The 144,179-nt window shown below is 32.3% G+C and overlaps 5 protein-coding genes and 1 long non-coding RNA gene across 13 annotated transcripts in view; 3 read left to right on the top strand and 3 right to left on the bottom strand.

The window, feature by feature from the left end:
* Window positions 1-12,375, bottom strand: part of LOC134718202 (collectin-12-like) — a 20,651-nt gene extending 8,276 nt beyond the window's left edge. Inside the window, exons 1-6 of the mRNA XM_063580695.1 lie at window positions 12,024-12,375; window positions 6,925-7,023; window positions 2,850-3,416; window positions 1,838-1,932; window positions 1,253-1,334; window positions 745-968 (exon numbers count right to left, since the gene is read on the bottom strand). Coding sequence (XP_063436765.1) covers window positions 745-968; window positions 1,253-1,334; window positions 1,838-1,932; window positions 2,850-3,416; window positions 6,925-7,023; window positions 12,024-12,216 — 1,260 coding nt within the window. The 5' untranslated portion in view covers window positions 12,217-12,375. The remainder of the gene's footprint in view (window positions 1-744; window positions 969-1,252; window positions 1,335-1,837; window positions 1,933-2,849; window positions 3,417-6,924; window positions 7,024-12,023) is intronic.
* Window positions 12,376-38,962: 26,587 nt separating this feature from the next.
* LOC134719072 (oocyte zinc finger protein XlCOF6-like) lies at window positions 38,963-55,253 on the bottom strand. 2 transcript variants are annotated; one of them, XM_063582020.1, is made up of 3 exons: window positions 55,165-55,253; window positions 48,813-48,939; window positions 38,963-41,007 (listed from the first exon to the last, which is right to left on the bottom strand). In XM_063582020.1, exons 2-3 carry the CDS (start codon window positions 48,937-48,939, stop codon window positions 39,005-39,007), a joined length of 2,130 nt encoding a protein of 709 aa, XP_063438090.1. In that variant the 5' UTR covers window positions 55,165-55,253; the 3' UTR covers window positions 38,963-39,004. The 2 variants fall into 2 exon arrangements, with proteins under 2 accessions (XP_063438090.1, XP_063438091.1); XM_063582021.1 differs by lacking the exon at window positions 55,165-55,253 and adding an exon at window positions 54,912-54,957.
* Window positions 55,165-69,332, top strand: LOC134719071 (uncharacterized). 2 transcript variants are annotated; one of them, XM_063582019.1, is made up of 5 exons: window positions 55,165-55,334; window positions 60,041-60,312; window positions 61,294-61,477; window positions 62,673-62,816; window positions 64,661-69,332. In XM_063582019.1, exons 2-5 carry the CDS (start codon window positions 60,154-60,156, stop codon window positions 68,488-68,490), a joined length of 4,317 nt encoding a protein of 1,438 aa, XP_063438089.1. In that variant the 5' UTR covers window positions 55,165-55,334; window positions 60,041-60,153; the 3' UTR covers window positions 68,491-69,332. The 2 variants fall into 2 exon arrangements, with proteins under 2 accessions (XP_063438089.1, XP_063438088.1); XM_063582018.1 differs by having other exon boundaries at window positions 55,165-55,373.
* Window positions 69,333-79,273: 9,941 nt separating this feature from the next.
* On the top strand, window positions 79,274-82,684 carry LOC134719809 (uncharacterized). Its single transcript, XR_010107705.1, has 3 exons — window positions 79,274-80,449; window positions 81,888-81,941; window positions 82,436-82,684. It is a non-coding gene; the product is annotated as an uncharacterized LOC134719809 (long non-coding RNA).
* A 19,462-nt stretch (window positions 82,685-102,146) lies between these two features.
* On the bottom strand, window positions 102,147-133,931 carry LOC134719069 (PR domain zinc finger protein 5-like). 4 transcript variants are annotated; one of them, XM_063582011.1, is made up of 7 exons: window positions 133,781-133,928; window positions 129,264-129,332; window positions 127,883-128,033; window positions 127,521-127,691; window positions 124,646-124,870; window positions 119,284-121,923; window positions 102,147-103,159 (listed from the first exon to the last, which is right to left on the bottom strand). In XM_063582011.1, exons 2-7 carry the CDS (start codon window positions 129,303-129,305, stop codon window positions 102,891-102,893), a joined length of 3,498 nt encoding a protein of 1,165 aa, XP_063438081.1. In that variant the 5' UTR covers window positions 129,306-129,332; window positions 133,781-133,928; the 3' UTR covers window positions 102,147-102,890. The 4 variants fall into 4 exon arrangements, with proteins under 4 accessions (XP_063438081.1, XP_063438080.1, XP_063438083.1 ...); XM_063582010.1 differs by having other exon boundaries at window positions 133,851-133,925; XM_063582013.1 differs by lacking the exon at window positions 133,781-133,928 and adding an exon at window positions 133,670-133,698.
* On the top strand, window positions 133,829-143,819 carry LOC134719070 (zinc finger protein 37-like). Of its 3 annotated transcripts, none has more exons than XM_063582017.1 (5): window positions 133,829-133,938; window positions 136,517-136,645; window positions 138,713-138,884; window positions 140,085-140,524; window positions 141,241-143,819. In XM_063582017.1, the coding sequence occupies exons 2-5, from the start codon at window positions 136,595-136,597 to the stop codon at window positions 143,554-143,556; spliced, it is 2,979 nt and encodes a 992-aa protein (XP_063438087.1). In that variant the 5' UTR covers window positions 133,829-133,938; window positions 136,517-136,594; the 3' UTR covers window positions 143,557-143,819. The 3 variants fall into 3 exon arrangements, with proteins under 3 accessions (XP_063438087.1, XP_063438085.1, XP_063438086.1); XM_063582015.1 differs by lacking the exon at window positions 133,829-133,938 and adding an exon at window positions 134,135-134,176; XM_063582016.1 differs by lacking the exon at window positions 133,829-133,938 and adding an exon at window positions 134,310-134,377.
* Window positions 143,820-144,179: the final 360 nt, after the last annotated feature.

Raw genomic sequence — 144,179 nt, 5'->3', positions numbered from 1 at the left:
ACATTGATTTTTTTTAGTGTATGTTTTCTTTGTGCAGTGGTCACTGCGTCATTCATTACCCAAACATTGTGTTTAAGTGTCATTGTATCGAGTGAGAAAGAGAAATTGCATATGCTCAATTATTTTCACATGGATTACCAAAAAATGTAGTATTTTAGCATATTCTTTTTAGTTTAGTTTTTTTTTAAAGAGAGTGAATTATAGCATTTTGCGGAATGGGTTTGAAAGATTGCTCAATGATCTATACGGAAGAGTTTGAATGGGTTGTGTAAACATTGTTTGTTATTCGGCTTGGCAGTCAGTATTTGAGGTCACTTCACATGTTTAAGTAACCGAGGAGTTTATTGTGACTATACCAACACAAATTTTATAGTTAGAAGTCTTACTTTTCTTTCACAAATTTCTTTTTTCAGACTGTTTCAGTTTCTTTTACTTGTTGCTTATATTTTGTAGATTGTTTTATTACAGGACATCTGCAAAACAGGTTTTTTTCTGTTAATGTGGACTTTATATTTTAGTTTTGACTTTCAGTAACCCAACATTACTTGTTCTGGTTCCATGGTATTGGGTAATAATTTGAACATTATTGCAAGTAGCTATATCATTTTATCACATTCAAATTTTATATATGTTTAAACGAAGTAAATTAAGACTTAAATTGAACGACTCAAAATTGTCATCTTTGTCGACTGCTATTTCGATTGTTTTTCTTTCATAGTTTCAACTTGATACTCAATGCAATTATTGTTTTTCACAAATGTATCCTACTTTCTTTGAACAGCTGTTATCATTCCATGTGTTTGACAGGCCGTAGTCCATATGAACACAGTCTTCGGCATTTCGATAATTATCAGGTTGTCGAGGTGCCCAGTCGGTAAAAGTAACATTTGTATTGTCAGCTTCCCAAACAAAATGAGATTGTCTCAATGGAATATGTGCTCCAATCCAAACATGATGTGCATTTCTTACTGAAATGATGTATTTTAATCAAATGTAAGCTATGATAGGAACAAGATACATACTCTCTATCTCTCTTTTGCAGGATAAATTAGAAACTAATATTTTTTCCGCAAGAATTTAATCACAGTTCACTAACGATAGCAGTTCTGAAAATCAATTATAAGAATTCAATTGCCGAATAATTCGTTCAATATCACGATTTTTTTTCAACCAATTTTTGCTACTATCTTAATAATATATTTTTTAAGAAACGGTTGATATAATTTACCTGAAACAGTTAAGTATAATATACCTTTTGCAAATGATTTCAAAAAGCTATTTTCAAAGGCATTGTCTACTTTCACAAGTCTGCTTCCTTTAATGTGACAATCCATCTTGAAAATAAAGTACAAATTTATTCAAATAACGGCATATAAGGCAATACAGTACAAAATCAAGAAACACGCAATATTATTTATCATAACTAGATCATATGAAAAATCTCATTTAACAATTGAGAAAAAATAGAAAATAAATATACATAACTGTAATTTTACAAAGAAACATATAAAGATGCAACATTTGCAGATGTCCTCTGGTCAAATAGCTCTTCATGTATGTAGGTCGAATTTACAATAAAAATGACATTTTTAAATTTGCGCAGGACAAATGACTCATTATTGACGCTCGCATGAAAGTGTGTTAAAAAGGCATAATTATGTAAGGCGTAATGATGTAAGGCATAATGATGTACGAAGTGGTCCTCGTTATGCCTTTTTAACACATTTTCATAGGAGCATTGAGGAGCAATAATTGTAAAGTTTTGCCAACTTAGGTAATCCATTCCTGGGGTAGAATAGTTTGATTTCGAGTTTTCATGATGAAGGTAAATTCCTACTTTTGCCTCATTCCATGTCTTCGTTGGACTGATTTCAATGAAATAACAACTTTGCTTAAACTGTTCCCATCCATCACCACATGACTTTTCCTGAACTGAAACAAAACAAACAATTACTATATATATCGGTCTTTTAACTTTTATATGAATTTACTTACCAAAGTTTTATTTATATTCAGGAGTTAAACATGTTCACAATACACTGGTTATACATCACTTAGGATATTAAGAAAAAAGACATATTCCTGCTTTATGAAGGCAAGGAATTGTATATTTAAATATTCAATTCCTTGATGAAGGGTATGAAAGTGGCATGTTGCTCCTTTATGAGGGGTATTTAAGTGGCATATTTCTCATTTATAAGGGGTATGTGAGTGGCATGTTGCATACACAAATGTTTCTCACTATCCAATGTACCCCTTTTCCCAATGGCAGTCAAAATATTCACCATCTCTATCGGAGATGGGCTCTTGTATAGGTCCTACTTGCCCTTGATATTATTAATTTTTTTTCGTCCTAAATATACATGAACTATTTTCCACTGAACATTAAGCAATCAACAAGAAAACAAGCTTCTGTAATGTATGTAAACAAGAAAGGAATCTGACAGTTATTTTTCACATTTTCCGTTTTATTGATAGCGCGTGATTGTTCATATACTTTCCCTTTTTGAATTTGCAAAGGAGTTCGATATTTTTGTGATACTTTTTCTTTCAATTAATGAGTGATTTACCATAATTTATCGTTATCTCACAATGTGATAATCTAAGTGAATCGTTTCAGTGAATCAAACTGTACATGCAAACAACACCTAACAAGATTTAAGATTCCATAGCGTTAAAGTATATACTCTGCTATTAAATATATTCAATAATAGAATAGAAAAATAAAGACCACAGTAGTTTACCGCTGTTCGAATTGACACAAATGACTATTTACAATAATTTAAAATTAACGGCATTGATCCACTTTCAAGTTAGCTCAATATTCAGTGAAAGTTATATATTAGTACCTTGTTTACCGCCGCTTCGACCTTTGTTTCCAATTGCACCCTTGTCACCATTGATTCCCTTCTCGCCATGTATACCTTTTAAACCAGGGAGTCCAGTTTCTCCCCGATGACCTTTTGACCCTGCCAATCCCTTTTCACCAGGCAAACCTTTATTTCCAGTAAGACCAACTATACCTGTTGAGCCCTGTTCGCCCTTATCTCCTTCTCGACCTTTAGCTCCTTGTTCTCCCTTGTTTCCGTCTATGCCGTTTGTCCCATCTACACCTTTGTCTCCATCTTGACCTTTATCGCCTATTTGACCTTTATTTCCAATAGGTCCCGTTTCACCTTTTAGACCCTTTTCTCCCTTTTGACCTTTCTTTCCAGTTGGTCCCTTTTCTCCAAGTGGACCTTTGTGTCCTATTTCACCTTTGTCGCCCGACAAACCTCTCAGTCCATTATAACCTCTCTCACCTTTTTCTCCCTTATGGTTACATGTTTTACCCGATGAACCTGTTTTAAGATAAGAACCAGCTTCATCTCTGTAGACCGTTTCATCTTTAGTTGACGCCACCAATCCTCTGTTACCTTTTCATCAATAGAAAAAAGAAGATGTGGTTTGATTGCCAATGTGACCTCTCTTCACAAGAGACCAATGGCACAGTAAGTTACTCCTACAGGTCACCGTATGGCCTTCATCAGTGAACAAAGCCCATACCGCATATGCAGCAATAAAGGACCAAAAAGTACATTTCATATGTATATGCAAGATCAGTTACGAAATTTAAATTTAGAAATAATCAACACATATTAAAAGACAACAACAAATACAAACATGTGGTACAGTTAAACATATATGGGCATTTACAAAGTGAGAACGTGAATATTTATGTTCAACGTCTTTTAGGTCACTTTTAGTAGCAACACACAAAAGAACTTTGTCAATTGAACCTGTTTTGACACTTGCCCTTGAATTTTCACTAGATAACATTTTGTTTCTGCCATGGAGATTCCGGATATTGACAATTTATCGGAATTCTAATGGGGACTAACTGTGCAGCACTTATTGCGGACCTGTTTTTGTATTTTTATTAGTTACAATTTATGACCAATACCAGCAAAGACCCATCAAAACAAAATCAGATTAAAAAAAATTAAAAACACTTGTAAATATTTGGCTCTCAATAATGACATCTTCACTTTGAATACTTTATAAATTTCTCCTGACCAACCCCCTTTCAGTAAAGCTAATACTATTAATAAACATTGCCATTTCCTGTGCCATATGGGCATTTAAATATTGGTTTTAAAGGTAGTTTTCAATTTAGACTCGTATATATATATATATATAGAGCCCAGGTGGTCGTGTGGTCTAGCGGGACGGCTGCAGTGCAGGCGATTTGGTGTCACGATATCACAGTAGCATGGGTTCGAATCCCGGCGAGGGAAGAACCAAAGATTTGCGAAAGCAAATTTACAGATCTAACATTGTTGGGTTGATGTTTAGACGAGTTGTATATATATATATATAGAGAGAGAGATTCTACCACTGCATCGAGTGTAATAAGATATTTATCCACCCAAGACAGTTGAATTTTCAAATTTAAAACGCGAGGCTTGCCCGAGCGTATTAAATATTTAAAATTTCAGGAGAGGGTGGATAAATATCGTGCTACACAAGCTTTGGTAGTGGAATCTGTTTCTCTAATGATTTTCTAACATTATGCAGGCAAACTTATTCCTTCTTTTCGAATGATCTGCAAAAAGATGTGTTTTTTCTGTGTGACGTCATCAGGCATGGTCGCCTTTTTTCATGCCGTCACAATCGGAAATTCAGAGGAAAGCAAGAAAATTCGACGTCATAAACGGATTTAAAACAATTAAGTACTGAGATCAAAACGAACCACACGTTGATTAAATTGTTTTTATACAATGGATGCAGAAAGGGATAAATTGACGGAAAATTAGAGAAATATATATATATATATATATAATTTAAAAGTAAAAAACACAAAAAGTCTCAACAAAAGACTATAAAGAAACTTCAAAATGATGAATCAATTATAATAAAAGAGGCGGATAAAGGCGGGGGTATAGTGATTATGGACAAAGATCACTACAAAGACATGGTTCTTAATCAACTTGAAGACGGGGTATTCTACCAAAAACTAAATGGAAATAGAGACAAAAGCACAATGTCGAAAATAAGAAAACTAATAAAGGAATATTCTGACAACCTTACCGATAAGGAAAAAGATTATCTTAAAAATTTTGAGGTTAAAACTAGCAATTTTTACGGCCTTCCGAAAATCCACAAATCCAAGGAAATTCAAGACCATGTAGAAAACTGTGATTCTATGTATATTAAAATCAACAGGCCTACTGATCTTAAAATAAGACCGATTATTGCAGGACCTTCATGTAGTACCCAAAGGCTAAGCAACCTCCTTGATATCCTACTTAAACCACTTTGTATAAAAGTGCCGAGTTTTGTCAGAGCTGACATGGATTTTCTAAACTATATTCCAGACCGGGTACCTCTTGATACAATACTAGTGAGTTTTGACGTAATAAGCCTTTACACGAACATCCCGCACGAATTAGGATTAAAAGCTGTACAATACTGGTTGGAAAAGTATCTAGATGAAATTCCGGAACGTTTTTCTAATGACTTCATCATCAAAGGATTAAAACTTATCCTTGAGAACAACTATTTCCAGTTTAACGACACTTATTACCTTCAAATCAAGGGAACCGCGATGGGTACAAAGGTGGCACCAATATATGCCACTCTGGTTATGGGTTACATAGAAAAACAACTATACGAAAAGATACCTTCCGAATTCGATGAAAACTTCAGACTTTACATTGAAGAAAATTGGAAGCGATATCTTGATGATTGTTTTATTTTCTGGACAAAAAGTGAAGTTGAACTAGATAAATTTCATTCAATGCTGAATGCCTTAAATGAATCAATACAATTCACTTATTAACGATTACAATTCTGTCTGATGAACCGCTGGAGATGCGGTGAAAGCGCTAACAGAAACAATGTTCGATTTATGATGTGATTTTTTGTGTTTTTTACTTTTAAATTATATTTTCTGTACCAAGGACTTTTTATTTATCAAAATATATATATATATATATATTAACGGTGAGCTCAATACCAAATTTTATGATAAAAGAGATGATCTTTCATTTCCTGATGTTAAGTATCAAATTTTAGATGGTTACGTTCCCTTTTCGCCATCTTATGGTGTTTCTATATCTCAACTCGTTCGAATCGCTTGTTGTCGTATTTGATTTCAACGAACGAATTGTTTGTTTTACTGAAAAATTATCACACCAGGGTTTTTCGATATCAGAAATTAGTCTAAACATTTACTAAATGTATAACATTGATTTCCTTGTTAAATAAAGTTTGATGTGAAATAAACGTGGTTATTTAACTCTTTGACATCGTACAACAATGGACTTCGAAAACAAATTGTGATTGCGTAGAAAAAGATATAATTCCTTACATTTACTACATTAATTTCATTAAATAGGTCATGTGCCATTTTGATAAATAGAATAACTGAACAACAAATTAAAATATCGAAAAATATACCACTCGTTACCACACAACACTGATAATTAACTCATGAGCTACGCGCATACGTAAATAAATGTGTTCTTAGGTCACTCAATTGACGGAAACCCCCCCCCCCCCCCCAATTTTTTGGACAATCAATGCATTTGAATAAGAGCATATTGTTGTCCCCTTTTACTTTCGGTTGGGAACCCCCTTTTTAAAATAGCTGGATCCGCCGCTGCACTCCGTTAAATACTTTTTCATTTCAATTCTTCGATTATTTAATCTATAACTGTTAATTTAAGCGTAGTTGATCTAAGGTCGGGTTACTATAATGCCCCTGTCTTTCAAAAGTATTAGTTTCGAACGTAAACTGATTCATCTTGATTATATTTCAGAATCAGGTGGCATACACATTGAAATCTGTATCGTAGTTTGTTTTCTCATACGGTTCCCTGCGAAACATCTTACATTAGCCTTGTTTTAAGGTTTTAACTCTTCACAAAAACATGAACTTACTTGATAACTGAACTAGTCTATCTCTACTCGTTAGTTTCGAACTATTAACAGTCAATTGTTGTATCTGCGTTTCTAGTCTTGCAATCTTTTCAATATTAGCTGAAAAAAATATAAAATGTTTGATTAACTATTAAAAAGTATCAGCATAAAAAGAAAAATGCAATTAACTTATTTTCTATAGTAGTATGTCGATCACCTAATACAAAGGAATGAGGCTTCATTTAAACTTACGACTAAGATTGATCTTAAGTCAAGAACAATTCAGTATACCTACGACCGATCTTTATAGTCCTCATTTTTTTTGTGAAACCGACTCCCGACTTTTTAAGTTATACTTGGCAACACGCAAAATATGCATGGGTAAAAATGCAAAATGGTTGGAACGGAATCAGAGTCATTTGTTCTGACATTTTCTTCTGTTATCTTTGGAGTTATTGATTTAACTTCCGACATAGCGTGTCAGTATTATACTATGTTATTAACTTATTAATGGCTATAGATATGTTCTTGATCTTTTTAAGCAGGTAATTTTATTTCGCTGAATGTATGTTAGTAGGGTGCCCAATCAACAAATTTTATCGATTTGCCTTAACGGAAAAACATACGGCTATATTCTATATCCTTGTAAAGAGGAGAACAAGCCTCATCGAAATAGCGTTGTCGTCGTTGTCTGTCGTGGTCACGTTTTTTTTTAATCAGGGTCAAAGGTCAAAGCAAAAAATCAAGAAAAATGCACAGTCACAGTTTAGATAGCTAGTTTCGCCTACATATATGCGTTTGGAGGAAAATAAAAACAACTGATTTAAAGAAAAATATCTTATAAATCTATATTTAGAACTAATTTTATATTTTTATCGCCAAAAATGACTTTAAATTGACTTTTTTGTATATAGGGTGCAAATTTGAAATTTTCGAATAGCTGTTCAATAACAGTGACCTTGACCTATTTCAATTTCTAAATTTGATTTTTTTTATATTAAATTCGCTACAAGTACGATCTAAAGATGTTTTTTAGATCGTAACTTTAATCATTTGTCGAAAAAAAAATGTGAATTTCACGTCTTTTGATAGTAAGGTGTTCGTCAATTTTAAGGTAAAAATCAAATTTCTGTTATTGTGTGTTAAAGAGTATATATAAATGATTTGTTTCAAAATTAACATCACATTTGGTTGAATATAAAGCTCTGTGTATAGCTTTGCTTTACAGAAGTTAAAATTACTGCAAACAGAGAAAAAGGGGGAGGGGAAAAAGTTTTGAAAACAAGACAGGTATTAGAAACCCTATCCTACATATACAAATGACTAAATAAGCAACAATTGGCTATAATGTTTACAAGTATTCCAAAAATATAATGAGAGAGAGGGTTATGTTCAGCATTTATGTTTTTTACAAACAATTGCAAACAAAATAGTCGTGAGAAACCAAAGGAATATTAAAAACTTATAAACTGAAGATAGACAGACTTCAGCATGGCAAAACACGAAAGAGAAAAACAAATGCAAATAGAAAATTATGATCGAGGCTAGTATTACCTACACTTCATTCGATGGTCTCCTGTAGTTCCCCGGCCAACGTCAAAGAACATATAGCAGATTTTTTTATAATTTTTTTTTACATATCTTTCCCCACTAGATAGATTATTACTATATTTCCCACGATTTCAAAATTGAGAAGATGTTCCATGTATTGTTTAGAAAATATAATAATGGACTGCGTTATCTTCATTCAATTGCTAACAATGATTTATAAGACACATACGGAAAAATGAAATCTTATACATCGTCATCTTCGTCGTCATCAATTTGTCTAACTACAACCACACGAGTAATTACATTTTGACATATGTCATTTGCCTGACACGGGCATACATCTATACATGATAGGTTTTGATCAATGCAAATGCAACCACTTGAAAACACAGAATTCCCCTTACAAGTAGAAACTAAATCTTGCAGAAATTCGGATGACATATGACCTCCGAGATAGAAAGGAACAAGTCATTGCCCATTTTGAAGAGGGGAATGCTAAGGTGTAGTTCTGCTACACGGGAAGACATAAAATTTACGTCTGGAGTGAAACTCTTATTACATATTGTTTAAAAGTAGATTCACAAGGTGGAAGTTTGACAAGGGAGACATTTTAAATTGTAGCCAATTTGACTCTCAAATTGTTTAGGTCGCAGTGATCTATTTTTAGTTTGACTTGAGATCATTCAACCTGACAACAAGATCATCGATCTGCATCTATAGGTTCAGCGATGTCACAATGAGAAAGGTTTGACAAATCGGTAAACTCATTTGGGCTGTCCTTCAAGACTAAAACACAGTGCGCTTACTGATTCTTAACAGGGTCCAATACGTTGTATTGCATCATGTAATACATGCACATTAACAGCACATGTGGTAGAAAGTTACAGACAAACCCGAGACTTTTACATATTTCGTGGACAGGTTTACAGTAGTTGTCAATTGTTTATGTAATTTATACGTGTTTCTCGTTTCTCATTTTTTTATATCGATTAGATCGTTGTTTTTTTTCCGTTTGAATGGTTTTACACTAGTAATTTTGGGGCTCTTTATAGCTTGTTGTTCGGTGTGAGCCAAGGCTCCGTGTTGAAGGCCGTACATTGACCTATAATGGTTTACTTTTTTAAATTGTTATTTGCACGGAGAGTTGTCTCATTGGCACTCACACCACATCTTCCTATATTTATATAGATGCGAAAATCTTGTATTCAAGTAATAGTGTCTGTTTGAAACCCCATTGAAACCATAGCTCATGTGTATGCTGCGTGGAGTCGATGTAAAGAACGCATAAGATTAGAACATCTGTATATATATATATATAGTGATTTGTTATTATCCTTCCCTGATTCCTTTCACGCCTATCTCTTTGTCTACATGAATAGCATGCATATGTAAAATCATGCGAGTATCTACTTCATCGGGCGTACAAAATAATTCTTAAAACCTAAATACTATTTCTGAGCTGATTTAGGGTCCTTTGAAGTGCTAGCTAGAATATGACTTTCTCGTAATTCATAGCAACTGTTGATTTACTATGATGCTGAACAATCGATTCCCCAAGAAATCTGATTAAGGCCTGCTGGATCTCACTGACTCAAAAAGACTTTTTCCAGGCAGGAATTTGACGACCTTCTATATGTTATGTTCTGAAACACTTAAACAGACGATCAAGAACTTCATTCAGCTTTAAAAAAAACTTCAGTTGTGTCTGCTAGTGTAAGATTTGTAGCAAGAATGATGCTACCACATTTTGTAATCATCAGTACGAAAATGGTCTAGGTCTGAAGCATCAGGCAATAAACTCAAATATTTCCCTAGTGCTCCCATAACCTCGATAAAGCTTTTGTTTGTGCTTATTACTCGATTATTAATAAGCAATTCAGTAAAAGAACCTTGACATATAACACTTATCCCATTGTATTAATTTCATTCTTACTTCGCTTATGGTTTGATTAGCTGTTTAACAGGACTATAAATGTGTGTCATATTCCGGGTCCGAAACGTGATCGAAGGATTTGATTTGTATATTACAATAATAACAAAACTATTAATAAAAAAAACCCAATTAAAGTTATGAAAACCAACAAAAAATATTTCCAATTACAAAACAACGATCTTCAAACTAACTGAACTATTCCAAATATACAATTCGACCATACGACAAGCAAAAAATGGAAATTAAATTAGTAAAAAATGTCCTAGTTAATGACCTGGTAGTGTAACCTACAAAACGATTAACGGCACGAGAAAAGGTGTGTTTGAAACAAGGCAGAATTATCACTAAATTTGTGTTTTGAATTGCTATTTTCTTCTCATCGATTAATATTTCACAAAAGATATTTGGCACACATATGAACCATGTGTTATTGATGTAATCAGAGTAAAAATCCCGTGAAAGTAACACGTAATAAATTTTCTTTTGTTCAAAATGTGGTAAATTTCAGCTAAAAAAATAGCCATACTAAAATCATGAAATACTTATTTTTAAATTATATAAATCTTTTCATCTTTAATTATATGATAAATTTAATTTTTAAGCTAAATGATGAGTATCATTTGAACAAATAAAATAGAAAGCAATAATTTAATTTTTCGTGTTGAAGATGGTCTGTATGATGAGGTATTTGTGGGTACCCTAAGAAACCACAAATTTTTGAAAAACGTGACCACGGTAGCATACGACGACATTCATGATTAAAAAATATAATGATTTTCCAGTCGTTTGCATATAAATATAGCCGTATGTTATCCGTTAACTTAAACTCGTTAACTAGACGTCTTTTTCGTAACTGGGCACCCTACTATGTATCTTACTTTGAATTAATAAATAATAGAAACAGCTTAACATAGGTATAACAAAGAACTATCTTAAACACATATATTATGGCGACATTGATCAAAATCTTGTTGCTTATTTTTAAAGTGAATTTCTGTCATATCTATTCAACCCACAACATCTGTTTGCATGTCTCATTATTTATTATCCAACTACATGGCCCATGATTCATGACGTATTGACACTTCAACCTAGAATCTCTGAAATGTCATGTAGAATCTGGATTATGTGACCCCTCACAATGCTTTTATTAGAAGAGATTACGCCCTGTTCTCAGACATTGAGTCTTACATATAATTAACCTAGTCGTAAGTTATATATAGCATTTTGATCATAGCTTCAATTTTTTATCTTATTTGTTTTCATTCTAATAGGAATTACCTATTTCCTTTCTGCTGCGTATTTTTTGGTACCTGTAGAAAGGAAACTCCGAGGAATATTCAGAGCGGAAAATGCTCTGATTAAAAGACAAAGGCAAAAGCTAGAACGCATCAAACAAATGGATACCAACTTTCATTAACCGTAGAACAATGAAACACTGACGGGATGTCTAAGTTTTGTTTACAACTTCTTATTAGACTTGGAACATATTTGAGTTTGATGACAATACATTAACTTCTAGATGTTTTTTTTTGTCGCTTGTAAAGTAAATAAGTTTTGCTTCTAGTGTAAATTGTCAGTATTAGAATGTTTTCTCACATGCAAATAAGTTCAGAAGAGATTCAAATATACTTACTGTTCAAATATACAATAGTCAGAGAAATACAAATCACTTGCACTACTATAAAGACTAGAATAAATTTATCTCTATTCCCAAAAGCCTTGTGAATTTTAGCAAGTTTCTGATTCCACACGTTAGTTTTGATATTAACCCCACCCTGAAAGTCTTCCGTGTCTAGAATATTTACAAGTTCAACTTGATCACCCATGTTTAATTATGACCATGTTGCTTCTTTGAAATGTATTCCTTATTTATGATCTTAACAAAGCCGTCATTATTATACGCAGTGCTTGAAATTTCTTCCATATTTGTTGAATTTATTTTGACACAATAATATATGTTTAATGGTACTTAATGATTTTAATAGACCAACACTTCATGATGACTTCCGACCTACTTCAATTATCATATGTATGAATGGTGTGATCCACTAAAACTAAAACTGTGCTCATATTGAGGAAGTACTTGTTACATTTACTATTCTAGGTCAGTTTAGTTAAATTTGTGAACTAGCATTCTGCTTTTTTTATGAATCCTGTTGGGGCTTCTTTTGTGTTTTAATTTACTTTATACTTAAACTAGTATTTGGTTAACACATTTTTTCTTAAATTCATTTTGTACAATAATTCTAAAATAAAAATGTGAATTAGAATGTTTGTAGCCTCCATGATGTCCAGAATCAAAAAGCAATTTAAATGTTTTTTAGGTTGTAAATGTATTGGCTGTTGTCTGCTCTATGGTCGTGTTGTTGTCTCTTTGACACATTCCCCATTTCTATTATTTGGTTGATATGTTGCTATGTTGATGAGAAATGTGTATACCTTTTTTAGTCGTTGTTTTATAGGTGACTATTTCGCTGATATTTATTGTAAAGTGGACGAAACACACACAATATTATGACGCTCAGATATGCATCATTGTCTTCTTGAAATCATTGATGAAATCAAACGGATTGTTCCAAATTGATAAATTTTAGAAGATTTTTCTATACGAATGAGATTTTGAATAAATAAAAATATTCACCGCGCAAAACTTCGCGTGCTTTTACATTCAAATCTTTGGTAAAATAGGTACCATGATTATAATTAAGTACGCCAGACGCGCGTTTCGTCTACATAAGACTCATCAGTGACGCTCACATCAAAATATTTATAAAGCCAAACAAGTACAAAGTTGAAGAGCATTGACGTTTGATGTAAATTTTTTTGTAAATGATTTCCATAACACAAACTTCTCTTGGAATATAAAATAAAACAATTATGGTCTTATATTTCGGTAAATATGTGGTTTTATTGACTTTAAAAAAAAGGAGATTCACTTTGGAGGTTGGTTGTCTACTAACAATTCCTCGCTTTCAAAGTATTTGTCTTTTTTCATGAATGAGTTTTCTCTCCGGCGATATTAATTAATCTTTAAAAAAAACGCTAATTCATAAGATTTGATATAATTGGTAAATGATGTCATTTACACTGATCATCCTCATAAAAGTGAAATCAAGATTGATATACGTTATCTTGTTAAATGCCAAAAAAAGCTAATCATTTCTTTTATCTTAGGAAACAACAGGCAATATATTCTAATCCACCTCTGTTTCAAGCAATAATATCGATACCTATTGTCTCATGTAAACAGCATTAACACGACTGGTGTCGATAGGAGAGATATCTCCGTTAGGATCATGTTGATTTTTCTATTGTTGTTTTGGGTTATTAGATCTTTCCACCTTTCCGTGGAAAGACCTATTGATTTTGTTCTGATTATTATTTCTTTTTCTTCCGCCAAATTATTTTCTTTCTTTACGTTATACGAGTTATCTCCCTAAACACTGTTTTTCTTGTGACCACTACTCCTTCGTAACCGTAAAAGATTACGACAAATTTACTTACCACATTGCTTGTTACATCTTCAGGATTAGGATTTTAATTTTGACCAAAGCTATCCGGAAACTCAATATGAGAGTTATTCCCCCTTTTTTTATTTGATAAAAGTGATATGCATTTCTAACTGGTAGACCATAAGTGATAGAGACATAGGGTCTTTTGATTTCAGATCCTTGGTCCCAAAAAATGAAAATTAGGTCAAGGTCAAAGGTCAAGGTCACATTCTAAATTTTGATTTGGCTTATTTTCACTTATTTACAAAAACTTTTTAACATATCGACAAATTATTTTTGGTTAATTGTTAGTTGCGACGTGTCGTAAGTTAATAATCTTGGTTGAAAGGTTATTGAAAGGGTGCGTAAACAATAAATGGGAGTTTCGCCACTATTATATTTTAAATCATGTCTACTTATTAACCATACATATTACAGACCTAAGGTCTTTTGATTTGAGATCATTTGTTTGTGACCCTGAAATTGAGGTCAAGGTCAAAGATTAATTTGACTTTCTAGATTTTTACCTTTGCTTTAGATTCATATTTCTAAATCATAAAGCCATAGGAACTGACATTTTAGACTGATGTTTTTGTATTTTAATTTCAAAATAGATATTTGCTGGTAGAAAGACCTTCAATTGTTCTCTGAAAAATTGGTTTTTAATTATTACCTCTTTCTATTGTTGTTTTGGTTTATTATTACCTCTTCCTATTGTTGTTTTGGGGTTATGATTACCTCTTCCTATTGTTGTTTTTGTTATTATTACCTTTTTCTATTGTTGTTTTGGGTTATTATTACCTCTTCCTATTGTTGTTTTGGGGTTATGATTACCTCTTCCTATTGTTTTTTTGGGTTATTATTACCTCTCTCTATTGTTGTTTTGGGTTATTATTACCTCTTTCTATTGTTGTTTTGGGGTTATTATTATCTCTTTCTATTGTTGTTTTAGGTTATTATTACCTCTTCCTATTGTTGTTTTGGGTTATTATTACCTCTTTCTATTGTTGTTTTGGGTTATTATTACCTCTTTCTATTGTTGTTTTGGGTTATTATTACCTCTCTATATTGTTGATTTGGGTTATTATTACCTCTTTCTATTGTTGTTTTGGTTTATTATTACCTCTTTCTATTGTTGTTTTGGGTTATTATTACCTCTTTCTATTGTTGTTTTGGGTTATTATTACCTCTCTATTGTTGTTTTAGGTTATAATTACCTCTTTCTATTGTTGTTTTGGTTTATTATTACCTCTTTCTATTGTTGTTTTGGGTTATTATTACCTCTCTCTATTGTTGTTTTGGGTTATTATTACCTCTTTCTATTGTTGTTTTGGTTTATTATTACCTCTTTTTATTGTTGTTTTGGGTTATTATTACCTTTCTCTATTGTTGTTTTGGGTAATTATTAACTCTTTCTATTGTTGTTTGGGGTTATTATTACTTCTTTCTATTGTTGTTTTGGGTTATTATTATCTCTTTCTATTGTTGTTTTGGGTTATTATTACTTCTTTCTATTGTTGTTTTGGGTTATTATTAAGTCCTTCTATTGTTGTTTTGGGTTATTATTACTTCTTTCTATTGTTGTTTTGGGTTATTATTATCTCTTTCTATTGTTGTTTTGGGTTATTATTAACTCTTTCTATTGTTGTTTTGGGTTATTATTACTTCTTTCTATTGTTGTTTTGGGTTATGATTACCTCTTTCATTTTTTTGTTTGTAATGGTATATTCCATTGCCAACCTGGTAGTGTTCCAAAGTGCAGAATTATAAAATTGATTCAGTTTATCCTTTTTGCAAATCCAATAAGTTTACTTTTAATGAATTGATTATAATGTAGGTTTATAATGTGTCAATGTTTTCAGAAAACCTTAATGCAGATGATATCTTAAACAATAATTACAAACTGTCGCTAAATATTTCAAAGTTTAATTGTACTCACTTAACTACTTAAATAAACTTAATATGTCATTCGAAAGGGATAAGTTTTGACATATTTAATGTCAATTGGTGTATCCACTTTTAAGGATAAGTACTGTTTCCTTTATAGACTAAAATATGTGTGTACCATATTCAAACAGATTTGAGTTTCTAATTAAGAAGAAAAAAGAACGAAAAGGAAATAATACATAAGGTTCCCCAAGTTATGGTGATGCATTGGAAAAGAGGGACGAAAGATACTAGAGGGACAGCCAAACTCATAAATCGAAAATAAACTGACAACGCCATGGCTAAAAATGTAAAGGACAAACAGACAAAAAATAGTACACATTACACAACGTAGAAAACTAAAGAATAAACAACACAAACCCCACCAAAAACTGGGGGTGATCTCATGTGCTCCGGAAGGGTAAGCAGATACTGCTCCACATGTGACACCCTTCGTGTTGCTTATGAGAAAACAAATCCGGTAAATAGTCTAAATCGGTAGGTCAGTATTACTTTTATTATAAAAAGTTAAAACTGAACTCCATAATAAACATCAGTATAAATGGCAAAAATAAATAATAACCAATGTTCAAAAATCTATTTCAAATTAAAGATCCAAGCCAGATCAGAAAAAAATGAAATCCAAAAGTACTAAATACCAAACCTTTAAAATAACAGTACCATTGGCACACTTTGAATTTCCTTAGATAAACAATGCACTAAATTTGTTTATTTGGAAGGAATATCTTGATATGCATATGACTTACACTGCAATGTAGTATGATCATTTATTTTCTCTAATTCTATGGAAAGTTATCCCTTTTCGAACACATTGTATAAAAAAATTTAATCAACGTGTGGTTGCTGGTGATCTCAGAAGATCATTGGATGATTTTAAGGGTCATGACCTTTTTGGCTGACTGGATGAACCAAGATATGATAACAGGTGTTAATGAAATTGACAACTTCGTGCAATGTGAAAGGTACTCGAAGGGGATTTTCGGTAATCAAAAAATAGAAAATGTCTTTTTGATCATTAGAGAAAGAGCTTCTTACATAGTTACTCGTGGATTATCGGATTTATCCAATCTCGATAGTTGAATTATAAATTTTAAAGTACTCGCCGCAGCGGCTCGAACTTTAAAATTGATAATTTAACTATCTCGATTGGATAAATCCGATAATCCACTGGTATCAATGTAAGAATCTATATTTATTTTAAATATCATAAATATAAATTTTCCTTTCAACTTGTTCAAATACATTGTAATAGTTATCAAAAGTAAGTTTGACAACTGCGATTGAAAACCAATCTTTAAGTATCGCTTATCCTCCTGATAGATTTTGTTTGTTGTAATAATTTTAAGTATATTCAGGACAAGTCAATTTTTGCAGGGTCTGCCAATTTCATCTTTTATGTAAATAGTAATTAGGGAGTATTTCTCCTATGCATTTGTGAATCCTATCAATCACTCTAAAATTGCTATAACGCGGAAAATTAATCATGCTTTCTTTTTCTAGTGAAATAAGATTTATAAAGCTATAGTTATGACATGCATTCTTTACAGATATTGGTCCTACTAGAACAATACGAAAACAACATGATCATAAAACTTTCCTAGTTAATAAACATTAAGTCTTTACAATGAGATGATATCAGGAGTCAATAAGATAATTAGAAGTCAATGAAAAAGTCAAAGTCAATTCTGATGTGATCGCATGCATCTAATTAAAGACAAATAAATCTTATATGGTTAAAGAGATAAAACCGGCGTAGTGTTAAAGATATTCCAGCTTTTGACAAGGTAAGCAGTTATAATATTTTGAATTCTAGATATCGAGAAAAAAAATGTAAAATAGTAATTTAAATGTTTCTAAAAGAGGGACAAAAGATACCAGAGGGATAGCCAAACTCATAGATAGAAAAATAAACTGAAAACGCCATTGTCAAAAATAAAAAAGACACAGCTAAAAAATAGTACAGACGACACAACATTAAAAACTAAAGACTAGGCAACACGAACCCTACCAAAATGGGGGTGATCTCAGGTGCTCCGGAAGGGTAAGCATATCCTGTTCTAATTTATCAACTTAGTTCAATTATCCTTCTTCTAAAAATTCTTACCAAGTTGGCATGTACAAAGTGAAATTAACAGAACAATTATGATACGTCTTTGATAGTTACATATTGAATAATAAATGTACTATAATTTGACAGCAAGTTTCGGTACTTATTCAGCTTCGGGTTTCAAATGTTTGGTTTTGAGCTTTCCTGATGAAGGTAAATCCAGAATAGCGTGTTGTTTTAAATATTTTTTTACATCACTGGGTCGATACTTCCGCTGGTGGACTATCAGTCCCCGAGGGTATCATCAGCTCAGTAGTCAGTACTTCGGTACTGACATGATTTAAAAAACTTTACTTTAATTGTTCTAAATTCTGAAATGATTCGTTTCTAAATTCTGAAATTATTAAGAAACTAAGGTTTCAACTCCTGCAGTCAAAGTTGGCTTTAGATTTGGCTATTTACTTTTAGTATTTTTGACATATGGCTCTTCAACAGTTTCGGTACTTATTAATCTTCGGATTTCAAATTTTTGGCTATGAACGTTTCTGGTGAAGGTAAATCAAGAAAAGCGCATCGGAAGCAAGAAATTATTCTTTTTTCATTTTCTTGTTATCGCTATATCTCTAAAACCGTAAAAGATTTTTACATACTGTTTTTAACAAATTGTTCGTCTACTCTTAAGAATGATTTGTTTTATTTGACTGAGGTGATCAGAAGACATCTTATGGGAGGTATTTCCCTTTGAAAATTAAAGATAGACGATATGTTGGATAAATTCATACGGTATAAGTCGTAGAGGCCTACAGTCTTTTGAAATGAAGTCATTGGTCCATTTGAAGGAAATTGAGGTCAAGGTCATGTTATAAATTTTGAACTTTGCATGTTATTTTTATTCAAAAGAAACTGTTACAGTTAATGATATAATATGTTTGCCAAATTACTGTTTACAATAATGCGCAACTTCAACCTACTCAGTCGAAGTGTTTTGGTTAACCCTTATAGGAGTTTTCTCCCCTTATGTATTTGAAATCATTTTTTTCTCCACAACCATACACGTGATTGACCTCGGACCTTCCAATTTGAGTTCACTGACCTATGACCTTGAAATTGAGGTCAAGGTGAAAGGCCAAGGTCATGTTATAAATTTTTGAATTTTGCATGTAATTTTTATTCAAAAGAAACTGTTACAGTTAATGATATAATATGTTTGCCAAATTACTGTTTACAATAAGGCGCAACTTCAACCTATTTCAGTCGAAGTGTTTTGGTTAACCCTTATAGAAGTTTTTTCCTCTTATGTATTTGAAATCATTATTTATCACCGAGCATACAAGTGATTGACCTCGGGCCTTCCGATTTGAGTTCACTGACCTATGACCTTCAATTTGAGGTCAAGGTTGAAGGTCAAGGTCATATTCTAAATTTTGGATTTTGCTTGTAATCTATATTGAAAAGAAACTGTAACAGTTAATGATATGATGTGTTTGCCAAATTAATGTTTACAATAAGGGCAACTTCAACCCATTTAAGTCGAAGTGTTTTGGTCAATCCTTATAGGAGTTTTCCCCCTTTTGTATTTGAAATCGGTATTTCTCCACAACCATACAAGTGATTGACCTTGGATCTTTTGATTTGAGATCACTGACCTATGACCTTGCAATTGAGGCCAAGGTCAAAAGTCAACTTGACGTTCTAGATTTTGACCTTTGCTCTAAATTCTTTCTTGTTCATTAAAAACAATTAAGTCCACTGCATATACCTATTAATCTTATTTTTTTTATATCAGTTTGAGGAACCAAATAACATCAACAAGGAGTGACTTTTTCTAAGATCTTTTTTTAAATGTCATTCTTATTATCGAGGTTGAAAGAACTTCAATTGTTCTCTGAAGAATTGGTTTTTAATTTATAATTAATGATTCTGTTAGATTATTTTTTAAACATTCTAAAAGGTTTATAATGCTACCAATATCATGTTTTCGATATAAGATGGAGGTTAACGATTTCTAAATACATACATCAATTTATACATACTTCATAATAACATTTTATTACGTATACGGTGCATTAATTCAAAAATAAGTTCCAATATAATGCTGTTCAAGCTATTATTGTACAATCACTCAATCGATAATTTATATCTGTTATGCCCTGCAATGACTATTTTATACCCAGTGTTTCAGTTCTTTGTACAAAACACAAAACATTATTAATAAAGAATATTTGAAATATTAGAGATTGTTATATCAATATTTTCAGAATGCAAATTACCTCGTTCAAAATTCGCCAAAAAATAGTAACAACAAAATGTTTAAGACAAACTTTGATTTCGAGGAATATTTCTATATTTTGGACTACAAAGACCTTATTATTCTATGTCAAATTTGAAGAACTTAACTTCGAAATGAACAGGAAGATGGCAAAACGTTTTAAGAGAAACCCGCTTTTGCAGTCTAAGTAACAATTGACAGATTGATGACGAATAACATTATATATTTGAATACAATTTTTCCAATCAAAAACAAAAAGAGTATTTGACTGCACATTTTACAAAATGTCAAAGTACAGTTAAAAGTACAAGAAAACCAGCCGTGTTCTTTTATAAAAAAATAAATTCTTGTGTTGGTATTCCTGGCTTGTGACCTCATGTAAACCTCTCTCGCTTATTTTGGGCATATTGTAAATATGTATTGTAGTATGTGTTATCTCTGGGACGATGTTATAAATTGGCCTAATGAGAAAAATATCACTGAACGATATCTGCTACAATTTGATTGCCAAGAAAGCGACTAATACAAAATTAATTTTTGCACACAATTCATATTTTCAGATGACGTATACTGATTACATTTCTTGGCTTATACTGTTCTGTGAAATAAAAGGTAAATAGTTTTCCTTTGTTTAATATTAAAATATTATACAAAATCAATGCATAAACAGAAATAGCAACAACCAGAAGAACACATGAAGCAAATGTAATGTACTTTGGGTAAAAAATATATCCTATAAGTATAAAGACCAGGATTTAAAACAATAAGTTTCCAGTTTAAGATGTTAACTTACAACTTAAAAAAGCAATTTAAATTGTATTAAGTAATATTAAGGACTAAACGTAAATGATTTTTTTCTTCTAATTTCTGATCACCCTTATTGTATGAATGTTTCTAACTGCCTTAACAATTGTCTTTGTTTGTTAACATAGGAAGTGACTGCAATATGGAATCCGCATTGGAACAACAAGGTATGTTTAACATTCGTATCACATTTGGTCTAAACAGTCAGGACGTGAATCATTTACTGTTATTTATTTGTGATTCTATAAAACATTTGTCGGGTTTTTTTTCAAAGACTTATCATTGCATCGCACGATCAATAGTATATTTATTTATATTTTTTTAATAGATCTCTGTTATCTATATTTAAGTAACCTTTCTTAGTGATTTTCTTAATAAAATATAATTGATATATTTGGTTTCGATAGGGGTGGGGATGGACTATGATTTGTTTAACACCCTTTTTTGTATGAATGTATCGATAGGGGTGGGGATGGACTATGATTTGTTTAACACCCTTTATTGTATGAATGTATCGATAGGGGTGGGGATGGACTATGATTTGTTTAACACCCTTTATTGTATGAATGTATCGATAGGGGTGGGGATGGACTATGATTTGTTTAACACCCTTTATTGTATGAATGTATCGATAGGGGTGGGGATGGACTATGATTTGTTTAACACCCTTTATTGTATGAATGTATCGATAGGGGTGGGGATGGACTATGATTTGTTTAACACCCTTTATTGTATGAATGTATCGATAGGGGTGGGGATGGACTATGATTTGTTTAACACCCTTTATTGTATGAATGTATCGATAGGGGTGGGGATGGACTATGATTTGTTTAACACCCTTTATTGTATGAATGTATCGATAGGGGTGGGGATGGACTATGATTTGTTTAACACCCTTTATTGTATGAATGTATCGATAGGGGTGGGGATGGACTATGATTTGTTTAACACCCTTTATTGTATGAATGTATCGATAGGGGTGGGGATGGACTATGATTTGTTTAACACCCTTTATTGTATGAATGTATCGATAGGGGTGGGGATGGACTATGATTTGTTTAACACCCTTTATTGTATGAATGTATCGATTGGAGTGGGGATGGACTATGATTTGTTTAACACCCTTTATTGTATGAATGTATCGATAGGGGTGGGGATGGACTATGATTTGTTTAACACCCTTTATTGTATGAATGTATCGATAGGGGTGGGGATGGACTATGATTTGTTTAACACCCTTTATTGTATGAATGTATCGATAGGGGTGGGGATGGACTATGATTTGTTTAACACCCTTTATTGTATGAATGTATCGATAGGGGTGGGGATGGACTATGATTTGTTTAACACCCTTCATTGTATGAATGTATCGATAGGGGTGGGGATGGACTATGATTTGTTTAACACCCTTTATTGTATGAATGTATCGATAGGGGTGGGGATGGACTATGATTTGTTTAACACCCTTTATTGTATGAATGTATCGATAGGGGTGGGGATGGACTATGATTTGTTTAACACCCTTTATTGTATGAATGTATCGATAGCGGTGGGGATGGACTATGATTTGTTTAACACCCTTTATTGTATGAATGTATCGATAGCGGTGGGGATGGACTATGATTTGTTTAACACCCTTTATTGTATGAATGTATCGATAGGGGTGGGGATGGACTATGATTTGTTTAACACCGTTTATTGTATGAATGTATCGATAGGGGTGGGGATGGACTTTATTGTATGAATGTTCGAACTTCATTTTCAATTGTCTTTGTTTGTTAACATAGGAAGTCACTGCTATATGGTATTGTTTATATTCATTACAGATTGTGGAGAATCCAACATGGCTGTCGAAGGTGACGACTCGTGTTTATCTATCAAGCCGGTTCCTCGTTATGGTCAGTCAATAGGATCCATCATTCGTTTTGATTGTGAAGCTAGGTCAAATACTAAGACAGAAGCTAAGTTTAGATATTGCCCTGTACAAGTTTGTCAGTTAAATGGGACCTGGAGTACAGCAAGTTTGTCATGTGCCAGTAAGTAAGATAAGTTCACGTAAGAAAGCAAGTGGTGTCATATTTTATGGACAAACATTGATTATTACTCTCTTTCCTATCAACTGCCTGTTATTTGATTTGAGCTGAAATTGCTTTGATTCATGCGCAACCTATGATTAATGTTTAGCCAAAAACGCGCATTTGGCGTACTAAATCAAAATTCTGGGTGCTTTGGTTATATAAATCTTATCATATAGTGATATGTTTCTATAGTAGCTCTGTCCATTGATATTTTTTCGTGGTCATGGTGATTTCTTATGTTTTGATAAAAATTATGTTACATCCTCGTTTCTAACCATAACGGTTAAACAATTAAAACTCTTCATTAATCTTTTACTTTAATAATATTTAAATGTAATTATTTAATTTGGTATCGACAGCTTATTATGATGTTCATGTATATTTTATCTGTGTGATTTGCAGTCAAGATACAAATTTAGATCAGCAAACCATGTTTTTTACTTGTTATTAAATATGTATATAACTATGCCATGTTGTTATAATATTGTCCCATGTAGAATTTGATATTGCACGAGCTTGCGAGTGAAATATATGTTCTACGAGGGACACTATTCCCAAAAGTCATGCAATAACCCTTTTATTGTATAGCAATATAATATTTGAAAGAAAAAAAATGTTTAAACTAAGATTTTGTCGTTGATAACGTCATAAATTTTAAAGATTTATTGCACTAGTGCAATGTTAGAATTTATTGCACGCTAACTTTTGTTTACACTATGTGGGAAATATTATATTGCTATGCAATAATAATAGTTATATACTTATGATATATTTGTATCATCTTTCAGAAAATGAGTGTACAGAAACAGGGAAACACTATAATGGACGTCGCGTTTGCACAAAATCTGGAATTCCATGTCAGTCTTGGACAAGCCAGGTGCCACATCCTCATGGATTTGTCTATGGTGACGTGTTTCCAGATAAAACCATTGAACATGCTGGAAGCACTTGCAGGGATCCTGGTTTTCTACGGGGCTCACCTTGGTGTTATACACTAGACAAGAATATTGAATGGGACTTTTGTGATATAGCAAATTGTCAAGGTATACATTCTAATAACGCATTTGTTTAATAAAATGCTAAATTTGTCCTCGAAAGTTAATTCATTTGATAGAGCTGCAAATATATGCTTTTTGGTGTTTTAGAATATGGGCTTCAAACAAATTTACTTTTTTCTTTTGATGAACAAAGGTACCAGGATTAAATTTTAATTCGTCAGACGTGCGTTTCGTCTACATACGACGCATCAGTGACGCTCAGGTCACAAAAGTTATAAAGCCAAACAAGAACAAAGATGAAGCGCATTGATGACCCAAAATTCCAGAAAGTTGTGTCAAAACAACTCAGGTAATCTATTCCTAGGATAAGAAAATCCTTAGTTTTTTGGAAATTTCAAAGTTTTATAACAGAAAATTTATTAAAATGGGTATATAATTGATATTCATGTTAACATTGAAGTGCTGACTAATGGGCTGTTGATAACCTAGTTGACGAAACTTCCACCCACAGTGGCATTGACACAGTGATGTAAATAGTTATCAAATGTACCAGGATTATCATTTATTACACCAGACGCGCGTTTCGTCTACATAAGACTCATCAGTGACGCTCAGGTAAAAATAGTTATAAAGCCGAACAAGAACAAAGTTAATCATGCGATTAAAATCAACGGCACATACACACAATGCGAAGTTAATACTTCATGCAGAATCAAAAAGTATAATTAGGAACTGAACTTGTCTAATGCTGGCATTGAAAATTTTGCATTACATTTTTAAAATTATATGACCTTAAATAATAGTAATTGACAAAACATTGTTTAAGTTCGAGACATTATTTCAAACCGAATGTAAAATCTCAAAAGATTTACTATATAATACCTTAACTATTCTATGCCTTTATAGATGTACCTGTAAATGAAATTCCTTGCTCAGAAGGCAAGTTGTTAATATTGTTATAAGTATGTCATATATGTGGTATATGTATATAGTATTAGTGTTTTTATGTTATTAATTTTTGCTGTATTTTTGTCCTTATATTTGTTTTGTATTCTTTTCGCACGCTCATTATACTTTATACTTACTTTCTGATCGCCAAAATGTATTTATATCATAATTCAAAAACCAAATCCCCATTTTGAAATATTGCTTATAAGACACTTTTTAAAATAACCTTTATCTTTTCAAGGAAAAATATTTTATTTTATAATCAGCACTAGAAAGTAAAAGAAAACTAGAAATGACTGACGTCGCCTGAGTGTGTGCTGTAACTTTTGTTTCAGTATAAATTAATAGAATATGATTGTCATCTAAAGTATATCAACCCTCTCGTTTATAATCTTTAAAAATCAATCTCCCTTTTATGTCATTAAAGTCATCATAGATACTAGGATTAAAATTTCGTATACAAAAGAATAAAAATATAAGAAGTTGAAGAGCGTCGACGACCAAACAATTCCGACAGTTTTTACCAAATATACTTTAAAGTTGTCAATTCCTGGAGTAGAAAATCCTTAGTATTTCGAAAAATTCAAAGTAGTTTCCATTAGTTTATATTGTGGCCATTCAAATGATAAATTATGTCAACACAGAGGGTTACAGATAAAATATAATAAGTTTGCTCACTTGATGAAGAAACGTATTTTCTGCTCAAAATCACTAAAACTGGTGGACATCTTGGGTTCAATTATAAAGCAGTTTTAGTACAATTGGAAAGGGACTCGTAATATAATTATAGATTAGTTCAATCATACACGTATCGTCTTGTCATTTATACATGTTGTTGGATTTTTTTGTTTATTTTGTCGCAAATCATGTATAAAGGCAACAGAAGAAGACCGCTGTTTCAAATTAAATTGATTTACATGCAATAGAGATTTGAATCAAATATATATTAATCTAATGTTGAGTTTCTTTTGCAGGTCAAAATGAACAAACAGGTAATTTTATTAATAAAAAAAAAATCCAAGTTATACGCCTGGTATCTTCTTGATCTTAGTACATTTCTTAACACAATGAAAAAAGGAAAACAGTGTAACATTGACAATTTATTCAAAGTCATCGTTGACCAATTTAAATGTATATGAAAATGTCCCAAGATATAATTAAGCAGATGTCCTATGGTAGCCAATAAGACAAATGTTCACCTGACGTAGATTGGAGGAAATAAATTGTCGTTGTACGGCCTTTTATATGAGTAAAACGTATACTGTATATTCACCTGTATATTTCTACATTAGAAAATGCCTGTACCAAGTCAGGAATATGACAGTTGTTACCCATTCGTTTGATGTGTTTGGACTTTTGATTTTGCCTTTTGATTTTTGATTTTCCTTTTTGAATTTTCCTCGGAGTTCGGTATTTTTGTGTTTTTACTTTTTTCTAAGTTCTTAAAGATTCTGATTCTGACACCTGTCAATTTCAATATGTTAATCAGAGTTATCTTGCTATCTAATGATCAAATAATATAATGTTCTTCTGCGTAAAATAATATAACATTATTTATATTGGAATTTATAGTATTAGTATGGCTAAATTAATGCATAATAAAACATTTATCAGCTTTTGATGGGTTAACAATAATGAATTATTCTATTGTTCCAATATTCAACGTTCCTTTCATTCTATTAAAATGCCATAGATAAGGCCTTATGTAGTCGAATCACTTGGCTGGCGTCACATACTATACGCTTGATATATCTACTACATACTGTTATAAAATCCCTATGTGGGGTCAATTTATTCATAATATTACATAGTAGATTGTGGTTTGCCGGATTTCCAACTTAGAGCGGACAATGAGTGTGTGTCATTGGCGCCATTGGAAACTTTTGAAACAACTGAAGGAAGTGCACTTATTTATATATGTGCCAAACTCCAGGAAGATGTTATGTCGTTCAATGATTATTGTCCTGTGGAAGTTTGTCAGGCAAACGGAACATGGAGTCCTGCTTATGTATCATGTGCAGGTATTAACAAAATAATTAAAATTTATTTTAAATAAACCGAATGGATCTATATGTATGAGTTTGACTTGCCCTCTGGTATCTTTTGTCCCTCTTCTATTGATATGAAAAAGGAGATGTGGGATAATGGCGAATGAGACAGAGCTTTAATAAAATGTGAGCAAGCAACGATATGTAGACCTACTTTGAAACCAAATATTTGTATCAAATAATATAAAAAATAGTAATGGTTAAAATAAATATATAGTAGCAATAAATCCTTGACTTAATAAATGCAATGATAACGTTCGTTCAAATTTAAAACCTTAACCCTGACTACAGGCGAAACTTTCCATTTACCGTCTTCTGTCTTATTGAAGCAAGTTTGCAAGAAGGACAAACTTTTCTATAGAATGCATGCATTATAATAAAATATTGACTTGAAAAGATTACCTTAGTAAAATAAACGTAACCTCTGTCTTCAAGAGGAACATGGATAGTGAATAAGACGCGATCTGATAATGATTTTTACTGTGTGAGTCGCTACACACTCATAGTTAAAATCGGGATTCAAATCAAGTGAACACGAAATTAAATTAATTGTTTTGCTACTTAGTATTAAACCCATATGAATAAGCTTTATGTAGACATGTATATTGTATGTCGGTGTTTTGCCCATTTGAAACATTGCCAGTGTTTTCAAAATGCATTAATCGATCAATATAGTGGGTATTGTTTTTAAGTCGAAATCGTTTCCGCAAGTTCCTACTAATGAACGTTTGAAGTGGTAACGATAGAATATCTGAATTCTACAATAAATTTCTAAACCCTCCTGACATATTCTTTGGAATATCAAATAGGCACCACCTTTACTTCGTTTTCGGTGATAAGTTTGACGTTGTTTGTTTTTGTTCTACAGAAAATGAATGCTATGTCGACGGCAAAAGTCGAGAGTATAAGGGTAAAAGAATATGCACGTCGAACGGCTTGCAGTGTAAACCATGGAATGAAATTAAAGACAAAACATTTCACTTACACTCGTTTCCTGACGAAACCATTCAGTCGGCTGGTTCATACTGCAGAGACCCTAATGGAGAAAGGGGGTCACCATGGTGTTACACTGACAATGTTTTGTGGGATTATTGCAGTGTTCCGAAATGTTCAGGTAACAGAATTAAATTCCATCATAATTAAAACTATTAACTATGGATTATAGGAACAGATACAATTAAATCCAAAATACATCCAAATGTATATAAAGCTGATTCAGACAATTCATATTTTGGTCAAAACCATATTTAACACGTACAAACGTTAATAACTCTGCGATAAATCCATTACTGCATTTGAAAAGGCTTGAAAATAAGACGAACAAATATGTCAACAGTCATCAGATTAGATACCATTTGTTTTATTTTGCCGACCATGGAATTTTTTAAACTATTTTAAATAACGTTATGACATAACATTTTGCATTGAAAAAAGAAGATTTACACTTTCACACAAACCTAAATCAATTGATGATATCCCTAAAATACAAACACTGATCTTTTCTTTATTATTTCAGATATTCTTACTGAAGAGTTCATTTGCAGAGGTTTGTATACTTAGTACTTAACTAATTTGGAAATTCATATTTGATTGATTAAGTAAATAAAATCATCATATATACCAGGACTTAATTTTGTACATACGCCAGATGAGCGTTTCGTCTGCAAAGACTCATCAGTGACGCCCGACTCCAAAAAAGTTAAAAAGGTCAAATAAAGTACGAAGTTGAAGAGCATTGAGGACCAAAATTCCTAAACGCTTTTGCCAAATCCAGCTAAAGTAATCTATTCCTGAGTATACATATCTGAGAAACAAAGCTAGAATAGTTTTCTTTTAAGGTCTATGAGGCCCATATCACAAGAACAAAGTCAGGAATATATAATCAAGCCTTTTGGTTTTAAAATTTCATAGACTTTTATACTGATTTTTTTTAATTTACCTTTTTTTGTTGATATACAGTTTGGTGGTCAAAGCTCTACTCACATATCATTGGCTTTCGATTCTTTGGTTGGGAGTGTTCTGCAAATGGTTAATATATATAGAGAGAAAAACCTACAAAGCCCTCAATTTAAAATGTAGTTTCTTGATTTCAAGGATTATGCATTTCCAATGGATATTAATTCAAAACATAATAGACAGCACAATGATGTAAATCTTCCAACATCCATTATATAGTTAAGTCGTTGATGAATTTCCAAACATTACTTTAAATCGCCTGTTTATTACTATTTAAAAACAAAGTAACGTCTAACAAGAATTTCCTTGTGCTATCTCCTGCTTTGGTCGTGCAATGGTGTATCTTCCCAACATAAATATGTATGATATATGTTGTAATATTATAAGAAGGGGTGTGTTGTGATGGAAATGGTGTTTGGTGCACAATGAACGATATATTAATTTTTTTTTTTAATTCAGGGGCAATAGCTGTCAAAATTCATGGTCACCGATTTGACTGAAGTTTTCATATTTGATTAATAACAATGTAAAACATTTATCCAAACTATCAAAAGTCTAAAATAAACAGTTTACAAAGCATGGGGTAGATAATATAAATAGGTTCGTTTCGTGTGTATTTTAGTCCATACGCCATCTAATTAACTATCGATTTGACCTCACATGACTATATAAGCGATGTAAACATAAATAAAGATATGAATAGAGTGAACCCACACGTGCAATTGGATTTTTATAGGTCTGTTTTGATTTTATTTTATAGATTAAAAATAGATGTTTCTAATTGTTTTTAACCGTATAAGAATGATTTTATGTGCATCGAATTAAAATCAAATGATTTTCCGTAGTTTCACTTTCATTGTTGACATTCTTTTTTTGTAAATAACCAGTAAAAGTACAATGCATGCGTTGTCAATCTCTAGCTAGGGGTTGAATTGAAGTTCACATGAATACGGATTTAAAGAGGTCGACTCTTTCACTTGCAAGTGAATTACTGATTATCCATGTTTCTTAGTGTAATTTGACAAAATTGAACATTTTTGGCTGCAAAAAGCGAATTGATATTTCACTATTTCACTTTCATTATTGATTGAACCGAAAAAATCAAACTTTAAATTTTATATATATATCTCGTAGCTAGCTGCCCCTTTAAGCCTTGCATAAGAAAAAATATTGATATTTAAAAATACCCTACTTTCGTTACATTACTAGTAACTATGTTCAATGCTAATGATTTATAATTGATCATGTTCAAATGGGTCGAATAGTGTGAGGTGTAATGGTGTATAATTATGTATGATGTGAGAAAAGTGTGAGATGTAATGGTGTATAATTATGTATGATGTGAGAATAGTGTGAGGTGTAATGGTGTATAATTATGTATGATGCGATGATTACACCATTCAAACACTGAAGTTAACTGTATAATAAGTACATTTAGTGCCTACTTTTTCTTATTACTAGTAACGCAAACATGAACTTCTATGTTTTTACAAATTATTTTATTGCATTTCTTTCTTTAAAGAGACTGAAGCAACAACAGTAACGGTACCGTCTAATATGTTAGATATCACAGTGGTATATGATCCACGGTTGGAAATAGAAAACAACCAACCGGTAGATCAAGAATTTACCACCTACTATACAAAAATCGCAGATGACAAGAAAGTTACGAGACCTGATAACTTAGAACAGTCACCATTCTACACTACCGCTTCACCAACGACTGATGCTAAAGACATGTATTCTGTTAACATATTTGCAACTGATAAGATCCAAACAAATGATGATTTACCGCATCAACTTCAAACAGCAGAGACGACAAAAGTTATCGAGTCTTTTAAAACTGGTTGGAATGTGGAAACTAGTGAAAAATATCAAACAAAAGAGTTGACGGAAACTAGCAAGCAATTAACAACTTTTGCCTTGAAAGACGGAACTGAATATTTTCAGATATCCAGTGCGTTGGATACTACTACTGCCTCTTCCAAAATCACAGAGAAAACGGCTGGTGCGCAGGTTCAGACAACTGTAATAAAATACAAAACTAAGCCGGCTCACATATCAGAGGTTACGGATGTTTCAAAAGATGGAGCAAAGCCGGCTCACATATCAGAGGCTACGGATGTTATAAAAGATGAAACTAAGCCGCCTCACATATCAGAGGCTACGGATGTTTCAAAAGATGGAGCAAAGCCGGCTCACATATCAGACGCTACGAATGTTTCAAAAGACGAAACGAAGCCGAATCACATATCAGAGGCTACGGATGTTTTTAAAGATAAAACAAAACCGGTTCACATATCAGAGGCTACGGATGTTATCAAAGATGAAACTAAGCCGCCGCACATATCAGAGGCTATGGATGTTTTAACAGACGAAACGAAGCCGGTTCCCATATCAGAGGCTACGGATGTTGTAAACGATGAAACTAAGCCGGTACACATATCAGGGACTATGGATGTTTCAAAAGATGAAACAAAGCCGGTTCACATATCAGAGGCTGTGAATGTTTTAAAAGATGAAACAAAGCCGGCTCACATAGCAGAGGTTACAAATGTTTTAACAGATGAAACAAAGCCGGCTCACATATCAGAGGTAACGGATGTTTTAAAAGATGAAACAAAGCCGGCTCACATATCAGAGGTTACGGATGTTTTAAAAGATGAAACAAAGCCGGCTCACATATCAGAGGTAACGGATGTTTTAAAAGATGAAACGAAGCTGGCTCACATATCAGAAACTACGGATGTTTTTAAAGATGAAACAGGTACATCAACACATATCACAAGTTTAGATCAATTGATGACGACAGAAATCAATGAAGCTTCTCAGGATTCCAGGGTTGATAAAGTTACTAAGGATCTTATGTCTGTTCAGTCAGCAACAGTGGATAATATACAAACAAAACAAAATACTAAATATTCGCCAGATCATGATTTAACTGAAAGTATGCATACGATAACTGATGATATTTCAACAAAGACGACAGCTCCAATAGATGGACTACTACATACTACCGAAATGATAGAAATGGTAAAACATATCAAGCAGGATAAAACTACTGATCAAGTTATAGATTCAGATCAGCCTACACTTAATGAAAACATTATAAATCATATAAATGATAACAATGAACAAACAACAGCATTATATGACCGAATTGTGTCTGTTAGCGCAATGACATATAACAACAAGCTGGAAGATGAATCTAGAACTGACACATTGTTTATTACGCTAAAAAATAGTATAGTCCATAAAACAGATCTTGATTTAGCAGTCACCAGTAAGGAGGCTAGAACGTTCCCCCTACTTGATGGTAATATTGCAAACGATGCTAACGACACAAACGTTGAAAATGAGCATGGATCTTCTGTGAGTGAAAGGCAAAGAGATAGCGTAACCGCAAATGCACAAGCTGGTACAACCCAGAAATATGAGTTGGGAGATACAAAACGAAATACTTCTCGTTTCCTATCAACGATAGATGGTCCAATAACAACACAGATAGAAACTGATTCCAAAATTCAACACACGACAGAGTCGTCTACAGACAACATTTGGACTAGACAGTCTGTTGATAGTAATCACAATCATATGGTATCTTCATCTAGTTATCACGAAGATACAACACCCGAATCAAAACCTAAATTAGAACACCCAATAGATAACGCGATAACTATCAATTCCACAACAAATATTAAACTTAAACCAGATAAATCCGAAACGGCTTCAACTAACCTTATTAAATGTCCAACAGGGAGTGTATTATTTACACAATTTACAAAAGCTTCAGTTCATTCTCGCCAAATCCAGCGTGTTTTAAGTCAGGGTAACATTCTGGATTGTGCTCGAGTATGTCGTAGTATCTCTGAGTGTGTGTTATTTAGATATATAGCGAAGGAGTGTACTATTTTTGGATCGGATTACATGGGAGATGATACAATCGATTGTTCATCTGACCAGTCATGTTACAGAAGAATCCAATAAACCAACCGACGTCTGTTCTGAGCTGCTATTTTGGCATTAATGTGAATTACGGGTCAATAACTGTCATAAGTGAAAAAACATGGTGATCGGAAGAATACAATTCAAAATATACACACAGTCTTACTTTTAATCTCTATAACTATGTTTAGTACAGATGTCTGCACAATAATTTAACTTATGTATAACTAATAAAGGACAGTGATGTTGATTGAAACATTTCACCATCTCAGACCCTTTTGTTTTCCACATAATTAAAAATACGATTAAATAACAAGTTCCTGATTCACGGCCGACACTCGGCTAACCGAGAGATGGGTCAGTTAATCTATATTGAGTATGCGGCTATATCGGCGGTGGATCTGTTAATCGGGTTGGCTAAAGTCTGTTAATCAGGTGTTATCGTGAAAATCAGTGCAAGGTCAGTATGTTTCATTGTATAACTTTTTAATTATACTTATAACATAAAAACTATTTATGTCTGGCAAAATGATATGGAGTACTGAATCCAGTGGTGCAATTCTTTTTTTTTTCTAGCTTCAATAAACGATCTATAAAATGAAAAGGCGAGTTACTCATCAGTAAATTTATACACATTTTACACACACAAAATGTACACAAAAATGACAAGTTGGTTGAGTTTACTTGTATGCAATCTTTTGAACATCGTAAAAAGACGGGCATTGTGTTTGTTTACCATATTAACATCAATATGTGAAAAATCTACACGAAAAACTGTATTTTGGTGACATAAATCAATTTTTTATAAAAATAGGGTCTGTTAATGGGTCGGATGTATAAAACTCGGTCTGTTAATAGGTCTGTTAAGAGTCATGAATGATATTACAAGTATAATATAACTGCTTTATGGGGTGTTATCTGAATAAAGGGATAGGCTCAAGATTAGTGGCTAGAATATATGGAAACAACACATGAACATTGAAACATAAGTTTAGACAATGGAATCTGAAAATTAATAGAAATGGTTTCAAAAAGTGTAATATCAAAGTAATATTAATTTCATCAAAGAATGGTCGCATATATCATGTGGATTCTGTTTTATTGATATGAACTGCACCTATTTGTCATTTACATAGTTAACAAGTATATAAATCAGAGATAAACTTCGTAATGTAACAAAACATCAGTAAGTAAAATTGTTGTTTTTTTCTAATTTTAAGCAGAGACATATATACACATGTGTATATATGTCTCTGTTTTAAGTATGAAGAGAAAACATAGAAATTACAGTAATAGAAAATATAGATGGAAGAAATCAAAAGCTAATTCATCTGATCTGATACCAGAATTGAAATTTGATATTTACGCCTTATATATACGTCAGACACGCGTTTCGTCTACTACAAAAATCATCAGTGACGCTCGAAAAAAAAAAGTTTAAAAAGAGGCCAAAAACGAAGTTGAAAAGCATTGAGGAAATACAACTAATGCCGGCGTCACACTTCACCGTATGGCTCCGGCGTGTTTAAATTCATTTACGCTGTCAATGCGCTAGTAATTTTTGATGCATTTAACCTGTCAATTATGTTTGTAACGTGTGATAAACGAGCTTTAAGCTTGTATTGGGCTACTAGAAGCGTACCTAAGGCTAAGCGTTATCCGGCGTTGAAGAAACGTATGTTGGCGTATGTTGTATGGTTTTTATGCTGCATAAAAATTTCCTCGGGTTGTAGCGTTCATCAAGCGTATTTACTTTCATTTGGTGGCTAGAGGTAAAGGGGAGGGTTGATATCTCATAAACATGTTTATCCCCTCCGCAATTTTGTGCCTGTCCCAATTCAAGAGCTTCTGGCCGTTGTTAGTCTAATATGATTTTTAATTTTAGTTTCTTGTGTATAAATCGGAGTTTATTATGACGTCCATTATCACTGTACTAGTATACATATTTTTAAGGGGTCAGCTGAAGGACGCCTACGGGTGCGTGAGTTTCTCTCAACATTGAAGACCCATTGGTGGCCTTTGTCTGTTGTCTGTTCTATGGTCGGGTTGTTGTCGCTTTGACACATTCCCCATTTCCTTTCTCAATTTGCCCTTTTATTTCGACGTACTTCAAACTTATGCAACGCGCTTTTAACGACTGCTAAGCGTTCTTAAGGCGTGCAACTAACGTATACCGACTTTGTCAGTTTTCTCTGTATGTTTGTTGCACGCCGGTCTATCCGCCAATGTGTGACGCCGGCATAAGGTAATATATTCCTGAGGTAGAAAAGCCTTAGTATTTCAAAGAAAACGCATGAAATTTAACCAGCTGCATTGCAACACAAGACAGATTCATACATGTTACAGATTTTGAACAGACCAGAAAATATGGCTGATTGATAACTTGGCGTAAATAATAAATTCATGCAAATTCGAGCGCCAATCATTCCATAAAACGCTAATTTGAAGTGACCCACCCTTTTAATGAAATGCAGAGAAAAATAAAATAAAATAAGAGTGCTCTTTCTATAAGGAGACTGTTGTACCGTACGTATTTTAATTTTTTCGTCACAAGTACATCTCATTTTTTTCAATGTGAAAATATAAACTCAAGGTAGTAAGACTATTGTCGTGGCTAAATAACTCTTAACTGACACGATTTAAATTGTCCAACCCATTAACAGACTGTATTCCCCTAATATTCATTAAAATGTGGTATAACTCAACTTATATAACAATTATGACATATTTATCAACGGTAATTGACTTTTTAGAACCAAAGTACTACTTTGTGTCCTTTAAATCATATCTAAAAATGTTTTTTGGCCTTTTATCTAAAATATTGCTATGCGTACAAGCATAAAAACCACATACTTGCGCGACGCCTTTTCGTTTTACTTAAAATTGCGCAGGCTATTCATTTATTTTAATGGTGCAAAATGTTCTATGATAGATATCATTTTGTCAGACACTTTTCTTTTTTTGATGTGATTCTCATAACATGCCAAAAAATCTGTATATTTAACAGAGTTTAACATTAAATTGTGAGTTTTACTCTTAACAGACTTTAGCCAACCCGATTAACAGACCCACCGCCGATATAGCCGCATACTCAATATAGATTAACTGACCCATCTCTCGGTTAGCCGAGTGTCGGCCGTGTGATTGAATAAGGTACCGATATATTGATACAAATAATACTTGTTATATTTTGTACCTGACCTATCTGTACGTTCCTTTCATTCCGTCGCAACAAAAAACAGTTTATTATGAATTTGCTATACACGGGTCATAAACACACTTAAACTTCGTCATTATACCGGGATAAAAAAAAATCTAAATGAAATCACTGACCTAAAAATAAATATCAACAAGTACTTTTCGATTGTATTAAGAAAACCAGGACATAGTCAAACAGAAATCTTTTACGCAGTATATTTTGCACTTTATATTCATCATGACTTTATCAAATGTCAACATGTACTAGTATAATAAAAACACAGGGTGAAATAAAGGTGGAGGTACTTTTGTTCAGTTAGGGACCCGCGTATGAATACTAGTAATATGTTTGAATGCCATTGGATAGTTTGTGTTTTAATAGATGAAAAACTGTTAAAGTTCGTAGAGAAACTATCGAGAAACTGTTATTTTCACATACTTAAGTGTTTGACTTCTTACTATTGAAATCCCTTCAATAATTCAAAAGGTTTTGTGTCGAATCTAAAATGTCTTAACGTCTTAAATTCGTGATTTTTTACCCCAGAAATAGATACATAAGCTTGTTTGGAAAAACCTTTCATAATTTTGGAGCTTCAATGCTCTTTTTCTTTATAGAAACTTTGTCCTTTTTAACTTTTTTGATTCTAGCCCTCGCTATATAGATGATGTTCTCTCACTAAAAAAATCAAAAGTTGGTGCCTGTTAAACTCATCTATCCCATCGTACTAGTGATAAAGGATACAACAGGCACAGTTACGTCGGCCTCATATCTTGACATACATCAAGAAATTGACAATGAGAGTCGGTTGAAAACATAACTTTACGACAAAAGAGAGAATTTCAGCTTTCTAATTGTTAACTTTCGATGTTTTAGTAGCAAAATTCCAGCATCACCTGCATACAAGGTTTATATCTCCCAATTGATACGATATTCCCATGCTTGTATTTCCTATCATGATTTTCTTGATAGAGGGTTGCTGCTCACAAGGAAGCTATTAAACTAAGAGTTCCAATGGTGAAGTTGAAAAATCATCCCTTCGTTAATTATACGGACGCCATCACGAATTTGGTCGACCGTTATGGAATAATCGTTTCACAGATAATATCGGATATGTTCCTTACGTCGGAACTACAATCCCTTTCCCTTTTATGAATGTGACCTAACGAATTAGACTATTTACCGGAATTGTTATATTAACATGAGCAACACGACGGGTGCCACATGTGGAGAAGGATCTGTTTACCCTTCCTGAGATTATGCCAAGTTTTTGGTTGGGTTCGTGTTGCTTATTGTTAAGTTTTCTATATTGCATCATGTGTAATATTGTTTGTCTGTTTGTCTTTTTCATTTTAGTCCTAGCGTTGTCAGTTTATTTTCGATTTATGTGTTTGATTGTCCCTTTGGTATCTTTCGTCCCTCTTTTGAAGAAAAAAATGCGCGACTGGTGCAATAAATATTCAACCATACCTATGTCTAATCACTGAACCATGAAAATAAGGTAAAAGACAATAAAGATACAACAGATGGAACATCTTAACACAGGGCATCTATATAAAAGGAAATATGCACCCAAGTCCATCTTTTGATAAAGTCGTGTTGTCTTTTTGACATATTCCCCATTTCCATTCCCCATTTAAACTAAGCCCAAAGTATTAAAGTGAATAGACCATGACTGAGATGCAACACCAAATATTCTTCATGGAAACGAAAGATACTAATCCTTATAAAAGAGTGACATAAGATACCAGAGTGACGGTCAAACTCATAAATCAAAAATAAACTGACAACACTATGGCTAAAAATGAAAAAGACAAACAAACAATAGTACAGATATAAAACTAAAGAATAAGCAACACAGACACACCCAAAAATCTGGGAGTGATCTAAGGTGCTTTGGAAGGGTAGGCAGATCTGCTCCACAAAAAAACAACCACTAACAGTTACCCTTGAACTGCTCTAATCACAAACTATAACATGTAAACAAAGCAAAAGTTTCAAGGTCAATAGACCATGACTGAGTCAAATAATCTCCACAAAATGAGATATAACAATACATGTACAACTGCATACAAGATATCTTTGACCTAACATTAGTGGTTCCCCATAAACTAACCTAATCACAAACTAATACATAACATGTAAAATAAGCAAAATATTCAAAGTCAATATACCATGACCAAGGGAGCAGGGCCCAATTGTCTTTTTTTAAATAAGATGTGCTAATACAACTGCATACCAAATATAATTGACCTACCACTTGTGGTTCACCATAAACTAGACCTAACCACAAACTAATACAACTGTTGATGCCACTGCTGCCTCTGCTGGAAACAGCATATCTATGTCATGTATGTTTAGCTTTTAGAATCAGTAAAGGCGAGACAAAAACAATAAATGCCAAATGATGGAAACAGATTAAACTGGTTGTATGAGTCAGGGCTACTTCAGAATTATAGGGAGAAGTGACTTCTCTTTTTGAAACTGATAGGGAGAAGTGGTGAGATTTGAAAGAGAAGTGCTCATTTGTGCGGTGCGCTACAATGTTTGGATTTTACTTAAGTATAAACAGTCATTTGTAAATAATGTTCTTTTTATATTGTTCAATTCATATCTGACTGAGTATACAATTAAAGTCACATTTCAAATTAAAAGTTGTTTAAAATTTACTAAGGTCCTTGTGAGAAACTACCAACTAAATATCTAGCACTAATTGTTTTTAATTTTTTTTTAAAGGTAAAGAAATTATAATATATCAATTCATCGATTCAATTGCAATTTAATTAAAAACTATCTTGTGTGTGAAATTCAGTGTTTCTCATCAAAAGAGTAATTAAGCAATGAGCTGTTTGAAAACTATTTTATCTGAATTCTAAAACATCTCAATTTACTCTGATGATTTTAAATAAATAGTGTCAACATTGTTTCCTACAGTTTCATAGTTTTCCAGACGAACATTTTGGAAGTTTTCTGGAATTATGATGCATGTCAATGAAGATGGTGCATTGTTCCCAAACTCTGTTGACAAATTCTGGTTGTTGTTGTTTAAAACAATTACAGTATTTTTTGCTTGCTCTGCATTCTCTTGAGTAGAACTTTCTTTATTCAGGTTTTGTTTTTGTTTTGCTACAAGGCAACGATGCTTTTTGGAATCAATGTGTCTGTTGAAATGAGATTTGTTCCAGAAACTCATACTGCAAGTTACACATAATAATTTGTTTTTATCCACATGACTTTTACGGTGAATATTCAGAGCAGAATTTGTTGGAAAAGATTTCATGCATTCGGAACACTCAAAAGGTTTCTCACCGGTATGAGATCTCATATGCCTGACATGAACATGCTTCTGTCCTGTCTTTTTACCACAGTGTTCGCAGGTATATATCTTATTCTTGTATGATTTTAGCTCCTCCTCTGACATATGGTACTTGATTTTATGATTTTTTAACCCTTCAGTTGACCTGAATTCTTTGTCACAAGACACACATTTGTATTTCTTATCTTGCACATGTGTTTGCAAATGTAATCTTAATGTAGAAGGTAGCTTAAAACACATTCCACAAGATTCACATTGATGTGGCCGCATAGAACTATGGGATATCATATGTCTATTAAAAGATATCTTGTGTATAAAACCTTTCCCACAATCGTCACAAATGAACTTTGACCCATTTGTGTGTTCCTCCATATGCATCTCATAATCTCTTTTTTTGAAGAACACATCAGAACACTTTGAACATCTGAAGAGCCTGTCTTTGTGAACATCATCTAAATGTTTGTTGAATTCCAGCTCTGTTTTAAATATAAACCTACATCCCTCACACGTGGTAGTAGTTTTGTGTTGAGTTTCTAAATGATGACTCAAATCTTCTCTTTTATCAAAACACTCGGTACAAAATCGACAAATACTGACTTTTAGACCGTGGACTAGCTTCTTATGCGTATATAGATATTTTATGCTCATGAAATGTTTGCCACAAGTTTTACACTGGACATTTGCTATATTTTTCTTGAGGCAAATATTTTGTAATTTATGTTCAGTGAATACTGATTCAGATTCAAATAATGATTGACATGGAAAACAATAAGGTCTTAATTCTTGATGGATCTTCTTTAAGTGCTTTTTAACTGATTGTTCATTATAAAATATGTTTTGACATAATGGGCAAGTCACACTTTTCTTACTTGAATGCATTTGTTTGTGTTTCTTTAACTGCTTTTCTGATAAAAACTGCCGATGGCAAAGGTCACAAGAAAAGTCAGTCCTTTGTGGATTATTGTCATCATCAAATACAGTTTTGTGCTTGTCAATATTGTGTAATGTATGTTCAGCTTCAGTTACAAAAAATAACTTGCAATAGCTACATTCAAAATTTCTTTCACCTTGTAATTCTCCTTTATTTGAGTACGATGCATATAAATTTCGATCTTCATCTATTTCAGATTTGTTTTTATCCAAACCTTTATCTTCATCCATTTCAGATATATTTCCATTTGAATTGTAATCATCCTCAATTTCAATATCCATATTGATATACTTATTAGGCTCTTTATTTTCTAACCTTGATGACTTCCTAACAGCATTAGTTTGCAGTAGTTTTTTCTTTTCAATCAAATTTTCATTACATTGAAGTTTAGCCTGTTGTAAATCCATAGGATTTTTTGTTGACATTATAACTTTGTTTATGGAAAGATCAACCCCTTTGTCTATGGAAAGATCAACCCCCTTGTCATCTAAGTCTATGGAAAGATCAATCCCTTTGTCATTTAATAAGTCTTCTTCCATAGCTAACTCTGAGTTTGAGTTTCCTTTTTCATCTTCTAAAGCAATAGATTGAATTGTCTCAGTTTTCCATATCACACTCCCATCTGTAGCTAAGCCATATTTATCTAAATAATAAAATATAGCAGTTAGTTTTTATTGTTTAGTAATAAATATATCCACAGATGACTGAACATTAAAAATTCGAAATTTAAACATATTTGTTATTTTCAGAAAAATTTAGAATTTGAAAGCTTTAACACATTAAAAGTTATAACTTATTCCAATTAGTTATATGAATTATGACTTTTGCTCATTTTGATGTGACAATGCTCATGATATTACCACACAGTGAGAGCTGATTGTTCAACATGTTGAGTAACGTGAATAAACGTCACTCCTTCATGAAAAACCTAGAAATTATTTTATTACATTATATGATAGTTTTACTATAATTATAGCTATAGATTCCAATACAACTGTTTTTATATAAAGAGAGATAGGTCAGATTTTTGTGCATTTATGCATTTAAAGGGAAATTCCTTATCATCTAATCATGTTCATCTTAACATAAAAAACACATTTGCAAAGTTTTAAATTTATATTCCTTCTAATAACGGAGAAAATCAAGTATTTGTAACTTTTTTGGTTGAATTCTCGAGTGGGTAGTGACGTATTAGCCCGATTTATTGAATTCTGGGAAAAAATAAAATCTGTTTAACTCTTATAGCTTATCGACAATATACGTAATTAAAAGCGCACAGCTGACGAATGGTCGAAGTTATTAACCACAATATAAGAATGAACGAAAGTGAATATGCATATATATACCGTTTTGTATTGATTGAATTAAACTCCTATAAAATTATATCTAGTAAATGTTTTTGAACAAATTTAATTAATTATTGTTGAGATTTTTTTAATAAAATATTTATTGAACATTTTTACTGATATTGAACTGAAAATATTTCAATTCTATTTACCGTTATTGTTTTGATAATCATTTCAATGCAACTAATGTGTGAGCAGAGTGTGTATATTATTTTGTAAAGGTCACTGTATATTTCTCGGCTTGAGGTCAATTCGTTTACCTTGTAGCTATCTAGCCGCAGGTGTGAGTTCAAGCGTACACAGGTATAAATGTTGTTATTTGGAAAGGATAAACAGAAAGGATTAGAAAGAGTATATGCTGCCATGATGTTAATACACTAAGATTTAATACACGATGAGAATAAAGATACAATAATTAAATTGTGTAAATTAATTGAAAATAAAATTCTGATTCGTGATTCCGAAAGTGTATAAAAATAAAAGGAAACAATTTTTTATTACTTTCTCAGCGGCAATTGGCGTAATGATTCAAATATGAAGCAAAAAATAGTAGTTTTAATCTTTAATAAAAACTAAATGCAATATTACCCAATTTGATATACCATTGTACATCTGTTTGATATCATTGACTTTACCGGAATTTCTTAACTTGTATTCAAATCTGGCTGTGTTTAAATGCTAATAAAACTATTGCAATTTTAAAGTTTTTAATTGACAAAAAAATACAACCTACAACATGCATAATTTTTTTTTAGTTTCTTTTTAACATTTTATTCTTACATAATTAAATTCATTTGACAATCATTTACACGAACTTTTTGTGAAAAGAATACCAATTATCTAAGCTAAGGCATTATTTCTTTTTAGAATTTTTGAGGATTTTTTTTAAAATTCTATGATAATATTTGTGCAATGTTGAATAATCCAAATAAGTAATACAGTAGTTGTAATAAAAGTTATATTTTAGTCATGCATAACAGATATTGACGAATTTATAATAGTTCGTTCATACATCGTTGTTCATGAAACAATCATTATTAGTATACATGTAAGTTTCCTGACGTATAAGAGCCATTGAGGATGAGCTCCAGAGAAATCAGATTAGTGGCGTTTCGTTCGTTTGTTTGTTGGGAAAGGAGAGGAAATGCAACCGCTTGTACAGATAAACGACAGAATTACCATACAAGCATTTATAGTCAACACAATCAGAAAGAGTTCCCATCGTTAGACGGGGAATATGAAGGCTTCCAAGAATGAACAAGTGACATGTCTAACTCTGAACAGTTAGAAAACAGGCTATCGACATCGACCGCTTGTTCTTGATATTTGAAACTGTATGCATATATATACGTATACGTTTATGATATAGTGATGAGTTCTTGCGTCTGCATATGCAACTATTACAGTCATAATAACGTTCGATAACTCTGCATGTGACTGGTTCAATTAGGATTTTTTACTGGTTACCTGATGATTTATTTAAAGAAAATTGAAAAATATATTTAGTTCACCTCGGTTTATATCCATTCGATGTCTTCTTTTATGAATATAGATTAATATTGCAAAGAATTTCATTGATAATTGGACAACACTAACCGGCATAGGTATTGTCAAAACATGCATCTACATGGGTATTGTTAAAACTTACATCGTGATTAGGTGCCATGTTTGTTTTCTTTGATCACGTTGATGTTATGACTCAATTAATATCTCCTTAATCTAGCTATGTCCAAGGCTATCCTTAGAGTTACAATAACGTGTCATATTTAATTGCAATATAAACAGTGAAAATAAATTGAATTATGTGCATTAACAAAATAAGTGTCGAACATCCTCTACGTTTGAAAATTATTTGTTCACCATTTTTTCAAAATTTTATAAAAATAACAACAGCATGTTTAAGCTTGATAAAAAGGAACCAATGTTCGATTACATGCTGCTTTAAGGTAAGACAATGACTGAAAACGAGAGCATCCAACAGTTTTTTGATTTTCATTGTAAAATCGTACAAATTATATTTTTACCATGTCGCCCCACGCTGTCAATCTGGTCGCCATCTTGAAAATAATAGCAGATTTTCTGAAAATAGCTAATTTTCAAATCAATTTGGAAGGGACATAACAGAAAATTAAACTATTCTTTATACGATATTTCAAATATTTATGAATATAATAATAAGCACAAACACCCTCAATTATTCCATCTGTTTTGTTAAAATTGCAATTTAAGGTTAAAGACGACAGAAAATCCAATATTTATCGTATTTGTATGATTTAACAGTGTGAACTATCGAGGCAACAAGACAAATTTTCAAAAGCATTTGGAAGGGAGAAGATCAAAATTTAAACTATTCCAAAAGGAATATTTATATTTCTAAATATATGAGGAATTACTATATAGACCCACACTTTTAGTATCCTGAACTTAAAGTAATGTATTTCATCGATTCCAGAAAGCCCCTATGCATTTCTATACATTTTACTTGGGCTTGATACGGGTGATGTGTGACGTCACCAAAGTCACGTGATGACTGCTATAGTTGGATATGACAAAAACTAAATTCCTTCATGGTTATATCTTGCCATACGTTTATATTGGTTTGTAAGGTGATTACTCAAAATCGTTATTTGAAAATCCTGTTTGTGAGATGTAGATTTATTTCAATACAGAAATTTCGTCTATATATTTCACAAGTGTTTAACACGGAGAAGCTCTGAAGGTTCATTACTCCCATTTTGTTTGGGTGTGAACCATCGATGTTTACAGCAATATCAAAGAATAAGGTGATGATGGCAGAAAGAACTATGGGCGTCATGTGGCAAATATTACATGCATATCGGACAATGAGTTGTCAATCTGTATGAAAAGATTTCCAATACAACCATATTATTGAGAAGGAATGTTTACATGCTATACTCTCGTACTAGTATTACAGGGTTCTTGTGGTGTTCACCTTAGACACACATCGTTTTAACGATGTTTAAAAAAAGACAGAACCAATTTAATGTCATATTTCCCTATTTTTTAAATATAACTAAAATTCTTTTATCTGACAAGAATACCCCTATTTAGCGAACAAGTAATTTATTCTTTTTTCTGTTATTGAATACCAAGAAAGAAAATAAATCCGGAAATTAATTTGAAACTTTGATGCTCAAAAGTTTCCCAGCAAAATATTCACATCCCCTGGGGATAATTAGTGTTCGTCCAGTGGCATATATAACAATTGTGATGACGAATTCCTTCCTTTGTTTGAGAACAATCTTATTGAAATATAAATCTGTGATTTTCCTAGGTCCACAGCTTCAATGAACCAAAGCAAAAGTTATACATCGACCTGTATTTAAATCAAATTGGTTCTCTTCTTCTTTTGGTATACAACTGTAGTCTATCGACATTCAATGATTACATACTGTTGGCATACGTGGACTAGTCTATTTACAACACTTTAACCCCTATTTATTCAAAATATATGTTTTTTTCTTATGTTCAATGTATACACGTATATATTTTAAATTGCGCTATTGTTCCGTAACTTTCTATCCAGTCGTATAAACGAATCGTCGGCAAGTGCGTACATTTTTTTAAATCAATATTTCTGGTCTGTTCCAATCTGTCCTTCACTATTGACAATGACTATATATTACATTTTCACAAATTCACCCTTAAATTATTTAAATAGATTTTAATTTCATCAAATCTTATTTTTTGGGTATTATTTATATTTTTATTGATTATATTCTTTACACCAGAAATGTTATTTATAAACAAGCTTATGAGTTTGGTAATGACAAGTAAGACAGAGCTGTATATTATACATCTGATAGTTCAAAATGGAAAGTTATAAGTTATAAGTTATCAGCCGTGTACACTGATCAATACCTGCAGAAGTGAAACGATGCATGAACTTGCAAGCCCGACAGATAATCGCTTGAATACCTGGACGTGTCACCTCACACCCCTCACAATACCTTTGAAAGTAATACCTTTAGCCATGCTGGTGATCAGATGAGGGAAGATCAAAATATATTTGAAAAAAGTTTATTACTTTAAAGAATTATGAACAAATTAGATTTTCGAAAACAATTTTCACGGAACACTTAATTATGATTTCAACTTTGACTTTTCACCTAATTCCAATATCAACAGTTTAAAAACAACAGACCATGGTATTTTAAAACCAGATGCTCCGCAGGGCGTAGCTTTATACGACCGCAGAGGTTGAACCCTGAACAGTTGGGGCAAGTATGGACACAACATTCAAGCTGGATTCCGCTCTAAATTTGGATTGTGATTAAATAGTTGACACAGCATAGGTTTCTGACACAGAATGAATGTATTCAAATGAACTTAAAATTTTTGTTTTCTCTTAGAGCAATTCACTATGCTGTTGAATATTAATCCTCTCAAAAAAATGTTTGAAGAAATTTTCTTTTTATTTATGAAATTTCAAATGAGAAAAATGAACCCAATTTTTTAATCACATCCCCCTTTCCCTTATTCCAAAACTAATTTCAATTAAAATATTCTAATGGAGTTTGCAACAATTACTACTCATTTAAATACATCATAAAATATTAAGATGTAAAAAAACTGCTTGTTATCACTGAATGGTAAAGATTATTTAAATTTATCAGTTGGTAGTAAAAAGTGAATATACATTGTATATTGTATATAACAAAGATTTAAGTTGATTCTGGACAAAGAAAGATAACTCCAATTAAAAAAAAATCTTGCAGATATTTCTTGCTTACTTTACTGGACAAAGAAAGATAACTCTTAATTAAAAAAAAATTTGCTATTTCACAATATTGTGAAATTAGATATTTCTTGCCATTGCACAATACTGTGCAATTGAAAAGACTTGATATTGCACAATACTTAATATAATAATTTTAGATCCTGATTTAGACCAACTTGAAAACTGGGCCCATAATCAAAAATCTAAGTACATGTTTAGATTCAGCATATCAAAGAGGCCCAAGAATTTGATTTTTGTTAAAATCAAACTTAGTTTAATTTTGGACCCTTTGCACTTTAATTTAGACCAATTTTAAAACTGGACCAAAAATTAAGAATCTACATACACAGTTAGATTTGGCATATCAAAGAACCCCAATTATTCAATTTTTGATGAAATCAAACAATGTTTAATTTTGGACCCCGATTTGGGCCAACTTGAAAACTGGGCCAATAATCAAAAATCTAAGTACATTTTTAGATTCAGCATATCAAAGAACCCCAAGGTTTCAATTTTTGTTAAAATCAAACTAAGTTTAATTTTGGACCCTTTGGACCTTAATGTAGACCAATTTGAAAACGGGACCAAAAATTAAGAATCTACATACACAGTTAGATTCGACATATTAAAGAACCCCAATTATTCAATTTTGATGAAATAAAACAAAGTTTAATTTTGGACCCTTTGGGCCCCTTTTTCCTTAACTGTTGGGACCAAAACTCCCAAAATCAATACCAACCTTCCTTTTATAGTCATAAACCTTGTGTTTAAATTTCATAGATTTCTATTCACTTATACTAACGCTATGGTGGGAAAACCAAGAAAAATGCTTATTTGGGTCCCTTTTTGGCCCCTCATTCCTAAACTGTTGGGACCAAAACTCCCAAAATCAATACCAACCTTCCTTTTGTGGTCATAAACATTGTGTTTAAATTTCATTGATTTCTATTTACTTTAACTAAAGTTATTGTGCGAAAACCAAGAATAATGCTTACTTGGGCCCTTTTTTGGCCCCTAATTCCTAAACTGTTGAAACCAAAACTCCCAAAATCAATCCCAACCTTTCTTTTGTGGTCATAAACCTTGTGTCAAAATTTCATAGATTTCTATTAACTTAAACTAAAGTTATAGTGCGAAAACCAAGAAAATGCTTATTTGGACCCATTTTGGCCCCTAATTCCTAAAATATTGGGACCAAAACTCCCAAAATCAATACCAGCCTTCCTTTTATGGTCATAAACCTTGTGTTAAAATTTCATAGATTTCTATTCACTTTTACTAAAGTTAGAGTGCGAAAACTAAAAGTATTCGGACGACGACGACGACGACGACGACGACGACGCCAACGTGATAGCAATATACGACGAAAATTTTTTCAAAATTTGCGGTCGTATAAAAAGTAAGAATATTTTCCGTATCAAGTTAGTTAGTCGGATTAAACAACAGTACGATTGACAAGATATCGACACACAATTACGACTACATCGGTTACTGTAGTTTTGTTTCTTTGTGGTTTATAGACACATTTATTCATCGGGAAAGAAGACAAGATGGCGGATCTCGGAGAATTGATACTCTAAATTTAAAACCGATGGTGATCGCTTATCTAGCGGAATAAAACTTTAATATCTATGAATTTGAGCATTTTTATACAGAATGAACATAATATCAATTTTTGATTTTTTTGCGAAGTTTCCCTTTAACTTCATATTGCATGTCCTTTTTGTAATCCTTTTATTTTTACACAAGTATTTTATTCTTATTGGGGTTTAAATGTCAATATTTTTAATAGCTCAGAGTCTTTCACCCCCCCCCCCCCCCCCAAAAAAAAAGAAAAGAATAATAAAATAAATTAAATGCAGGCATTATAATATTTGGCAGTTGTTCAGAATCCTGTGGTTTTGTTTAAATATGTGGTGCAACTTATAAATTGCTGAGACTAGTTTTCTAGTTTTCTTTTTAAAATTTAAGGAACTACATGTATAGTTCATGTAGTTTAAAGAGCAACTGTTGAAAATTTTATGATACATACAATTAGGATATATATATTTTGTAAATACATGTAGGTATTGATGATCATTTTAGTTATGTACCATTTCTTATTATCTTGTTGATAGGTGAAACAGGAATACTAGTATGAGCAAACCAGGTATTTTGATGGAGTTTCAGGTTTGTTTGGCCCACCAGCCATGTTCTATGGCTTTCATTTAAAAGTAATATCATTAGCACTTATAAAATTTTACCACATCTCTATTTATAATGTTTTGGTACATTTGTAGTTGAATGATCTGATGTATGTAAGATTGTGTATATATATATATCAATTTAATGGCTATCATGTTAAAAGTAACATATACATACCAGAACAAAACTGTATGAATTTCTGAGTAACATCTTTGTCTTCTTCAATAAATTGTCTACCAAGTACGGAGCCAGTTACTGCCCATGACTTCAGCTCTATATTCACTCTAACTGTAAAGGTTTCCATCTGAAAGTTGATCAATATAGTAAGTAAGTAAGTAAGAAAGTAAATTATTTATTATACTGACATGTGTAAATATGTACAAATTATAAACATAAAAATAAAATTGAGAATGGAAATGGGGAATGTGTCAAAGAGACGACAACCCGACCAAATAAAAAACAACAGCAGAAGGTCACCAACATGTATATGAAAAATATTTATACACCTGGCCCAATGGACCTATAAGTCACCTCAGATGAAATTAAATAATTGTTTACAATTATATCACATTCTTGAATATAACAAATTATTCATGAAATTATCTTTTAGTCAACAAGTGTTAGAAAATAAACTGGATTTTTTTTAGCATGTTTAGAGTGCCAGTGCCCTCTTTATAGTTCATCACTTAGAATGAAATTCTAAGAAAATTTATTTTGAAAGTTTCCAAATCAGAAAAATATAAATTTAACCAGATGCTCCACAGGCTAGGGCACAGCTTAAACGACCCAGAGGTTGAATCCTGAACAGTTGGGGCAAGTATGGACACAACATTCAAGCTGGTCTAATGAAATTAATTTTTTTTTGCTTTTGAGCAATACACTATGCTGTTGGATATTAATCCTCTCAAAAAAAATTCTTTTTATTTCTGAAATCTGAAATAAGAAAATTTTACCCCCTCCCCCAATTTTTTTTCACCTCCCCCTTTCCAATATTCCAAAACTGATCTCAATTCAAATTTCAAATGGAGTTTGCAACAATAACTACTCATTTAATTAAAATATAAAATGTCATACAGTCATGGTTAACATTAATATCAATTAATAGTAACTTCTAAAAAATGAATGGGGAATGTGTCCAAAAGATGCCCCCGCTAGCATATAACATTATAAAGGGACATAACTCAAGAACTGTAAGAATGAAGATGCCAAAAATTGAACTTGAACTGAGTTTAGAGGTTATAAGCATCATATATTTCATTAAATTTAGTTGAGACAAACTTAAGTTAAGAGAACAGAAACGAACAAATTCTTCAATTTTTCCACTTGTAAAGAGGCATAACCCTAGAATGGTAATCAAAGTGCTCGTAATCAGTGAATGGTAAAGATTGTTTTAATTTATCAGTTGATCATGATGATAGTAAAAGTGAATATTGCATTGCATATTGTGTATAGCATTGATTTTAGTTGATTCAACAACTATTCTGGACAAAGAAAGATAACTCCAATTTTGTTTAATAAGCATTATATTCACATTTCATTAAATTTAGTTGAGACAAACTTAAGTTAAGAGAACAGCTCTAAATTTGGATAGTGATTAAATAGTCAACACAGCATAGGTTTCTGACACAGAATGAATGTGTTCTAATGATCATAAAATTTTTGTTTTGTCTTTGAGCAATTAACTATGCTGTTGAAAATAAATCCTCTCAAAAAAATGTTTGCAAATGGTTTGAAGAAATTTTCTTTTTATTAATGAAATCTGAAATGAGATATTTTTCTTCACATCCCCCTTTTCCATGTTTCCCTTATTCCCAAACTGTCCTCAATTCAAATTTGTAATGGAGTTTGCAACAATATAACTACTCATTTAAATACATCATAAAATATTAAGATGTAAACAAAGTGCTTGTTATCACTGAATGGTAAAGATTGTTTTAATTTATCAGTTGGTAGTAAAAGTGAATATACATTGTGTATTGTATAAAACAATGAGTTAAGTTGATTCAACTACTATTCTGGACAAAGAAAGATAGCTCCAATTAAAAAAAATCTTGCTATTCCACAATATTGTGCAATTAGATATTTCTTGCTATTGCGCAATACTGTGCAATTGAAAAGACTTGCTATTGCACAATATTCATGATATTGTGATACCAATATACAACCGCAAAAATTTTGCAGTGCTATGAAAAATCTGTTTATCTGGATCATGACAAACATTTTGACAAATAAAGATTTGAATACATGTATAATACAATTCTTTAGTCTGAATCTCAATAAAATTTTCAAATGAGACGGGGAAAAAAACCCACAAGCATGACAAGTTAAAGTGAACAAATGGAGTTATCCATCTTTGTCTAGCTCTGTCCCCTAATGTTCATGATGTGTATATTTGTTTTTAATTGTTTCTATATTTGACTACTTTGTTCTTATTTTTAATTATATACCATCAGTATTTACATGTATGTTACATTGCATTTGTTGTTTGTGTGAATATTGTTTGAATTTGTGATTTGTATATATTGATTCATACAATGTAGGTTCTTAAAGACAGGTCGACTAATCTTCTCATCTACAATAGAAGATCCAATTCTACAATTTATAGATTTTTTTTCTTAAATTTTTCTTATCTTGCTTTTTTTTGCAACAAACTTTTTAAAATCCTATGCACAATGCTTTTCATGCTATACATACATGTACACTATATTCACTTAAATATGGAGTATTTTCCCCACTTAAGAAAGTTTATGTTGTAATTTAGTCAATTAAAAGCTAAGAAAGTTTAGGTAGTAATTCAGTTAATTAAAGCTTATTCTACACATATTATATGATATTAATTATCTGATATGGTCAGCTCAGTCAGGGAAATTACTTTTGATGGATTAAATTTTAAAATAAGTCTAACCTTTACCATGGATGTCAGTTATGTTGCAAATTAAGCAGGTTAAAACATTACTTATGTTAGTAGACTGCTTTACATTTGTGATCCTTTTGTAAATTGTATTTGACATAGAATATGAAAAAGATGTGGTATGATTGCCAATGAGACAAGTCTCTATAAGAGACCAAATGACTAAGAAATTAACAACTATAGGTAGTAGTCCATTGATACAGATTTTTCTAGCTAAACAAATTTTCTTATACATCTGATTATTTTTCCCATAAAACACATGTAAACTAATCCTTCTAAACACTAATTGCTTTCCTGACACATTACTTTAAATATTGACGCTTCTTGATGAACGATTATACTTTTGAAACTATATTAAAATATCATTTTCCTTGAAATCTACAACAATGTGTTCATAGTACAAGGATGTCCCACTCGCTTCAGCACTATCATATTCTTTATTCTGTGGACTGTCAAAAATCTATTTTGGCATTAAAATATAAATTAATCTAATGAATGCGCTTCCTTACTATAGCAAAACAACAGTGAATACTGCCTTTTGTGGCCTATTTATGGTTAATTTTGGAATATATTTATAAAGAAAAGACCTGTTTCTTAGATTCAAAAAGAGGAATGCCGAGCTGATTCGGAGACTTTATGCAAATAATCATATAATAAAAGACTTTAAGTGTTCATGCACATTGTTCATATGGTGATGCACAAAGTTAATTTGAAAGAAGAGGACATACTACAGTTTCACAGCCACCCTGGTTATCATGCACGTAGCTACGCTTACGTCAAAACGCCCGGGCGTACACTTGATTTTTGGTTAAAAAAATATTCTAATGTAAATCAATTAAAAAAAAAACTTATAAAAACACATCAGCCTTGTAAATTTTTCTTCAATAGCTTGTAATCCTAATAAAAGTAACAAAATTTATTTTTCAATTAATGTTAATGTAATCTATATATTTGTTCATTTTCTGTCAGTCAAATACAATAAATTTGAGAATGGAAATATGGGGAGATGGGGAAAGAGACAACAAGTCTGATTCTACTGTGAATACAACTTATTTTCCTTTTGTGTAAAGCATTTTATTATCTGCTGAGACTTGATATGTGCTTTTTTCGAGCATGAGACATTTGTAGAAAACGAGAGACATATGGATCCTATATTTTGTAAAATCGTCGGTGTCAACATTTACCAAAATAATGAAGGGTCAGTGTGTTGTTTTTTTTAAATATTAATAACTTTTTCAAACATTCCAAGTTACCAAAATTTAACGACAGAAGCTTTCTATTATTAAAAGAGTATCCAGAGAATAATGATGAAATTGTATCTTTAATTTTTAGTTTTTTTACTGATAAAAGGAATATTTTTTTGCGGTTATAAGGGATTATTATTTTATACCTGATACATGTAATTTGAAAACCATCTCAGATTGTAATGAAAATTGGGTAAAAGTTAATACTTAGGGAACAACATCAAAAGATTGATGTAGGATAAAAAAAAACTTAAATCAAATAGTTGGGGGGGGTAACATTGCTGCAAGTTTTGTTAATTTAAAATCGATTTTACATATATATATCCATATAAGTAAATCATTTTTTCCCAAATTAAGTTAAGAGGAAAGGGGGGGGGGGGGGGGGGGGTGAGGGCGTCAATGAAAAAGCTATGTGAATTAAAGTCATATGAAACGAGTGACCGGTGAAAATTAATGTTCTTCCAATTCTTGAACCAACGCATACAACCATCATAAACTTAGTCTTCTGTACTCAAATTTATCAGTTTTTTCGAGTAAATTTCGTATAATCATCAATTTTTTTTTCAATCGGTCAGTGTTGTTGTGAAAATATGGCAGGTAATTAAAGTTCGTGTTTTGAAGCCGAAGTTTAACGATTGTCACCTGTTTGTCAACAATTGATGAAAAATAAACAAAAAAGCATGGCAATTGAGCAAGTGTTTAACATGTAAATACAGATAATAGTTTATTTCAAGGACATCCATGCGTATTGTGTCACCAGATTTTTATGAGATGGGTCACACTGAGGTCACCATGCATACGGAAAATATGTCAGGGGAATTGCTTGCTGGAAGGAAGCAATTCAAATGTAAACTTCTTCTAAATATGAATAAATTAAAGAATTTTCTTCAGAAAAAAGTAAATGTACATAAGTTTTATCATGTTTATAATGAAAACTATCCATTGAGTTATAAAAAACATATGCATTAATTTTTTTTGACTTTAGGTTTCTTATGACTTTTAAGTTTTTTAACCTATTTTGAACTTTTGATGTCGTCCCTTATTATAAAATAAAAAAAATTATCCAATTTTTTTTTTTAAAACCTATATGGATTCACTTTTCCCCAGGAAGTAATCCAAGGCGAGAATCCAATCCACGTTTCCACAGAAATTGCACAAAAGGGGTTTTGGTCCAGTGATTGCTTTATCTCACGATTCCATTTAACATACATGTTTAAACTTATAATTTTTCATTCCAGTCAGTGGCGGATCCAGAGGGGGGGTTCCGGGGGTCCGCACCCCCCCTTTATTTTGGCCGATCAATGCATTTGAATCGGGATAATTTTGCACCCCCCCTGCACCCCCCCTTTGCCCTGGGCTAGCACCCCCCCTTTCGAAAATTCCTGCATCCGCCACTGCCAGTTACTTAAGAATAGATATATATTCTTAAGTAACTGGAATGAAAAATTTTCTCTAACACCAATGACCATTAGATTCCAAATGAACACCATGAATAAATTAAATGACAAAAGATAAATAAATTAATCTCTAAAGTATGTTGCTATTGTTGGGTTTTAATGACAGAAATGGTATCTCATTCTAGATAACTCATTAACCCAATACGAGAAGGTGTTAACTCGACTTGATTGGGTCATCATACAGCTTACTGGGGTTTGGGCGTACACATAAAAATTGCCTAGCTACGCCACTGGTCAAGAGGCCAACGGAATATTCAAGTATGGTACATTTGGTTCATGTATCTCAAAATAACAGATTGACCATACATGTATCTAGTTTAAGAAATAATTGATGCAAGCTACACTTTATTGTAGTTTAAACATGGGTAGGTATTAAATTTGTGATTCTTTTTGCCCAAGCGATACTTAGTGACAGCTTGCATCAATTCTGAATAGGACAATTAAGGTAATTTCTATGTTCAATAAGTATAAGTCATTAAGTTGAAAAGCGTTTGTGTGTGCTCTTCCATGAACCTCCCTCATTTGTTTGTAAAGAAGCAAATGGCTAGCACTGGGATTTTTCCGAAAGAGGAGTTTAATATTGTTGCAAAAGTTAGTATCTTTAAAAAAAAAGTATTTTCTAAGATATTTACTTATTAATCATTTGAACTTTGACCTCACTTACATAAAACACGTCTATCTACAAAAGATGCATTGAATGATCATACGAGATCATACGAGGATTACAGTGCTGTCTATTTACAAGCCCCAGGGAATATTTTGTTATATATGTCAACAGATGATTTGCTGTTCCGTGTCCCGTCACTTCGACAACACGACTTGTGTTTTACTTTACGTTATTTTTCGTGCTACAAAGAATTTACTGTTGTTTCTGTTATATAAAAAATAGCTTCGTAACATTCTTTCATTATACTAACACTTTAAATAAACAATGTAAATAAGGAATTCTTAATTTTCTATCTGTGCTCTTTCTGATTTTCCACTTTCCGGAACCGGTTTCGGATTATTACTTTTTATTCACTTCCGCCCACACTCGACTTGTTCGCCATTTGCAAGATTACACTATTTTGAGTATCAAATGAAATCAGTAAGAAACACATATTAATACACAAAAGCTGACACAAAGGTTATTGACCTAATTCAGAATGAATATTTTTAGGACAGAAAATTGTGGCTCGACCTCTGGAACTGGCATATTCGGGTCTGCTTGATTGAGCATGTGCTCCGGGGGAGGGGAAATTAGCAAATTCAAATATATCAAACACAGTGTGAACCAGACTTTAAGTTCTTAAAATTAATATGATACCTGTGTGATATGTGCAATAATAAAAACTATTGTTTCGTTCAATTGTGTCACGATTAATATATATAATTAATGAAAAAAAAATGTTTACCAGTCTCAAAGATTTGTAAAGTAAAACTACTATATAAGTTCATGCCTGTCTGTAATAATGTTAGAACTGTCCTTTACAGTTAGGCGTAAAATAAGTCCCAATAATTACGTCCACGGTGTCCCAGGTTTGTTTTTTTTAAAAGCCTTTCCAGATGTCATTATTTTTGGAGTAGTGTCAAATTAGTTTAAAATTTTTACTATTCATCACAACATTCTTATCATATTCATCAAAGGTCTCAGATAACAACGATTCAACTTTGAAGGGGGTCTCATTGGGGGGTTCTAATCCCGGATACCACTTTCTGTTTTGTCAGATTCCCGTATGCCGCTTACACTATGTACCTAAGCAATTCTCATTTTTTTTTGTAATTTCCCGTGTCGTGTAGACGTCATTTCCCGTTTTCCTGGCACAATTATAATTTGACTTTCACTTATCACGCTTTATAAAAATAACGCAATCCCGCCCCACACTTAGACCCACTTTGAAGGCTAGGTTTGTTTTAATTTGTTGGTTTACAGATCCACGGGTCAACCCTATTTTTGTGATGTTAAATTAATTCTTGGGGTTCTTTGATATGCTGAATCCAAACATGTACTAAGATTTTTGATTATGGGCCCAGTTTTCAAGTTGGTCCAAATTAGGATCCAAAATTATTATATTAAGTATTGTGCAATAGCAAGAAATTTTCAATTGCACAGTACTCGGCAATAACAAGAAATCTTCAATTGCACAGTATTGTGCAATAGCAAGAAATTTTCAATTGCACAGTATTGCACAATAACAAGAACTTTTCAATTGCACAGTATTGTCGTGATTGTGCAATAGCAAGTCTTTTCAATTGCACAGTATTGTGCATGTAAGAAATATCTAGTTGCACAATATTGTGGAATAGCAAGAAATTTTTTAATTGGAGTTATCTTTCTTTGTCCAGAATAGTAGTTGGATCAACTTAAATCATTGCTTTATACAATAAATATACATTCACTGTTACTACCAAATGATAAATTAAAACAATCTTTACCATTCAGTGATAACAGGCATTTTTTTTTTACATTTTAATATTTTATCATGTATTTACATGAGTAATTATTGTTGCAAACTCCATTAGAAATTTGAATTGAGATTGGTTTTGGAATAAAGGAAAGGGGGATGTCAAAAAAAAAATTGGGGGGAGGGGGGGGGGGTTCAATTTTTATCATTTGAAATTTAATAAATAAAAAGAAAATTTCTTCAAACATTTTTTGAGAGGATTAATATTCAACAGCATAGTGAATTGCTCAAAGGCAAAACAAAAATTTGAAGTCCACATTCATTCTGTGTCAGAAACCTATGCTGTGTCAACTATTTAATCACAATCCAAATTTAGAGCTGAATCCAGCTTGAATGTTGTGTCCATACTTGCCCCAACTGTTCAGGGTTCAACCTCTGCAGTCGTATAAAGCTGCACCCTGCGGAGCATCTGGTTTTCTGTTGAACTAATTCATTGTAATAGGAGAAACAGGTAATATCGAAATAAAAAAAGAACATATTAATCTTTGTAAAAATGGAGTGGAAGATGAACCACACTTATTACTTAAATGTAAATCTTTAGAAAATGAGAGAGAGTCAATTTTATCAAATATAGTTAAAACTTTTAAAAAATTTTAAGAATCTAGACATTCATTCACAATTTATATGGCTCATGTCTAATGAAGATAACTATATATTGAATCAAGTATGTAATTTGATTAATAATTTAAATACTGTAAGAAAACAAATTCTAGAAACTTAATTAGAATTGCTAATATTGTTAATATTTTATTTTACTTTTATATATCCATGTTTACTATGGGTACACTACTGCCAAAGGTTTGTCTGTTATTCGCAGCTAGATTGGATCTTATTTAATATGAACTTCAGGGCTAACTGTATTTGTCAATCTCATTGATAATAATAATAATTATAAATATATAAAAAAAAAAAATGTATAGATATATATAACTATATATATATCACATATTGATGTTTTTGGGTTTGTTTTTTTTTTATGATTTTCTTTTGTTTAACATAATCATTGTAATCATTGTAATCAAATGTACATTTAAATTTATCTTGATTATTCTGCTTGTAATGGGCGTCTTTAATTGACAATAAAATATTGAACTTGAACTTGAACTATTACAGAAATCTCTAAAATTTTACAATTATTTAATTTATGAACAGCTTATTTGAAAACAATGATAAAAAGTATAGGTCACCAATGAGTTAAAAAAAGATATTTCACTTAAAAAGCCAAAAAATGGCATTTTTACACCAAAGGGAGATAATTTGGAGCTTTTTCAATGATTATAAAGATTTTAAAAGTCATCTGAAGCCAAACAGAATCAATTTTTCTGGTTGAATTTTGTACCATATATATATCATAAAGTAATAACTAATAGTAATAGCGTTATAATTAAAATTTATAATGAAATGCCAAAATTTGTGTACCCGCAAGTATCCTTTTAAAAGACTTAAAAAAAACTGAAGATATTTTCTCCCTGGTAATGGGATTAAACAAGGAGCTTTTGTGTTAGTAATCCGATGACAACCACTTCACCACAGATTTCACAACATTAAGCAAAACCCATACTGCATATATACAGATATAGTCATAATAGTCAGCTATATATATATTATATTATAAAAGTCCAGGAAATGACAAATGTGAAACAATTCAAACAAGAAAATCAGCAATGCATGTGTATGAAACAATGAATAAAAAACAAATCGGATACACAGCAAAATAAATGGCAACTTCTGAATCACAGGCTCGTGACTTGGGATACGCAGATAAAGAATGTGACTAGTTAAAATGGTAATGACAGTGGTGTACACCGTGAAGCAGTACATTGAATATGAAAACAAACTATAATAATCAGCTGCATGCAAAGGATTATGTTCTCTTTACATTGCTTCAATAGCATGAATAGAGTGTTTTTGATACAAGTATTATATGTAGCAACAAATGACATTTACTATCTTCCGTCTCAGATTGTACAGATTAAACATACATGTATTATTTATATTTTTGGGTGCCAAATACAACATAAGTGCAAACTAAAATTCATTTTAAAAGGCTTGATTCATCAGATGAACACACAATACAACCAACAAGAAGAATCTTTAAGACGCAAAGTTCTGATATGAGCATACTCATGATTATTGAGAGCTAGTTCTGATATGAGCATACTCACGATTATTGAGAGCTAGTTCTGATATGAGCATACTCACGATTATTGAGAGCTAGTTCTGATATGAACATACTCACGACTATTGAGAGCTAGTTCTGATATGAACATACTCATGATTATTGAGAGCTAGTTCTGATATGAGCATACTCATGATTATTGAGAGCTAGTTCTGATATGAGCATACATGTACTCACGATTATTGAGAGCTAGTTCTGATATGAGCATACTCACGATTATTGAGAGCTTGTTCTGATATGAACATACTCACGATTATTTATTGAGAGCTACTTCTGATATGAGCATACTCACGATTATTGAGAGCTAGTTCTGATATGAGCATACTCACGATTATTGAGTACTAGTTCTGATATGAGCATACTCACATGTATTGAGAGCTAGTTCTGATATGAGCATACTCACGATTATTGAGAGCTAGTTCCAACCCAATTATTATGATAAAATATCATGAATCCAAGACTAAAATGTCAATAAGTTTGGTGTACATATATGTCATATGTATTGGTCAGGGAACACAGTTATCGTCCTTTGATTTTCATTGTCCATGAATGTAGTCCCAAGTGTGGACAGTATGTTACTAGCACATTTATTTATACCCCTTCCAAATGTATTTCTTCATGTTTTATGCCTCAAAAAGCAAGAAGGGGGATGAAATTACACTGCAAAAAAAATTGAGTCATGAACTTTAAACATGTTAAAGAAAGGTAGTCACTAGTGATTTGGTCCAGCTGAAAAAGGTTAAAAATTAACATTTCATAAGCTGTCAAAAGATTTCAAGACCTCAGAACATAGAATTGTCAATATTTTGAGTTGTAGCGGATGAAGTTTTCTTTAATTTTGATTTAATTTTGATTTGATTTTTCCCAAAAGTATAACAACACATGGTAAAAACAATATTGAGACAGTGCAGGTGGTATTTTTTTAATATCAATTTATTGTCGTAAAGAAATGCACTAGCTACGAAAAAATGTGATCTCAGACCTATTGACAGAATGTATGATCATACATTTAATAGCTGTATAGTTATTATATTTTATTAAATTTAAATTAAAGTTATAATATTTTGTTAACTTTTAATTAATTGAATACAAAATCAATCTTTTTATAATTTATTGTTTTATTTATATTAAGCTTCTAAATATAACATTGTATTGTCTTATTTTGAGCAGGTTAGAGATTGAATGACATAATAACACAACATTTTTGTGTGTCTGGACCCAGATGGTGAACAGAAATGGTGATACTGCTTAGTAAGAGATCAATAAGGATATCCTACTAAGACATGGCTACTGAAGGAGAAGACAATATCAATATGGCTACTGGAGCAGAAGGCAGTATAAACATAAAAATGAATGGAGAGGAATCCCCTGTAGACGTGGTGTCTCTTGTTGACCAGAGAGAGATTTCCAAGGAGGACTGTCTCAAACTTGTTCAGTCTATAGTAAGCTTTTAGAATGGCTATTAAATGGGTGTAGATGTGTAGAATAAGACTTCTCACATTCTCCCTGACTTTTCTGAATAAAGGAGTAGGTCCAGTAAGACCTCTTTTTGGCCCCAAAATATTGCAGTTTTACAAAATTGTAAAACTGTAAACTTTTACTTAGTTATTGGATAGTAGAATGGTTCTGCTACACAAATATGGGCTGTTTTTGACAATACAATGAACATATATTGAGAACTAGAACCATGAAGTCGTGCTAAATTACTGAAATCTTCACAATTCCAGCATTTTAGTTAAAGTTTAGACGGTTTCTGGGTAAAACGAAAGTGGACGCATTCGTGTTCATCCAAAATATTGAAATGGAAGTTGTATTTGATGATAATACATAACATATGTAAAGATTGAGGATGAACACGGATGCGGCCACTTTCGTTTTTGACAAAAACCATCTGAAAAGTGTAATTTTTTCGCATATATGGTAGATTTCTCATATTTGAGCTTGAATCAGATCGTTTTTAATGACTAAATAAGTTAAAATCTTGCACATAAATTAATTGAATCATATGAAATAGACACTTAAGTGTTTAAAAAGTGGAACTGAAATTTGAGGCCAAAATAGGTCCTTACCGGACCTACTCCTTTAAATACATAAATGTTCTCTGACCCATGTGGAAAATAAAGCTTGACTTTCTGCCCTCTCGTATATATTTTCATTCATTTGAATACGATCCACATCAAAATCTGAAAATCACAAAAGGCAGCTGTTCATATAGAACTATCTACACTTGGGTTCTAAATGAATTGTGAATTCAAATAACCCTAGGTCTGTCTCTAAATAACTTTTTGACATGCAGAACTTGTATAAACATGTATGATTTTAAGCAATGGTGGGCAAACTTACAGACATATTTAAAAAGACCTCAAAGGAGAAACATGAGATATTTTTGAATGAATTTGTTTACAGTGTGTTGTATATTTCAGTGTAAGAAGCTTGCTGTAGAAGGAGATGAGATGATGTTTATGACAGTTAACCTGACACAGAAGACAACAACATGTGTAGGATCTCAGCTTGGTGTCAACTTCCTAAACCACAAACCTCATACAAGCAAGGGAGATGACCCAAACAACCCAAACATTTCACAGATGTTTCAGCAATTTCTTGAAGGTCTGCTTTATTAACAGGGAGAGAATCAAGCATTTTTGAAAGGGGTCATAATTAAAGAAAACTTAATATATAAATTTTACTGCCAAAAACTTTTTGATGATTTTTTCCATTAAAAACATTTTTCATGCCTTCGCTGTATTGGAGGGGGAATTAATATTTTCCATTGTCCTTCATAAAACTAATACACAATAAAATTGACAATGTCTATTTTTACAAAACACAGATCAAATTTCAATTTTGGTGGCATCACATAAACTGTTTTTGAGTAATGCCCCTTTTCAAATGTAAACATTGCTGAATTTTCTGTTTCTGTTCCATAACCTTAGTTTGTCTCAATAAAAATGTTATGAAACCTATACACAATGCTTATTACCACAAAATACAGATCAAGTGTTTTGGTGGTGTGACTTTAACCGATCTAGAGTTAACAAATGCCCCTTTACAAATGGTAAAATTGAAGAATTTTTTGTTTTCATACTCTTAACTTTAGTTTGTCTCAACAAAATGTTATGTAACTTGTACATGATGCTTATTACCACATAATACAGATCAATCTAAAATTTTAGTGGTATCACTTTTATTGTTCTAGAGTTATGCCCCTTCACAAATGGAAAAATGCTGAATTGTTTATTTCTGTTATCTAGCTTAAGTTTGATATGCCTCAACCAAACATAATGAAACTTAACCACAAAACTCAGATCAAGTACAAATTTGGTTAGCTTCACTTTTTCTGTTCTTCAGTTATGTCCCTTTATATATTATTATATGATATGCAAACAAGGGCATCCATGGGACACATTTTTCATTTATTCTCTAATGGTGAGAGGGTATAAGCCCTACTATACTGAATCTGCCACTAACTTAGTGTCCATTTACACTTTTTTTGGGTATGTAAAATGTAAAAAAGAGGAAAACAGATTTATGATAAAAATCACTAACAAAAACAATTTACTTATCATTAATTTATAAAACAATGTATATTTTTATTTAGAGAGAGTTCTACTGCCACTTAAACAAAGTTTTACTTTTGCCATCTAAATCGTAATCTAAACCAGACTTTTTTAATATTAGAAATTCAACTAATATTTTCATTATATTGTTGGGTACAAACAATGAATTTACCAATAGTCCTTAAGATTAAATGCTTTCATAAAAAGAAATGAACTGTATACACATATTTATATTTTTATTTCAGATCATTATGAAATTTCCAATATATGTGATGACAAACAAATACCATTCAGTCCAGCGAGCTCTGTGATTATGGAGTCCCCGTCATACACACCCTTCTCTTCACCACGGCCTTATAAAGCTGTCAAAATACCCAGCAGTAAATCAGGTGAGCTGGATATACAGTATGTTTTAAATGGTTTTTAATAAATCTATGTTAGATATCAATGACACTACAACAAAAGGACATATATTTAAGTCACCACTATATCTTCCCTTTTTGTCTGGCCTGCAAAGAAGGTTGAGGGAAGCTAGAAATAGGAGTCAGTCAGTCAAGGGTACTACTTGTACAATTTTAAGAAAGTAGATAATGATATAATTATGTTATATTTTTAAAGGTTTGAATAATCTTCACTTAATTTTTCTTGTAAAAGTTTTTTTTTCCAGTCCCTTAAATTCTCAAGTTCTTACATGTACAAACTTACCTTACACAATTTTCTCTGGTTAGCTCATATTTTTTGGTTAGAGTTCAATGTTTTATCTTACTCCAATATCTTAAGTAATTGTGCAAGACCTGAAAATAACAGACAAATGAAATTTTCATTGTCCATGAAATTACACTTAAATGATTAGTAAAGACATCTGCAAAGGACAGACAATATAAAAATCTGTTAGAGCAAAGAAATCGAGAGAAATTTAAGAAATGAAGATGGTTTGACTATTTTACTGAATGTCTATAGCTAAGGAACATAACTAAGACAATAAAATAATTTACCTATACAAGAAAAAAAGAAATAAAAGAAAAATACACTTGTGTAGGTATTCTACAAATTTTAGTAAATAGCAATAACTTGGACAAGTAGTACCCATGACTAACTTGAAATCCACTTGAGCTGAAGTGTAACAAATTAAGCAGACATGTTAGGGGGATGATATGCTTATAGGATATAGAGGTAAAAAAGTGTGAGGGTGTGGGACAAGGGGTAAAACAAGAGGGATCTAGAAAAATGAAATAAATGTGAAAAGTGAGAAAAAATTACAAAAAGTTGTGATTTGGATAATAAGCAATCCCAAATCACATCCCTACCGTTGTGTGCATTTATTTTTGAGATTTTTTGATACAATTGACACAAGTGGGAGATATACTTTTTGGATTATAGCTCTTCATCCTTTATATAAGCTTTGGATTTCAAATATTTTGGCCACAAGCATCACTGAAGAGACATGTATTGTCGAAGTGGGCATCTGGTGCAAGAAAATTAGTACCGTTAATTTTATAATTACTATTACAATTTTAAAATTGCTTCATGCAAATAATTCTAATGTTGTTTAAGGTAGATTCATGGTATACTGCCATCTTGGATTGTACAATCACAGTACATAATCGATGTAGATCTTTGCTCAAATCTGCAAACTTTGAGACACATTGGCAATTTATAGACTGTTTATTTATAGAAAGAAAACTTAGTGATTTATTGCATTATCCAAAATGTGTAAATACATGCCAAATATTTTTGTTTTTAAAATCATTTTTCAGCTAACCTATTTAAGGGGAGATAACTATAATAAATCTGAGGAAATATATACCTATGATCTACCTTACAGCACAGTGAGTATGTAGCTAATGGTAATATCTTTTGTTAGCTTGCTTGTTAGCTGAACCGTGAAGTCATTGTTAGGCTAGGTAAACTACCCTCCTTTAATAGTAGACTAGCCCAACAGATAACCAATCTATCTCTCTGTAGGACTAAGCTACTTTAAAAGGAGGGTAGTTTACCTTACCTAACAATGACTTCAGGGTTCAGCTAACAAGCAAGCTAACCAAAGATATTACCATTAGCTACATACTGACTGAAATGTGCTGTAATATGAAAGTTTTATTTTGATATGTATCCTGTGACAATTTTCACAAAAGTTTAATTAACACTTTATCATGTATATGGAATTTATTATGAACTGCCACAGTCTATATCTCTTGTCAGAAGATATATACAATTCTGATTATTTTTGCAGGTAAACTTTTGACCCCTAAAATTGAAGTGATGGAATCTGATTTTGATGGTAATTCTACAGCTACAGACAGTCAGGAAGATGATAACCAGCTGAGTTTAGAATCTTATGTCAACTCTCTTCCATTGACAGAACAAAGCTTTCTTATAGGATCTCCAAAGTCTCCTGCCATACAACAAGTGATCTCTAACCAAGGTGTATTAGCACGCCTGCTATCACCAAGTGGTCAAGGTCTTCCACCATTCCATAGATTTCAAACACCAACCATTCCAAATTCTTCTGCAGTCCCAGTTTTTCAACCACCAGTTATTCAGAACTCTGTCAACTTTACAGGAATCAGGTCTCCAGCCATACAGAATGCAGCAGAGCTTCTGTCAACCAATCAAAATGAATTTTCGTCTCCAACTTCAATGAATATAAGATCAGTATTAGCACGATTGTTAACACCTTCCAGACCTCCAATGAATGCGACGCCACAAATTTCAACATCAGTTCCAGCTTTTCCAACACCAACCAGTTTTCAATCAGTTAGACCACAAACAACTCAAAACCAGTCTAGTATAGCTCCAACTCCCATTAGCCTTCATCCAATCCAGCTACAACAAGTTGTAAACCAGTCAGAACCAGCCAATTCTTTTACACCTCTTCAACCTCCATCTGAATCAAGGAGTGAGAAACTGTCTTCTGGTGTTAAGAGAGGACGAGGTCGTCCTAAAGGCAGTTTTAAGAGAGCTGAGGTGCCAATGGAGAGTGAAACAGATGAAACTGAAAATGAGGCTGAAAAGATTGATAAAAAGTCTGATAAAACTGTGACATTGCGTAGTGGTCGAAGGGTCAGAGTTCCTTCATGGAGAAAAGAAATATTGGAAGAATCATTGAAAAATAACAGAAAGAAAATGGAAGAAATGACAGATATTCAGATTAAGCAGGAACGTATATCTCCAACTTTTCCAGAAACCCCCGAGGATGACCAGGATGAGGATGTCCGTGTAGAGTTTGATTTTGACATTCTGGCCGAACTAAAGAAAGAATCTGATCTGGAGCCTGATCAGAGTGATGACTCGAGTTGGTGTGGAACAGTTCACTTAACCTCCGGTGATGATTCAACTCCAAGTAGAGTTCCCTTTAAGTTTACATTCCCAGGTGAAAAGAAACAGAAATTGGAGGAGAAAGAAAACAATGTTAAAGTTGTTCAGAATGAAGAGGAAAAGGTTAGCTATGACAACACATTAAGTTCCTTGGGACTTGCACGTAAACGAGCCAGAACCATTAACAGGTGTCCAGATTTTACAGGGAAAGGACACATATGGAGATGTGAAGATGGGAGGTTTAATTACTACCAAATGTATACAGCACAAAATATATCATGGGGTCGCCAGTTCACCTGTAAAATCTGTAAACGTGTCATGCAGGGAAATGAGAGCTTAAAAACTCATTGTTTTACACATGAAGCGTTTAATAAATTGCACCCTGTTTGCCAGGCCTGTGACAGAATATTTGATAATCATCAAGCATTAGAAGACCACATTGGGGAGCATGAGAAGCTTTACTCCTGTCATACATGTCAGGTCAAATTCGTATCTAAACTGGCACTCATCCAACATTTGAACTGGGTTCACAAGGAGATGTATAGCTGCCCTCGGTGTGATAAAACTTTTACTTCATCAAAAGATCTAAGTAACCATTTAGAAGAATGTTTTGATGAGAAAGCCCTCGTAACTCGAGGAGGAATGAAGCATTTGACGGAGGACTGGATCGGTATAAAGGAGGACGGAAAGGTAACATTCAAATGTCGCTCATGTAAACATGTCTTTGAGACTGTGGAGGAATACAATAAACACATGCTGCAGCACAAATCTAAGTTTGTTCAGAAACTAAATGAAAAGCTAGAAAAAAGTATGTCAACAGATAAAACATCAAAGAAGGTCAGTGATGACAAATCAACAACGTGTGAAATGTGTAATAAAATCTTTGAAACTCCCATTCATTTGGCAAAACATAGGGAAAATAAACACAAGAAAGACCCAGATGATGAGGAAGATACTGAAGAGGATGTGCCAGATGACGCCTATAAATGTTCGTCATGTAATATACATTTCAACTCAGCAATTGCCTTTTCTAATCACTGTACCAAATATCACCCTGATAATCCAATGATTTCATTGATAGACGACACAGATTTTCCTTGCCATTTATGTTCAAAGAGGATGCGTTCAAAGGAAGGCTATGATACTCATATCAAGATGCATGATAACATGATGAAGAAACAATGCAAAATGTGTGGAACTTTCTTGCATCAGGAAGCTAGCATTGATTTACACTGCTGCATTAAAGAAGGTTCTGAATTTACATGTGATAAATGCTCTCTTAGTTTCTATGATCACGGCTTCCTTGCTGGACATCAGCATCATGTACATGGTAAACCAATGGAAGATATCAAGGTCAAGGACAATGTTAAAGGCCAGCCCATCTGTCATATTTGTGGCAAGGTTTTCAAGAAAGTTTCTGATTTGGAAGGACATAGGTCTATACATACAGGAGAATTGCCATTTGTTTGCCATTTGTGTCACAAGAGTTTCCGTCTGCGCTCAACCCTAAAAACTCATTTGATGACTCACAGGGACTTCCATGAGTTTATGTGTGAAGTCTGTGGGAGAACTTTTAAACTCATCGAAAGCTTAAGACTCCATCGACGTCTTCACAATAAAACTTGCTACTTCAAATGTAAACATTGTCCACGAGAGTTTCGAGCTTATGATGGACTAAAGTACCACATGCTACAATGTCACAAAGATGAGGTGAAAGGGAAAAAATTGAAAATTTACAAATGTGAACATTGCAATAAAGATATGGCCACTCATCAACAATACGTCAGACATGTAAGCATCCATACCAATGAGAAACCATTACAATGTGATCAATGTGGTACTCGGTGGGCCACCATCTCACAACTTAATGCACATAAGAAAAAACACAACTCAGAAAATTTGAAGTTTGCCTGTGATGTATGTAACATTAAATTCCCAATTCTTTCCAAACTTAAGCGCCATGTGAAAACGGCCAAACACATTGATAATTGTAGAATAAAAACTTTACCAATAGATACTGTCCATCTAGAAGAGGAAGACAGGGCTGATCCGCCGCATAATAATAGTCGTATTATCGCTGATGTTACGGACATAGAAGAGAAAGTAGAAATTATGTTTTATGAAATAAATTTACCTGAAGATGAGAACTCTCTTGGTGATGAGACTTCAATGATTTACGACATATCTGTTGTTCCCGAGAACCAGAACGGTGGACTGTTTCAAGCCTCAACTCCTAATGTTGTTGGAACAGACAAGCAGGTGGCTGCTACTTCGTCTGTTGTAGAGATGTCAAATAATAGCTCACAGTTACAGCAAACTGCAATTAATGCTATTACAGGTAGTAATTCTGAACTTCAAGACGCCATTGGAACAATAACTGGAAACGCAAATTCTGAAAATGTGCAAATACAGCAGGCTGTTGTCACTGCTATGATACAAGCCATAAATACCAAGACTACAAGTGAGATACACAAGTCTGTAGATGGTAATGTTAATTCCAATAGTGTTTTAGAGGTGTCCCTTGCTGCTGGAGCGTCTGCTGATACTCAGGTTATAGATCAGGTGAATAAAATTGGAGCTGTAGCAGAAAAGTTAAATGCAGAAGTGGATGAAATTTCAGCAGTGACAAATTCTGATAAATTTGATACAAATCTACAATTAACCGAGAGTTACGACACAACTTCCGACACTGAAAACACAGACCTTATAAGTACAGAAGGGTCAGCTACAGAAATTGATTCATGATGCTAAGATGAGTAATTGTTTATGATTTCTTTTTCTTTCTTTATATTGAATTTGTTGAAGCTTGTAACACACAATACTCTTTTTATTAAAATTTTTGGAAAAATATGAATTTATAAATCTGTGTTGATTTTTTGGGTGACATTTTTCATATTATATACCCCATTTCTCTGTAATTCATATCTAGAATACAAAACTATTATAGGGGAAATTTATTTACTCATTGAAATAAAAAAAAATATTTATAGTTAAGCTTCATGAAATATTTGGTTTGTAATGTTCTCTATACATTTTCATTTTCTGGGCTACACTAATGCTGCATGGTATTACATTAAGGGATAAAAAGTCTGAAACTTAATATAAGGGATGCATTGAATTATGTGCAAAGAAGGCCATCACAGTCCTTGTGTATCAGGTATCAATTAACAAAAAAGAAAAAGAGATAAATCAGGTAAGAATTGTTGGATTTATTCTTAGGCCACATATTTTAATTTATGTGGCCTAAGAATAAATCCAACAAATTTTAGTTATGATTTTAACAGTGGGCTATGTCTGCACGATATAAAACTAGCTTAATTTTACAACTTTTCTGTGAAAATTTTCAAGGCAATTAGCCTCCTTTTTTGTAACAATTTAACACTTCACATTCTTCCTCCCAAAGACCCACTTATTGTAATTGTCAATATGTTCTAAATTTGCCACAATAAATTAAGCAAACGGTAATCACAATCTTTTTTTATAACATTTACATTTTATGTGATACATTTTACTTTTGTAATAATATTCAAATTAAGAAAAAGTTATTTGTATGTTTTATTTTATTGAATGATATAATTAATACATTTGTATATGAGGGTCTGGATGGGGGGGTCTGTTATTCTGTAAACATTTAATTTTCACCCCATTTTTCTCTAATCTTTAAAAAAATAACCCCTTTTTTCTCTAATCTTCCAAAAATTAACCCTTTTATTCTCTAATCATCTATTTTTTGGCTCATTATTCTCTAATCTTCATTTTTTAAGGGCATTATTCTTTAATCATTTAACCCCATCCAAACCCTCGTATATTGTTTTGTTTTCTGATTTTTTTTTATGTTTGTGAGGTTAAAAGTTCAAATAGTTCATACTGAACATGAAATTTTAAAGATGTTCAAAGTGTTTTTTTTATTAGTGTAAATTAGAATTTATAAAGCGAGTTTTGAATGTAGTTATTTTTGACATTTTGAAATGTATATATTTGCTGTTAAGATTATTATAAGGCAATGAAATTAAAAAAAAATGTTGTAGAAATGAGAAAAACAGTTTATTATAATGTATTATATTTGCTCAAGTGGTTCTTGCATTTTATTCTGTCCATTAAAAAAATGTACACAGATAGATCAAATCTTTTTATGGTAGTGAGTCATTATTAACCAATCATTTTCTTATATCATACAACACAGGCTTTTACACATTGTGACTTGGATGGAGAGTTGTCTCATGGGCACTCATGCCACATCTTCTCATATCTATCAAATGTAATCTTAAAACAAGTTTTTTTCACAATTTGATTTTAAATGAGAGGCAAAAATGTAATGGACAGATGGAAATGGTAAATCCACCATTGTTGTATCTGAACCAATTGTTTATGTATGTTCAATGATCATTTGATAGTATACACCAAGGAGACATGTAAAGTCTCCTGTTATATTTCATACAAAAGGATTAAACTCTCCATTACCTCAATCCACAATACATTGCTTGGCTGAACACAGTTGTATACAACTGGAGAGGTCCAACCCAGACATATAGGCTTCTGACATGAAGAGGTCCAACCCTGACATATAGGATTCTGACACACAATAACTGTTGGGTACAACTGGAGAGGTCAAACCCTGACATATCACTTCTGACATGGAGAGGTCCAACCCTGACATATATGCTTCTGACATGGAGAGGTCCAACCCTGACATATAGGCTTCTGACATGGAGAGGTCCAACCCTGACATATATGCTTCTGACATGGAAAGGTCCAACCCTGACATATAGGCTTCTGACATGGAGAGGTCCAACCCTGACATATAGGCTTCTGAAATGGAGAGGTCAAACCCTGACATATAGGCTTCTGACATGGAGAGGTCCAACCCTGACATATAGGCTTCTGACATGGAGAGGTCCAACCCTGACATACAGGCTTCTGACATGGAGAGGTCCAACCCTGACATATAGGCTTCTGAAATGGAAAGGTCCAACCCTGACATATAGGCTTCTTACATGGAGAGGTCCAACCCTGACATACAGGCTTCTGACATGGAGAGGTCCAACCCTGACATATAGGCTTCTGATATGGAGAGGTCCAACCCTGACATATAGGCTTCTGACATGGAGAGGTCCAACCCTGACATATAGGCTTCTGAAATGGAGAGGTCAAACCCTGACATGGAGAGGTCCAACCCTAACATACAGGCTTCTGACATGGAGAGGTCCAACCCTGACATATAGGGTTCTGACATTGAGAGGTCCAACCCTGACATATAGGCTTCTGATAGGAGAGGTCCAACCCTGACATATAGGCTTCTGACACAGGATAACTGTTGGATACAACTGGAGAGGTCCAACCCTGACATTTAAATTTCATAGATTTTTATACGACCGCAAATTTTGAAAAAATTTTCGTCGTATATTGCTATCACGTTGGCGTCGTCGTCGTCGTCGTCGTCGTCGTCGTCGTCGTCGTCGTCGTCGTCGTCCGAATACTTTTAGTTTTCGCACTCTAACTTTAGTAAAAGTGAATAGAAATCTATGAAATTTTAACACAAGGTTTATGACCATAAAAGGAAGGCTGGTATTGATTTTGGGAGTTTTGGTCCCAACATTTTAGGAATTAAGGGCCAAAAAGGGCCAAAATAAGCATTTTCTTGGTTTTCGCACTATAACTTTAGTAAAAGTGAATAGAAATCTATGAAATTTAGACACAAGGTTTATGACCACAAAAGAAAGGTTGGGATTGATTTTGGGAGTTTTGGTTTCAACAGTTTAGGAATTAGGGGCCAAAAAAGGGCCCAAATAAGTATTATTCTTGGTTTTCGCACAATAACTTTAGTTAAAGTAAGTAGAAATCAATGAAATTTTAACACAATGTTTATGACCACAAAAGGAAGGTTGGTATTTAATTTTGGGAGTTTCGGTCCCAACAGTTTAGGAATTAGGGGCCAAAAAGGGACCCAAATAAGCATTTTTCTTGGTTTTTGCACCATAGCGTTAGTATAAGTAAATAGAAATCTATGAAATTTAAACACAAGGTTTATGACTATTAAAGGAAGGTTGGTATTGATTTTGGAAGTTTTGGTCCCAACAGTTAAGGAAAAAGGGGCCCAAAGGGTCCAAAATTAAATTTTGTTTGATTTCATCAAAATTGAATAATTGGGGTTCTTTAATATGCCGAATCTAACTGTGTATGTAGATTCTTAATTTTTGGTCCCGTTTTCAAATTGGTCTACATTAAGGTCCAAAGGGTCCAAAATTAAACTTAGTTTGATTTTAACAAAAATTGAAACCTTTGGGTTCTTTGATATGCTGAATTTAAAAATGTTCTTAGATTTTTGATTATTGGCCCAGTTTTCAAGTTGGCCCAAATCGAGGTCCAAAATTAAACATTGTTTGATTTCATCAAAAATTGAATAATTGGGGTTCTTTGATATGCCAAATCTAACTGTGTATGTAGATTCTTAATTTTTGGTCCAGTTTTAAAATTGGTCTAAATTAAAGTGCAAAGGGTCCAAAATTAAACTAAGTTTGATTTTAACAAACATTAAATTCTTGGGCCTCTTTGATATGCTGAATCTAAACATGTACTTAGATTTTTGATTATGGGCCCAGTTTTCAAGTTGGTCCAAATCAGGATCTAAAATTATCATATTAAGTATTGTGCAATAGCAAGTCTTTTCAGTTGCACAGTATTGTGCAATGGCAAGATATATCTAATTTCACAATATTGTGAAATAGCAAATTTTTTTTTTAATTAAGAGTTATCTTTCTTTGTCCAGTATAGTAAGCAAGAAATATCTGCAAGATTTTTTTTTAATTGGAGTTATCTTTCTTTGTCCAGAATCAACTTAAATCTTTGTTATATACAATATACAATGTATATTCACTTTTTACTACCAACTGATAAATTTAAATAATCTTTACCATTCAGTGATAACAAGCAGTTTTTTTACATCTTAATATTTTATGATGTATTTAAATGAGTAGTTATTGTTGCAAACTCCATTAGAATATTTTAATTGAGATAAGTTTTGGAATAAGGGAAAGGGGGATGTGATTGAAAAATTGGGTTCAATTTTTCTCATTTGAAATTTCATAAATAAAAAGAAAATTTCTTCAAACATTTTTTTGAGAGGATTAATATTCAACAGCATAGTGAATTGCTCTAAGAGAAAACAAAAAAATTAAGTTCATTAGAACACATTCATTCAGTGTCAGAAAACTATGCTGTGTCAACTATTTAATCACAATCCAAATTTAGAGCTGAATCCAGCTTGAATGTTGTGTCCATACTTGCCCCAACCGTTCAGGGTTCAACCTCTGCGGTCGTATAAAGCTACGCCCTGCGGAGCATCTGGTTATAAATTGATACTAAAGCTATATTGTCCGTAACCCAACTGTCTTCAAACAAGGATGACAACATACCAATAAATGACTGCAAACATTTTGTACGGATGAGGATTAACACCCATTAAAAGTGAAAATTAAATATTTGAGTGGTTTAAATCAGTTTGTTGAAGACTGCAACATGAATGCTTATTTGATAGAGGACACATAGGTTGTAAAAATGCCAAAGAAGGTTGATATTTTGCTTTGTGATTTGCTTAATGTGAAAATGCTTGTTAAAGATCAAATATATGGTGTATGACAGAACTCAGTTTTTAATATCTTTGTAATATAATTTCCTTTTGCATATTAATTTTCAGCAGTTCTTTGATATCTGTTTAATAATGATGTAGATAAGAGACAAAGTTTATTTTTACTAATTTTGTGAAGGTTGTACTTTTATGCCAGAATGTATTTTTCTACTTTTAAGCATTAAGAAAACAAAAATTAAAATAACGATTAATGTATTTAAGAAGAGCTATTACTTTAAATACCTTTACCTGTTACAATAAATTTTCCAAACATGAGTAGATTCCAACTTTTTCAAATATATCATTGAACTAATTTCTCATAATTTGTTTTTAGCTTACAAAAAGAGATAAAACAAATACTTGTAATTTGAATATAGATATACACTTTGTTGTTTAGCTATAGATTTTGATACTAGAATGCATATGAAATTAAGTGCAAAGGGAGATAATATATCATTTACACACTTATTGTTTGTGAACAGTGTGTACCAGCTATTGAAGTTTTCCATGTTTGTTGGGGAACATTATTGTCCATTCCATTGTGTACTCTCATCTTTATTCTATCAGGAAAATAAGATTGATAAAAAAAAATTTGAAATGTCATATTGTCTTCTGATTTAATCATTGGTTTATTGATATTCATAATTATTATCAAATTTACGTTTTAAAATAAATATTTGAATATTTAAACAATGCAACTTATTGGAAGAAAAAAATATTAATGTGTAATATTTTTATATGTGGTATATCCAAATGAGACAGAAATAATTACCATATCAAATGACGTTTAGAGGCAACATACGTTCTACATCATTAGCATAGATGTTTATTCTTTAGGGAAAGCTTAGCATTAAAAGATTAATAGAAACAATAAACAAAAATCTACCACTACAAGTGAAAGGTTAAGTAGCTGTTAAACCTGGCGTAATCCACAATTTACTACGTAAGTAATGCCGATACCAAATGAAGAATGTAACAGTTGTCCATTTTTATCCCCCACCTACGATAATAGAGGGGCATTATGTTTTCTGGTCTGTGCGTCCGTCTGTCCGTCATACCGTCCGTCCGTTCGTTCTTTCGTTCAGGTTAAAGTTTTTGGTCAAGGTACTTTTTGACTTCAAACTTAGTATACATGTTCCCTATAATATGATCTTTCCAATATAATTGCCAAATTAGACTTTTGACCCCAATTTCACGGTCCACTGAACATAGAAAATGATAGTGCAAGTTTCAGGTTAAAGTATTTGGTCAAGGTAGTTTTTGATTTAGTTGAAGTCCAATCAACTTGAAACTTTGTACACATGTTCCTTAGGTTATGATCTTTCTAATTTCAATGCCAAATTATATTTTTATGCCCCACCTACGATAGTAGAGGCCTGCATTATGTTTTCTGGTCTGTGCGTCCGTTCGTCCGTCTGTCCCGCTTCAGGTTAAAGTTTTTGGTCTAGGTAGTTTTTGATGAAGTTGAAGTCCAATAGACTACAAACGTGGTACACATGTTCCCTATGATATGATCTTTCAAATTTTAATGCCAAATTAGAGTTTTTACCCCAATTTCACGGTCCATTGAACATAGAAAATGAAAGTGCGAGTGGGGCATTCATGTACTGGGGACACATTCTTGTTTATCCCAATTTCACGGTCCACTGAACATTATGCGAGTGGGGCATCCCTGTACTATGGACACATTCTTGTTTTATTATGTTTTTGAGCTTTTGATTTGCCATTGGCTTATGGACTTTCCATCTTGAATTTATTTTTATTGTGACTTTGCTTCCCATCAACTAAGTATTACACCTGGTTTGAAATACACCATATAAAAGTAGGTAAAAGATTTCAATAAGGGCAGTCAAAAAGCATAAGTTGAAGAACAAGAGTGCACACGCTGAAATGTCTCACTTTTTATACGACCGCAAATTTTGAAAAAAATTTCGTCGTATATTGCTATCACGTTGGCGTCGTTGTCATCGTCGTTGTCGTCCAATACTTTTAGTTTTCGCACTCTAACTTTAGTAAAAGTGAATAGAAATATATGAAATTTTAACACAAGGTTTATGACCATAAAAGGCAGGTTGGTATTGATTTTGGGAGTTTTGGTCCCAACATTTTAGGAATTAGGGGCCAAAAAGGGCCCAATTAAGCATTTTCTAGGTTTTCGCACTATAACTTTAGTTTAAGTTAATAGAAATCTATGAAATTTTGACACAAGGTTAATGACCACAAAAGAAAAGTTGGGATTGATTTTGGGAGTTTTGGTTTCAACAGTTTAGGAATTAGGGGCCAAAAAAGGGCACAAATAAGCATTATTCTTGGTTTTTGCACAATAACTTTAGTTTAAGTAAATAGAAATCAATGAAATTTACACACAATGTTTATGACCACAAAAGAAAGGTTGGGATTGATTTTGGGAGTTTTGGTTTCAACAGTTTAGGAATTAGGGGCCAAAAAAGGGCACAAATAAGCATTATTCTTGGTTTTTGCACAATAACTTTAGTTTAAGTGAATAAAAATCAATGAAATTCATTCACAATGTTTATGACCACAAAAGAAAGGTTGGGATTGATTTTGGGAGTTTTGGTTTCAACAGTTTAGGAATTAGGGGCCAAAAAGGGACCCAAATAAGCATTTTTCTTGATTTTCGCACCATAACGTTAGTATAAGTAAATAGAAATCTATGAAATTTAAACACAAGGTTTATGACCATAAAAGGAAGGTTGGTATTGATTTTGGAAGTTTTGGTCCCAACAGTTTAGGAAAAAGGGGCCCAAAGGGTCCAAAATTAAACTTTGTTTGATTTCATCAAAATTGAATAATTGGGGTTCTTTGATATGCCGAATCTAACTGTGTATGTAGATTCTTAACTTTTGGTCATGTTTTCAAATTGGTCTACATTAAGGTCCAAAGGGTCCAAAATTAAACTTAGTTTGATTTTGACAAAAAATGAATCGGTTGGGTTCTTTGATATGTTGAATCTAAAAATGTACTTAGATTCTTGATTATTGGCCCAGTTTTCAAGTTGGTCCAAATCTGGGTCCAAAATTAAACTTTATTTGATTTCATCAAAAATTGAATAAATGGGGTTCTTTGATATGCCAAATCTAACTGTGTATGTAGATTCTTCATTTTTGGTCCCGTTTTCAAATTGGCCTACATTAAGGTCCAAAGGGTCCAAAATTAAACTAAGTTTGATATTAACAAAAATTAAATTCTTGGGCCTCTTTGATATGCTGAATCTAAACATGTACTTAGATTTTTGATTATGGGCCCAGTTTTCAAGTTGGTCCAAATCAGGATCTAAAATTATTATATTAAGTATTGTGCAATAGCAAGTCTTTTCAATTGCACAGTATTGTGCAATGGCAAGAAATATCTAATTTCACAATATTGTGAAATAGCTAAAAAAAAAATAATTAGAGTTATCTTTCTTTGTCCAGAATAGTAAGCAAGAAATATCTTATTGCAAGATTTTTTTTAATTGGAGTTATCTTTCTTTGTCCAGAATCAACTTAAATCTTTGTTATATACAATATACAATGTATATTCACTTTTTACTACCAACTGATAAATTTAAATAATCTTTACCATTCAGTGATAACAAGCAGTTTTTTTTTACATCTTAATATTTTATGATGTATTTAAATGAGTAGTTATTGTTGCAAACTCCATTAGAATATTTTAATTGAGATTAGTTTTGGAATAAGGGAAAAGGGGGATGTGATTAAAAAATTGGTTTCAATTTTTATACGACCGCAAATTTTGAAAAAAATTTCGTCGTATATTGCTATCACGTTGGCGTCGTCGTCGTCGTCGTCGTTGTCCGAATACTTTTAGTTTTCGCACTCTAACTTTAGTAAAAGTGAATAGAAATCTATGAAATTTTAACACAAGGTTTATGACCATAAAAGGAAGGTTGGTATTGATTTTGGGAGTTTTGGTCCCAACATTTTAGGAATTAGGGGCCAAAAAGGGCCCAAATAAGCATTTTCTTGGTTTTCGCACTATAACTTTAGGTTAAGTTAATAGAAATCTATGAAATTTTGACACAAGGTTGATGACCACAAAAGAAAGGTTGGGATTGATTTTGGGAGTTTTGGTTTCAACAGTTTAGGAATTAGGGGCCAAAAAAGGGCCCAAATAAGCATTATTCTGGGTTTTCGCACAATAATTTTAGTTTAAGTAAATAGAAATCAATGAAATTGAACATAATGTTTATGACCACAAAAGGAAGATTGGTATTGATTTTGGGAGTTTAGGTCCCAACAGTTTAGGAATTAGGGGCCAAAATGGACCCAAATAAGCATTTTTCATGGTTTTCGCACCATAACGTTAGTATAAGTAAATAGAAATCTATGAAATTTAAACACAAGGTTAATGACCATAAAAGGAAAGTTGGTATTGATTTTGGGAGTTTTGGTCCCAACAGTTTAGGAAAAAAGGGGCCCAAAGGGTCCAAAATTAAACTTTGTTTTATTTCATCAAAATTGAATAATTGGGGTTCTTTGATATGCCGAATCTAACTGTGTATGTAGATTCTTAACTTTTGGTCCCGTTTTCAAATTGGTCTACATTAAGGTCCAAAGGGTCCAAAATTAAACTTAGTTTGATTTTAACAAAAATTGAATCCTTGGGGTTCTTTGATATGCTGAATCTAAAAATGAACTTAGATTTTTTATTATTGGCCCAGTTTTCAAGTTGGCCCAAATCGGGGTCCAAAATTAAACTTTTTGATTTCATCAAAAATTGAATAAATGGGGTTCTTTGATATGCCAAATCTAACTGTGTATGTAGATTCTTCATTTTTGGTCCCGTTTTCAAATTGGCCTACATTAAGGTCCAAAGAGTCCAAAATTAAACTAAGTTTGATTTTAACAAAAATTAAATTCTTGGGCCTCTTTGATATGCTGAATCTAAACATGTACTTAGATTTTTGATTATAGGCCCAGTTTTCAAGTTGGTCCAAATCAGGATCTAAAATTATTATATTAAGTATTGTGGAATAGCAAGTCTTTTCAATTGCACAGTATTGTGCAATGGCAAGAAATATCTAATTTCACAATATTGTGAAATAGCAAATTTTTTTTTAATTAGAGTTATCTTTCTTTGTCCAAAATAGTAAGCAAGAAATATCTTATTGCAAGAATTTTTTTAATTGGAGTTATCTTTCTTTGTCCAGAATCAACTTAAATCTTTGTTATATACAATATACAATGTATATTCACTTTTTACTACCAACTGATAAATTTAAATAATCTTTACCATTCAGTGATAACAAGCAGTTTTTTTACATTTTATTTACAGTTTATTTTATGATGTATTTAAATGAGTAGTTATTGTTGCAAACTCCATTAGAATATTTTAATTGAGATTAGTTTTGGAATAAGGGAAAGGGGGATGTGATTAAAAAATTGGGTTCAATTTTTCTCATTTGAAATTTCATAAATAAAAAGAAAATTTCTTCAAACATTATTTTGAGAGGATTAATATTGAACAGCATAGTGAATTGCTCTAAGAGAAAACAAAATTTTTAAGTTCATTAGAACACATTCATTCTGTGTCAGAAACCTATGCTGTGTCAACTATTTAATCACAATCCAAATTTAGAGCTGAATCCAGCTTGAAGGTTGTGTCCATACTTGCCCCAACCGTTCAGGGTTCAACCTCTGCGGTCGTATAAAGCTACGCCCTGCGAAGCATCTGGTTCTCATTTGAAATTTCATAAATAAAAAGAAAATTTCTTCAAACATTTTTTTGAGAGGATTAATATTCAACAGCATAGTGAATTGCTCTTAAGAGAAAACAAAATTTTTAAGTTCATTAGAACACATTCATTCTGTGTCAGAAACCTATGCTGTGTCAACTATTAAGTAGCAGTCTGGCTAAGAATCATGCAAAATGATGAAATAGTGATACACACTGTATCACAGAAATCCACAATACTTTTTGTGTTGAAAGATATTGTGAAGTTAGAGCTAAATTTGTAATATTAAACCATTAAACACAGTATATTTTTCTTAGTGCTTTATTGAATATTGGACAAATATGAACTTTCCCCACTTATTGCAGTATAAGAATTTCACTATTTCCTCCTAAGACCGGATGTTTTAAGGAAAATGTTTATATGCAACATAAAGAGAATAATTTTCTTTAAAAAATATCAAAAAATAAAATATGTAGCCTAGTCCTGATTTTGAGTAAATTTGATATCTTTTTTATTCAAAATGGTCTAAGGGAGATAACTCCTTTCAAGAAACATTACTTTCTCTTACATAACAACAGTTGCCATGTGACTGAAAAACATCCAAAGTCGTTATTTTGATAGAATTAAACATAGCTGTACCATTTTCTATCTTTTTATGAAAATACAGAGTGGTTCCTATTTAGTTAAAAGGAATAAATAGTATAAAGACTATATTTTCTTAATTCACCCCTGGACTGCAATGTTTACAATTACTCATTTCCTGTTTGCAAAGATTTTGCATCTGCTGTGTTTCATTAGATATTACACAGTTTTATTCCGTTTTTACTGTTACGGGAGTCCATATCTTCTTTAAGAAGATACTGTGCATGATGAGGAAATATTTTAGACATTTTTAGACAAATGCGAGTCCTTTCACAACTTTTCCAGTGCCAGTGGCATGTCATGTTGCCTTGTTGATGTGTATACCATGCTACCGAGTCCGATGCCAGTAAAGACGCTTGAGAATTCCTGTTGTAGTTTTCAATTTATCAGGACTGTATCATGATAAAAGACATCCCAACGAAGACCAGCTTGTCAGACAATAAGACAGCAACTCATACATTATATAGAAGTACCAAGATTACATAGACAATATCATTGTCAATGTCCATGACTGCATGAGCAAGCAATGAAGCATGACATAACTTGATAACTTCTAAGGACATTTTTGTATGTGTGGCTTTTCACTTGACTGTGTGGCACAGTGTCCTGTTTATTGGAATAAATCAGAGAAAACAGTGTACATGGTGTATGCACCCTCTATCCACTGTGAAAAGGGAGAGCAATAACAGGAGTATCCAGGCATGACCAAAACAGAAAGATCCCTAGACCATGGAGTAATAGTAAGTAATAGTAACACTAACTTAACTTAATTTAAATATTCTTTTTTATGGAGGATAGATTTATATTGAGATAATGAATTCAAATGATATTAGAGTGCAGTAAAATGTCTAATAATAATGATGTAACTTATAATATTGTTACCTACAGTGAACTAAAACAAATGTTTTATAGATCTTTATACACTGTAACTCATTACCCAACCCATCCATTTTCTATGTTTCATCTCAAAACAAGTACTAGTAACTACATGTACCTCTTAAAACTTTGTGGGAGTTGACCAGCACCATAATCACACACAAAAAAAGGTAAATTGGCAAAATGTGACTAAAATGTTCATGTACATGTATATCATGTATATGATTTACAATGATTTAGCCTGACTTTGTAAATGGGGTATAGATTAGCCTAATAATCTTATAATTGCCAAAACCTCACTCATCTCCAAACTTATAATATTTCAGACCATAGTACATGCCATAATGTATAATACAATAAAATGTATAGTAACACTAACAGTTACTTGCATTTATTCTAAAGAAATAACTAGGTATAAAATGTACATGTAATGAACTACATGTTTTTTTACAGCATGGATAAGCTACAATTGATCAAATAATTTATTTAAGAAAAATATATCAGTTACCAGTTACATGTACACTAAATTTGTATATGTACATTGTACATTACATGTATAATCATAACAAAGAGTCAAAGTTTTAAATCATTTTCTTGAAGTTTTGCATATTTGGGTTTCATGTACATGTAACCCTTCTGACAACAACATGCATGCCATGTATTGTATCCAATGCCCCTCATCCAACTTTTCCTTTTTAAATAAATGTAAACAAACAAATAAAATAGCTACAAAGGTACCTTCTACCCCTTTTCAAAAAATATTTAAATAAAGTGAGACCTGTGTTTATTCTGTAATAGTGTTACAGGTCTGATAATATCTAATAATGTTCATCAGTTGTGCATGGATATGAAATTCAGAACCTGTCATTCAATTAAAAAATAAACTGCTACCCATCTTACCATGCTTACATAAATGTAGCAACACAATTGACGCTATTTTTAAGAGTTGTGGAAAATAAAAAAATCTGGCTAATTTAAATTACCTTTCTTTGTTGCGAGAGATTTACAAAGTTCTGTTTGATTGAAATTTTATTAAATTTGTACCATGACCACTCAAATGACATATTTTTAATGACTAAATACTAAAAACCACCTCCCCATATATCATGTATGTTATAAATTCTATTAATTGTTATGTAATATATGTTATTATTACAAATTATTGTATTTACTCATTGAAGATCATCCTGATCTTTTAACATTGTTTAACAAAATGAAAACTTGTAATTTTCTATGGTATACATGTACTGATCATGATGTACATATAAATTATGTTCAACATTTTATGTCTTATTTTTTTAGGTATTTCTAACCAGTGTTACCCACAGTGTACCAAGAAAACTAGTACTGAATAAGGTAAGTGATATTTTTTTAATAAATAAATAATAAATGGATTATAAAACTGATGGTCAATTTTTCAGCAATTCATGTGTACATGTACCTACAATGTCATGAATGTACATTTTTATATACAGTGAAATTGTTTTATTAAAGCATATATTGCAATGAACTTTAAAAAAGCATGTTAGGAACTTTGTAATGTAAAATATTGTACATCCACCCTTGGATTTCAAGCATCACTTCATTTTCTCAACTTTCTCTCTAAATTTGGAGATTGTATGTATGTACATGTATGTATGAGATTGAGAGCAGTTAATAAATTTCTTCAGTTTTCATTAGGTAACATCTTTGCTAACCAAGGTTTCTGATCTACTACTCTTTACATTTGATCAAGCTATATTTGTTTTCCCATTCATGATTACTTTCATATATCTTAAAGGGGAGTTACATAAATACATTATGCACTGACTTTATTCTTTTATAATAACAAATTCTGTCTTTTATTTCAGGTTTCACACACACACAATGGTGGTTCATGTGAGAAGAAGAAGTCATTTGTTGGAGAAAGTTCTTGCTTGTCTTTATCTACAAATGATGTACATTTTACAGTACACTGAACATTGAGGGATTGATTGAACGAAGCTTAAGAACACAGAACAAGAATTAAAAGAATAAATTCTTGTAGATACAAAGCAAACATTACAAAAAAAAATATGAAGCTGAAATTTAATTGTCTAATATTTGAATATGATATATATATATATATATATATATATACAGTGTATTTAAATACAACTCGTCTAAACATCAACCCAACAATGTTAGATCTGTAAATTTGCTTTCGCAAGATGTACTTATATTATATATATTTAAATATATAATGTTATATGTTTAAAGATTTTTGCTCACATTGTTTTGAAAATATATCAAAATATTAACTTTATAATGAATAATAAATCTTTTGAGAAGACATATTTTCATTTCCTCTTGTTTTGTATAATCTTTTTGTACATGACTTTTGTATACTGCAATGGGTTTTTACAAAAGTAAATTACAATACCAGCTGTTAGTTATAGCTAATGTACTTGTCTGTTCCTTATGAAACAATGAAACATGAAAACTTAATTAAACGCCTATTTCTACATATACAATATGTATTCAATGGCGTTGTACATAAATGACATATAAAATACAAAAATACTAAACAAAAATACAATATGTATGTACAATACCAAAAATTGAAAATTTATACTGTGATACACAAGAAAAAAGTCAGAAAAGTTCAAAATAATTTTGGAAATACAATGTTTTCAACCGACATTTAAAAATATCCAAAGATTCAGAGTTTCTTACATTTGTACCTAGTTCATTCCACAATTTTGGCCCAATAGTACTAAAGCTTCTATCTGAAAAAGTTTTCTTTTTGTTATATGGGACTGCATAACAACCAATAGATGACTCTGACGACCTTAATGAACTTTTCGACACTTGAGGATTTAACAAATTGATCAAATATGACGGTGCATTACCTACATGACAGTTGTACATATATGTTAAGATTTTAAATGTAATTCTGGCTTTGATCGGAAGCCAGTGTAAGTCAAACAATGCCTGCTTGGCACTGTCATACTTAGAACGGTTTAACACAAGTTTGGCACACATATTCTGTATACGTTGCAAATAACTGACCAAAGGTGCTATTGTCATCATTTGGCATTTGCTGTTATTTCAATATAAAAAAAGAAGATGTGGTATGATTGCCAATGAGACAACTATCCACAAAAGACCAAAATGACACAAACATTAACAACTATAGGTCACGGTATTGCCTTCAACAATAAGCAAAGCCCATACCGCATAGTCAGCTATAAAAGGCCCCGATAAGACAATGTAAAACAATTCAAACGAGAAAACTAATGGCCTTATTTATGTAAAAAAAAATGAACGAAAAACAAATATGTAACACATAAACAAACAACAACCACTGAATTACAGGCTCCTGACAGGCACATAAACAAATAATGTGGCGGGGTTAAATATGTTAGCGGGATCCCAACCCTTCCCCTAACCTGGGACAGTGGTATAACAGTACAACATATGAACGAACTATAAAAATCAGTTGAAAAAGGCTCAACTCATCAGATAGACATAAATACAAGTGGACGTGGCCGGGTACTTTTACATCCAGACACAAAAAGACACAATGAACAGATCTGAGAGTACTTGCAGTGATCTGACAGCTAGTTCAAAGCCACTCACAACTTATAAAAAAATCAAGTCTATATGAAAGAAAGGAGATGTGGGTTGTAACTTGTAATGTATAAGTCAATGAAACAGAAAACAAACAACACAAGCACATCTATTATGAAACAACAAAGCCAATTGAGAAAGGCAATGGTTTGAATAGATTAGTGGTACATGTATTTGGTTTTATACAAAAAAATTGTGGCTCCCTTTTTAACAGTGTTATTCCCAATAACCTTAATACTGATAACTCATGAGTTTTACAAGGTATCAAGAACATGAAGAAGGTATGTAGAAAAGAAAAAGAGATGATCCTAACAACTGAAGTATACACTAGGGAGACAGCAACTCAACAACACAAATATGTCACAATTATTTTGAATACCATACAATTATCAGACCGCTATGTCAAAGCAAGAAAATTGAAATATTTTTATTTTAGTCCGAATATTTCACTCAATCTGATCAATAGCACTTTCAAATTTTAGGAACATAGTCTGATAGTGAAACCAGGAACATATATATTAGATATACTGTTCCCAGGTGAAACCAAACAAATAATAATATGGTCATATAAATCTTAAGTCAAAAAATTGATTTTCCAAATATCATGTCATTTCTGAAAGATAAAGCATGTCTTTTGAATACCAAAAATATGCCTACTCATCACCAACAAAATAGAGATTTGTTTGGTACTGAAAGTCAAAGGTCGAAGTCTGGTCACTGGTACAGTGTGTACAGTTAAAAAAATATAAATATATCTATTGTCAATCAGTATTTAAAGTACAGATCTGAGAATACTCACTTGCTAAGAGCTAGACTACAGCCAATAACAATAAGTACAAATATATGTACAGTACACATCCAACATCCAATGAATCTAGTGTACAGACGTCTTAAACAGTCCGGGGAAAATACAAACTTGTTCAATGCTAAAATATAGGTATCAACATTGTTTTGAAGTTGCAGATCTAACAATAAGTAATGGTTTTTTTTTAGCTTTCTGTGTCAAATATTTAGCTTCATTGTAATCTGACCCAAACAGCATGAATAAACTTCTGTCTAAACATAAAAATTCACCTCATGTTTTTTGCATTTTTCAAAAATCATACCCTTGGCAAGGTGCTCTAAACGTTGTCCATACATTTGTAAATCCGTCTTCTGTTAGTCTTCCTTATGACCATGATTTACTCTAATAATAATTTCGTCGCTACTTAACAGAATTGTATATTTGGTCAGCACCTTAAGTTTTATGAGTTGAAATATATATGTTATAAAAAAAAAGAAGATGTCATTGTGGTATGAGACACCTCACCTCTAGAGACCAAAGGTATTAGAAGGTGTGTAATTTTGAGATTTGTCGAGTACTTACTTACCTCCATCTCCAGCTGGGACAAGACAGAATATTTGAACATTTTAAAGTAGAAGCAAATATTAGTACTAAATAATGTTTGCTAGGAGTCAGAAAAATACTTTGGTCTAGGTACTTTTCTTCTTGTGGAGTCTTTCAACTTGTCAGCTTGCACATATTGCAGTTAAAAAAACGACTAAGTGTCTTTCTTTTATCATTCATATTTCATTAAAATTAATTGTCAGAAATACGCATGAAATATTTGCCACTGAATTTTCCAAAAACTAACAATCAGAAACAGATAATCGTCCTGTGTTGGGTAGATGGCGTATGCCATGGAAATTATGGGTATATAGTTAACTCCCCCTAAAGTTTGAAATATAGGAAGTTTTCACTTTGCTACATGTATCTGTTTGTACATATATTGAAGATGTCTCGTTTTGTTTATATAGATTAGACCGTTGGTTTTCCCGTTTGAATGGTTTTACACTAGTAATTTTGGGGCCCTTTTTAGCTTGTTGTTTGGTGTGAGCCAAGGCTCTGTGTTGAAGGCCGTACTTTAACCTATAATGGTTTACTTTTTAAATTGTTATTTGGATGGAGAGTTGTCTCATTGGCACTCACACCACATCTTCCTATATCTATGTGGTCAGGGTTTGATTTTTATTCTTTTGGGAGGTACCAGCGTGAGTTTAACTTTTGTAATTTTTTAGGGTATAAGGGGTTAAATGTTAAAGTTATTTTTAGAATAACACTTTTGCATCTGTGGGGGCATAAATTACGTCTCCCAGACACTATAATATCTCAAAGAAAGTCATAAATTGACTTTGCTATAATATAGTTACTTCAGAGTGAAGTTCTGGGGCGTCACTTTGTATAGGTTTTCATTAAATCTGTTTAAAAAATGTGTAATTTTGCTCCGCTTTCCAGTATACAACATATATTCCGCTTTCTGAATAAGACCCCCCTTTTTTGGGGGAAAATAAGGGGGGGGTTGTTTTGGATCTGCCCCTTCTTTTTTTTTTTACATGATACAGATATAATGCAAAGAGAATGTTGGGTCAAACCTAGCTATATAGCAAGCATAAGTTAACCTGCCACTTGTATGAAAATTGGTTATCTTTCCATTTTGTATTAAAAACAATGATGCTTCTGACACGTCCAAGTATTGATGAATTTAAGTTATTTCAGGGACCCCCCCCCGCGAGGCAATTGATTCTTAAGATGTAAAGACATGCTCTTTTTCAATTCATCTATTAAGAAAAGGTTGTTTTAAATAAGTGTAGCCACATAAATTTGTACCTTTCTACTTAGTTAAGTGTCTTCATGAACCTGAAAATCAACTTCTCGAAAAATCTGATCGTATTTACCTTAAATAGTCCATATTCACAAAAATTATGTATGCTTTTGCTTCAGAATTCAACAGACTATCTTATAAAATGGTTTAAAAACATTATTCACATTAAACTAGCAATAAAAAGTAAATAAGGTTATCTACAGAAAGCTTATTTATATATTTTTTGAGAAAAAAGTGCCTAAATATTGTGAAAAACGTGACGACATGATCAACATTTTTATGAAAATTCTGTACTAGGCTACATATTTTTATTTTTGATATGTTTTAGACAAGAGTCAACTGAAATAGAATGATCAAATAAATCAATTCTATCATCAGGGTCTAGGGAGATAATAGAGTTTGAAAATTTTAAATTTTTGACAATTTTCCAACTTGAAAATATTTGTTAATTTGGTTGTCATGGTAACCAAGTTTCCCTTCTTGAATCCATCTTTTCAAATGTTTCCTATTTAAGTTGAACATTATAGATTGAAGGATCTGGTATATACTTTTTATACAGTTCATCAGTATTGCACTTTTTCCAATTAGAAAAAATATACAAATTTTGGGTATTTAAGGCCATTAAACACCTTGTTGCTAGGAACAGCCGTTTCCATAGCAACAGCTTGATTTTTTGTGTGCAAGTTGCCATTTATATTATTTTTGCCTCAAGTTGAATCAATTAAACTATAGCAGATGGATATCCTTCACTATGGATGTATCACCCTTTGCATGATTCTTAGCTGGACTGCTACTTAAATCACAATCCAAATTTAGAGCTGAATCCACCTTGAATGTTGTGTCCATACTTGCCCCAACCGTTCAGGGTTCAACCTCTGCGGTCGTATAAAGCTACGCCCTGCAGAGCATCTGGTTAAACTTATCATTGATATTATGTTGATAGTACTAAATATAAAGCTTTATTACAACTGTCACATAAACTAAACATTAACCAAGAAAACTTAACATTGACCAATGAACCATTAACATGAGGTCAAGGTTAGATGAACCATGACAGGCAGAAATGTACAGCTAACATTTTTTCCATACAACAAATATAGTTGACCTTTTTAGTTTAGGAAAAACAGACAAAAACACAAAAACTTGAGTACAAGGTCAAAATAGAATCCTGTGCGACCGACAAAAGGATCATAAAATATTTCCATACACCAAATATAGTTGACCTATTGCATAAAGTATTAGAAAAAGAATACCAAAATTCAAAAACTTAACTGTGACCACTGAACCATGTAAATAATATCAAGGTCAGAAGACACCTGCCAACTAGACATGTACACCTTACAGTCCTCCCATACACGGAATATACAAGACCTATTGCTTACAGTATCTGAGATATAGACTTGACCTCAAAAACTTAACCTTGTTTACTGATCCATGAAATGAGGTTGAGGTCAAGTAAAAACTGTCTGGCATGCAGACCTTGCAAGGTACGCACAGACCAAATATAGTGATCCTATTACTTATGATAGAGAGAATTTAACATTACAAAAAATCTTGGCTTTTTTTTAGTAGTTGTTGAAGCATGAAAATGAGGTCAAGGACATTGGACATGTAACTGAAGGAAACTTGATAACATGAGGCATCTATATACAAAGTATGAAACATCCAGGTCTTCAATCTTCTAAAATAAAAATCTTTCAAAGAAATTAGGTAACGCTGTATCCGTAGCCTCCGCCGCCGGATCACTATCCCTTTTTCGAGCATTCTGCGACTAAAGTCGCAGGCTCAACAAAAACCAAGAATGCCATAGTAAAAACAAAAAAATGTCCAATATACAAGTTTAGACAATACCAAAGACAATTTAATTAAAGACAAAACAAAAACCAATGATGATCTATCAAGTGTTTGAAGAAGGTTAGCAGCCATCTTGTTGAGTAAAAGGAGATGGGTTGTGGCTACAACAAGCGGCATATATCAGAGTAAAACTTAATTACAGGCTTCTTACTTAGGACAGGTACATACATAGAGAATGTAAGCAGGATCCTCAGTAGTAATCTGTAAGCAATAGTTCACTTTGCTCATGTGAGCAAAAGGAGAGTTTGCAGCTATAACGCAGAATATATCAGTGGAAATCTGTGAGCAAAACTCAATAACAGGCTCCTGACGTGGGACAGGCGCATATATACAGAATGTAATGGGGCTAAAATGTAAGCAGGATCCTGACCCTCCCCTCAACCTGGGACAGTGCTGCAACAGTACAAGTGTTATGGTAGCCGGATTGATATCGGATATGTTTCTAAAGTCGTAACTACAATCCCGTTCCCTTTCATGAATGCAGCAGACCTTGCAAGGTACGCACAGACCAAATATAGTGATCCTATTACTTATGATAAGAGAGAATTTAACGTTACAAAAAATCTTGGCTTTTTTTTAGTAGTTGTTGAAGCATGAAAATGAGGTCAAGGACATTGGACATGTAACTGAAGGTAACTTGATAACATGAGGCATCTATATACAAAGTATGAAACATCCAGGTCTTCAATCTTCTAAAATAAAAATCTTTCAAAGAAATTAGGTAACGCTGTATCCGCCTCCGCCGCCGGATCACTATCCCTTTTTCGAGCATTCTGCGACTAAAGTCGCAGGCTCAACAAAAACCAAGAATGCCATAGTAAAAACAAAAAAATGTCCAATATACAAGTTTAGACAATACCAAAGACAATTTAATTAAAGACAAAACAAAAACCAATGATGATCTATCAAGTGTTTGAAGAAGGTTAGCAGCCATCTTGTTGAGTAAAAGGAGATGGGTTGTGGCTACAACAAGCGGCATATATCAGAGTAAAACTTAATTACAGGCTTCTTACTTAGGACAGGTACATACATAGAGAATGTAAGCAGGATCCTCAGTAGTAATCTGTAAGCAATAGTTCACTTTGCTCATGTGAGCAAAAGGAGAGTTTGCAGCTATAACGCAGAATATATCAGTGGAAATCTGTGAGCAAAACTCAATAACAGGCTCCTGACGTGGGACAGGCGCATATATACAGAATGTAATGGGGCTAACATGTAAGCAGGATCCTGACCCTCCCCTCAACCTGGGACAGTGCTGCAACAGTACAAGTGTTATGGTAGCCGGATTGATATCGGATATGTTTCTAAAGTCGTAACTACAATCCCGTTCCCTTTCATGAATGAGAGGTTCTATAGAGGTTCTTGGTTTATTAAACCAAGAGTTCCAAATGGTAAAAATGAAATCATCCCTTGGTAAATATTACGGACGCCATCACGAGTTGGTTGACCGTTATGGAATAACCGTTTCACAAATGATATCAGATGTGTTCCTTACGTCGCAACTACAATCCCCTTCACTTTCATGAATGTGACCTACCGAAATAAACTATTTACCGGATTTGTTATAACATAAGCAACATGACGAGTGACACATGTCGAGCAGGATCTTCTTACCCTTCCGGAGCACCCGAGATCACCCATAGTTTTTGGTGTGGTTTGTGTTGCTGAGTATTGCTTAATCAAATGGTAGCTCCCTAATTAAGTCTTAGATGCATATTTTTTTGGTATAAGTTGTTAATGGCTTTGAACTAGCTGTCAGTAACTGCAAGTACTCTCAGATCTGTACTTTGTGTATTTTTGTTGTTGGGATGTATTGTCACGGAATAGAAGTTCCTTCATAATATAAGTTCCAAAAGGAAAATATATTCTGGAATATTATTTCCACAGGAATAAATTCAATAAATATTACAGTATATGTTCCTTACGGAATAAATGGTATAGAATATTTGTTCCAACAGGAATAGATGTTATGGTAATGTTTATAATAAAGTATCCATTGGAACTTCTGTTAGGTGGAACAAATATACGTTGACAGTATAAGTACCCGGCCACATCCAACTGTATTTGTAGTATTTGTATCCATCTGAGTTACTATTAAGCCTTTTTCAACTGATTTTTACAGTTTGTTCTTATGTTGTACTGTTACTCCACTGTCCTAGATTATGGTGAGGGTTTGAATCCTGCTAGCATGTTTATTTACCCCACCACATTCTGTATGTTTGTGTCTGTCCCAAGCGGCCTGTTAATCGGTGATTGTCCTTTGTTTCAAGAGTTACATATTTGTTTTTCGTTATTTTTTTGTAAACAAATTAGTCCGTTAGTTTTCTTGTTTAAATTGTTTTACATTGTCATTTCAGGGCCTTGTATAGATAAATATGCGGTATAGACTTTGCTCATTGTTGAAGGCCGTACAGTGAACTTAAGTTGTTCATTTATGTGTCATGTGGTCTCCTGGCAATCTCATCACATAATTTTTGTCGAGCCTGCAACTTTTGTTGCAGAAAGCTCGACACAGGGATAGTGATCCGGCGGCGGCGGCGTTAGCTAACTTCTTAAAAGCTTAATATTTTAAAAGGTAGAAGAACAGGATGCTTCATACTTTGTATATAGGTGCCTCATATTACGAACTTTCCGTCAGACACATGTGCAATGTCCTTGACCTCATTTGCATGGTTCAGTGACTACTTGAAAAAAAAGTTCAGATTTTTTGTAATGTTAAATTCTCTCTTATTCTAAGTAAATGGATAACTATATTTGGTATGTGCGTACCTTGCAAGGTCCTCATGCCCGTCAGACAGTTTTCACATGACCTCGACATTATTTCATGGATCAGTGAACAAATTAAGTTTTGGTGGTCAAGTACATATCTCAGATACTATAAGCAATAGGTCTTGTATATTCGGTGTATTGAAGGACTGTAAGGTGCACATGTCCAACTGACAGGTTTCGTGTGACCTTGACCTCATTTTCATGGTTCAGTGGTCAAAGTTAAGTTTTTGAGTTTTGGTCAGTCATATGTACAATGTCCTTGACCTCATTTTCATGGTTCAGTGACTACTTGAAAAAAAGATTTTTTTGTAATGTTAAATTCTTCCGTGTTATAAGTACTCATTTTCATGGTTCAGTGGGTATTTTGTTTTGAAACTTTAAGCAATACGTCATCTATATTTGTTGTATGGAAGAATTGTAAGCTGTACATGTCTGCCTGGCATTGTTCATATGACCGAGACATTTCAGCGCTTACACTCTTGTCTTCAATTGTCGTTATACATCTTATAACCTAAGCTTTCAGTAACAGCATGTACTTCAAGTTCAGTCTTTTTTTATGCGGCCTATGGTATGAATGGGAGAGACAACTTTCATTGTAAGGTGATGACCATTTCATATTCTGGTGAGCAAGAGGATTTTTTTTCCAAATGAATATTCATAATAAAATTTCTCCTTGAACTTCACTGAAATTCATTTTCATTCTAAGTTTAGGTATCTCATACAAGGATCGATATTTTGTTACCTAGAATTTTCATTTCAAATCTTTTAGTGTTCGGAATATTCATTTCCATCCTTTCTCGTGCTGGAAATTCATTTCCATCCTCTCTTTTGTTGAATATTCATTTCTATCCTCTCTTTTTTTGCATATCCAATCATTTTGTGGGCAAAATATTCCCATCCATCTTTTCTTGGGCAGATTATTCATGTTCATCCTTTCTTGGGCTTAATATTCATATCCATCCTTTCTTTGGCAGATTATTCATATTCATCCTTTCTTAGGCAGAATATTCATGTTCATCCTTTCTTGGGCCAAATATTCTTGTCCATCCTTTCTTTGGCAGAATAATTATGTTCATCCTTTCTTGGGCTAAATATTCATATCCATCCTTTTTTTTGGGCAGATTATTCATGTTCATCCTTTCATGGGCAGAATATTCATATCCATATTTTCTTGGGCTGAATATTCATATCCATCCTTTCTTGGGCAGAGTATTCATATTCATCCTTTCTTAGGCAGAATATTCATGTTCATCCTTTCTTGGGCTAAATATTCATGTCCATCCTTTCTTGGGCAGAGTATTCATATTCATCCTTTCTTAGGCAGAATATTCATATGTTTATCCTTTCTTGGGCTAAATATTCATGTCCATCCTTTCTTGGGCTGAATATTCATATCCATCCTTTCTTGGGCAGAGTATTCATATTCATCCTTTTTGGGCAGAATATTCATGTTCATCCTTTCTTGGGCTAAATATTCATTTCCATCCTTTCTTGGACAGAATATTCATTTCCATCCTTTCTTGGGCAGAATATTCATTTCCATCCTCTCTTGGACAGAATATTCATTTCCATCCTTTCATGGGTAGAATATTCATTTCCATCCTTTCTTGTGCTGAATATTCATGTTCATCCTTTCTTGGGCTGAATATTCATTTCCATCCTTTCTTTTGTTGAATATTCATTTCCATCCTTTCTTGGGCAGAATATTCATGTTTATCCTTTCTTTTGTTGAATATTCATATCCATCCTTTCTTGGGCAGCATATTCATATCCATCCTTTCTTTGACAGAATATTAATTTCCATCCTTTCTTGGGCAAATTATTCTTATCCATCTTTTCTTGGGAAGAATATTCTTTTTCATCCTTTCTTGGACAGAATATTCATTTCCATCCTTTCTTGGGTAGAATATTCATTTCCATCCTTTCCTGTGCTGAATATTCATGTTCATCCTTTCTTGGGCTGAATATTCATTTCCATCCTTTCTTTTGTTGAATATTCATATCCATCCTTTCTTGGGCTTAATATTCATATCCATTCTTTCTTGGGCAGAATATTCATTTTCATCCTTTCTTTGGCAGAATATTCATTTTCATCCTTTCTTTGGCAGAATATTCATTTTCATCCTTTCTTCGACAAAATTAGCTGTTTTCTGTTATTGCAAGGCCAGAATTAATCAATCATAGACTAACTACCAAAGATTTGGAATAACTTTTACTATAAAAGATTGAGATGTTGTGCTCTTTACTAACTATTTGGAGACATGATTCAATTTATTATCTTGAACCTCACCTCATGTCTCATATTGTTTGTCGAGCCTGTGATTTTGGTCGCAGAAAGCTCGACATAGGGATAGCAATCTGGCGACGGCTGCAGCGTTATCTAACTTCTTAAAATCTTAATATTTAAAAAGGTGGAGGACCTGGACGTTTCATTCTTTGTATGTAGATGCCTCCTGTTACGAAGTCTCGGTCAGTTACATGCACAATGTCATTAACCTAATTGTCATGGTTCAGTGAATTCTTGAAAAAAAGTAAGGATGTTTTGTAATGTTAAATTCTCTATTATTTTAGTAAAAGGATAACTATATTTGGTATGTGTGTACCTTGCAAGGTCCTCATGACTGTCAGACAGTTTTTACTTGACATCGAGCTCATTTAATGGATCAGTGAACAAGGTTAAGTTTTGGTGGTCAAGTCGGTATCTCAGATACTATAAGCAATAGGTCTAGTATATTCGGTGTATGGATGGACCGTAAGATGTACAAGTCAACTGACAGGTGTCATCTGACCTTGACATCATTTTCATGGTTCAGTGATTAGTTTAGTGTTTGTGTTTTGTTCTGTTTTTCTTGTACTGTCTGAAAAAGTCTACTACTAGTATATTTGGTGTATGGAATGATTTTAAGGTGTACATGTCTTGCTGGCAGGTGTCATCGGACCTTGACCTCATTTGAATGGTTCAGTGGGCAAAGTTAAGTTTTTGAGTTTTTCCTAATACTTTATGCAAAAGGTGAACTATATTTGGTGTATGGAAATATTTTATGATCTATATGTCAGTCAATCAGGTTTTATGTGACCTTGACCTCATTTTCATGGTTCCTTGCTCAGTGTTAAGTTTTTTGGTTTTGGCCTGTTTTCTTAAAACTATAAGCAGTAGGTCAAATGATATTTTTTTGTATGAAAGAATTGTTAGCTGTTTAAGTCTGCCTGGCATGGTTCTTCTGACTTTGAACTCATTTGCATGGTTCATTGGTCAATATTTAATTTTCCTGGTTAATGTTAGGTTTATGTGACAGTTGTAATAAAGCTTTATATTTAGGACTGTCAACTTAATATCAATGATTAGTAAAGAAGGCGAGACAAGTCAGTTTGTGCACTCTTGTTTGTTATACAAATTAATAATAAACAATGCAATATGTACATTTGCTCAAAAATCCAGAACGCGAGATGGAAGTACTTGATTGTTTACATGTTTGTGCTAAAAAGTCTTTGGATTGATTTAAGCCATTCAATTGATATGTTATATGGTAGGTCTTTCTGATGTTACACTATTGTTTCATGTAAAGGTGAAGTTTTGGACTTTAAACTGTTGTTTGCACCTGTTCTAAGTCATGAACCAGGAATCACTTTCACAAAAACACTTTACGACTAAGATTGATAGTAAATCATGAAAAATTCAGTATACTAACGATTAATCTTAGTCGTAAGTCTTTTTTGTGGAACCAACTCCTGACGTTCCGTGGTTATTGTTTGCTGATGTGGTTCTTTTTTTTAATTTTTTTTTATAATAGATTAAACCGTTGATTTGCCTGTTTGAATGGTTTTACACAAGTCAATTTTGGGACCATTTATAGATTGTTGTTTTGGTGGCTGTACTTTGATCTATAACGATTTAGTTTTACAAATTGTGACTTGAAAGGAGAAATATCTCAGAAACAGACAAATCTAACAAGTAAACTGCGAGCTACTGCTCACTGATGATACCCCCTCCGCAAGTGGATAATATTAATAGTGTAAAAATATGCAAGTGTTCGGTAAACAGGAAGTTGTCGAGTGATGAATCTGAAAAAGCATCACACAGTATAGCTGACTTATATAAATCCTGAAACCAAATTTCAGAAATCCTTGTATTGTAGTTCCTGAGAAAAATGTGACGAAAATTTTCAACTTGGCTATCATGTGTAAAATCGTACAAGTATTCGGTAAACAGGAAGTTGTCAAGTGATCAATCTGAAAACGCATCACACGGTATAGCTGACTTAGATAAACCCTGAATCCAAATTTCAGAAATCCTTGTATTGTAGTTCCTAAGAAAAATATGACGGAAATTTTCAACTTGGCTATCATGTGTAAAATGATACAAGTGTTCGGTAAACAGGAAGTTGTCAAGTGATCAATCTGAAAACGCATCACACGGTATAGCTGACTAAGATAAACCCTGAACCCAAATTTCAGAAATCCTTGTATTGTAGTTCCTGAGAAAAATGTGACGAAATTTTCAACTTGGTTATCATGTGTAAAATCATACAAGTGTTCGGTAAACAGGAAGTTGTCAAGTGATCAATCTAAAAATGCATCACACGGTATAGCTGACTTAGTTTAACCCTGAAACCAAATTTCAGAAATACATTTATTGTAGTTCCTGAGAAAAATGTGACGAAAGTTTCATGGGACGGACTGACTGACGGACGGACGGACTGACGGACAGACAGAGGTAAAACAGTATACCTCCCCTTTTTTTAAAGCGGGGGTATAAATATTCAAATATTAAACAGGAAGTTGTCGAGTGATGAATCTGAAAACGCATCACACGGTATAGCTGACTTATATAAATCCTGAAACCAAATTTCAGAAATCCTTGTATTGTAGTTCCTGAGAAAAATGTGACGAAAATTTTCAACTTCGCTATCATGTTTTAAATCGTACAAGTATTCGGTAAACAGGAAGTTGTCAAGTGATAAATCTGAAAACGCATCACACGGTATAGCTGACTTAGAAAAACCCTGAAACCAAATTTTAGAAATTCTTGTATTGTAGTTCCTGAGAAAAATGTGACGAAAATTTTCAACTTGGCTATCATGTGTAAAATCATACAAGTGTTCGGTAAACAGGAAGTTGTCAAGTGATCAATCTGAAAACGCATCACACGGTATAGCTGACTAAGATAAACCCTGAACCCAAATTTCAGAAATCCTTGTATTGTAGTTCCTGAGAAAAATGTGACGAAAATTTTCAACTTGGCTATCATGTGTAAAATCATACAAGTGTTCGGTAAACAGGAAGTTGTCAAGTGATCAATCTGAAAATATATTTGATATTGTGCAAAAAATAATGAACGCTAATATTTTGACTGTCTTTTTCTTCTTAAAACCCAGTTAAAAAGGAGAAATGCAAATCATAGGAAAATGCCAGGGCACAGAATCTCAATGCAAAATGAAGAAATGCTTAGTTTTGTTTCTAACTTTATTTGTATACTACTATGACTAATTTCAGCACTAAACTACCTTATGTAAATAACTACAGTTCTATGAAAAAGATGAATTTAAAAATTGATGATTATAAGGATGTTAGTTGATAAATGATGAGAAATGTCAATGTCTGATCAGCTTTTCTTGAAAGCTTATATTTGTTGGATATAACATCAAAATAGAAAACACTAAAGGTATAAAAGAAACATCTAAATATTGCACAATTTGTTTTTAAAAAGAAAACACTACTCAGTATCTTTTTCAACATTCAACTTTTCACATTTTTTACAATACATTGCAAAGACATTTTGCTACAATAAAAAACAAGAATATGTCTGTAGAACACAGACACCCTCCACACTCATTTTAAATGTTCATGTAATTCGGGTAAAAACTCTTCATTAGGAATTAAAATAAGAAAGATCATATCATAGGAAACACAAGGACTAAATAGTTGATTGGACTTCAACTCCATAAAAAAACTTGATTCATAAACTTTAACCTAAAGAGGAAGTCCAACGAACTGAATCACACACAAATGCTCAGACTGAAAAATCTAAGTGCGGCATATAAATATTAGTAGGGCATAAAAAGGCAGTTGTGCCAAGAGCACATAGTTGCAACTAATTGGTAAATTAAACTTGTTACAGAAAAAAATTGTATGGGTTCTGCGGAACCCATTGTCTCATCTACTTTTACTGTTAATCACAGGCTCAACAAAAATGAGGAAAAAAAATAATAATAATGTTCCTCTCAAAACTATCTTTTGATTGTAAGAAGCTTCTGTCCAACTTGTGGAAAAAATCCAGGATAGTTATGAATCTACTAAATATTTAAAAACTTTAATTGCAGGTTGTATGTAATGTTAATCTTATAATCAAAAACAAGCTTCTGTCTAAGTTTGGTATATACTGTGAAAGTACTTTAATTCGTTGGTACCAATTTTTGTGGTTTGAGCAATATTTACATGTTCGTGGGTTTTTAAATTCGTGGATTTTAGTTTAAAAAAATTGAAAAAAGCCTTTAGAAACGAAGGTTACAAATAGTCTTGATTGAAGGAAATTGCAAAGTAAACATTGACCTGTGAAAATCGTAGTTTCAACACTAATTAATCCAAGATAAAGTGATCAACAGATTAAAGACCAATAAAGGTGTTAATTAGGCCATAAACATGTCTCCTAAAGAAAACAGTAACATAAACAAATATATAAACGTATCTTGAATTGTCAAAAAATTATAATCAAAATCAAGCCTAGCATGAAATTATTATTTCCCCATGTGTACGAGAACTATATGAGTATATATCAGTAGTCCAAAACCTACATAGGGATCTTTCCATGTCTTGATTTGGACAATAGTTGTTTAATTTCATTGGACACTTAAATTCGTGAATAAAGTCATCCACGAAAACCACGAAAATTGGTACCCCACGAATGAATGTACTTTCACAGTATCCAGGTTAGTTTAAGAAAGTTATTAAAATTTCAAAAACTTTAACCATAGAGTGAATATTTGTAGACGCCGCCACCGCGGCCGCCAGAATGAAGGATTGCTATGTCTCAATAAATATGGAAATCAGTTAATCAAGAACAAATACAACTGCTATTTAGATTAACAAATCATTAAATTACAATTTTACATCAAATTTGCCTGTTAAAAGTCCAATCCCAACAGCAGTACTGTGAATTTATTATTATGTATCAACTCTTTTAGATTCGTAGCATACTAGAGCTAGTGCAGGACATTAAACAAATTAATCATATCTATCAAAACGTCCTGTAACTTTAGACACACATATCAAAACGCCTTGAACTTTAGACTCCCATATCAAAACGCCCTTTAACTTTAGACACACATATCAAAACGCCCTTCAACTCTAGACTCACATATCAAAACGCCCTTTAACTATGGACACACATATCAAAACGCCCTTAAACTTTAGACACACATATCAAAACGCCCTTTAACTCTAGACTCACATATCAAAACGCCCTTTAACTCTAGACTCACATATCATAACGCCCTTTAACTTTAGACACACATATCAAAACGCCCTTTAACTTTAGACACACATATCAAAACGCCCTTTAACTCTACTCACATATCAAAACACCCTTTAACTCTAGACTCACATATCAAAACACGCTTTAACTTTAGACACACATATCAGAACGCCCTCAACTTTAGACACACAAATCAAAACGCCCTTTAACTTTAGACAAACATATCATTACGCCTTTTAACTTTAGACACACATATCAAAACGCCCTTTCACTTTAGACAAACATATTAAAACGCCCTTCAAATTTAGACACACATATCAAAACGCCCTTCAACTTAAGACACACATATCAAAACGCCCTTTAACTTTAGACACACATATCAAAATGCCCTTAACTCGAGACTCACATATCAAAATGCCCTTTAACTCTAGACTCACATATCAAAACACCCTTTAACTTTAGACACACATATCAAAACGCGCTTTAACTTTAGACACACATATCAAAACGCCCTTTAACTTAGGCACAAATATCAAAACACGCAACTTTAGACACACATATCAAAACACCCTTTAACTTTAGACACACATATCAAAACGTGCTTTAACTTTAGACACACATATCAAAACGAGCTTTAACTTTAGACACACATATCAAAACGCGCTTTAACTTTAGACACACATATCAAAACACGCTTTAACTTTAGACACACATATCAAAACACCCTTTAACTTTAGACACACATCAAAACGCGCTTTAACTTTAGACACACATATCAAAAAGCCCTTTAACTTTAGACACACATATCAAAACACCCTTTAACTTTAGATGCACATATCAAAACGCGCTTTAACTCTAGACTCACATATCAAAACGCGATTTAACTTTAGACACACATATCAAAACGCCCTTTAACTTTAGACACACATATCAAAACACCCTTTAACTTTAGACACACATATCAAAACGCGCTTTAACTTCAAAATGCCCTTTACTCGAGACTCACATATCAAAACACCCTTCAACTTTAGACACACATATCAAAATGCCCTTAACTCAAGACTCACATATCAAAATTTAAAAAAAACAAATGTGTTTATGTTCAAAAATTCCAACACTTAAATAAATATTACAGCAAAATTCCTGTAACTCGGAAATAAGAAACCTGAACGTTAAACAAAATTACAACCATCTTGTTCATACAAAAACAAACATGTATATTTACAAAACTAGCTATATAGTGTAGCAAATTCTAACATATAAAAATTTTCAATAGGAAAAATTACAAGTCTCAAAACTTTGGCACTATGTACAGAAACAGTATTTTATTGTGTTCTGTTCAAATATAATCAGGATTTCACAGAGAAATTGAAGAAATCAAATTATAAGCCATTTACATTTCATAAGCATTTTGTGTACTTGTATACAGGTAAATCATTTAGAGAAAGTTTTGAAAATCAGGGTACTGTAAATTCAGAAAATATTGAGCGATATTATCATTATTAATCATACAACGTGGTAGATTTATTAGCAGTGAGTCAAAAGAAATTGAAGAATAGAAGACTATATAACAACAGTCCTACCTTTAAATTCATTCTTCAAAAATCATTAAAAAAGTCTATTTATAAGAATCAGATATCATTTTAAATAATCCATCATATATTCAGTACAATATGTGTGAAATAACAATATGCTATTGATAAGTTTTCATGGGGAGATAACCTAAAATATCATTCTTTTGAATAAAGACTTTTTGAAAGAAAAGTTATTATCTCCCTATGGAAACATCCTACAAACATATATTGCAACTTTACACATATTTTACTGAATATGAAATGTTTTAATTCACATAATGTCTGATTCTTATAAATATAGAATACTTTTAGAAAGAAAAACTATATCAAAGCTTAGTTTGGACAATTTAATAGCAATTCAAAACAAACAGTTCCCCTTAAGCATGGAAATGACTATAATATAACTATACAAATTGATAAACTAATTTTGGCACAACATCATTAAAGTGAAGTTGCAGTCTGATAGTAAGTATGTTTTACTTTATCACCTTGCACTTTCATGACTTGGCTGTGGTTTTCCACAGCAGTTGGTTCAAATTTCTGACCAGTTGAACAATTTGATTGTATAAAACAAATTGCAATTTGGTCAAAATTTTGAATGAGTTGCAATTGGTGGAGAGCAACACTAACAGTCAGGTCACTGTAATAACAATTTCTTCATGGGAGACAAGGCACTTTACAACACACTTTGAACGTTTTAATACTAATGAGACAATTGACAAAAACAATGTAATTCTGTACAGAGGATCTTTCTTACTACTTACAGCAGGAATAATAAAGTAAAAAAAGTAAGCTATCTCACAAACCTATTTACACTTTATGCAGATTTGTGAGCAAATACTTTAAGCTCCCCTAAAATCTTGTGTTTATTTGATGTCCATATTAAAAAGCAACTTTTGCATAACACTTAAAGATTATCAAAAGACAGATCTAAGGATGTTTTGAGCAAACGAGTATGTTCGATAAGGTACTAAAATGGCCCCCTTTTTTAGCGTAAATTTCACAGTCGGATTAATCAACCAATATCACGATAAATTATAGCTAATACATTGACTAGGTAGGAAATAAATCATTTTGCTGAAAATTTTACGTTTCTGCGTTTCATTATGACGTCACAAATTGTACTCATGTTGATTTTTCACGAAAAATTCAATGAAAATGGGTATATTTTCGTAGATTATTGGACAGGAAACATAGAGCGCATATGTTGACAAGAAAGATCTTTTAAAATAATGTTTGTGAAGACATTTCACATGTCTAATTTGAATCTAAAGCTTGTCGACGCCTGCGCTCTATGTTTCCTGGTCCTTTATTTGGTTAAAATCTAGCTGATTTTGTCAAATTTCACAAAAATTCCTTATCTTGACCTTTTTTGGATGTAAAAATCAACGTGTTAGAATTAAACTTTGACAAAAACTGTTCTGTTTAACTTTCTAACATGTCTTTAAAACAACTTAAAACATGTATTGTCTTGTAACTATGAACTTTATAATTGGGGCCAAATATGGCCCTTACCGAACTTACTCCTTTTGCTTAAAATAAAAAAAAGTGTTAATACGTCTATAGAAAAATTAAACGGGTAAAAAAAACAATCAGAAATATCCCAATAACTTCCATTAGTACAAGATTAGGGATTTCCTTGATTTTGGACCATTATTGCAGGCTTAAGAATTTCCTTGATTTTGGACCATTATTGCAGGCTTAAGAATTTCCTTGGTTTTGGACCATTATAAAAGGCTTAAGAATTTCCTTGGTTTTGGACCATTATAAAAGGCTTAAGAATTTCCTTTGTTTTGGACCATTATAAAAGGCTTAAGAATTTCCCTGATTTTGGACCATTATAAAAGGCTTAAGAATTTCCTTGGTTTTGGACCATTATTGCAGGCTTAAGAATTTCCTTGGTTTTGGACCATTATAAAAGGCTTAAGAATTTCCTTGATTTTGGACCATTATAAAAGGCTTAAGAATTTCCTTGATTTTGGACCATTATAAAAGGCTTAAGAATTTCCTTGGTTTTGGACCATTATACAAGGCTTAAGAATTTCCTTGATTTTGGACCATTATAAAAGGCTTAAGAATTTCCTTGGTTTTGGACCATTATTGCAGGCTTAAGAATTTCCTTGGTTTTGGACCATTATAAAAGGCTTAAGAATTTCCTTGATTTTGGACCATTATAAAAGGCTTAAGAATTTCCTTGGTTTTGGACCATTATAAAAGGCTTAAGAATTTCCTTGGTTTTGGACCATTATAAAAGGCTTAAGAATTTCCTTGGTTTTGGACCATTATAAAAGGCTTAAGAATTTCCTTGGTTTTGGACCATTATAAAAGGCTTAAGAATTTCCTTGATTTTGGACCATTATAAAAGGCTTAAGAATTTCCTTGGTTTTGGACCATTATAAAAGGCTTAAGAATTTCCTTGGTTTTGGACCATAAGAACAGGAACTGGCTTCATGGCGTTATCAACAATCTGTATCTGGCTGCCATTAATGGTTGGTATAATTTTATCTCCCTCCTGGATATACTCAATCTCCCCCGGTAATTCATATTCTATGTCCTGACTAATGTTGTCTGATCCAATGATGATAATTGTTTTCTCTGGATAGTCATATACCGTAGCAGATGTTTCTAAATCAAGATCTCTATTGGTCACTACAAATTCTTGGCCACTGTTATCTGAAAAATATTATTTAAATATATATCTCGCAATATTATCATGTTAATAGCATAACTAATCAAATGTTGATAAAACAAAATCAATTAGCAATACACATACCCGTACATAACTAATCAAATGTTGATAAAACAAAATCAATTAGCAATACACATACCCGTACATAACTAATCAAATGTTGATAAAACAAAATCAATTAGCAATACACATACCCGTACATAACTAATCAAATGTTGATAAAACAAAATCAATTAGCAATACACATACCCGTACATAACTAATCAAATGTTGATAAAACAAAATCAATTAGCAATACACATACCCATACCATGTCAGTAATATGACACTTGTTATCAATTCCTTTGTTTGAGCTTTTGATTTTTGCCATTTGCTTAGTTCAGGGACTTTCTGTTAAAAAAAAAATCCTCAGAGTTATGTATTTTTGTTAGTTTAAACACATTTATTTATAGTGGATTGGGAAACAAGTTTTGCAACTTATCTGCTTACATTAATCCCTTTCCGCTTTGTGGTTTAGTGATATTGTTTGCCTTAAATTAGTGGAAAATAAAAGGCTTTTTTCCCCTGGAGAAGAATCCCAATTTGAAAAGAAATGGCTAAAAATTATTCCCAAAAAGACAACTTTCTTCCCAAACAGTGCTGTCTCAGTAGTAATTGTGCATGAATACAAACTGAAAAACACCCATTTATACATTTTTCATTGCCTAAAAGAACTGTGCAGATTTGAGGGCCTTTTTTTTTGTATCATCAGTGACAAAAAGAGGTCTTATTTCAAAGCAGGGTTTGACTCTTGAAAGGGGGTCTGTAAATTGGAGTTTCAGTCAAATTCATGGTTTATTCTAAATTTCCCAATTTGATGAAAATTACGCATATTTTCACAATAAAATAGGATAAAGGTAGTTTTGAAAAAAGTCAAAAATATCACTGGCGGTGCGAGTGCTGCCTTGTAGTGGCATTAGCCTGCTCTTTTTCAAAATCTACAAGGGTGTCTTTCACGTGCAAGAGATACGACTCTCTCTTAACATGGGTCAGCCAATTATCATCCCTTTCCGACGTACTATCATCGTTTCCTCAAGATGATACTTGCAAATGGTGTCAAGAGAGAGCCGAAAATTAAGTCCATGAAATTTTCATCCCGGAAATCAAACCAAGAACCTTTGTGTTAGTAGTCTGATGCACTAACCACTACACCACATATTTTTGTTATTTAACTTTTTACTAATATGATGAGAGAATACACTATAAAATTATATGCTTTATTAATGTAATCAGAAAATAGAGAGAGAATCACATTGAAACCAGTAATACTTAGTCACATGAACAAGTTAGTCACATGATCACGTTAGTCACATGATAGCCTTAGTCACATGCACATGATTTGTAAACTTGAATTATGGTGACTTGAGTAACACCGGTATCACTCAGATTACAATTCTACCTCGACAGATAAGTTTGTATTTAGCCTATAAAATACTTATTTAGCCTTGAGAATTGAAAGGGCAGTGTATCCCATTCATACAATAGGAGTTTACCTTTGAGGGTTTGAATGGGGTCTCCAGAATAGAGAAAACAGACCTTCTAAAATTCAAACTGACCATTATTCCGTGCGTTCATCGTGTATCGTGCGTGTTGCGTCGTGCGTGTATCGTGCGTGTACCAATCGTGCGTTCATCATTCATCTTTCCGTGTAACGTGCGTGCATCGTGTTTTCTTAATCGTGTATCGTGCGTGTATCATTCATTCTTAACCGTGTATCGTGCGTGTATCGTGCGTTCATCAATCATTCATTCTTAACCGTGTATCGTGCGTTCGTCAATCGTGTATAATTGTGTATATCAAATAATGTGCATTTGTCAAACGTTCATCTCTAATTGTGTAACGTTCATACATTGCGGTTATTATATGATAGTCAGTTATAGAGCTCACCAAAGCTTATATTTTTTCTCACGGTTATAGTATATATATATTTGTTCCGACTTTAAATAAATTACAGTCATACTTACTTTCTTGTGAACACTTAATTAACATGTTCATACAGATTCATGACTTCTTGTGTAAATATTTTATCATCTGTAAATATTTCGAGGTTATTCAGTGAATCTTGGCTGGGACTACACATTTTGATATAATGATACATTTTGTACGTACAAACAATAACATGAAATTGACATTAAATTTTCTACGACAAAAGAGTTAAAATTGTAATTTCTATTACACTGAGCGAAATGGACTTAAAAATATACTGTTGGCCAACTGTTATTTGTTAAAAATATTCTGTCAATTAAAAACAAAAGTGCTTTTGCAAAATTTAGACGTGGGGTAGCTCCACTAAAAAATGAAACAGGAAAGTATGAAAGAAAAGAAGTCCACGAGATGACATGTGTTGTAGCTCTACTATTGAAGATGAACTTCATTTCATTCTAAAATACCCATTATATGTAGTTTTAAGACAAATATTATACATTTTAATGAACATTTTAACCTATCATTATCAGATGGCGAAAGTTTTATATTTTTATTTTATAACGGCAATGTTGCTGGTTTAGTCGCCAAAACACCAACAATATTTTATTTTGAAGAAACTATACAAATCCTTGGTTGAACTATTTGGCCAATTCATATGCTACTAAGATATTTTCAAATATTTAAGTTTTGATAAATACCGTTATAAATATTTTGTCTTAGTTTCTGATGATCACATGCACGTTATGTTATTCCATTGAGAAAATACATTATACAAGATTGTCGGGTAAATGTGTATTGCGGATTAAAATGTTAAATGTCAAACTTGAATTCACAAATTAAACTGAGGTGAATTAACACGAATATATATCCTCTTCAATATTGGTAGAAATCCCTGTTCTGAATTTCATTTAAACTAAGCTAAATATGTTTTGTGCAAAATTGAATAAAAATAAACATTATATGAAGGCATTATTTAATTTTTAATTAAACAAATATAAGATCAGGCAAATATATCATGTATCATCATATTCCTTAAGAAGGATTTTAAATTGAGAAATTTTTAAAACTTGAAATTGAATTTACAAGTTAAGATAGAATCTTGTTGTTTTTTTTGGTGTTTTTTTTTATAGAATAGTTAAAAATATGGTATTAACAAAACAAGTCTTAATTTGAATGGAATAAACATGGAACACTTTCACAGATTTATTTTTCATTGTGTTCATGGTTGCTTATCAATGACACCGTTTTTAATGTATGTCTAAAAGATTGTTATCCGAAAAAATAATTCACAATAGTACTATGTTGTTAACAAGGTTGGTCCGCTCCGTAAAACCAGAGACATATAATATAATGTATTATATGTCTCTGGTTAAACATTCAGTATGCTTTCGGAATATACAAATATTAAGGTATTGTCAAGAATTTCAATAACGGCCGGGAAACAAACTACATGTAGTTGTTAACCTTCTATGATTATTAAAGAATGACGGATGTTTTTTTTTCAGTACGTCTAAACACTGCTAATGAGTCCTTATTGCACTAAGGCATTGACTATGCTACTAAGGTCTAGAAGGAGTGCTGTTATATGTATTATTTTGATATATCATGTTAGAAAATGATATTTAATGCATAAATTTCAAATTTTACAGAAAAAATATTCGTAAATAAACGAAATATTCAACATTATTTAGACACGTGCCGGTTTTTCTTTGATATGCCGAAAATCAATGAATCGATTGACACGTACCAAATAACATAGCAACTGATTAAACAACCACGATCTTTTTATTTTAAGTAATTTAAAACAATTGTATCGAAAATATTTATGCTTCACATATTCATAATTAAATGAGTTGTTCTTTTTTTAAATGATAAAAAGGACAAATAGTTTTGCTGTACAGTTGTTTTATTTTTTTCCCAACAAAATGTTTTGACATATGAGCACGACTTTGATGTGTGTTAACTTATAAGTAAGAGTGTGGTCAGCTTGTTTAAATGTTTATGTAAGATATGCGAAGACAAAAGGAATATATATATTTATAAATGTTTTGATTTTATTTTAATTCCGACAAAGATTTTATTGATTTATTTCCTAATGTTTGTTGAGCCTGCGATTAACAGAAAGAATAGGCGAGACACTGGGTTCCGCAGAACCCTTACGAATTTTTTTAACAAATTTTCTGTTTAACATATTGTATATGCGATAATTTATGAAATAATGACTGGTATATTCATTTCTCACTGTTGAAGGCCGTGGGGTGATTTATGGTGAAAACTTCTGTGTCATTTCATTTCTTGCGATGAGTTGTCTCATCCCTACGTATTCAAAATGGCGATTAACTGGAAACCACAGAGTATATCAGAATTTGTAAAAACGCTCCACGACAACAAGTCAATCTGACGACGGACGACGACGAAGTAATACCATTTTACGAACGCAAAATGTGTAAGCGGTCTTTTAAAAACCGACATTAGATATATTGCTCTGTTGACAAATTTATTATTTACATGAAATATTTACAAAATACACTTCAGAAAATACTTCTTCGTTCTGATTTTTTTTTACAACTATTCATTCATTATATATATAGTATCCAACCTTATTCCATCATTGTTAACACAACAGATAGGAGGATCCCCGTGTAATCAGACCAGGCAGAAGCTAGCGAACAATAGCTAGCGAACAATAAGCCAGCGAACAATAAACGACAGAACCACCATACAAACATTTATAGTCAACACAATCAGAAAGAGTTCCAATCGTCGGAAGGCTTCCAAGAATGAACAAGTGACATGTCTGACTCTGAACAGTTAGTAAACGGACTATCGACATCGACCGCTTGTTCTTGATATTTTAAAACTGCATGCATATACGTATACGTTTGTGATAGTGATGAGCTTTTGTGTCTGACGAAAACTAAATTCCTGCATGGTTATATCTCGCCATACGTTTATATTGGTTTGGTAGGTGATCACTCAAAATCGTTATTTAAAAATCCTGTTTGTAATATGTAGATTCAATTCAATACCGATCTGTGATTTAACTATGTTCATAACTTCGATGAACCAAAGCAAGTTAAATATCGACCTGTATTTAATTCAAAATGGTTCTCTTTTTCTTCGTTTGGTATACAATAGTCCATCGACATCCCATGATAAGATGCTGTTGTCATGCGAGGACTGAGTCTAGTCCATTTACAAAACTTTAACCCAAATTAAACAAAATGTATGTTAAACTTTCTTTCTTATGTTCAATGTAAAAATGCCGGTATATAATTTTAAATTGCAACTATCTATAGTTCCGTAACGTTCTATCCAGGCGTATAAACGAATGGTTGACAAGTGCGTATATTTTTGTTAAATCAATATTTCTTGTATGTTTCAAACTGTTCTTCACTTTTGACAACGAGACGAGTACTTACATTTTCTCAAATTTACTCTTGGAATTTTTTTTATTTTATCAAATCTGTTTTTTTTTAAAATTATTTAGATATTTATAAATAATATTCTTTACACCAGAAATGTTATTTATAAACAAGCGTATGAGTTTTAGTAATATTGACTAGTATATATCACTATCGGACACGCAAGACAGAGATGTATATTATACACCCGACAGGAAATCGCTTGAATACCTGGACGTGTCACCTCACAATACCTTTGGAAGTAATACCTTTAGCCATGCAGGTGATCAGACAAGGGAAGGTCCGAATTTTTAAAATAAGTTTATTACATAAAAGAATTATGAACAAATTAGATTTTCGAAAACAAATTTCACGGAACACTTATTTATGATCATTTATGACTTTGAACTATGACCTTTTAACCAATTCCCATATAAACAGTTAAAAACGACATGCAAACCTTGGTTACTTACAAAAAAAAACCATTTTCCGTATCAAATTAGTAAGTCGGATAATACATCCGTAGGATTGACAAGATATCCACTCGCAATAACGACTACATAAGGTTACTGTTTTGGTCTTTTGTGGTTCAAAGACATATCGTGGCCAAAAACGGGAAAAAATGGTCAAAGATGGTCAAACTGGCGGCACGCAGAGAATTGATACTCTAATTTTAAAATCGATGGTGATGTCTTGTCTAGCAGAATAAAATTTAAAATCAATGAATTTGAGCATTTTTACAGAATGGACATAATATCAATTCATGAGTTTGATTTTGTTGCGGAGTTTCCCTTTAAGCAAATTGTTTAATCTCGAAAGAAATGCATCTTTTCCCGATATTTCACAGTTTGACGTCGCGCAAAATAACATTTACGGCAGCAATTTTAAATGTGTCAAAAAGAACGAATTCTTCAATTATTAAGTAAGAAAATTTCTGTAAAAAATCATAACATAGGAAACTTTTATTAAGGTCATATAATATGTGATAAGACTGATTATAAAATACTATTTCAATGTCATGCAATAAGGTTTAAATGCAAAAAGTTTTTAAAAGAAAGAGTTTAATGTCTGCTTTTTTAGATTAATTCTGCGAATGGTTTTTGTCTGTAAAAACATCAAACAGAGAGATAAAGAAATCGCAACTAATTGAATAAAATGGAGGATTGAAATGGAGAATGTGCCAAAGAGACAACAATCCGACCAAATATCAGAAAATGGTGCGTCTAAACACGACTAAGGACTCCTAAGTGCACTAATGAGTTATAATATGGTACTAAGGACTAAAAGGGGTGCTGTACAATGCAAACACATTTCTAATCTAGATAGATATTGATATTTAATGCATATATTCAAATTTAATCAATAAAAGATCATAAACGATTATAGAACAATGCCGTGCCGGTTTTTGTTAATTTTTCCGAAAATCACTGAACTATTAGACACGTGTCAAATTTCATAACTGATAACACTTTATTACCTTAACCAGATGCTCCGCAGGGCGTAGCTTTATACGACCGCAGAGGTTGAACCCTGAACGGTTGGGGCAAGTATGGACACAACATTCAAGCTGGATTCCGCTCTAAATTTGGATTGTGATTAAATAGTTGACACAGCATAGGTTTCTGACACAGAATGAATGTATTCAAATGAACTTAAAATTTTTGTTTTCTCTTAGAGCAATTCACTATGCTGTTGAATATTAATCCTCTCAAAAAAATGTTTGAAGAAATTTTCTTTTTATTTATGAAATTTCAAATGAGAAAAATTTAACCCAATTTTTTATTCACATCCCCCTTTCCCTTATTCCAAAACTAATTTCAATTAAAATATTCTAATGGAGTTTGCAACAATTACTACTCATTTAAATACATGATGTAAAAACACTGCTTGTTATCACTGAATGGTAAAGATTATTTAAATTTATCAGTTGGTAGTAAAAAGTGAATATACATTGTATAGTGTATATAACAAAGATTTAAGTTGATTCTGGACAAAGAAAGATAACTCCAATTAAAAAAAATTCTTGCAGATATTTCTTGCTTACTATACTGGACAAAGAAAGATAACTCTTAATTTAAAAAAAAATTGCTATTTCACAATATTGTGAAATTAGATATTTCTTGCCATTGCACAATACTGTGCAATTGAAAAGACTTGCTATTGCACAATACTTAATATAATAATTTTAGATCCTGATTTGGACCAACTTGAAAACTGGGCCCATAATCAAAAATCTAAGTACATGTTTAGATTCAGCATATCAAAGAGGCCCAAGAATTTATTTTTTGTTAAAATCAAACTTAGTTTAATTTTGGACCCTTTGCACTTTAATTTAGACCAATTTTAAAACTGGACCAAAAATTAAGAATCTACATACACAGTTAGATTTGGCATATCAAAGAACCCCAATTATTCAATTTTTGATGAAATCAAACAATGTTTAATTTTGGACCCCGATTTGGGCCAACTTGAAAACTGGGCTAATAATCAAAAATCTAAGTACATTTTTAGATTCAGCATATCAAAGAACCCCAAGGTTTCAATTTTTGTTAAAATCAAACGAAGTTTAATTTTGGACCCTTTGGACCTTAATGTAGACCAATTTGAAAAAGGGACCAAAAATTAAGAATCTACATACACAGTTAGATTCGGCATATTAAAGAACCCCAATTATTCAATTTTGATGAAATCAAACAAAGTTTAATTTTGGACCCTTTGGGCCCCTTTTTCCTTAACTGTTGGGACCAAAACTTCCAAAATCAATACCAACCTTCCTTTTATAGTCATAAACCTTGTGTTTAAATTTCATAGATTTCTATTCACTTATACTAATGCTATGGTGCGAAAACCAAGAAAAATGCTTATTTGGGTCCCTTTTTGGCCCCTAATTCTTAACTGTTGGGACCGAAACTCCCAAAATCAATACCAACCTTCCTTTTGTGGTCATAAACATTGTGTTTAAATTTCATTGATTTCTATTTACTTTAACTAAAGTTATTGTGCGAAAACCAAGAATAATGCTTATTTGGGCCCTTTTTTGGCCCCTAATTCCTAAACTGTTGAAAATAAAACTCCCAAAATCAATCCCAACCTTTATTTTGTGGTTATAAACCTTGTGTCAAAATTTCATAGATTTCTATTAACTTAAACTAAAGTTATAGTGCGAAAACCAAGAAAATGCTTATTTGGGCCCTTTTTGGCCCCTAATTCCTAAAATGTTGGGACCAAAACTCCCAAAATCAATACCAGCCTTCCTTTTATGGTCATAAACCTTGTGTTAAAATTTCATAGATTTCTATTCACTTTTACTAAAGTTAGAGTGCGAAAACTGAAAGTATTCCGCGGACGACGACGACGACGACGACGACGACGACGACGACGCCAACGTGATAGCAATATACGACGAAAATTTTTTCAAAATTTGCGGTCGTATAAAAAATGGAAAAACAAATTATTGGATAAGAAAATTACCCTGACATTCAAATATATTTACCATAAAAATATGTTTTAAATTTTTAAAATATCATTTGATATGCATCGGTTTATGATTAAATGAAAATATATATAGTAAATTGTTAAGCTGTTTTATTTCAGGAAGGAAAATAATGTTTGCATCGAGAAAAATAGCCCCTCTCTTATAAATGCTAAATGGGGGCTTAAATTTGGACACCGATCGCGAGGTTTGACTGCCATAAACAACAGATTACGAACAGCAAACAGTGGATCTACCAATTGATATGTATGAAAGACAACGACGGACACAAATTTATTGCACTGTAAAATTTCAACTACCATTAAGATCGATTTTTAAAATCTCCTTATCAAATAAGACCTGCATTTTAAAAAAAAGATGGGATATCTATTACCCTTTTGGTTTCAAATTGGAATTAAAAATTGCACTTTCCCAAAGAGTTTTAGGTAAAATCCCGAGAATCTTACCTCTTAGAAATTTGACTGAGTGTAAGGATGTTTTGAAATATGTATGGAATTTCTGACATACTTGAAATTGTATATAAGAGATAAAAACAAATTCAGTATGTTTACTGTACAAACAAACAACAGACACCAATTGTGTCAGTTATATTGTTTAATTCATTTTTACTGAGAGAAAAAATTGATTAATTGATTATTTAGTGGTTGTTTAAACGTCCAGTGGCAAAAGTTGCATGCATATTAAAAGTTTTCTTAACTAGTTCTAATTAATTTGTACGAATCAAATTTTCTGACAAAATAATATCTTTTGCTCTAAATTAACATATACGATTCTGATAACAATGGATAATATAAGGAACATTTGTAACTTTCATAAAAAAAAAAAGAAATTTTGATTGTTTAATCAGTTGTTTTGTCAGTTCGCTCGTGTCAGTCGGATCACTGATTTTCGGCAATATCAAGGAAAAACCGACACGTTCTAAATAATGTTCAACTACTAGTACTCATTTATTGGTGAAATTAACCTAATATGTCCTGTTGATAAGTATAAAAGTACAAAAATTTGCAGTGCATGTTAACATACAAGAATCAAATACTTTCTGCTATGCTTGTAGTGAATACGAAAACAGCTTACTAATTTTTTAGATATATACATATAAACCCATCAAAGTGAAAAATTATATAACATGAAAATAAAAATACATAGATCATTCATTTATTGCAATCAATTATATCAAACATGTAGTTGAAATAATTTCTAGAACCAGTCACTGTCTATAGATATAATGCGTCGGACATTGTATGCATAAAAATAAGATTTAGATTTTTTCCTGTATGAAATAAAATTAGTTTAGGGTTTCGCGGAACACAATGTCTCGCCTTCCTTTGCCGTAAACTTGAACTCTCAGGCTGAACTTTAATCAAGACACTATGTTTTGATTGTTAGGAGCTTCTGTCTAAGTTCAGAAATATTTCCGGTGCCTATAAAATAGCAGACTTCAATTTAGTTATTTGAATCTGAGATGGCAAAATAACATATTATCTATTATGCTGGTATTGAAAAAACAGCTACAAGTATTGCCTTTAATTACAATGCATATCAATTTTAAATACTATTCTAAATATAATAGCTTTGATAATCGTGTTAAAAGCGTTCATTGTTCATTCGTCAATGAATCATTCAACGTGCGTGTATCGTGTATTTATCATTCATCGTGCATCGTGCGTGTATTGTGCGTGTGGTCATTTGAATTTTAGAAGGTCTGTACATGTTATACAAAAAAAAAACTAGAGGCTCTAAAGAGCCTGTGTTGCTCACCTTGGTATATGTGAATTAAACAAAGGAAGCAGACAGTTGATGACAAAATTGTGTTTAAGTGATTGTGATGTGTTTGTACATCTTACTATACTGAACATTCTTGCTGCTTACAATTATCTCTATATATAATGAACTTGTCCGTGTAGTTTCAGTGGAAAATGTTAGTAAAAATTTACAAATTTTATAAAAATTGTTAAGAATTGATTATATAGGACAGTAACTTCTTAGGGGGTCAATTCACCATTTTGGTCCTTTTGACTTATTTTTGAATCTTAAATTGCTGTACATTATTGCTGTTTACAGTTTATCTCTATCTATAATAATATTCAAGATAATAATCAAAAACAGTAAAATTTCCTTTAAAGTACCAATTTAGGGGCAGCAACCCAACAATGGGTTGTCTGATTCATCTAAAAATTTCAGGGCAGATAGATCTTGACCAGATAAACAGTTTTACCCCTTGTAAGATTTGCTCTAAATGCTTTGGTTTTTGAGTTATAAGCCAAAAACTGCATTTTACCCCTATGTTCTTTTTTTAGCTGTAGCGGCCATTTTGGTTGGTTTGCCCAGTCACAAAACACAATTTATAAACGATAGCCTAATAATGATTCTGGCTATGTTTGGTAAAACTTGGCCCAGTAGTTTCAGAGGAGAAGATTTTTGTAAAAGTAAACTAAGATTTAAGAGAAAATGGTTAAAAATTGACTAAAAAGGGTTATAACTCCTAAAGTGGTCAACTGACCATTTTGGTCCTGTTGACTTATTTGTAAATCTTACTTTGCTACACATTTTGGCTGTTTACAGTTTATTTCTATCCATAATAATATTCAAGATAATATCCAAAAACAGCAAAATTTCCTTAAAATTACCAATTAAGGGGCAGCAACCCAACAACGGGTTGTCCCATTCATCTTAAAATAGCAGGGCAGTTAGATCTTGACCAGATAAACAATTTTACCCATGCCAGATTTACTCTAAATGCTTTGGTTTTTGAGTAATAACCAAAAACTGCATTTAACCTCCATGTTCAATTTTAGCCGTGGTGACCATCTTGGTTGCTTGGCCGGGTAAAAAAAACATATTTTTAAACTAGATACAACATCAATGATGATTGTGGTCAAGTTTGGTTTAATTCGGCCCAGTAGTTTCAGAGGAGAAGATTTTTGTAAGATTTACGAAAAAAGGTTTAAATTGACTATAAAGGGCAATAACTCCTAAAGGGGTCAACTGACCATTTTGGTCATGTTGACTTATTTGTAAATCTTACTTTACTGAACATTATTACTGTTTACAGTTTATCTCCATCTATAATAATATTCAAGACAATAACCAAAAACAGTAAAATTTCCTTAAAATTACCAATTTAGGGGCAGCAACCCAACAATGGGTTGTCTGATTCATCTAAAAAATTTAGATCTTGACCTGATAAACAATTTTACCCCATGTCAGATTTGCTCAAAATGCTTCAGTTTTTGAGTTATAAGCCAAAAATTTGTAAGGGTTCCGCGGAACCCAGTGTCTCGCCTACTTTTGCTGTAAATCGCAGGCTTAACAAAATTGAGGAAAAATATCAATTAAAATATTCCTCTTGATACTATCTTATGATTGTAAGAAGCTTCTGTCCAAGTTTGGTAAAAATCTAGGATAGTTAATGAATCTAGTAAATGTTTTGAAAACTTTAACTGCAGGCTGTATGTAATGTTAACTAGAAGAAAATCTAAGTCCATTTAAAAGTAAAATACAGAGAAAAAAAAGTTATCTTTTTACAAACTTTACTTCTGGATACTATCTTATGATCATAAATAACCTTCTGTCCATGTTTGGTACAAACCCAGGATAGTTAAAGAAAGTTATTAAAATTTTAAAAACTTTAACCACAGAGTGAATGCAATGTTTCCCCGCAGAAAAACTAAGTCAATTTAAAAGTAAAATACGGAAAAATGGATTTATTTTTTTACAAAATTTACTTCTGGATACTACCTTATGATCATAAACAAGCTTCTGTCCAAGTTTGGTACAAACCCAGGATAGTTTAAGAAAGTTATTAAAATTCTAAAAACTTTAACCACAGAGGGAATGTTATGTTTCCCTGCAGAAAAAACTAAGTCCTTTTATAAGTAAAATACGAAAAAAATGGAATTTTATTTTTACAAAATTTTCTTCTGGATACTATCTTATGATCATAAACAAGCTTCTCTCCAAGTTTGGTACAAACCCAGGATAGTTTAAGAAAGTTATTCAAATTCTAAAAACTTTAACCACAGAGTGAATGTTATGTTTCCCCGCAGAAAAAACTAAGTCCATTTATAAGTAAAATATAGAAAAAATGGAATTTTATTTTTACAAAAATTACTTCTGGATACTATCTTATGATCATAAAAAAGCTTCTGTCCATGTTTGGTACAAACCCAGGATAGTTAAAGAAAGTTATTAAAATTTTAAAAACTTTAACCACAGAGTGAATGTAATGTTTCCCCGCAGAAAAACTAAGTCCATTTAAAAGTAAAATACGGAAAAATGGATTTATTTTTTTACAAAATTTACTTCTGGATACTACCTTATGATCATAAACAAGCTTCTGTCCAAGTTTGGTACAAACCCAGGATAGTTTAAGAAAGTTATTAAAATTCTAAAAACTTTAACCACAGGGGGAATGTTATGTTTCCCCGCAGAAAAAACTAAGTCCTTTTATAAGTAAAATACGAAAAAAATGGAATTTTATTTTTACAAAATTTTCTTCTGGATACTATCTTATGATCATAAACAAGCTTCTCTCCAAGTTTGGTACAAACCCAGGATAGTTTAAGAAAGTTATTCAAATTCTAAAAACTTTAACCACAGAGTGAATGTTATGTTTCCCCGCAGAAAAAACTAAGTCCATTTATAAGTAAAATATAGAAAAAATGGAATTTTATTTTTACAAAAATTACTTCTGGATACTATCTTATGATCATAAAAAAGCTTCTGTCCATGTTTGGTACAAACCCAGGATAGTTAAAGAAAGTTATTAAAATTTTAAAAACTTTAACCACAGAGTGAATGTAATGTTTCCCCGCAGAAAAACTAAGTCCATTTAAAAGTAAAATACGGAAAAATGGATTTATTTTTTTACAAAATTTACTTCTGGATACTACCTTATGATCATAAACAAGCTTCTGTCCCAAGTTTGGTACAAACCCAGGATAGTTTAAGAAAGTTATTAAAATTCTAAAAACTTTAACCACAGAGGGAATGTTATGTTTCCCTGCAGAAAAAACTAAGTCCTTTTATAAGTAAAATACGAAAAAAATGGAATTTTATTTTTACAAAATTTTCTTCTGGATACTATCTTATGATCATAAACAAGCTTCTCTCCAAGTTTGGTACAAACCCAGGATAGTTTAAGAAAGTTATTCAAATTCTAAAAACTTTAACCACAGAGTACTAGTGAATGTTATGTTTCCCCGCAGAAAAAACTAAGTCCATTTATAAGTAAAATATAGAATAAATGGAATTTTATTTTTACAAAAATTACTTCTGGATACTATCTTATGATCATAAAAAAGCTTCTGTCCAAGTTTGGTAGAAATCAAGAATAGTTTAAGAAAGTTATTAAAATTTCAAAAACTTTAACCACAGAGTGAATATTTGTGGACGCCCCCGCTGCCGCCGCCGGAATGTAGAATCGCTTAGTCTCACTTTTTTGACTAAAGTCGAAGGCTCGACAAAAACTGCCTTTTACCCCTATGTTCTATTTTTAGCCATGGCGGCCATCTTGGTTGGTTGGCCGGGTAAAAAAACACATTTTTTAAACTATATACATCAATGATGATTGTGGCCAAGTTTGGTTTAATTTGGCCCAGTAGTTTCAGAGGAGAAGATTTTTGTAAAAGTTAATGACGACAGACGACGGACACCGGAAGCCAAGTGATGAGAAAAGCTCACTTGGCCTTTTAGCTAAAAAGAGAATAGAGAATAATGTGGTGCAAAAGTATAAAGAATAAATGTGCAAAATAACTTGAAAAGGTAACTTGGGTTACTGATAATGTAACAGTCAATGTACAGAATTGATAAATTATCTTGTAACAGAAACATTAAATAGTAAAATCATTATCATGAGAATTTTACAGAACGAGAGTTATTTTTAAGGCTATTAAAAGAAAAATGCCCTAAAAATTTAAAGAATACCGATATTAATAAAAACCCATACAGGTCCTCATGTCATTTACATTGTCAAAATATAGGACACATCTAGTCAAACTGGTTTTAAACTAGACATCTAGTCAAACTGGTTTTAAACTAGACATCTAGTCAAACATGTTTTAAACTAAACATCTAGTCAAACTGGTTTGGTATAACTGACTGTTCCTTGCCCTAGATGTCTACTTCACAGTGACCTATGTGTTTGTGCTAAGAGTACATTGTAGTCATATTCATGATATTGATTGATTTTCTGTTGGGACATGACCTACATTGTAAACATGCAAAACAGTGGATTGCGATTTCCAGTTTATAGAAATCAATATAATCTTTAAAAGTTTATTCTATATGAACTGATATTAGTATAATAAATTTATATTTGGAATTTTATATCCTGGTTGATGTTCTTTTTTATGACCAAGATGTTTTCTTTATTCTTGTTCACATTATGATTATTATAACCTTCAATGCACATTTGAAGATAGAAAAAAAGCTCTCAGTTAAAATATTTTGCAACTAAAAAAGTAATCTGTCAAATTTGATGTAAACAAAATACAAGACAGTGTAATAGATAACCTGCAAGCATAGTCTTTTTCTATAAATCAAGCAGATAGGTTTTTTTTATATCTGAAAAAAAAACTACCACGTAAAGAAATATGCAATTATTATTAAAAGGCCTTAAACAACCCTAAAATTCAACTTTTTTTTTAACATATTTTGAACAATTAAATCAAGATGCACAAAGTTTAAGTATTGATCAGAATATAGGGTTCTTTTGTACTTTAACAATATCACAATAACAATAATTTTAGTGACCTTAATTTTGGACAAGGTAAATGGCATGAAGCCAAATTTATCAACTTCTATTGTATGAATGGGCTAAACTGACCTTTCAATTCTCAAGGCTAAATAAGTATTTTATAGGCTAAATACGAACTGGCCTGTCAAAGTAGAATTGTAATCTGAGTGATACCGGTGTTACTCAAGTCACCATAACATGTCCTGGGATCAGGAGGATATTTTTTTAAACAATAATTTACAATATGGATTTAAAAATTTCTGATTAAAGTCATTATTTAGAATTGTTCAGTACAAATTGAATCATTATTTTTTCCAAGTGCTCTTGAAAATCGTATCCTGAAAACAAAGTTTCCATGGATTTTCTGAATATATGTGAATGTCAAATTAAAATGTTCTAAGAAATACAAATACTCAAAATGAAGTTCCTGAAGTGTGTTCACAGATTTTGGCAAAATTAATAAATTGGATATCCACCAACTGGTACCCAAGATAATAGTAATACTCTTACCATTGACATCTTTGGTAACAGCAGCAGCTAATCGTCTTGGATTCTTCAGAACTGAGACAGTCTTCTTTGCCTTTTTTGCATGTAGAAATGGTTGTGTTATTCCCTGCTGTTGACTACCTCCATCTTGGTTTAAGATTTCCTGTTGTAACACTCCTGTCTGTTGGACATAGACACTTTGTGTCAAGGGATCCTGAGATTTCAGCATATTTTCTTTATGTTTATCTGTTTTAACATGAGCATCAAGTCGAGATTGAGTTATAAATGCACTACCACAACACTGACAGTAAAAAGGTTTTACCAGTTCATGGTTAGGTTTGTGTTTATCTAATTGTGCTTGTGTTTTGAACTTTTTCCCACAAATGTGGCACATCCATGCTTTCTCCTTCAAATGTTTAATCTGATGCTGATCATAAGAGTATTTAGAAGGGAAGTATTTATCACATTCCTCACATTTGACTAGATTTTTTTTGTAGTTGTCTACGTTGACTAAGTGAGAATGAACTCTGACAATATGATAGTCACAGCCTCCTATGGAACGGAAGACTTTCTCACAGAATCTACACTTCATCCCTTCACTGTGTACAAAGCTGTGGCTACGAAGTGTAGATCGCCTCTTAAACTTCTTACCACATACCTCACAGACAAACGGCATTTCATCTTGATGGTTGATCATGTGACTTTTGAGTTTACTTTTGAGCGTGAAACCTTTGCCACAGACTTCACACGTGTGTGGCATGCTATCGTCATGTTCATATTTGTGATGTTTCATGTCAAGAGCACAGCTAGCTTGGAAGCCACATACTTCACACATATATCGCACACCTTTGTCATGTGTGTCACGAACATGTTCCTCTAGCTCTGCCTTTGAAGGAAAGGGAACTCGACAGAAACTACACATGTTTGGCTTATCCCATTCGTGCTCTTTGATATGTTCTTGGTATTCCTCCTTATCTTTGCATATCTTCAAACATAGTTTACAGATACGCTCTCCAACAGCATTATGAAAGTATCGATTATGTCTCTTCAGATGGTACAACTGTTCAAAAGTCTTCCCACATTTTTTACAGGAAAATGGGCTGACTTTTTTTTTAACTGTTTGGTGATGATTACCCATGTGTTGATTATAATCAAATTCTGAATCATAAAACTTCCTACAAACCAAGCAACAAATCCTTGATTCCTTGTGTGCGTCCTTTAAATGATGACGTAAACTGGTACCAACTGTGTAGATCTTGGGACACAGTGGGCATCGGAACTTGTACTGGTCCTTTAACTCATCATGTGACTTCTCATGCTCCCTCAGTTGACTTTTCAATGGGAATTGCATGTCACAATACCTACACTGGTACTCCTGTAACTCCTCCCCCTCGTGAACCTCCAGATGCTCCTCCAGCTCCTCCAGAGACGTGAACTCCTCGTTACATTGGGGACATTTAATCACCTGACAAACTCTAACATGCCTCTTCAACCCTTTACTTGTACTAAACATTAGATCACATGTCGGACATGGGATGTGACCATCTTCACGTTTTCTAGCTCGTTTAATACGACTCCTTATATTGTTCTTATGATTTTCTAGAAACATTTTCTTGTTAGTTACCATGCTCTCATCTTTTGAGTTCCAAATTGATTTCAGTTTTTTCTTAGGAATTTCTTCCGATTCCTCTATAACATCATTTTCAGAACTACCATCAGATTGGACAAGAAAGGTAGGATCTATTTCTACAGATCTGATATCTGCATTTAAATCTTCTCTATCTTGAGGATTGTCCATGTTCTCTTTGGTCTCCACTGTAACACTTTTACTCATCTGTAAACTGAGGTTTGTTTCTTCTTCTGATTCTTTTTTAATTTGACAGCTTTCTAACAGTTTTAGTCTCGGCTCATTAATAGAGGCTCTATTAATTAAGTCTGTCACATTCATTTTATTGATATTTTCTAACTTGACATAGCATTCCATATTGAAAAGTTTCTTTGGTTTTGGTGTTCTCCGTGGCCGAGATGAAGCATGCTGAGTATCATCATTTGTACTTGAAGTCCTGTTTGCAGTTTTGTCAAGACTTTCTGTAGAATTTTTAGTATTTGCATCTTTATTTTTGGAAGAATTCACTTGCACTCTCAACCTTTTGTTTTCTGACGAATTTTCAAGAAATCTTTTTCGTTTTTTTGCTGTGTTAGGTTTGGATGCTGGCGATATGATATTTTCATCTTCTTCATCCAAATCTGAAACACTTACAATTGTATCATTTACTTTATTTGTTCTATTTTCAGATGAAGGTTCTACTGTATTTGCTAACAATATTAAAGAATTTGTACTTTCAATAACTGGTAAAGTCTCTGCAGTTACTGGCATTGGAGACAGATGTTCCTGATTCAGGCTACTTCCAATCAAGACATCCTGGACAGCTTTGTTGTTGTCTGCTGTATTGGTTCTATTATCTTTTTGCACAATATTTTCTTCATCTTCACTCGCACCTGACAAAGTGTTTGCCTCAAATTTTACTGTTCCTTCCTTTGTGATGTCTGAATCATCTGAATCAGGGCTTACTGAATGTTTTAAAGTGTTTGTCCCTGATGCTTCATTCACTACAGTTTCATCTGAATCTTCTCCAAGCTTGACTGAAAGCTTTTTAATCTTCCCTATTACAAAAAAGAAAAAAATTATTATTAGGGATCAACCAAAATTATCTAAATAATTACAATATTTTTGTTAGGAGTAACACAACTTGTGTCAATGAGCTGGTCACCTATAATCATCACATGATTTTTGTTAGGGTTTGTGCTCTTAAGAAATATATATCCTTTAAAACAGAAAAAACAGCTGATCTAAAAGATACAACATCTACTTGCCACTAATCATCATGTTCTATAATAACAACCCTAGATAAAGCCAAAGAGGATTTTTTTTACATTGACCACCAAAAGCTATATTTTCAGGTAGTCTAGATGGTTTAGAGGACTGGACACTGTGGAGGTTGTGTTATAATAATGTCACAGTATCAAGGACTCAATATTCTGCTGAGGGAAGTACAAAAATTTGTGACAGCAAATATGAAAATATAACATTATTGGGCTCTATTAGAGACAAATTATGTATATATATATACCATTAGCCCCGGTGGTCGTGTGGTCTAGCGGGACAGCTGCAGTGCAGGCGATTTGGTGTCACAATATCAAAGTAGCATGGGTTCGAATCCCGGCGAGGGAAGAACCAAAAATTTGCGAAAGCAAATTTACAGATCTAACATTGTTGGGTTGATGTTAAGACGAGTTGTATATAAAAAATTATATATATATGTATATATATATATACAACTCGTCTAAACATCAACCCAACAATGTTAGATCTGTAAATTTGCTTTCACAGAGTTTTGGTTCTTCCCTTGCCGGGATTCGAACCCATGCTACTCTAATATTGTGACACCAAATAGCCTGCCTGCACTGCAGCCGTCCCGCTAGACCACACGACCACCTGGGCTCTATATATATATATATATATATTTTATTTTGGATGTTACACATCTTCTAAATGGCTGACATTATTTTGTTATGAGCCCATAGACATAATTTAATCATGTGACCGTGATGTCATCAACGTTTTTTATGGTTTTCTACGGTTTAAAATGGAATTTAGAATTAAATTATAAGAAATGAGTAATTTTTTGTCTGTCTATTCGAAATAACATAAACAAGAATGTGTTCTCAGTACACGAATGCCCCACTCGCACTATCATTTTCTATGTTCAGTGGACCATGACATTGGGATAAAAACTCTAATTTGGCATTAAAATTAGAAAGATCATATCATAGGGAACATGTGTACTAAGTTTGAAGTTGATTGGACTTCAACTTCATCAAAAACTACCTTGACCCAAAACTTTAACCTGAAACGGGACAGACAGACGGACGGACAAACGGACACACAGACCAGAAAACATAATGCCCCTCTACTATCGTAGGTGGGGCATAAAAATGTAGTGCACACTGTTAAATAACCCGCTATGCGCTTTATTCAGTGTGCACCAATTATTTCGACATAGACAGAAAAAAAATTAGTCATTCCTTAAATATATTGTGTTTTTTGTTGTTGTAATTTTGTGTTTTTGCCATGCGGTTATCAGTTTCAACTTATGAGAGTGAATATCTTCTTCATCTCCATTGTAAACAGAAAACTGTTACACATCTTCAAAATAAAAATAAGGAGAAGTGGTATTATTGTCAATGAGATAAATTCTCCACCAAAGTTGAAAATAAGTGGATGTAAACAATTATAGGTGACCGTATGGATCTCTGGATCTGTAAACAATAGAACACCCCTTAACCTACCATATATATACATGATATAGATTTTTTTTATACTTTGCCTGAATGAAGATTTTACTATGCTTTTTTTCCAAAAAATAATAAAAAGTATGGGTCAATGTGCTATTTTTCAAGATACAAGTTGTTCAAATTGCCAAAATTTGCTTAGATTGATCATGAAAAAACACATTATTGTGCATAGAAAGGAATCTATTGGACAGAATTTTAAAATAAAATATAAAAAGATAGGTTTTATACTACATTGAAGAAAATAAAGGTGAACTAAAAATGGTGTCACCAAACTTGTTTTCTTACTATACATAACAATTTTTAGTCCAGTATAAATTTTGTACTCAAAGAGTTATCTCCCCTTAAATGGCTTATTTTTAAAATTGATTGTAAATACACAAATATTTGGCATTTGTTAAAACAAAATTGATAATGCAATGAATCACTAAGTTTTCTTAATATAAATTAAATAAACAGTGTAACAAATAAATTGCAAATCTGTCTCTTGAGCAAAGAACTAGACTGACTGTGATTGTACAATCAAGGACTTAAAATATATACATCCCTGGTACAATCAAAGAACTAGACTGACTATGTGCTGTGATTGTAAAATCAAGATAGCATTTTATCATACAACTTCCTACATTCTCTTCAAATTTGCAGTAATAATCATTACAATTAATAATTGATAATGTAAGTCCTTATTGCTTAATTAATAATTGTCAATAGTATACTCCTTGGTCATTTCAAAAATCTTGATTTTCCTTGTCAGTCAACATTTTTGTTTACCTGTTTGATTTGTAAAACACAAGTTGTCTCCCTTAAACTGATGATGATTCAACTTTCCAATGAAGTCAGCCAGCTGGCGAGTTTTAGTGATTTTCAAAATTCTTTTGGGGACTTGAATAGTGATTTTCTGGCAAGTTAATAGCACCTGCTAACTAGTACATGTAGTAGAAGGGGCCCTAATTACTACAGTAAACTTTAAATGAACAACATTCAATTGGGTTTTATGAATAGGGACTATATACAGTTAAATTTAAGCTCATACCAAAATTAAATTCCTGCATTAAAGATTGGTCTTTTATCATGATTTTCCACCATTCCTTCAATTGTTCAACTGTTCTAGAAGTGTTCAATTCTTCCTTTATGATATTCCAGTTTCCATACCCATGCTTTTTCACTTGTTCATAAAATGTCTTGGTTTCTTGAAAACTCCATTCAATTATTTGCTGTTTAGTTGCTGTGTATATAAAATCTCCTGTTTGTTCTGTCTCTGTAATAACAAACTAAATATATATATCAAAGTATTGTATTTCTTCTTTAATAAAAATAATCAGACAGTGTTCTAACATATATATAAAGGTGCTTTTCCAATTACTTGTTTCAGAAAATAGTCAAAACAGTAGTCATCTACCTTTATAATCTAGAATTTAAGTGATTCAAGCTTAATGTGGTATGGGCTTTGCTCATTGCATAATGCTATACAGTGACTTATAGTTGTTATTTTCTCTGTCAATTTGGCTCTTGTGGTAAGTTGTCTCATTTGCAATTATACCACATCTTCTTTTATATAATGTGCATTCCATTTATACTGTTGTCGCTCAAGTGTAAATTCATTTAAAATCATGGCAAATTGCAAAACTTTCAAATACTTTCATTAAAATATACTTAACAGGGATGATTCCAGGTGTTTTCAAATGGGTCCCTTGAACATCAAATTGGGAATTTTTATTCTGATTGGGAATTTTTTAAGCATAAAATCTAAGACGAAATAACATTATTTTCCTGTAAAAAGGGAAAATGTATATATTATTAAGTTGAACCTGTACACTGATGTTCATGTGAGTTTTAACAATTTGAATAATTCTGGATGGACTGCTGTTATTACATGAATATCATCGAAGATGATGCACTAGCTATATATATAGTCTATCATCTGAGCTATAGTCATCTAGGTCTATTACAAAAACATATATTTCAGCTAACAATAAACCGCTAAAAAAATCATTCATCAGGTATTTTTTCAACAGTAGGGCAGGTCATCTCTATAAATTTACCTTGATTCAAATGGATTTCAAATTGGACTGGTCAATTATCGAATTCAGAAAAGCAATTACAAAAGTTCATATACTTAATTGATAAGATATTTCATGTATTTAAAGCACTGATTTTTAAAATTATTTTGAATCATCTTGAAAACTTTTGAAACAGTTCCATAATGATGACATCGTATTTCATGAACAGTCTATCATCAACATTATTTTCAAATAACGCTTAAACTTTTGTCTTTTGAGGAAATAATTTCTTTTACAAAACAAGTTTTCATCATATTATATATATGGCTTTGTTGGGCGCTCTGCTTTTACGAGATCGGCGCCTATAAAACTTTATCAATCAATGTTATATCAAAATTTGAATTTTCTCTCTGCCTAGGTCTGCTTTGACACCCATTTTTATGAACCTGAGATCTGCTTTTACAAGATAGAACACTCCTACATTTGTATAACACATCAATCAATGAATTCGGCTGATAAAATTGTGTGCCACATTTTGACTGACATAATTAAATCCTTAATAAAATGCGATCGTAAACAGCTAGCATTCTTATCCGGATTATAAAACGTTTTTACAACAAACTATAAAAAATTATAGTTGCCTTAATCAATGACAGTTCTAAACTTTTCCGGAAATATCGATTTTTATTTTATTTTCCTGAATTGGGAATTCATTTTCATGTACATTTTTTGGGGGCCGCTGGTTGATTTAAGGGCCACTGGCCGATTTAAGGGCCGCTAAGCTGCCCTAAACTATATAGTGGAATCATCCCTGTACTATAACTAGAGATGTCAACCTGGTTAGGATTACTTATTAAGTACTTGTTGAGTTTACCATTTACAAAATGGAAACACAAAATTTTACCAATTTTATGCATTGTGGGTTGTCAATGGTTGTTGTCTTTAATGAACAAAAGCCCTCAAAAATATTACCAAGAACTAGATAATACAAGTAGTCAAAGGAATTATATACTATTATAAATAGCTCACTTTCTTCATGCACTAATTACATGTATGTAAACTGGCAATAATCTAATCAACTATTTAATCAGTATGTATTGAAAAATAATACCTCAAACAACAGTAATTTTGGAACTGTAAAAAAACACATTTTATGATCAATAAATGATAGGAAATTACTGAAGCTTTTAATTATTTTCTGAGAGTCAACACAGGATGCAACACATTTGTTCTTATTTAAAAGTATTATCTTGTCAACCTTTTTTGTGACCAGGTGATTTCTCAACTAATTACGTAACTAACAGTTCAGCTGATGAAAATATGTTGTAAGCCTGGGGAAAGTGCTCTTTTTCATAGATTACCCCTGTTTGGAGGAAATTTAAATGACAGTTACAAGCAAACATTCAAATCGTAATTTAATTTTTTATTGATTTTAATTAATATCTAATTTCCCTGAAGGTGCTCTCAATAAAAATATTTTGTTTAAGATTACGAAAGCAACAACATTCTTTAACAGGACACCAATTAGTCAAGTATTATTTTGGTAATCGATACTCAGTTCTACCTAGCAATACTGGAATACTGGAGTACTTGTTGACATCCCTAATTACAACCATAGGATTCTGCATATAAAACTGTACCATAAAAAACCCAAATCTTATTTCATTTTACTTTCACCTTCCTACCCACCCACACCTATGTAATGGAACAGTCCTTTCCTTCTTTCCCACTCACACCTACGGTATGTAATGGAACAGTCCTTACCTTCTTTTCCACTCACACCTACGGTATGTAATGGAACAGTCCTTACCTTTTGGTATCCTGATATTTTTTTCAAAATACCAAAGTGCTGTTTCAGTATGATACTGGTTCCTATCTTGAACTTTGTCTACCAGTTTGAATTTTTACCTGTATTCTGAACTGTACCAGTCTTTAAACATTCTTCAGGTTCCTGAGAAGGATCAGTTATTTCTTCCTTTATTGTCCATTCATTTGTCTCTTCATCCAAAGATTGGTTCAAATTTTCATTTTCTTTCTTTGGTGACTCATTCGATGAAGCACTGATTTTCAATCTTGATCCTTTATATAAAACAAAGAGAAACACAGCTAATATAACAATGCATTATCAATTATCTTTGGAAAGATTTGTTAAAATTGATTCTATCTTGCAGAGGATACAACATTTTACAACATGATGAATACTCATCAGACTGAATTCTTTGTTATTTCTCCTTCTTTATTACCTTCTCCTCACACCAAAATAAACTTACCAGAAACATAACGGAAGAAATCTTGGATCATTGTGCTCTGAGAGTCTAACCATTTCAGCCCAATATCTGATCCCATAACAAAACATGTTGTCTGTTCTATATTCACTGTCACAAATATTGATTCTTCCCCACTCTCAGACAAGTCTTTACACTGTAAACAGGATAAAAAGGAAATAAATATACAGAAATTGAGAATGGAAACAGGGAATGTGTCAAAAGAGACAAAAACCTGATCAAAGAGCAGCAAACAGTGGAAGGCCACCAATGGCTCTACAAAACAGTGAGAAATCCCATACCAAGAGGCATGCTCCAGCTATCCCCTAAACAAACATGTGTACTAGTGAAAATAGATAACATACTTCATTACAAAATATTTAATAGTAACTTCTAAAAATAAAGTTACAGCTAATCAACTTAAGACAATCATCATTTCTTAATACATCATTTTCAAGCAGTGTAAGGGAGGTAATCAAACATATATATAACAATATATTCTTTAAATGGAATTGGATTACCCCCTTAAACTGATTTGAATTGTCTAAATTTTTAACCAGAAAAAACTTGTTTTCCCCAATTTGTTCACCCTAATTGCTATATGATTTGATTTTTGTGATTATAAACATTGTGTAACAGTTCTATTGATTTCAATTTACTTTTACTTAAGCTATTATCAGGAAATCAACCCTCTTTGGACGACACTGGCAATGACTTGATACCATTATACGACCTAATTTTTTTTGTGGTTGTATAAAAGTCACTAGAAAAAGGCTAAAAAAAATTGTGGTTGTATAAAAATCACTAGAAAAAACTCACCATGCTCATCAGATGGATAATAAGACAAATACAACAAATACAAGAGGACCCTTAAAAAAAATGTGTGTAAAAAATAGTGATTTTTCCACAAGTTGTTGATGCTTATCATTAGGAAAGCTGTGGGAATCTGGATGCCTTATTACTTGCCCTGCTACTGTAATGTTTGCCTTTTTATCAGGATTATATCAAAGTCATATGAAACGAGTGACTGATGAAGAATAATGTTTATCCAATTCTTGAACCAATGCAAAATTGCATATATATATCATAAACTGAAGTCTTCTGTGTAGGATTTAATAATTTTTTACGCAAATATATATGGTATAATCATCAAGTTATTTTCTCTCTGTCTGTTATGATAAAAATATGGCAGCTCATTAAATGCCATGTTTTGACTCGGAAGTTTACAGATTGTCACCTTATAGTAAACAATCAACAAAAAAGCATGGATATTGAGCACGTGTTTAACATGTACAATTTTTATAATTATGGTGACTTGTAGTGAGGTGCAGTATATTTTAACACTTGTAGATGTGTAGTGAGGTGTTTAGACATATCTTGTACTTACTACGTCATTAATCTTGTTTTTTAGCTGGTTCAGCTCATTCATTTTCTGTTAGTATATATGTCAGGTCAACTGAAAAAAGCACGATAAAAAATATAAATACAAATAATGCAAATACATTTAAATGGTGGTTTCTAACATGTTCCAAGGTACATTGTAAAATAGTTTAAGTTTGACAATCAGGCCACACTTAAAAATATTTTGGTTTTCACAAACCCTACCCAAAGGTTGAGACACTGGGTAGGAAGGTAGGCATTTTCTTTTTTTTTTTTTCAAGAAAAGAAATTGTAGTATCAGATGTTCATTAGTCTTCATGCCTATTTGATTAAAAAAAAAACTTCTTCAAATCAGCATGATCAGGACAATAAAAGAATTTGAGTAGGCAGCTTTTTTCTGGGTAGGTAGCGTTTGGGCAAACAAACCTATTATTTATTATGGCCTCATTGTCTTCTAAGAATTATTTACAATATCATAAATATAGAATGGTGTGTACTTTAAATGAATATCATATTTGTTTATTGTTTTGTACATCCATTTAAATAAGGCTGCAAGTTTGTTTTTGGGGGAATTATTTGTCATATTTAGGCCTTTGACCACTTTGTGGTATTTGTTTTGCTCATTGTTGAGGGCCATTTGGTTACCTTGAGATGCTTCCTTCCTAGTCCAAAAAATTATGACGTCTTTGAGGGATATATTTTTTTTCTTTCTTTCATGAACTATTAGATTTTGTTTCAGTTCTTCCTGTCCAAATTAACACAAAAACTTTGCTTTTTTGATCAACAGTACTCTCAGATGAGCAAAATAGTCTTTTATTTAATTTGGTGCAGAAACATATTTTTAAAAGTAAACGTTTTAACCCTTGATGTTAATGCTTCATCTTTCAATAGGAAAGAAAAAAAAGTCATGTCACAGTGTATGATGGAACAAGATGACAGGATTGAGGAAGTGAGAATTTGTTTCTACATCACCACAACGACATTTTAGAGAGTCTACTAAATTATGAACGAATAGGTGAAAATTCAATGAACTTGAATTCATTCTTACCAAAATTATGTCCTATAATATAATACGCTGGGACCTTACTATTTTGGATACTAATTTGTTTTTTGAATAATGATAGAGATTCACATGTAGAACCAGAGCTCCAGATAAGAATTTACAAATTGGGGTTTTTACCCACCATTTTCTTAAATAATTGGGTGGTTCATTCCCTCTATTCCCACTTTTTATAAATCTGGTAAGAAAAGGTAAAACTTCATGTGGGAATAGGGAGAAAACGTGTGCAAACAAAGGATTATACTGTACAAACATTTTTTAATCAACTGTTACTTGACCAGTGTTTTTTCTTTCTTATTAGAACAGGTAATAAGTTATTTTTGCATCTGTATGAATTCTGTTTTTTTTAAATAAAATAAATAATTAAGTAAAGTTAACAGTTTTCATCCATTATTTTATATCTTTGATTATTGGTCCAAGTAATTATTATACTTTTATTCCACATCTTTAGCCAACAGGAATCACCAAAGAATTAAATTATCGTTTATTTAAAGTTACTTTGGAGTTTGAGAAATATTTATTTTGGATGACCGGCAGATACAATGTATCCTTATTTCTTAAATTTTGAACTTTAAACATGAAATCTCCAATAGATACTGGAAGATGGCAAAACTTAGAAAGAGAAAACAAAAAATGTGTATTGTGTAATTCAGATGCCATAGATGATGAATACCATTATATTTTTAATTGTTCAGCTTTCGATAATTGTAGAAAACAATGAATTGCATTTTACAATAGAAATAGAACAAACACATTGAAGTTTTATGGCTTAATGAATTCTCCAAAATGTACAGAACTGAACGAACTTTGTAAACTTACTAAGGAGATCAATAACAAATTGAACTTTTCTGGGTGAACAATTGTGAATGCCTCTATCTACTTTCGTACATTTTTTATTTATGTAATTGTATTGAATTATGTATAATTATCTCTATACCTTTCTGTAATTTTGTTTGTGAGAATAAAGATATATATATATATAAGATTATACTTGGTTATAATATTATTTATATCATGATTTATTAGTAAAGCAGACAATTTTTTAAAAGTTACAAATTCAAAAATAAAAAAAAAAATATGACTTCAATCTATTTATCATAATTTTTCTTTATTTCTAATTACAAATTCAAAAGTTTAAAAATAAATCTAACTCTATGTATCATAAATTTTCTCTATTTTAAGTATTTATTTGAGGAAAAAAGAAACATATTACAAATAAACAGGGTATAATACCTAAACAGTGTACCAAATATGTTATGTTTAAAAAAAAAATACAGGTAAATCTTTGGTGAAATTCTAATTAACCCTGACTGTTATAAAAACAAATTATTTATCAAAACATCTATTGTTACTTGCAAGTGGGAATAGAAGGAATAGTATTTTTAAAAAGTGGGAATAGGAGGAAGACACCAATTGGGTGATAAAGTTTTTTAATTGCATTATCAATTCTAATTCACCACTCAGGTTAATATCAAATTGGGTTTTTCACCACCATTGAACCTCTTTAATGAATTGGGTTTTTTCATCGACACAATATTGAATATTTGGGCAATATCAACCCCAATTGTTTTCCATCTGAAATATGTTTCTTTCTTTGTTTAGCTGTTTTATTTGGTTTGGGGTTATGGTTAGGGTATTTGCTAGCTGTTTTATTTGGTTTATTCACTGAGGAGCAGTTGAAGGTTTAAATTGTGTCCCGTTTCAAACATTTTGCCAGTTTTGTATTTTCTCACAAAAACGGATATGTGTATTCACAGGCACTCGTCTTATACCTTCATATAATAAATTCTGAACCAGTGCAGTGCCTGTGTGCATGGTAATGTGTATTTATTAGTTAACCGTAAAATGAAAAATAGTATATAAACTCTAATTATACTTGAATGATTTTGTTTTATTCAATTTACATAAATCTGGGTTAAGTTGTCTTTTATTTAGAACTTTTGGTTCTGATGCTTTACCATTTCATAATTGATTTGGCCTTTCACTTTTTTCAACTGATTTCGATTTTGATGAAACCCCGTGTTTATTAGCAATGTTCTCGTTATGGTACGCACACACGCCCGTGCATTTGATGGACGCTTTCTAAAAACACTGGCTGAGTCTAGTTATCATCATAACTTTCCCTCAGCTTTTCAAAAGAAGCCGAAAACATGCTTCTATTCAATATTTTTACCGGACATTCACTTTCGTTTTAATTCAATGTATGTTATGATAAATCCCGAGCAATGCGAAAAAAATATGACTACATTAGATAAACACCGAGAAGATCGAAATGTTTACAAAAACACGTGTACCTATTGAGCAAGGGAAAACTCAAACAGGGACCCATTTCAGGTACTTGATGCAGGGATCTATTTTTAGAACGACAGGAAATTTCCAATTATAAATATTATAAAAATAGTTTACGCGACGACTTAAAACAGATAAGGGTAAATAACGCAAACGGTAGTCAATAAAAGGGTTGAGAACTCATGGTTTTGGCATTTAATTGGGTTTTCCATTGAATTAATTGGGTTGTTGAACCCTGCAATGGACAATTGCATTGGGTTTTCTAATATTTGTATTGCGTGATCACGCGAATACGCAGCTTATCTGGAGCTCTGTAGAACATGTATGTATTCCAATCATTAATTGTTCAGATGTTCTCGACTTGTCAAGAAGTAGAGAAAGGGGAAAGCTACTTCATAAAATGCAAGTTTGCCTCTTCGAAAGTCAGTTAGTTCCCAACAATAGGTTGATAACCCCCAAGAAACCGGAAGCATTACATTGGCGTTTTCTTAATATCGGACCAGGACGGAAAAGTAATAATAAAAATCCGTGTTTTACAAAATTGGAAGGGGATGTTTAGGAATCCGTAACTATTTGACTTTGACCTTAATAGCGTAGTTTTTATCGCAAAATTGGAAAAACTACAGAAAAATCGTAAGAGTAATGTCCCATTTTATTGGATTTTGACAATGTTTGTGAACTAAAAGAAACAGAAATACAGTAAACCACCATTTGATGTAGATAGTTTTAACTGTAAATACAATCTTTTTTATTTGTACATATAAAACCTGTGTGGAGAGTGGCTCCCTCAGACCTACGCCTGGTCAATATGCAGTCGTCTACGACTCCTGACCATTATTGGAAGATGATGAGATGAGTATTTCTGTTTCTTTCACCGACATGTTGGGATTAAAAAGAAAATTAATACAGACTTCGTCCCCATTATGTAATGCCTGCCTCATATTAGATTATACAGAATGTGAAAAAAACATTAATTACAGGTTGAAAACACAATTCTTTGTAGAACAGAACTGATTTTTCTCCAAAAAAAATTAAAAAATTGTTTTATTTGTACCCTTACTGACCCTCATTTTCTCCCCAGAACAAATTTTTGTAAATGTGGGTCATCTACTCTAGTTACAATGTTCTTGTAACAATATAAACAACCGCCTGTATGTTCTTGTTTTGACATTTACCATTTCTGGATAATTTTGGTAAAAACTGCGGACTGCCAGTGCATGCAATGTGTTTGATACCTTAATTTACCATATGAAAACTACTATCAAGTGGAGGAAGTATGGCGCTCAAAGATATTTTCTGCTGAGGAAGTTGGCTAATATCCGGGACGAAACGGGTAAATTATTTGCGGTTTACAATATCATAAAATTGCTTTTAATTGGCATACCTTTTATTCTTTCAGAAATTGATTTCAAATCAATATCTTAATGATGAGTTGGTGTTTATTTTTTATGATAATATTATCATGATTATAAGTAAAAAAAACTGCACTGAAAGTTTCTATTTTCCGGAAAATAACCATTTCCTAATCGTCTTGTTTCATATTTAGATACTAAAGTGACTTTGGAATTTCGGTTTGTACTTTTGCCTCAATTATCTTTCAAAACTTTACCCCAAATAACCCTAAATAATGTTTTCTATAACATTTATTCAATTTGAAAAATAGGAAATGGGTTTTAATGCATTAATGCCTAAGTTTGACGCTGTAACCCAATCTGACGAAGAATGAAGGTGACGCCATGCCATCAGAGAATTAACACTATATTGTGAATAAAGTGAGGGTGTAGATACAAATATCTTACCTCAGATCATACATGATATGGTCAGATATTGAATCTAATTACTGAAATTTAAAAAGATAATAAACTTCAACTTTTAACTACATCTTTTTTTCTCAAGAAACTGGAAACAAACTTTTTTTTCCAAAAAAAACATAGCCACCCCAGAAAAATCAAATGGTTGCTAATTTTTTTTTCATAGATTGTCATGAACAGAATTTGGCCAAAATTAATATTCAGCATGTTCAGATCAAGTAAATATCTAAAGAAAATTTTTGATTTTTATACGACCGCAAAAATTGAAAAGATGGCGTCGGGGTCTGCCTCGTTGTCGTCCGAAGACATTTGTTTTTTTGTACTCTAACCTTCAGTAAAAGTAAATAGAAATCTATGAAATTTAAACACAACTTTAGCATGTTTAGAATAAGAATATATACGGTATAGAAATAGATAAAATTTTAACACAATGTTTTTAACCACAAAAGGAAGTTTGGGATTGATTTTGATGGGTTATGGTCCAATTGGTTTTGAATTAGGGGTCCAAAGGGACCCAAAACATACATTTATCTAGTTTCAGGACAATGAGTTGTGTATAAGTATTTCAATTACTCTGAAATTGTACCACAATGTTCATACCATTAAGTAGAAGGTTTAGATTTATTTTAAGCGTTATGGGGCAAACAGTCTAGGAATATAGGGCCAAAAACAAGCATTTTTGAAGTTCAAAAAAATAACTTGTGTTTACCTGTTCAAAAAAATGTATGGATCTCTCTTACATTGTATACGTACCATAAGTTTCCATTCATGAAGGGAAGGCTTGGTGTCAGTTTGGGGTTAATATTTCTAAATATTAAGGAAAAAGGCGCCAAAAAAGACGCATTTTTATTTGAATATGGGATGAATTGAACATTGACAAACCATTACAGACCTGCAGATGCGTATGGCTGAAACTATTTCCATAAATTGTATATTATGGTATCATGTTTTCTGGGTCGTCTTCATCTGCATTGTTGTCCAAATACTCATTTTGTTTCTGGACAATAACTTTTGTTTTAGTGAATGGATCCAACTTTTTACCAGTAGGTTCAATATTAATAAAGAAAAGTTGGGATTTATTTTGGGGGTTATGTTCCCTACAGTTTAGGAGCTAGGGGTCAAAAAGGGGGCCCAAAAGAAACATTTTTGTAGTTTTCAAACAATAACTTGCATCTGTTTAAGTGTATGAATCTCTATGAAATTGTACCACAAGTTTCCATATCATGATGGGAGGGTTAGTATTGATTTTGGGGGTTATAGCTCAATAATTTTTAAATTAGGCGCAAAAAGTTTTTTTTCCCCAAATTTCTCAAAAATCCAAATTTTTTAAAAGTTTGAAGAAAAAAATCGTTAATTTCCCAATTATATTCATGATATTGTGCAATAGGTTTGTAAGTTCTTGACATTTGTGTTGTGTCAGAAACTCATATTATGTCAAAAATTTGATCACAATCCAAATTCAGAGCTGTATCAAGCTTGAATGTTGTGTCCATACTTGCCCCAACTGTTCAGGGTTCGACCTCTGCGGTCATATAAAGCTGTGCCCTGCAGAGCACCTGGTTCTAGTTTACAGACTTGTATTTAAGTGTTTGGATTTCTCTGAACTTATACTACAAGGTTCCTTATTACAAAGGAAAGGCTGGAATAGAGTTTTGGAGTTTTTGTTCCAAGGGGGTTTCAATAAGTGAGGGACCTAAATACGCATTTTTGTAGTTTTCAGTCAATAACTTGTGTGTACATGTAAGTTTATATCTCTTTCTGAAATTATACCACAAGTTTCCATACTACAAAGGGATGGTTACAGAGGGTAATGGATCAAATCTTTAAGCAATTAGGGGCAAAAAAAGGGGGGAACAAGAGTTTTTCTGGTTCTTAAAGAACAATTTAGACAATTAAAAAGCAGTGTAAGGGGGGTAATCCAATTCAATATTTAAAGAAAACTGTTATATATATATATGTTTGATTACTTGATTACCTCCCTTACACTTACATGACTTATTGAAAATTATGTTAAAGGTTTGACCTCTGCGGTCATGTAAAGCTGCGCCCTGTGGAGCATCTGTTTTAATTTACAACTAAGTTACTTTTTTAAATTTTCAGGTCATCAAGGTCATGGAGAATCAAACTTAGAAAGATCTTGAATATTCAGTTAGTCTTTAAATACATCAGCAGGTCGACATGGAGACAGCTAAAGATAGAAATTGTTACCTAAAGCAGATAGAAAATGCTGTATGTACACATAGTTTTTATTTTTAAAAAGACTTATTTTAGTTAGCATGCCCATGGTTTCTAAATACAAATGTTAGTCTGACAAGATTTTTTTCCCAACTAACAAATGTTAAATTTTGTATTAATTGATTGGTGTTTAACACCACTTTGAGCACTTTTGTGCTTTTTCATACCTGTCAAATTTTATTGGTGGAGGAAGCTGGAGAGAACCACTCACTGGTAAGGGCCAGCATCCAAAACGTTTAAAATAATGGTTTATTACCATTATTACTACAATATTGATATTATATATGTTCCCTATTGGAAATTTCAAACAAACATAAATTTTAACTCACAATCTTACAGGAATATAGTACTAAAACCACTTGGCTACCAATGCCCCTAAAAAGAAATAACTTGTGGTTTAAAAAGCCATGGTTGAAAAAGAAGTTACTAAATCTTTTTAAAATAGGAGAGATCTATAGTTATAACCAGCTACGACGTCTGATTCAATCAAATGATAGCTTACCGCTTCTTTACTTTGACTTATTCAGGGCCTTTCATTTTTGGGCCTCTAATAGCTGACTGTGTGGTATCTTGTGGAGAGTGTGGAGAGTTGTCTCATTGGCAACACATACCACATCTTTTTTTTTAATTTTTGAATATATACAATGTATTTATATATTTGTGACATGTATATATATATGAAAGTTGAATAAACTTTACATATAAATACCGGTATACATTATGACTTTAATGCAAATTGGCACTCATGCCACATTCATGTTATTGTCTTGTATTATTTTAATTTTGGTTTCTTGTGTACAATTTGGAAATTAGTATGGCATTCATTATCAGTGAACTAGTATATATATATTTGTTTAGAGGCCAGCTGAAGGACGCCTCCAGGTGTGGGAATTTCTCGTTACATTGAAGACCTGTTGGTGACCTTCTGCTGTTGTTTTATCTATGGTCCTGTTGTTGTCTCTTTGATACATTCCCCATTTCCATTCTCAGTTTTATTATATTTATTGAATTATGATAAGATTGGTCTTTTTTTTACAAAAGTATTAAAATCACTTGAGACATCAGAGCAAATATATCATTTATGAATAGATTTTCTCAGATAAGGGACATAATTAGCTAGTGCATGTACAATCAACAGCTTACTTTACACTGATTCAAAAATATAACCTTTGAAGCTTCCTGTATATTTTCACTAAGAAAAGAGAGATAATTTGCTTCATTCTTTGTCAACATGAAACTCAAAGAAGCTAATTATCTCCCTTATCTACATGCATGCATACACACATTTCAATGATTCCAATGTATATAGTTTTTGATTAAAATTAAAGTGCTTTTTAGCTTTGGGCCAGGTGAGCTTATGCCATCACTTGGCGTCCGTCGTCGTAAACTATTTGATATTTCAAGAATCTTCTCCTCTGAAACTACCAGGCCAAATACTTCCAAACTTTAACTGAATGTTCCTTAGGGTATCTAGTTTATAAATTGTATCCGAAGTTTTGATCTATCAACAAACATGGTTGCCATGGCCAAAACAAAATCTTTTTTCTTAGATCTCTTTTACATGTCAATGTATTAAAGAACTCAAGACTTCAATATGTATGGTTGAGAAATTAATTTATCCATTTATCCATTTATGCACTCGTTTTCAAATTAAATCAGTTTAAATGATAAAAATCAATCGAAAAATGCATCTTTTCCCGATATGTCATAGTTTGAGGTCGCGAAAATAACATTTTATGTTAGCAACGTCGTTACCTCCCCTGTAACTGTATCGAATGCCCTTAAGATGAAATATGTGAAACGGTAGTTGGTTGAATCATACTAATCTGATGTCAATTTAATTTCACAGTTAAGGTTTTCAATTAATATTGGTCAAATCTAAAAATATCTCCATGAAAAAGCCTAATCAAGATAGCTATATGTACATAATACATACACATGACATATATGATAAGGTTTTTATTTTTGGTTTACATGCACCATAAATATATAGACATATATAGTATTTATGCATATATGAATAGAACGACCTATATAATATTTATGGATATTTACTTCCAGTGTGAAAACTTAACAAGTCAGAATGATGATTTTATGTTTGTGACAATGAATACACACAGTAAGACATCACACTGTGTGGGAACACAAATTGGAATGGATTTTCTGAACCAGCAATTAATGGTGGATTCTGGAGAGAGTAGTATCCTGAAAATGTTCAGTAAATTTGTTAAAGGTAATGATATGTCATTGTGTTTCTTTTTAAACAGGGTCTTACCTCACTTTAAAGTAAATCCCCTAGGTTTCCAATCTGATAAAAATGATCTGACAAAACTCAGATCACTTTTTGTTATGGTAGAAGGATGATGAATCATTCAAAATAAATTCACTTTCAAACAGTGTCAAATGGTTGAAAGAGTATTGTGCTAACAGCAACAAAAACAACTTTTATTTTATGATAGAATTGAGTTATACACTAAGATATATTATTCTGAAACTACCTCACAAAATTCAGGCGATTAAATTATAATGTTGGAATATTTTTGTTCAATCTAGTTGGATAATACACTGGATAAAGGTTTTACTTTATTGTCTGTTCATCCCTCTGTCCTTCCAACCATATACTAATGTGTCTTTTTGTCTTGATGCTAAAAAACAAAATAGTCTTATCTTTTTTTCAGACATTTGAAATATATCTCTGAAGATTCTAGCTAAAATTTATCACACTTCAGAACACTTGCAACGCAATTTTTAATTTATGGCAGAATTTACATTTCTAAAGGACATAACTTCTGAAGAAAAATTATAAGTGTTAATTTTGCTGGTATGAACCTTTGATATAAATTTCTAAAAAATCTGGCAAGACTAGTACACTTGAGTGAAATTTCTCTGAATTTACATTATGAAAGGAAATAACTTCTGTAATTATTTTTTTATTATGCTGATTGTGGAACAAAATTAACATTTATACCCTCGTCTAGTAAAGTATTCTAATATTTCTTCAAACTGTTTTTCTGATAATACATAAAAAATAAATCTGTTATATTTGGTCCTGTATGTTTAGCACCCATCAATCATTAAAAGATAGAAATTACAGGAAAAGTCATGTATTTGAAGACCATATATTGGGGATTTAACAGTTACAAATGTAATTTTCCTGGAGACTTGCTGCGGATTAAATAGTTACATGTATTTGAAATTATGACTCACAAATAGTGAAAATACTTCATGTAAGAACTGTTAAATGTGTATTCCTATTATTATGCAATATTAATATAACAGAACATACCTATACCTGCAATTGCACAATGCCAATACTAATGACTTTAGCTGTCTGCTAACAGTTAAATTGATTGCAGTAGTCATCCAATCAAAACTAGTTTTACATCTCAATTACATTATAATATTCAGTGATATAACCTTTAACCTTTTACAGATCATTATGGTGGAGAAGAAATTGAATATAAAACAGAACAGAAGATTTATACTAAACTATCAGAGAATGTGAATGTGGACACTTCTTCTATTGAAATGAGAAATGTTGAAAATGACAAACTAGATTTATCTCCAACAGAATTGATCCAAACAGAACTAATGGAACAGGAAAGTTCTGAAAATAAAACATTATCTTTCTCTAACAATATTGTAGCAGAAACAGAAACTGTTGCTCAGAAAGAGGCTGCCACAGAGTCTTATGAGAAAGCGCCTCAGTCAGAAAAAGAAAATTGTCTTTCAGCCAGTCAAGAAGCTTCTTCTTTATTTACACACATTCCTGAACAGTTTGATGATGAACCTGAATTATGCAGTGACCTGAGCGATAGAAAGATAGAAACAGTGTGTAAGACAGTAAGGAGAATAGGAAGACCAAAGAAAGAGGTATACATAAAATGCCTTTAATTTTATACTCTCCACTCCTTTCAGGGAAACTGTGAAGGGTATATTGATACATTCTATATCACTTATATCGGCAATATTGCTGCAAAACAATCAAATGTTACAAGACTGACCATGTTTATTTTAAAACATTCTGTGTTAATCATGTACCATCAGTCCACCAATTCAGTTTTCCACATTTTTTTTCTTTGTGTTTAAAAATATCAATTTGATATTTGGTGTATTATTTTATCATGACATGTTACAGATCAATCTTTATTTTTTTTCTGGTCTTATGATTTTGTGCAGAGTAAATTGCTCAAATAGTAGTTGATTTCATAATTGGTAAATAGTATTATCATAACAAGTTACAGATCAGGTCCATATTTAATTCTTTTCTGATAGTTAATCTGACAAGTAAGAGATCAAGTTTGAATTTTTAGTCTTAATCTGATGATTACATATTATAGATCAATTGTTATTGTGTATTGTCTTGCATTACTCTCAGAATTCTTGTTACATTTAAATCAACTACCATGACTACTGTGCATTCATTAATTGTGAAATTTGCAAAAATAAACAGGTCATGAAAATTTTCTAATTAAATTTATATGTTACATCATTAACCTGTAAATTTATGAGGTCTGACATTGAATTAAAGATGTGTTTTACTTAGATTGCCATAATGAGATGATTCATCTTGTTTCATCGTCTTTCAGGACAAAGCCAGAATTACAGATAATGAATTGAGAAAAACACAGGAGTTACAAAAAACAGTAGAAACCCTTGACGAACAGATTAGTACAATAGACAAGAAATTGACAAATAAAACAGGTAAAAAATCTACAGATATAAAAACACCAAAATCATCAAAAACCAGTGCAGTTCTGACATCACGTAGTGGAAGAAAAGTTGTCCTACCTAAATGGTTGCAGGAAGACTTTCAAGAAGTAGAAATTAAGAAAGAACCAGAAGATCTTGATGACTCATATGGTGGTTTACATGTAAGCAAGAGTAATGTAGACAAGGATACTTTGGTAAAAGCAGGGAGCAGATCATCCAGGCAAAAACTGAAACAGGAAATGATAGATAATTTCTCGTCTGCTGGAGAAAAGACAATTGGGAAGAAAAAAAGTTTTGATAAAGAACCAGATAAGAAGTTTGCAAAGAACCAGTTTAAAACTGGATCTGTTAAAAAACCTGATCAACAGGAACCAGGTCAGATTCAACAAGGAAGAGGTATAAAAAGGAAATTTGAAGATTCAAATGAAATAAATGGAGACCAAATTGGTGATTCCCTTGAACCAGATAAAAGTAAAATGATGAAAAAAGATTTTGAATTGCACGATGTAGATGATGAAGAGGAAATAGAAAAAGTAGGAAATGTAAAAGTCCTGAAAGAAGATAGCAACAATAAAGAAAGGTCAAGGGGCACTTTTGAAAAAGGGGAAAAACTTGAAGAAGACAATGAAAATGATGAATCAATTTTATATGATGCTATTATAGGCAGTAATTCAGATGGTGAAAATGAAGAAAATGAAATAAAAGATGATGATGAGGATGATGGTGAAGTTGATGGTGATGAATCTGACACCAAAGAGGATACAGGTGAAAATACAAAGCAATCTTCTGGTCGCTGGTCTTGTGGAGTTTGTAATGCTAAAGCCAAGAAATGTTGGTTGGTTCGTAGGCACATGAGAAGAATGCATGACCTTGGTAATGATGACTTCAAGCCATGTCGCCATTGTAGGAGAGTTCTAGCTAATGAAGAATGTAACAGATGCCTTGTGAAGGAGGAGAAAAACTTCATGTGTGATACATGTGGAAGTGTATTTACTACAAAAGCACAACTTTCCAGACACGAAGAAGTCCATTTGACTGAAAAAGAGGTTCCTTGTCCCTTGTGCAATAAGAAATTTAAAACTGAGAGGTATGTCAAAATGCATGTTTACAATACCCATAAGAAGCGGTATGGTAAAGCCCTATCAGCCCAGACAGAGCCAGGTATATGTGACATCTGTGGGAAATGGTTCAGATTCAAATGTAATGCAGTACGCCACAGAGAAATACATTTTGAAGAAAAGAAATTCGATTGTAGCATATGCCAGATGAAATTCCGTCACAGCAGTTCATTGAAACGTCACATGATGTCCCATCAACAGAAGTCTGACAATATGTACGTGTGTGAACAATGTGGTCGCTCATTTAAAATGAGACAGACTTTACTACAGCACCATAGGGTGCATGTCAAACAACCATTCCTTAAATGTGAATATTGTCCTAGAGAGTTCCGTACCTACAAAGGCAAAAAATATCACATTCTTAAAGACCACATTGACAAAGCTGGGGAATTCAGTTTTAAATCTTATATTTGTGAACATTGTGGAAAACCCTCCTCAAGTCAGAACGAATATGAAGAGCATCTGAAAAATCATGATGAGAGTAGAACTCATGTTTGCTCAATCTGTGGAACACGATGGGAGACAGTTGCTCAACTAAAAGCTCATAAAAAGAAACACAATGTTACCCCTTTCCGTTACAGGTGCAAAGTTTGTAATATTCCGTTCAAAGAAGCTTCTAAAGTGCGAGCTCATATTCAGAAGGACAGTCATTTTAAAAACTGTGCAGCCAAAGGCTTGGACCGTACCATTGATAAAGTGTCAGATTTAACAAACACTGAAATTGTAGAAATTATTGAATATGATTATGAATTAAATTTCCGCAGTGAAGAGGACCTCCAGTTGGAAATTGAAGCTAGTACTACTGCTGAAATACATGAAATGCCAGATGAAATTAAAGTAATCCACATTGAACAAAACGAATTTGATGTAACAGGTGGTCAGACTGTGCAAATTTTGAATGAAGAGGGGGTTGAAATCATGTATGATGAAATAAGTTTGCCGCAGGAAGAGATAACAGTTGATGGAAACCAAGTGATCTATCAGGTTGAAATAGACGGACAGAATGCTATAATCTGTGACACGTTAACTTCGCAGGCTGTGGAATCTATTCTTAAACTGCAAAGCCAGGCTTAATTTATACTGAAAATTCAGAAAATTTTGTGTTTATTAACTACATGATCTTTGAGAAATAAATTATTATCATTTGAAAAATAATGCATACCAATGATAATTGTATCAGATTGTAACATTTTAAAAATATTTTTTAAAGCAGATCAAAATATTGCATATTTTACATAGAAATAATATGCACGGAACAATATAAATTTTGGAGATGAGACGCCTGAATTATGCATTCATTAATGCTGAACAGTCATTTTTGGTCCAATTTTCTCCTAATTTCTAACAGCATATATCTTAAGCATCAATTTCCTTAGCCGCCTACCTTGATCCTGAATTTTGTTATGGCTAGAGATTTTATATTGACCTTTGCATATTTTGATAATAGAATAATTTGGTTCCAAGGTTTTCCAAAACTGTTCCTAAATCTTGTATGTCTGAAAAATGCACAAAATCATCAAATTTTGGCAATATCACCCTGGCCGACTTTCAATTCCATTATGTACTATTGTGAAAAAATTTAAAGTTATTGTTTTTGTCTCGCTTGACAGAGTCAAAAAGCGAGACATAGGTATGCTGTTTCAGGCGGTGGCATCAATAATGTATTATTGTCTTGCTTGACGGAGTCAAAAAGCGAG

Source organism: Mytilus trossulus, chromosome 5 (assembly GCF_036588685.1).
Source record: "Mytilus trossulus isolate FHL-02 chromosome 5, PNRI_Mtr1.1.1.hap1, whole genome shotgun sequence".
In the NCBI taxonomy this organism is placed as follows: Eukaryota; Metazoa; Mollusca; class Bivalvia; order Mytilida; family Mytilidae; genus Mytilus; species Mytilus trossulus.
Note: the sequence above shows the minus strand (reverse complement) of the source record. Positions and strands in the feature narration are given on the sequence as shown.

What these genes read in the sequence shown, in the direction of transcription:
- LOC134719072 (XM_063582020.1), bottom strand. Translation starts at nt 48,939, where the DNA reads ATGGAAACCTTTACAGTTAGAGTGAATATAGAGCTGAAGTCATGGGCA. An exon ending in ATTCATACAGTTTTGTTCTG is followed by an intron (nt 41,008 to 48,812) that starts GTATGTATATGT and finishes TTTATTATTTAG; the next exon opens with ATAAATATGGCTTAGCTACA.
- LOC134719071 (XM_063582019.1), top strand. Translation starts at nt 60,154, where the DNA reads ATGGCTACTGAAGGAGAAGACAATATCAATATGGCTACTGGAGCAGAA. An exon ending in TCAAACTTGTTCAGTCTATA is followed by an intron (nt 60,313 to 61,293) that starts GTAAGCTTTTAG and finishes TGTATATTTCAG; the next exon opens with TGTAAGAAGCTTGCTGTAGA. An exon ending in AATACCCAGCAGTAAATCAG is followed by an intron (nt 62,817 to 64,660) that starts GTGAGCTGGATA and finishes TTATTTTTGCAG; the next exon opens with GTAAACTTTTGACCCCTAAA.
- LOC134719069 (XM_063582011.1), bottom strand. Translation starts at nt 129,305, where the DNA reads ATGAATGAGCTGAACCAGCTAAAAAACAAGATTAATGACGTA. An exon ending in TGGTACAGTTCAGAATACAG is followed by an intron (nt 124,871 to 127,520) that starts GTAAAAATTCAA and finishes TTGTTATTACAG; the next exon opens with AGACAGAACAAACAGGAGAT. An exon ending in TGTTACCAAAGATGTCAATG is followed by an intron (nt 103,160 to 119,283) that starts GTAAGAGTATTA and finishes AATATTTTTCAG; the next exon opens with ATAACAGTGGCCAAGAATTT.
- LOC134719070 (XM_063582017.1), top strand. Translation starts at nt 136,595, where the DNA reads ATGGAGACAGCTAAAGATAGAAATTGTTACCTAAAGCAGATAGAAAAT. An exon ending in TAAAGCAGATAGAAAATGCT is followed by an intron (nt 136,646 to 138,712) that starts GTATGTACACAT and finishes ATTTACTTCCAG; the next exon opens with TGTGAAAACTTAACAAGTCA. An exon ending in TAGGAAGACCAAAGAAAGAG is followed by an intron (nt 140,525 to 141,240) that starts GTATACATAAAA and finishes ATCGTCTTTCAG; the next exon opens with GACAAAGCCAGAATTACAGA.